The sequence below is a fragment of the Acanthopagrus latus genome, chromosome 15, assembly GCF_904848185.1.
Source record: "Acanthopagrus latus isolate v.2019 chromosome 15, fAcaLat1.1, whole genome shotgun sequence".
Classification (NCBI taxonomy): domain Eukaryota; kingdom Metazoa; phylum Chordata; class Actinopteri; order Spariformes; family Sparidae; genus Acanthopagrus; species Acanthopagrus latus.
In genome coordinates this window covers 487633-615000 of record NC_051053.1, presented here as the reverse complement: position 1 = coordinate 615000, position 127368 = coordinate 487633, and the positions used below count along the sequence as shown (strand labels likewise).

Genomic DNA, 127368 nt, shown 5'->3' with positions numbered 1-127368 from the left:
CTTTAAGGCATTTCTGGCTTGACCGTGAAAAAATTTTGCTGCTATCATGTACGGTTTTGAAGATATGGCACCGGTTTGACGTCCTGCATGTGAGGCTGAAAGGGCTGAGAAACAGCTGTGCCAGTCCGTTACCGGGGGGCAGGGGGGGGGGGTCAGCAACGATCACCGTGGCAACCAAGATCAGCTGGGCCAGCACAGACAGTCTGTCTGTCTCTCTCTCTCTATCTGTCTGTCTGTCTCTATCTGTCTGTCTCTCTCTCTCTCTCTACCTGTCTATCTCTCTCTCTCTCTCTACCTGTCTATCTCTCTCTCTCTCTACCTGTCTATCTCTCTCTCTCTCTCTACCTGTCTATCTCTCTCTCTCTCTATCTGTCTTTCTCTGTCTGTCTGTCTGTCTGTCTCTCTCTCTGTCTGTCTGTCTGTCTCTCTCTCTCTATCTTTCTCTGTCTCTGTCTTTGTCTCTCTCTCTCTCTCTCTCTCTCTCTGTCTGTCTGTCTCTATCTGCCTGTCTTTCTCTCTCTCTCTCTCTCTTTATTTGTCTGTCTCTCTCTCTGTCTGTCTGTCTGTCTCTCTCTCTCTATCTTTCTCTGTCTCTGTCTTTGTCTCTCTCTCTCTCTCTCTCTATCTATCTGTCTGTCTCTATCTGCCTGTCTTTCTCTCTCTCTCTCTCTCTACCTGTCTCTCTCTCTCTCTCTCTCTCTACCTGTCTATCTCTCTCTCTCTCTCTCTACCTGCCTATCTCTCTCTCTCTCTCTATCTGTCTGTCTATACATATATCTCTCTCTATCTCTGTCTCTCTCTGTCTCTCTCTCTCTCTCTCTGTCTCTCTCTCTCTCTCTCTGTCTGTCAGTCTCTATCTGTCTGTCTCTCTCTCTCTGTCTCTCTGACTGTCTGTCTCTGTCTTTCTCTCTCTCTCTATCTGTCTGTCTTTCTCGGTCTATCTGTCTGTCTCTTTCTCTATCTCTGTGTTTATTTTCCAATCCACTGTACATTGAGGGCCCTTTTTTCTGTCACTAACTCTTCCCACACCGCTGACTGCATACAAACAAACAATAGATCACAACGTGCAGGTCGATCTGACTTGGTATGCTATCATGTAGTTTTTCAGAATGTCAATTTTTTCGCGTCACAAGACGCGAAAAACTGCCAAACATTTCCCATAAGGAATGAATGGGACGAAGTCAAAAAAGTCGCAAATCTCCTTCTCTGGCATACGTTGACCTAGACACACCATTCAAACTGTAAAATGTACATACAAGTCAAAATTATCAACATGATAGCATACTTTTGCCTTAGCTTTCATAGTATTTTCGTCACGGGGCAAAGCGCACAGCCCACTCTCGCGATTCCCCGGCGGGGAATTGTCTAGTGTTTATTTTGCAATCCACTTTACAATGAGAGCTCTTTTTTCTGTCGCTAACTCGTCCCACACCGTTGAGCGCACACAAACAAACAATATGTCAAAACGTGCGGTTCGATCTGACTCGGTATGCTATCATTCAGTTTTTAAGAATATCAATTTTTCGCGACGTAAAACGCGAAAAACTGCCAAACATTTCCCATAAGGAATGAATGGGACGTTGTAAAAAAGTCGTAAATCTGCAACGTTTTTCAAACATCTCCTGCTCTGGCATACATTCACCTAGAAACACCATTCAAACTTTAAAATGTCGGCACAAATCCTGTTTATTAGAGGTGTGTTCAACTTTTTTCTTATACTGTGTAGTTTTTGTATGCTGGCCCTTGAAAGATGGTAAGGGAAATTTTCTCTTTAGATGACGCTCCCAGCCACAAATTTCACTCAAAAACAATGAAATTTTCCAGAGTTGTAGCCACACTTGTCTTCTTTCTCCCAATGTGTCTATTTTCTGGGTGGGATTCACGGTTTTAGAATTATCAGCCCCTAACCAACAAGAGTAGGTCTCAACTGTCCCATTAACTCCATTGTAAATCAGGAAGAGGATTTGCAAAACTGCACCCTTCTCTAACTCGCTCCTATTGCCACATTTCTCAAAGTGGGACCACAAAACTTGGTGACTGTGTTAATTAAGGCCATTCCCGCTTGATGGTGGAGAAATTTTGCTGATACCATGTTTGCTTTTTCGTCATGGGGCAAAGCGCACAGCCCACTCTCGCGATTCCCCGGCGGGGAATTGTCTAGTGTTTATTTTGCAATCCACTTTACAATGAGAGCTCTTTTTTTCTGTCGCTAACTCGTCCCACACCGTTGAGCGCACACAAACAAACAATATGTCAAAACGTGCGGTTCGATCTGTCTCGGTATGCTATCATTCAGTTTTTAAGAATATCAATTTTTCGCGACGTAAAACGCGAAAAACTGCCAAACATTTCCCATAAGGAATGAATGGGACGTTGTAAAAAAGTCGCAAATCTGCAACGTTTTTCAAACATCTCCTGCTCTGGCATACATTCACCTAGAAACACCATTCAAACTTTAAAATGTCGGCACAAATCCTGTTTATTAGAGGTGTGTTCAACTTTTTTCTTATACTGTGTAGTTTTTGAATGCTGGCCCTTGAAAGATGGTAAGGGAAATTTTCTCTTTAGATGATGCTCCCAGCCACAAATTTCACTCAAAAACAGTGAAATTTTCCAGAGTTGTAGCCACACTTGTCTTCTTTCTCCCAATGTGTCTATTTTCTCGGTGGGATTCACGGTTTTAGAATTATCGGCCCCTAACCAACAAGAGTAGGTCTCAACTGTCCCATTAACTCCATTGTAAATCAGGAAGAGGATTTGCAAAACTGCACCCTTCTCTAACTCGCTCCTATTGCCACATTTCTCAAAGTGGGACCACAAAACTTGGTGACTGTGTTAATTAAGGCCATTCCCGCTTGATGGTGGAGAAATTTTGCTGATACCATGTTTGCTTTTTCGTCACGGGACAAAGCGCACAGCCCACTCTCGCGATTCCCCGGCGGGGAATTGTCTAGTTAGTGGGCTGTGCTCGCCAGCCCACTATGGACACCTCTATAGCTCTGCTATAGGGTGTCCATAGTGGGCTGTGCGAAGCACAGCCCACTATTACTATTGCTCGCGCCTCTTCTTAATAATAATAATAATAATAATAATATTTTTCATCCTCCCGCTCGTTTTTGGCAGCTAACTAGTCCCGCACCGTTTGTCGCACACAAACAAAAAATATATCAAAACGTGCGTCTCGATCTGACTCGGTATGCTATCATTCAGATTTTTGAAATTCGAATTTTTCGCGTCGTAAGACGCGAAAAACTGCGAAAAATTTCGCATAAGGAATGAATGGGACGGGGTCAAAAACGTCGCAAATCTGCAACGTTATTCAAACATCTCCTGCTCTGGCATACGTGCGCCTAGAAACACCATTCCAACTTTAAAACGTAGGCACAAGTCTCGACTATTTAAGTTGTATTTGAACTTTTTTCCTACGATGTATAGTTTTTGAACTCTGACCCTTTAACGACGATGAGTGATTTGGGGAAAATTCAGGGTTTTCAATGAGTGTGTATGGCGGAATGTTCGCGCAGCAGAGTGCAGGAGACCAACTGACAGAGTGAGAGAGCCTCAAAAAAACACTCAGAAATTTTCTCTTTCCGTGACGATCCCGGCCACAAATTATGCTCAAAAACAGTGATATTTTCCAGAGTTTTAGCCACACTTGTCTTCTCTCTCACAATGTGTCCGCTTTTTCGGTCGGATTTACGGTTTTTGAATTATCTGCCTCTGACCGACCAGAGTAGCACTCACTTCCTCCATTCACTCCAATGTTAATCGCGAAGAGGATTTTCGAAACTGCACCCTTTTTCAACTCGCTCGTGTTACCACATTTCGGACACGAGGACCACGAAACTTGGTGAGCGTGTTCTTTAAGGCATTTCTGGCTTGATCGTGAAAAAATTTTGGTGCTATCATGTATGGTTTTGAATATATAGCACCAGTTTGACGTCCTGCATGTGAGGCTGAAAGGGCTGAGAAAACAGCTGTCCCCAGTCCGTTAGCGGGGGGCGGTTCAGCACGATCACCGTGGCAACCGAGATCAGCTGGGCAAGCACAGACAGTCTGTCTGTCTCTCTCTGGCCGCCACGAACCAATGTGTTTTTGCAATGGGTGGGGCTTAGAAATGATCGGCCATAATTCCGACACCCTTTGTCCTATCATCACAAAACTTTTTGGGTAGGTTCACAACTGTACTGGGAATCTCCCTACCAAAGCATGTTGAGCTCAACTTGTAGGGGGCGCTATAAATGCTACAGATTCCTATCTCAAAGAACATTGGATGGAATTTCACCAAATTTGATATGTATGCTTTAGGGGCAAGTATTGACTAATATCTTGAGTGCTATGTTGATAGGTGAAAGTGGGCATGGCCTATTCGTCATTAACCATCATTGTTTGTGTTTTATTAATTTGTGGCGAGCTGGAAGGACCCAGAGACATGAAACGTGGTATGCTGAGTATAAATGACGTCCAAATGCTGCTCCAAAAACTTGATCCCAATCCGTCGGATGGGGTCGCTATAACATAGGGTGTTAACTTCGAAAGGCTCTCCCCGCCAAGCCATAAGTGCTGTTGACTTGAAATTTTTCATACACATCCTCCTGATAGTCCTCTACAAAATCTTGAACATTATTATACCTAATGAAACTTTGAAATACACATCAATAGGTAAAATTTGAATTTATGTTCAAATAAAGTCTCTATGTAAAAGTATAACACAAATGCCATTAGCATGTAGCTGAAAACTCAATTCGGAGAAATCTGGAGCTCATCATGGGTATGTGTTGCACAGATCTTTGGGGAACACGGTGGTCGATGTTATAACCTGCGGTGGATGTGGGTCAGGATGGCCGGTTTGGGGCAAATGAGGTTAGAACCCGCAGATTGCTACTTGCAGGTGTATTTTAAGTTTGTCTTTTTGTCTCGGGATCAGTCCGTCTCTGTCCTCCTCACCCTCTGCCATAGCTTGTGTGAATGCTATGGCACTAGTTGGTCAATAAAAGAACTAAGCTACTGAAAAGCTATTTGATTTGGAAAACAGCAGCGCTACCACCACGCTACTGAGAAATGTATTTAAACTAGTTACGTCGCTACAAGTGGCGGCATAACTAGTTCAATATATATAATAATATTACATTATATATATATATATATATATATATATATATATATATATATATATATATATATATATATATATATATATATATATATATATATATATATATATATATATTAAATACAGAAATGTTGGCCATCTGAAAAGTATAATCATGCATATGTAGTTAGTACTTGGTTTGGGCCCCTTTTGCATGAATTACTGCCTCAGAACGGCGCGGTATAGATGCCATCAACCTGTCGTGCTGCTCAGGTGTTCTGGAAGACCAGGATGCTTCAATAGCAGCCTTCAGCTCTTCTGCATTATCCGGTCTCATGTCTCTCATCTTTCTCTTGAAAATGCCCCATCGATTCTCCATAAAAGGTTCAGGTCAGGCGAGTTTGCTGGCCAATCAAGCACAGCAATCCCATGGTCATCAGACCAGGTTTTGGTACTTTTGGCAGTGTGGGCAGGTGCCAAATCCTGCTGGAAAATAAGGTCAATAACTCCATAAAGCTTGTCTGCTGAAGGAAGCAGGAAGTGCTCTAAAATGTCCTGGTAGAAGGCTGCGTTGACTCTAGACTTAATACAGCACAGTGGACCAACACCAGCAGATGACATGTCAACACAGACTGTAGAAACTTTACATTGGACTTCAAGCATCTTGGATTGTGTGCCTCTCCATTCCTCCTCCAGACTCTGGGACCTTGGTTTCCAAATGAGATGCAAAATTTGCTCATCAGAAAAAAGGACTTTGGACCACTGAGCAACAGACCAGTTCTTTTTTTTCCTTTAGCCTAGGTAAGATGCTTCTGACATTGTTTGTTGTTCAGGAGCGAATTGACAAGAGGAATATGACATTTGAAGCCCATGTCCAGGATCCATGTGTGTGGTGGCTCTTGATCCAGTAACTCCAGCCTCAGTCTGCTCCTTGTGAAGCTCCTCCACACTTTTGAATGGCCTTTTCCTGATAAACCTCTCCAGGCTGCGTCATCCCTGCTGCTTGTGCGTATTTTTCTCCCACACTTTTCCCTTCGACTTAACTTTCTATTAATGTGCTTTGATACAGCACTTTGAGAACATCCAACTTCTTTTGCAATTACCTTTTGAGACTTTCTCTCCTGTGGAGGGTGTCAATGATGGTTTTCTGCACAACTGTCAAGTCAACAGTCTTCCACATGATTGTGAATTCTACTAAACCAGACTGAGAGGCTCAGGAACCCTTTGCAGGTGTTTTGGATTAATTAGCTGATTAGAGTGTGACACTTTGCGCCTACAGTATTGAATTTTTTCTCAGTATTCTAATTTTCTGAGATGTGGAATTTGGGGTTTTCATAAGCTGTAAGCCATAATCATCAAATTATAACAAATAAAGGCTTGAAATGTCTTGCTTTGCATGAGAGGAGTCTATATAATGTATTAGTTTCATCTTTTAAGTTGAATTACTGAAAGAAATTAATTTTTGCACAATATTCTATTTTTTTGAGTTTCACCTGTATACTTGAAGAAGTTTGAAATTGAACATTCCATCCATTTCCTGAAAGAATGAATGATATCAATGAAAAAAGTAACAGCAATAATTGATTAGAGGAACAATCCCTCCAGCATTCACAACCAATTATGCAGTTGATAGATGGTAGGATACTAGGATAATTAATATAGTCAGCAATCCCAATTCTGTGGAAATTACCTGAATAAACATGTTTGACTCTTTACAGTCAAGAATAGCTCTCTGGCTAATTTTCTGATTACTTACCCCACTCTCATTGTAAAGTCGAAATTATTCCAACACCCTTAACAAACCATGAAATCATTCTACTGAGTTTGAATATTTGATCAGGTAAAGTTAAAAATGACTCCTGATTTTTGGCAGTTAAATAATTCACTCTCACTTATCTTGAGACAATGTTTAAAAGTAAAATAACTGGGTACTTAGAAACGTCAGAATGTAAAATAGGCTATTGGAGACTGAGTTTTTACATTTGAGATCAGGAGACATTAAATGAAAATTAAAAATAAATCCTATATATTATGAAAGATGAAAGTGTTTGATTGCTGAGTTAAGTCATTATCATCTAAATATGTGATATGAAACAACTACAAACACTGCCACTGAAACTAGACCAGCTGTATATCAGCAAAGCCAAAGGAGATTGTGTACACTCAAGGGGATTGAAGATGGGGAACACAAGTTAGTAAGAGGAACAAAGACAATACAAAAATGGCATAACAAGACTCTAAATGGTACAGTTGTTGGCAAAATAATTGTAGATCTATTTATTTAAACTGTCAGCAGCTGAACTGGAAATCTTTGTTAATCCTTAATCTCTGATGCTCTGTAGATGGCACCAGTGATTTTCTGGGGGTTTTAATCACCCAGTAAAGGATCTGAATCCCTTTCGGAAGCACTTTCGGACACTACTCCAGCGCCGTTAATGATGTCACTACTGTTGCGCAGTTGAAACATGAATTGAAACCTCCATGTGTTCGTCTGCAGCGCAATCTGTGATAGTAAATATTGCTTGGTAAGTGACCATCAGCTTAACACTACTTTTCGCGATGCATTTTGGGATACTTTGAGTGCATATATAGGGTATAATATTTCACACTAGACAAGACTTTGTCACTGATCAGTACCTTAACATGGATTATTACATTGAACTAATGTTTTGCACTGCTGAAACTGACCCAAATACCACTAAAGAGAAAGTCACTCTGATGACTGTGGCAGAAACTGCACTTTTCAGATATGTGCCAGAATCTTACCATTTGCATCTTAAACAGCAGATGTGGGGAAGATAAACATGAAGGGAAAACTACCTCAACTGATAGGACTGCAGTTGTTTACATGTTAGGTTAATCTATATTAATCTAAATTAAAACATTTTTAGTTCTAGACTTAAATCATCTGTTCTCAGATAAGCATTGTATTGTTGAATCAGTATTGTGTGGCAACAGAGCAACTTACAAAGAGGAAACACTGACCAGGATGTTATGTCAATGGATTCAATTACTGATGAAATATCCAGAATTCTGATTGACAGTGCAAGAGTTACCTTCCCTAAAGACACAAAGGAATAATGTGAAGAAAAAAAAAAAAAACAGGATGGTTTAACTTTGAGTGTTGATGTAAAAAACGAGCATATTTTAAAGCAAAGAAGATGCATAGTGAATGTGTAGAAAATATGGAAACCTTAAGAACTAAAAGTAAAGCATATAAAAGAAATACATAGAAGCACATAGAAATACATTCAACAGTGAGAATGAATGTGGGTTTTCAGACTTAAAGAGGTGATAATATACAACTGCTGGAATTTGCAGACAAACAGAGAGAGTACGCCCTCATGTGATCTGTGAGGCTGTTTGTAATCTCAGTTTCTAATAACAGCAAATAACAGGAAGATGCAAAGGAGTGAAAAAAATTGTAAATCTATAATAACTATAGTAGTATGGTTTTATTTCATGTTTGTACTCCGCACCACTGCGTAACAGTCAAGAGTAAATATAAAATGAGAAATATGAGTCAGAGTTAGTTATTCAAACACAGGTAAGAATGTGAAGTATGTTAGACTTGTGGAGGACCATCAGCCTGAATTTGACCTTTTGTGTGTATCACCATGATGTTCAATAAACTGCTCCCCCTAGTGGTATTTAAATATTCAGCCTTCCCACTGCGGCCTATCAGTAATGGATTATACTCACAGTAGGTCATGGAACGTGTAGGCTTCCTTGGTGAATCTCTTCTACTGTACAAAAGGTGATGGATTGATTTTGGTTTTCATTGAGAATGCAGATTTAGCTGTTGGTTTTGATTTCTACAGAAAAAAATTATGAAAACCTTGCACAGAAACATCTGTGGATAATAAGGAGGAATTTGGACACCAATTTTGGAAAGACATGTTGCTTATTTTTTTCTTTGTGTTTTCATTATTTTTATTGTATGCATGTTTTTGTTTTGTTTTGGATTAATTTATGATTTAAATCTTGGAGTGGTGAAATTGGGTCATGGAAGAAGTTTGAGAGACAGATCACACAATATATCAATACATAAAATCAAACTGTGTAGATGGGGCCCATGAGTGGAGGCCTGATTGAGAAAAATGTGTACTTGTTTGTAGTTTTGTGCTTTACTTGAGGTTTCAGTTAAAGCAAGATTTTCAGTGGGAATTTTTGAGTAAGGCTACATTTAATTTTTTGCTTTTTAATTTGCTGAACATGGACCTTTGTGCCATGCAGTCAGGCAATGTACAAACTGTAATGAGTTAATTGATATCAGACCAGAGACTTGATTGGGTTCTGTGTGGTTTTTGTGATCTAGATGTTTAAGTGTGAGCATGTGTCTTTAGATCTTCTATTGCAGCTTGGGGAAAACTGAATAAATGCCAACATCCTGATATTTTAATTTTAATTCTTAACTGGTGTGTTTGCTAAATTCATAGACACTGAACCATTATTTTACAGAGCTCTATGTAATTATTCTAAATGTGTGCTTGTATCATACGCAATTCTGTTGAGAATGAGATTTTTTCAAGAAAAATATTATCTTAAAATACATAGCAAGAGTGAGGATATATATCATTTTTGAAGAACAATTACATCACTAATATACATTTATATTAGCTCAGGTTTCCTTGAATTCATCTGGAAGTGAGTGCATCATTTTAGAATAAAACAAGACATTAGATTTTGACTATGCTTTTTTTCATCTGTCTTTTGCAAGTGTCCTAACTTTGTGGAATACCAAGTGCAATACTGAATATACTCTGAGTAGAGATAAATGAACTGTGCATCAGTGCTGGTTAGTTTATATCAACCTGTAATAGCATAGTGGTATTTCATTCCCTAATATTTGATTCGACAGTGTAAAAAGAGCTCACATCAACAGACGCTGTTCTTGCATCTTAGGGATGCTCAGTATATTGTTTGTTATGTGGTGGTGGAGCTGAAGGTGCAGTAGTCACTATCCATCACTAGAGGGTAGTACGGTGTTGAAAGTGGAGGCAGACTGCAGCCATACAGAGTTGCACCATGGAAACATTCAGTCACAGTGTGAACAAAGACATGTGGACAGGCTGAATTAACTCCCAGCATGCTTATGAAGTTACTAATCAGACAGAAATATTGACATTAGTAATATACACACAACTGCACAGTGCTGATCTACTGTTCAAGGTTGAATTGTGAGGTTTTAATCTTCTTTAAAGTCATTTAGAATTGTGTGTCTACAACAGCTTATGTTTTAATATTCTATTAAATCTGTTTAATTGTGGAGACTGCACATTTTGCTGATTGCACACTATGAATGACCTTTAATTATATATCAAAATGTGTTCAGAGGAAATATTTTATTTAGTCACTGAAGCCATGTGTTGTATGTCGTGTTTGGAGTACTAACAAATATAGCACTAATATGATACACTATATAATTTAAGCTGCATATTATAAATGACAACATTTGTAAAGCAAAAAACAAATACAATAACATTTGTATATGTACTTCATGTTAAGTCCTGTTTTCAGTTTCACCCAGAAGCAATGGCACATGTTTTAAAAGTAATATAACAATGTTTGTAAATGGGGTTATAATACTGTTACTGTTATAAGAGTGTGTGAAATTTTTCATCTGACACATTTCATTTTCAGTTTGTCCAAGAAAATGAATTTGTGCAGCACTGTCTGTAAAAAAGTGATAGCAAGTATGTGTTACTGATGTCTGCACACTATGGCCCTGACACACTACACATTCTGAACATGTTGATGGAGCCGTCCCTCAGAGCCTGCTGGAAAAGGGTTCACCGCGGCAACATCTTCGGCTGAAACAAAGAACTGTGCATCTCTCAAAATGTTGTAGAGCTTCCTAAAAATCGGGCACATTTCTCTGCTAAAAAACATGCACATGTTTAGTAATATCATACCAAGTCTGGATTGATTAATGAGGAATTGATATTGACACTGCAACACTACACAGGTATTATTTTTTTGATGAAAAACGGATTAACCTTGCTGTATTTACAAGGTAAAGGCAACTCACTGCTGTCCAAATTAGGTAATATGATTTTTTTCAGGAAGCTAAAGAATTAAACGTACCTCTGTAGAGTGAGAAGCTTTTACATCTCCACTTCTTAAGCTCAGTAACCATTGTATAGCCCACTGGATTGGAAATGGATTGTCAAAGATTTTTTTTTTTTTTTCATTAATAATTGACATTTTTATCATGAATGAAACAGTAAAATCAAAGCACACATGCCAGTATTATTGATGAGGATGATGAGCAGAACATCTTTAAGTCAGCAGAATCATTAAGACATATTTGAGTAAAAATACAACTTTTATTCAGAAGCACATAACTGGAAATGTTTTGGTGACTGCTTAAGAGGTCTTTTATGATAAATCTGTCTGTACCATACTATCTGAAGAACAACAAACCAGGCCACACACACATCAGCAGTAACAAACTGGAGTGTCAAGCAAACTTCAGCTCTCTGTGTCAACATCACAAGCGGTTTGCCTCCAGATACAAGACTGAACAGGACTTTTAAAGCCAACCCCTGCTTCCATTCAAACCACACCTGGTCAAGTTTGAAAACATTACTAGGGGTTTTGAATTAGAGGCAATTAGAGATGGTAACCATGCAGAGAGCTGGATGCACCCCTGCTTTTTAGACCGGAGAAAATAGATGCGCTAATTAGGCCGGAGGCTACTTTTATTCATGTGACCTGTGGAGACCCTACATAAGCTGTTTAATGTTACCACTCTGACAATTAAATGGGAATTCATTTGAATGAGCTGTGCATGTTGACATAAACAGACACCATTACATTCACTGCAGTGGGATGAGTTGTCTATGAACCTTGAATGGCCTGTGTGAATGGAAACACAGCAACAGGTGACCGGGGCAGTTCCTTTAAACACCAGTCCATGCGCAGTCCTTTATATTGAGCCGTGTTGATAAGATTTTGGTTAAAGAATTTTCCTGATACATTGTCCTTCCCACATGATAGCACACAGCCCTGACAATAAGAATAATCACACTATTTGAGTGTTTTTATCTTAATAAACTCAATAAACATTTGGCCTAAATAATGTCTTTCAAAGACACCATAAAACTTTCATTCTCTGTCCAAACTTCACAGGAAAAAATATAACAGTGAAACTGAACCTTTCTTCATTTTGTTGGAGGACCCCACGAAGCCCCTTTGAGGACCCTTGGAAACCCCTTCAAGGAATCACAGAGGACCCCACAATGAGTGCCACGGCTTTAAAAAAAGAAATTCAGAGTTCTTATTCCTGAGATAATTAGCTATAAACACTTTTCATACAGCCCAATTTCATATGCCATTTGTGTCACTTAGACCAAACTGGCCATCACACAAGAATTATTTTCTTGCCAGCTGCTGCAGTTTTTTTTTTTTTTTTTTTTGTTTTTTAAAGCCCGTAGGCACCCTGCTGTTGCAACCTACCATCCTCTGGAGGGGAAAAAAAGCAGAAGAAAGGAATGATGGCCCTATTATTGCCTTGGATGTGAGAGGAGAGTGTCCAGGAGGCTGGGCTCTGCTCTTTTGGCTGAAAGTCACATCTTTTTAGGATTCATCATCTTAGAATGTGTCCCTTTTTGACAGAACATGGTTTTACTATCTTTTAAAATGTTGCAACAGGCTTAAGATCAAACTTTTGCACCTGGCCTGCTGTGGTAGGTAAGGCCTGTACCATGTAGAAATCATGAGAATATAGTTTTTCCAACTGTTGTATTTTCTCTGGGTTTCTTAAGATGAACTGACGCTGTATTTAGTCAACAGACTGGAGATAACAAAGGAATGGTTCTCCTCCTCTGTATCCAGGTGGTGGCAGCAGTAACTTTCAGAGCTAACCTCCAGTAATGGTAATGTGGATGTAAACACAAGATTATATGTTTAAGCATAGATATTTAAAGGATATGATGACAGCCTACAAGAAATAATTTTTCCTGGCTTGTCATTAGTGTTATCATTGCCCTCTGTTTTCCCTCACTGTTGGCACAAGCCTCAGTATTTATTTAAAGCAACTCGAAGTTCCTAATCATGATTATTCTTTAGAAAATGATCGTGTATCCTACTCTAATAATTGTTTTCATTTTGTAATTGAGTTCTGAAAGGAAATCTTTGCATTTTATGCTAGTGTTTTGGAGGTAACAGTGTATTACGGTGCAGCCTCAATGACTAAACTTTAACGTTTAACGTTTATATCGGCAGGATTGGATACAAAGTTATAATGCGTGGTAACATTAATTCAGCTGTCAACCGCGGCATTGTGCCAGAGTCACGAAGACAGACAAGTTCTCTCTAAGGGCCTGACGCTCCACTCTCTGAGCTGCACACACCGTCTGTGTCACTACGGACATACACGGACATCTGTGGTCGCGCTCGGTCGAAGATGTCCCTCCGCCTGCTGGACTTCCAGTCCTGACAGCTGATCCGCGGTGAGCCTCAGAGCCGCTGGAGGAGCCTCCACAACCGGCTTTCGATCCAGTGCGGTCCTGAATTATAGACTGCTCTGTGGATGGAACCAAAACAATATTTTTCTTTACCAACAGGACGCACGTTTATTAATTTATTAATTAATAACTTCCTATTTTTTTCCCCCGTTGGTATTATTTATTGGTCTTGAGGAGTGGCCCCGAAGATCCTTTATCACGAGGAACAGCTGAAACCTTATACAAATAAGTTATCATTATTATCATTGTTATAATAACACTAATGACAGCAACAACAATAAATAATACTACTACTACTACTACTAATAATAATAATAATAATAACAATAATAATAATAATAATAATAATAATAATAATAATAAGAGGAAGAATAGGAAGAATTCTTATTACAACTATTATTATTATCATTATTATTATTATTATTATTATTAGTAGTAGTAGTAGTAGTAGTAATAGTAGTAGTAGTAGTAATAGCAGTAGTAGTAGTTGTAGCAGTAGCAGTATTACCATCGTTAGTATAAGCACAGCCCGACCTTCAGCCCGCTGGAAAAAGCCGTATGATTATTATTTGACTGTAAGCGCGCTCGTACAGTGACGCTTTGCTCTGTGCGCACGCTCCTTTTTTCGATAATTTATTGAATCTCTGTTTACGTAATAATATAATCTAGAAGTTCCGTTTAAATCACAACAGAAGGTTCATATTATTGGAAGGTATCATATTTAATTAAAGGGGAGAGGCGCCATAAAAGTCAGAAACTCAAATGAGTTACTGTGTGTGTGTGTGTGTGTGTGTGTGTGTGTGTGTGTGTGTGTGTGTGTGTGTGTGTGTGTGTGTGTTTGTGTGTGAGTGAAAGAGAGAGAGTGTGTGTGAGAGAGAGGGAGAGAGTGTGTGTGTGTAAATAATTTCAGTGAGCATACATTTTTCATTTTTCCCAGGTTTATTGATTTATGTCAATAATTGGGATTTAAGAATCTCACTGGACAAAGTAAAGAAGGAGTGGCAGAGGACGGCGGACTGGCTTTTATAAAAGAGGCAGTGTGGAGGAAACAGATGTTCACATTTTTAAAATCCGAAGCTGGATGTGTTTCTGGACAGTGTTTAGGCGCAGTATAGCTGAAGAGACACCCGGCACAGTGAAGACCACAAACCTTATTCTGTCTACGTCGAGGGGCCCTTGACTCTCTGATCCTTCCGATCTGCGCTGCTCTGCCTTAAAGTCTCACAATCACAATCACAATCAGAAATCCTTTAAGGTCCCGCAGACAGAAAAATGTGTCATCCTCACTGTGAGAGGCCGTCAACCACCAGAGCTTTTTAAGGAATACAGAAAAGCAGCGAGTTGACATTTTCCGAATACGAATATGACAAACAAAATGTTTTATTTACCTATGTTATATATATCTATTGTGAATAAACCAGGATTCGCCCTGCGACAGTAAAAGCCCCGTGCATGAGCTGTACTCTGTCTACTGCAGCCGCCCGTCTTGGACTTAATTATGTATGAGACAGAACTGTCCATTAACATGTATGTATGTGTGTGTATGTGTATGTGTGTGTGTGTGTGTGTGTGTGTGTGTGTGTTTGCGCGTGTGTGCGCGCGCATGTGTGCGTGTGTGTCATTGAGGTCACACTGTGTGTTTCCACAGAGCTCTGAGTCCTCAGCTGCAGTGTGGATGCAGGAGGTGAATGTTTGTTAATAATATAAATGGTGCATTGACGTTTGTGTCCGTCTGTGGCTTGAAAACCTCACACTGGAGGGTAAAATATTCTCCTTGCGCCTGATCTTTCAAAATAAAACATATATACATATATATATATATATATATATATATATATATATATATATATATATATATATATATATATATATATATATATATATATACATATACATATGCACACACACACATAAGTTATGAATCCAGCTGACTGATATGTCCTTGTTAATATCAGTGATGAGACTCAATATTTATGAGTCCAATTCTCAGTCGGGCAGTAACTTGACACTCAGTTTAATGTAAGAGCAGGGGTGAAGGCCTTCCAAATAATGGAGCCTCTGGGTGTGGGAGGAGGCCGTGGTGAGTGTTCCTGTGTGTGTATGAGAGGCCTGTTCTTGTAGGAGCAATAGGTTTTGATATCCAATAATTGTATTGATATTTTCCTGAAGTGTGTCAGTGTGTTCAATTTGACAACATTACAGTGCAGCATATATTTTAGGATTATCCAGATGATATGTGAAAATTATGTTCACTTTCTCATAAAGGCATGGAACTTAATACACTTGTAGCTGTAGTTAGGGGACCAGAACACTGTCTGATATACAGCACTGAGGCCCCGCCCCTTCCTGTTCCCCTGTTCCCCTGTTCCCCTCATGGACCTTATTGATCAAACCTTTGTGTGGTAGTGAATGAAGAGTGATGAGTTGATGTATTGGTCCTGTCTGAATTGTGTCATCAATCGCACATATGATGTTTGTCATCAAACTAATGAAACATCACACTGACCGTCATTATAATGACGACACAGTGACAGTGTCGTTAGTGACGGTCGTCGTCTCTTAACTTACACATTTTAAAGCTGCTCCTTTCTTTTTGCAGCTCACAGAACTTAACACCAACCAGCTCTCCTTTATTAGATTTATGGTGATGTTCATCTTGATTATGACATTTTCTGAGGCCAGCTGGTTCCATATTAGTGTTGGTGATATTTGTTGATGAGATGATGTAGCTGAGCACTTAAACACAAAACTACATGAGATTTCACTTTGTTTGTGATCTTCTTGATTTGGAATATGATCTTTACATCATGTGTGTGATTCATGGCACAAATCAAACAGGATCAAGAATGTATTTTTCCCTCTCCATTGACCACAAAATAAGATCCATTGGAAGAGGTGTGACTTCAGCACCCAATAACGCCATTGCATAAACACCTCGTAGCAGTTATTTTGCTTTCAGATACAACCAAATGATATGTTTTTGCCTCTTCTCCTGAATGCCTCCATGTATTGATGGTCAAGGGTTACAATGATACCACAAGCCACCCAGAACTGTTCAGGTGAAAGGTTCATGTTGACATCAGGAGAAGTTATCACACTATCTGAGATCCTTTGGCCAAACTTTATAAAACCAAGTGTGTTACCTGCATGTTATGCAGAGTTTGACAAGTGTAATCATTTTTTCATTAACCCTAACAATACAGTGACTGTAAAAAAGTGATGGGACTCACGTCCTCACACAATTCATGATTCATTATAGCTCAAAATTACATTTTTGCAATGGTTCCATTTTCAAATATATTCAGCTCCTCAAACTATACACGTGTATATTTCATGCTTTTATGAAAAAGTTAATATGTCTCCTGAAATATGGCACATATAATCTGGAATATATGACTGGCTTTATGGCAGCATTCATGTATTTATTTGTTTATTTTTTCATTATTTGTAAACATACACAAAGAACTAAGAAAGCTAAACATCATACCTGCAATCACTTAAATGCTGTCATCTCAAACTCACAAATAAATTGTGTTATCTTGAGATAACAACTATTGTTTCTGATTCATCTCTAAATGAATATATGAAAAAAGACCTGTCATATTGTGATAAGACAACCAGTTTTGACACCAAGTTATTATTAATTAAATCTTAATTATTATTTTTCTCTCTAATCCTTTTTTCCCTACCATATACCTGGTCCTTTAAATACGTTTCAATCATCTCGCCCGTGCGTTCACGTTGATAAGGGACAGTTACCAGCTATAATTGCTCATTCATTCATTTTTGCTTTGCATATTGACATATCAGTAAGACAGAGCAGCAAACATTCCAGAAGCATCTGCCATGGTCAATAAATAAATAAATGGAGAGGGCCATTATGTTTTCTGCTTTGATTTATTAATAGCCTCACTACACATGAGCGCGCGGCGTCACTCTGATTTCCTGGGCGCTTGAACGGGCCGTTTCCGTGGTAACAGACAACACAGCGCGACGATAGTCGGACAATATGTCTTACCAAGGGTTTATTAGCCGCCTCTCTAAAGAGGAGCAGGATTTCTATGACATTAAAAATGCTGCTGCAGAGTTCTACAAGGTTCAAAGAATCCCCCAGGAGATGGAGAGAGCGCTGAACGAGCTTTTTTTACACAAACCGGAAGACGTCCACGGTTACCTGGTAAGAGTTTGTTTACCTGTTGTACAGTTACCAGATGAGTGAACAGCTCCACTAATTTTACTGAGGTTACTACGGTGCACACAGTATACACAGTACACACCGCCTCACTTTATTTCCAACTAGCTCCTGTCTAGTGCTACCTTTGAAAAATGTGCACAAACGACATAAAACCGCGTGAGCCAGATGATTCCTACTTAAAATGTATTGATCTCGCTTTGCAGTCATGGTTACAGAATACCTAACCTGGTCCTCCAGTAGCATGCACCACCTGTCTCAACGTTAATTAGCAGGATAATAGGCCACACACTGCAACATTTATTGTGTCATACAGATTTGAACCTGATCCGTCCCTAACCAGGGGCGTCACTAAGTTTTAAGGATGGGGAGGATGAGAGCAACAACATTTCAGCTAAACATTACAGCTAACAAAGACTGAGAAATTATTTATTATTATTTCATTCTGTTTTTAATACAGTACAAGAACAAACACAGGTTTGCACATGTTTACACATTTACTGTGTTGTGAGCCTCACAACACAATAATTGTTTGCCCCCAAATATTTTGAAGTTAGGGTTAGAGATAGATATATCTCATCTTGGCTTTCTCCATTTTCTAATCACTACTCTCCTCAATAAAAGCTCAAGTGAGTTATATTGGGTTCCATAAAACTCCAAGACTGTCTGCATCACAAATGACTCTATCCTGTGAAATCCTTTAGGCTCACCTTTCCAGTTGAGGTCTCTCCCCTCTCACTCCCTGTGCTCCTCTGCCCTGACTTATTAGCACATTATTACTATTATTAACTGATGATAATACATGAATGAGCTCAGCTCCTGTTTCACAGTGTGCATCCATGGGTAAAGTGAGAAACACAGCTGATGCTCCTGAAGGAGGTCACCCAAATATAGTATATGGTAAAAAGAGTGCAAACTTAACTCTATAAACAACCTGGGCCTTCACAATGTGTCACGAGGGGGATTAAAGTGGAAACTATGGATAGAGGAGGTTGGACCCAAATGCAGTTACTCATGGAACAGGAGGCAGGATTGGGGAAACAAAAAGCTTTTATTTTACAAAAGCTGAATTCCACAAAAAACCAAGGTGCAAGAAACAAAATAAGTCCAAAGACCAAAAACCAAAGTAGCAAAGAAAACAGTACAAGAATGCATGAAGAAAAAGGTGAAGTACAAATCAAAACCAAAGTTCAAATCAAACAAATGCAAAAACTCAAAAAACACATTCCATAGGGAGACTGGAAACACATGGACTGAAAGAACATGGACTGGAATATGGATCAAGGCAGACACAGACACAGACAGACAGAATACAATGACTGCATGATGAACAGATGAGGAACAGGTGAGGAGAGAGAGAGAAGGGAGGAGGCCAGGTGAGGTAACGAGGGGGAGGAGCACAGAGGAGAAAACCAGGAGGGAACAAGACTGACAGACAGAGGGAGACAGACCACAGGAAAATGTACAGGGAGAACTTAAAGGCACATGGGGCACAAAAAATCCACACATAACACAACATGACACAATGCAGCTTAAGGTGAGACGTGCGCAGAGATTGTCTATGTGTGCAAGCTAGGTTTTTATTTGTCAAACAGGGAACTATTGATTCATAAATTCCATGAGACTTTCTGTTAACTGGGGGCGGAGCTCACTAACTGTTACTACCAGCAGTGATGAATACTTACTTTCTTGGAAAACTTTTTTACATCCATTCTTCTTCATTCACGTTCTTCTCTTCATGCTGCTCTAGTCGCTCTGTGTGCTTCAAGGTACACATGCTGCAGGTATGAGCGTAAGCAAGGTCGCAGTGAAAACGTGGAAAAAATGTTTTCAGTGATGTGGGCGTTCTCTATATGAACAAGAGGAATGGATTGGATAACGACGCACTGAAGGGGCATTCTCCAGCTTACACTATGAAGTGAAGGGAAACTGACAGATTTATGATCATATTTAAGTGAATAATGACAGGTTATATAATTATTTATTTAAACTCACATGCTGGCCACTTTATATCGAATTTGTCAGCACTATTTTGAAAAAATAAATACATAAATAAATAAATAAATACATAAATAAAATAAAATACAATACAATAATATTGATAATAATAATAATAATGATAAAAACACCAAATTATTTTGGTTTCAGCCCCCCTAAAACAGGCCTAATGACGCCACTGTCCCAAACATTTCTTTATTCATAGGCTGAGCTTGGTTCTCAAATAATATTTGAACATTTTCAAGTGAGACTTCTGGTGGTGTTGCAATATATGTTGATCAGAACTTGACTTTCAAGATTGTAGAGGCTATGACACAGGTGATTGAATGTCTCACAATACAGATTTGTATTAAAAAGAAAAAAGATGTAATTTTCAGCTGTTTATATAGAACTCCGGGTTCTGATATAGATAATTTCAAGGAATGGATAGAAAGCATGGTAATAAAAATGGGTAATAAAAATATCTTCATTCGTGGGGAGTATAATATCGATATACTAAACCCCAACAATCAGAAAAGTATTGAAGATTTTTTAAACTCAATGCAAAGTTTGAGTCTCTTCCCTACTATCACTAGACCCAGCAGAATAACATCTCATAGTGCAACTCTGATAGATAACATATTTACCAATGTAATAGAAAATAAGACAATAAGTGGGTTATTAATTAGTGATATCACTGACCACCTTCCAGTATTCACAGTATATGACAATAATTATAATAGAATTGAAATAGAGGAATATAAACAATATAGACGAATTAGAACAGAGGAGACAATAGCTACTCTAAAACACGAATTAATGGAAAAGGACTGAGATGCAATATATAATGAAACAGATGTAAATAATGCATACAACAAATTATTGATTACATTCACTTCATTATATGATAAGCATTGTCCCGTTAAGAGATATAATAAAAAACTAGCACATAAAAGCAATCCATGGTTAACTAAAGGTTTAAGAAATGCATGTAAAAAGAAAAATTTACTCTACAGGAATTTCATAACACAAAGAACAAAAGAGACAGAAGATAAATATAAAAGATATAAGAATAAGTTAACTAATATTATAAGATTAAGCAAAAAAGAATACTATAAAAAGAAATTAGAAGATAACAGAAACAATATGAAAGGGATATGGAACATGCTAAACAACATTATTAGAGATGGTGCTAAACAAAACAAATTGCCTAAATATTTTGTTACAAATAATAACGAAAATTATAATATGGATGAAGTGGCAAATAGTTTTAATCAGTTCTTTGTAGATGTTGGTCCTGAGCTAGCGAAAAACATCCCAAGTCCAGGGCCAGATGGAGACTATATGGATAAATTAATAATAAGGAATCCCCACTCAATGTTCCTGAAAGCGAAAGAAGAAAATGAAATTATCAACATAGTAAAAAAGTGTAAAAATAAAACATCTACAGATTATAATGACATTGATATGTCATTAATTAAACAGGTCATTGAAAGGGTATCTAAGCCATTAGCACACATCTGCAATCTGTCTTTTCAAACTGGAACATTTCCTAACCAGATGAAAATTGCTAAAGTCATTCCGATATATAAAACTGGGAGCAAACACAACTTTACAAACTACAGACCTGTCTCAATACTAACTACTTAACAGATCAAGATCACAGGCAATAATGGAATCAATAGAGGAAATCACAGATGCAATAAACAAGAAACATGCAATAGGAGTATTCATCGATCTTAAAAAAAGCGTTTGATACAATTAATCATAACATACTATTCAACAAACTGGAAAAATATGGGATAAGGGGACTGGTGTTAGACTGGATCAAGAGTTATTTGAAAGGAAGGCAACAGTTTGTAAAGTTGGGTAATCACTGCTCGGGATATTTGGACATTGCTTGTGGGGTGCCCCAGGGGTCAGTGTTGGGCCCCAAATTATTTATCCTGTATATCAATGATATGTGTAAAGTATCTAGGTGGTTAACATTGGTCAATTTCGGGGATGACACAAATATTTTTGGCTCAGGAGAAAACATTAAACAAATGGAAACAGTTATAAATGAGGAAATGAAAAAACTAAAGACATGACTGGAATAAATTATCTTTAAATGTAAGTAAGACTAAGTTCATGTTGTTTGGCAAACTGGAGCTGATTCCGGCGATTATCCGTATGGATAGCGAGTGCGATGAGAGCGTCTAGGCTGGAGGGTAGATCCAGGGGTACTAGAAGGTCTTGAATCTCAGAAGACAGTCCTTTCAGAAAGATATCATATAACGCTGTGTTGTTCCAACCACTCTCCGCGGCCAACGTGCGGAAGTGGATTGCGTAATCGCAAACAGAGTTATTACCTTGCTTTAAGGAGCTGAGTTCTTGGGCTCTCTCTCTGCTTGAACAAACATCGGAGGTGCTAGTTTGCAGGAGGCTCCTCCGGAGTGAGCCGGTACTTCCGGATACGCTGGAGCCAGCGGAGCAGGAGGGGTGGTGCTTGGCCGGCAGACTTGTCCCAGCAGATCTTGTAGCTGTGACGAAATCTGCCCCATGTTGGCTGCCATGGCGGTCTGGAACTCCTCCTGACGACTCAGACGGGCTTCTTAGGTTCGTAATACTTCTGAGAGTCGCTCGGCCTGCGCTGAGTCCATTTCTGGCCTAAGTATACTGTCAGACTTGGGACAAAGAGAGGACTCAGATGCGGTTTGAGCAGAAGTATAATCAAGGTTTATTTTTCTGTTTTGCAACTCTTCAGAAGAGATGATAAATAAACGGCTATGAAACTCTGAAAAGACAAATAACACGAATAACATAAAACACAAGAAATAACAAAAGGCGCTCCCGAAGGAGGAATCTACGCTATTCTTGAAATTCTGTAATATGAAAATTATCAAACGAAAAGTCACTCCGAAGAGGATTACTCGAGGCTATAAAAAATTATTCTACTCTATCATAAAAAGAAACAAACAACTAAGGACGCTCCAGAAGGAGGAAAACAAACAACAGCTACAAAAGCGAATAAACTGAAACACAAACACCTGACCAGAAAAATCACAAAATCAAAATCACTCTCTCAAGAGGACAAAAGGCAGAAAAATAAAACAAGAGAATACTTTACGTGGCGAGATTAACAAGGCTGTGAGAAAGGGCTTTTGGTATCCGACGAGAAGACGAAATACTTAGGCGACGCAGATAGGGGAAGACAAAGACTTTATACACATGAGGGAGGGAAACACAGGTGCAAACAATCAGGGATTAGGGATGACGTCAGACCGGGAACACAGGAGGAAGGGCACATGATCTGAAACGAGAGGGGAATTACTTTCAAAATAAGACATGAATTCACAAGACAGATCCCAATGACAAGACAACCTCACCGCGATGTGACACTATGCCTGTGCTAATCGCTTAACTAAAAAAGCTGAACACACAGCTAAACAGCTTACATCCGCAGAAAAAAAACAAAAAAAAAACAATGCTACCATAAAACTTAATGAGCTGACGTTAGCCACCGTTGATGTAACTTACTTTGAAATAATTAACAGCCCATCCACATTCGTAACATTCAGTAATTTGCATGCTTTTTTTGGATAAATGATAACAGTCACTTACGGTAATAAAAGCCGAAAACACCTGAGTCCCCAGGGAGATGTTAAAAAAGTTTGTTTTTTTCCGGTCCTGAGACTGGAGCTGGCCTGAGACTGGAGGCTGCACTTGAAGTTACCCCACAATGGAGATCTGCAGCCAGACCCCTCTCCAAGCAGCAGCATCCTGAATCAGCTACAGCTGTCTAATGGACTTTTTAGAGAGTCCTGTAAAGACACTGTTACTGTAGTTGAGTCTGCTGAATATAAGTGTATGGATATGTATGTAAGTTTCTCCAAATCCTGTTGAGACATGAGTCCTCTTATCCTGGATATATTATTAATGTGTTAGTAGGCTGACTTTGTTATTGTCTTAATGTGGCTGCTGAAATTCAGGTCTGAGTCCATGATAAGTCCACATAAGTTTCTGGCTTGGTTTGTAGTAGTGTTGTAGTCTATTTTTTTTTTTTCATAGTTTGTTTATTGTTTTTCAAGTACAAATACAAACATACAGGATACTGACATGTGAGTATAAGGCACAATGGAAATAACAATTCAGAAAACTGAATTTAGAAATGACAAAAAAAAACAAAACAACAACACCACATAGAACACCCCACCCGCCCACCCTTATTACAGTCATGATGGACATTATATGTGCAACCATATAGTCCTATCATACGAAGAAAAAAAAAAAAAAGATTATAATTATAGTAGTAATAGCAACAACAATCACAATTAAAACAAACAAACAACAACAACACCAGAAAAAAAAACACAAAGCCTGCATCCTATAAAGAGAGTTAACAGTAGTCTATTATATTGAATAAAACAGTGTGCACACAGTTCTAGTCCGTCATAGAGGAAAGGTTCAAATCTTCTATGTAGCTAGAAAGATATCCCCATGTTTTAGTGAACCTGCGGGTAGAGCCCTTGATGCTATATCTAATTTTTTCCATCTTCATAAAGTAAAGAATATCTTTAATCAGGGAACTGAATGAGGGAGCGTTTGAAGACTTCCACCTCAGCAGAATTAGACGTCTAGCTACAAGTGTGATAAATGCAACAAAGTCAGCTTTGTATGAAGATAAGGGTACTGTAGGAGGGACAACACCAAACAAGGCAATAAAAGGGGAGGGAGAAATTGTCTGTTCTAATACACATGCTAAAATATCAAAGACTTTGGACCAGTATCCATATAGACTTGGACAAAACCAGAGTGTGTGTGCCAAGGATGCAGGTGCCAAGTGACACCGCTCACATGTAGGGTCAACATCTGGGAAAAACTGGCTTAATTTGACCCTAGTCCAATGAATACGGTGGACAATCTTGCACTGGATTACGGCATGTTTAGCGCATATTGATGAGGAGTGTACGCGGTGCAAGGCTGAGTCCCATATTTCATCTGAGATCTCCACCCCTAGGTCCTCCTCCCATTGAGTTTTAATTGAATTGAGACTTACTGATCGTAAAGCATACATCTTATTATAAATATAGGATATCATTCCTCTAATATTAGGGAGGGGCATAAAGAGGGAGTTAGTAGGGTTGGTAGGTGGTATGTTCGGAAAATTGGGAAATAAAGATCTAACAAGGCTACGTATCTGTAAATATCTAAAGAAATGCAGTGTGGGCAATGAATATTTCTCAGACAGTTGTTGGAATGATGCAAATAAGCCATCTATATACAGGTCCTTAATTGTCCCAATACCCAAGCCAGACCATACAGACCATGCTCCGTCCATCAGGGAAGGTTGAAATAAAGGGTTTGAAGTAAGAGGAGAAAGGATGGAGAGAGCCTGTAGGTTGAAATGTTTTCTGTACTGGTTCCATATCCTCAGTGATGTTTTAACACATACGTTTTTGGTATATGAGGACAGTGAAAGTCCAAGAGGGGAGTACAATAAGGCTTTCAAAGAGGTAGGTTACATGATAAAGCTTCCATCTGCAACCAAGCAGGAGGTGAACTGAGTGTGTCTGAATGTAGCCAGTAATGTAAAGCTCTAATATTAGCAGCCCGATAATAATATTGAAAATTTGGTAATGCCATACACCCAAGTCTTTTGGGCCTTTGAAGGAATGATTTGCGAATTCTGGGTGATTTCCTGTTCCAAATGAATTCTGTGACCAGACTCTCAATCTTACGAAAGAATGTCAGTGGAAGAAAAATGGGAATACTCTGAAAAAGTTAAGAGAATTTAGGAAGGGTGTTCATTTTGACAGAGTTAATTGTAGCTGGCAGTGATAGGGGTAGTAAAGACCACCGTTCAAAGTCTTCTGTACACGGGACAGCAGACTTGCAAAATTAAACTTGAATAAATCATAGAACTTTTCTGTGCTCTGTATGTAAATCTGTGATTTGCCATCTTAAATGGAACAGAGTGGATAGGATATGCTCTAGCTGCAGCATTTATAGGGAACAACTCACTTTTACCTAAGTTTAATTTGTAGCCCGATACAGAGCCAAATGTTGTGAGGGATTGAAGTGCTGCAGACAGAGATGTGGAAATATTAGATACATAAAGTAAAAGATCATCCACATAAAGTGACACTTTATGTTCTATACCTGATCTAGATATGCCTGTAATATCCTGATTGGATCTAAGGAGGACAGCCAGAGGTTTAATTGCTATCGCAAATAGAAGAGGGCTCAATGGGCATCCTTGTCGTGTGGAGCATGGTAAGCAGAAATATTCAGAAAAGTTGTTATTAGTTCTGACTGAGGCCTTTGGTGCAGAGTATAATAGTCGAACCCATGCTATGAATTTATGACCAAGGCCAAATTTCTTCATTGTGTAAAAGAGGTATTCCCATTCTACCTGATCAAAAGCTTTCTCGGCATCTAGGGAGATCAAGGCTTCAGGTGTCTTGGGTGAGGGTTGGTTATATACGATATTATAAAGACGTCTTAGGTTGTAGAATGAATACCTATGTCTAATAAACCCTGTCTGATCTGGGGATATGATGGTGGGTAGAATGGGGTCTAAGCGAAGTGCTAATAATTTAGAAAGTAATTTGAAATCCACATTCAACAGACTAATGTGCCGATACGAAGCACAGTCCAGTGGGTCCTTGTTCTTTTTAAGAATCAGGGAGATGGTGGCTTGAGTAAGAGTTGATGGAAGCATGAGGTTTGCATATGATTCATTATACATATCGACCAGCAGGGGGGCCAATAATGGAAAAAAACTTTCTATAAAACTCTACCGGGTAGCCATCTGGTCCTGGAGACTTTCCACCCTGCATTGAAGCCATGGCAACCCCAAGTTCCTCCACAGACAGGGGCTGATCCAATTTGCTAGCCACCTCCTCATCAACTCTTGGGATGTTCAATGAGTCAAAAAAATTATCAGAGGCAGTAGAATCGGGAGGGTGCTCAGAAGTATATAACAAGTTATAGTAATCTTTAAAGTGATCATTAATTTGTTTTGGATCTGTTGTTGTGCCCAAAGGAGACTTAATTTGAAGTATTTGATGAGAGGAGGATTCTTGTTTGAGTTGGTGTGCAAGCAGACGGCCTGCCTTATCCCCTTCTTCATAATACTTAAATCTAGATCTAAGTAACATTTCCTCCTCCTTTTGTGTACAACAAATATTAAAGTTTGCTTGTAGGCTAAGGCGTTCCTTATATAAATCAGGAGAGGGGTTGGCTGCATATGTTCTGTCAAGTTCCCCAATTTTCTATATCAGCCTAGACAGTTCTGCCTCCCTTGTCCTCCTCTCAAATGTAGTATATGAAATAATACTCCCTCTTAGATATGCTTTCAATGTCTCCCAAAGTGTTGATGCAGATATGTCAGGAGTTTTATTAATCTCTATGAAAGTGGTGATCTGATTAGAGATGTATTGGACAAAGTCATCACTAGATAACAGGCGGGTATTGAATCGCCAAGGAGGGCGTGTGGAGTTAGACCCATCAAAACCTATCGTCAAAGAGATCGGGACTATAGGTTACAGACTGAACAGAAGGTAATAAATTGTTACTTACTAAAAAGAAATCAATACGTGTAAATGTTTGTTGGACATTAGAGAAAAAAGAGTATTGTTTACTGTTCAGATGTAAAAAATGCCATGGGTCAGATATGTGAAATTCCTCCATAAGGGAATTAATTAATTTAACAGATTTGGATAGGGAGTGTGCTTTGGTAGACGATCGATCAAGGGATGGGTTAATCCAGCAATTAAAGTCTCCTCCAAGTATGAGAGAATGTGTTGCAACATCTGTGAGCTTGGAGAAAAAAGTTCTAAAAAAATTACAGTCATCCCAATTTGGCGCATAAATATTTGCGAGAATAAGAGGTATATTATGAATTTTCCCAGTGACAATAATATATCTTCCATTTGGGTCTGCTAGGACACCGGAGCAAATGAAGGGGACTGATTTATGTATGAGGATAGCCGTACCCCTAGCCTTGGCCTGAAATGTTGAATGATATATTTGACCTATCCAATTCTTTCTCAGCCTAGTGTGGTCTGTCACTTTTAAATCAGTCTCTTGTAAATAAATTATGTGTGCCCCTAACTTACGAATATGACCCAGAACTTTGTTATGTTTAACTGGTGCATTTAGTCCCCTGCAATTCCAACTGACAAAATTCAACATATTCCTATGAGACTGTGGCATCAGTCACTGTGTGATAATAAGATTGTAAACACTGAGTTACATCAATTAGGCCACTGTGAGACATTATTACAAAAAATAAAAAGATACGTAGGCAGGCATAAAGATCGACAGAAACATACAACATCAAATTAGGAAAAAAACACAAAATACATTCATGCCTTGCTAAAGCGTCCACTGAACCGGACGCACGGATAACCCCCTTTAACAATGACGAACAATCCGAAGTAGCACCGTCGCTCATTCAGGAGAGCCGTCAACGTGCTAGAGACTAGTGACCTCACTCCAGTGAACTATAATTAAGCTATGGCAAATACAAATAATATAACATCAGCTCAAAATGTATGCCAGAGGATCGTTTCTAAAACCAGGAAAATTACGGGAGAGCCTGTCGCCATGTTATTTTGAAAAAAAAAAAAAAAAAAAGAGGACAAGGATGTTCAAGCTTAACGATTAAGTCCAAAGTAGGCTATATTACCACTGGCTCACCGTCAGGGGTCCATAACCGGTTCAGTGGCGGGTGTAATGGTCTTGACGAAATCCACCGCTGCAGAAAGGTCTTCGAATTTGTGTAGTGTGCCATCAGGCAGCGTAATTTTCAGCAGGGCTGGGAATAACAGTCTAAACTTCACTCCTTTGATAGGACGAAGGAGACGCTTTGCATCCCCGAACTGTGCACGTTTCTTGGCCACAGCAGTTGTGTAGTCAGGGAAGATTGAGACTCTCCTCTCCCGGTAGCTCGGGGGGGAAGCCTCTTCAGCCCTGCGAAGAATCCGGTCCCGATCTTGGTAGTAGTGTATGCGAATGATGAACGGTCTGGGAGGTTTGTCTTTGCTGGGCTTCTCGCGCAAATTACGGTGAGCTCTGTCCAGGACAGGTTTTTGGTCAAGACCCAGAATGTCCTGCAGAAGGCCAGAGATAAATTTGGTCGGATTCGGACCCTCCACGTCTTCTAATATTCCAATCAGCCGAATATTATTTCTTCTTGAACGTCCCTCTAGGTCCTCGCACTTAGCATTCAGCTGATCAACTTGAGTTCTCAGAGACTGAACAATGTTGTCCAGCTCACTCAGGTGGTCACTCTGACTTAATGCAGCATGCTCCAACTCTCTAATGGTGCTATCATGATTATCAACTTTCTGTTGCAAAGGTGCTATTGCACTTTTCAGTTCAGCTCGTACTGTAGCAATCTCGGATCTCAATTCGGTGGCGAGTGAGTCGATTTTACCGCATATGTCATCCCTGAGAACATTTATCATCTCCTGTAGCGAGCTAGCATCAACAGCATCAGCATTAGTATTAGCATCTTCGGCAGGCGAAGGTGGTTTCCTGCCTTTCGTGTCCGTTTTATGCCGTCCACCCGAAGCCATTCTTCACTCAAGTACTCAATAAACTGTCACTGATGAAATAAAATAACTATACAATCGAATATTCTGCCAAAAATGAGTTACATAGGTCACTTAGCCTCGGAGCGCTGGAGCACACGTCTTACATGTTCCGTGTCCACGCCCACTGTAGTGTTGTAGTCTAGACCACACCAACCGAGACCAAGACATTACCGAGACCAGAGAGTACCAAGGCCAAGACATTTGAAGGTCGAGACCGACAGAAGACTAAGACCTTTCTTTTGAAACAATGTGTTTTAAACCATAAATATTGTCTGATTTATATTTTACCCATACATTGCCTGTTCTTTCTATACTAGCACATACAACTCCAGTTTGACTTGACAAAGCCTCATGTGTGTATCACATATGTTGGGGAAGAAATATGGCCCATTTCATTGATGTTGTTCTGTTATCTTGCTTGCTGATATAGTCGGTGCTTTGAAAGTTAGCAAATAAATGCCTAAACTGACCATGGAAAGAGTTGAGCTATTTTTGCTTATTGTGGTCCGCAATTATATATGACCCAATGGGAGCAGGAAACATGCCCTGACACACCTATTTACACCTCCCAAAGGACATTGTTGTAGGACACTTAACCATAACTGTGACATTTCTAGTTCTACAATTCTATTTTATCCAGTTATCTTCCTTCTCTACCTACTACAATTGTCTTTTTATAACTGTATTAAAGTAATGAGTAAATATACCTATAAATTGTAGCAATAGACTTAGGCAGGGTTTTCTCATGTTTCTCACAATACACTTCAAGCAGGGTCATTTTAAGCCACATGAGCCCTTGGAATTTTTTACCATCTAAATGCCTCAAGGACACACAGTGAACATTGATTAAACATTGATTTTATTTGCCAATATTAGCCTATCACAGATATATTAATATCAGCATATATATATTGTCTGATATCAAGACCTTATATTTAAAAACTACAAATACAGAATGGAGAAAGTCACTCCAGCAAAGTGCTGGTGTCAGGAAATGTAACAGCTACCTCGAGACAAGACCGAGTACAAATGGCCTCGATTCCAGGACAAGATGAAGAACCTCAAAAAATGGTCTTGAGACCGGTCTGTTAGAATGGAGCATTGGGGTACTCTGCTTGTCATTTTCATCTGCTCACATTTGTTATTACCAATAGAAACAACGCAGTTTCTATCGTTCAGATAAGATTTAAACCAGTCAGTCCCAATCAGTTTTCCAGTTGACCCAGTAATATATTGTGGTTGACTTTGTCAAACGCAGCATCGAGATCCAGTAATACTAAGACTGAAATTTTTCCACTGTGTGTTTAAATGAATGTCATTGAAGACCTTGACTAGAGCAATCTCAGTGCTGTGATGTGATGTGGTCTGAATCCTGACTGGAAGACATCAAAACAGTCATTTATTAATGAGAAATTGTTCAGCTGTTGAAAAACACCTTTTTCAGTGATTTTACTCAAAATTGGAAGGTTTGGTACGGGTCTATAAATATTCCTCGATGATGTAGATGATCTAGATTTCTCTTCTTTAGGACTGGTTTAATGACTGCAGTCTTCATGGCTTGGGAGGATACACCTGAGAGAAGAGACATATTGACAATCTGTAGCAGATCTGGAATCATGCAGTCTGAAACTTTTTTTGAAGGATCCTGCTGGTAAAATATCAAGACAGCAGGAAGATTTCAGATGCTGTATTATGTATTGCAGTTTTTTGTCATTGATTGGATCAAATTGTATCATGGTACGAGTTGGTTTTAGATGGACACAGCAACACACACACCTCCTGTACTTGGTACGGTGACATGAATAACATTGGAATTTTGACAGGCCACATGCATTATTATTGTTCTTGGTGATAATGTCTGAGAAGAAAGACCACTTTGACTTTTCAGTTCTAAATAAAAAAATGTAAAGTCTTTCTTTATGAATATCAGAATGAACCTGGAGATTTGTTTTTCACCAAGCGCTCAGCTTTTTGACATTTCTTTTTTTCCAGTTTTGTCCAGCATGGTATTCCTCCAAGGGGATTTTTTTGTACCAGAGATCACCTTCACATTAATGGGTGCAATGGCATCAATAACATTTGTAATTTTAGAACTGAAATGATATACAAGGTCATTGACAGAGAACCTGGAGAGGGGAGGTGGGGGAGAGAATGCCTCACTGAATATGTCACCGGTGTTTTCAGTGAATGTAGCGCTTTGAGTCAACCTCAGTTTGAACATTTGTGTACACAGATCGCTCCCAAAGAAAACACAGTAATGTTCAGAGAGAGCAACATCAGATACCAGAACCTTCGAAATGTTCAGACCCTTGGAGAGAACCAAGTCTAGGATGTGGCCCCTGTTGTGTGTGGGCTGTGTCACATGCTGAGAGAGTCCAAAGTTATCAAGGACACAGCACAGTTCTTCAGTTAATCAGTCCTCAAGTCACCTACTATTAACACACAATCAAAGTTAGTGCAGGTAAGAGACAGTAACTCAACAAGATCATCAAAGAAATCCGTACAGTATTTCGGTGGCCTGTAGATGTTTAGAAATATAGCCCAAGCTGATGAGTTTAACTGAAGAACAACATATTCAAAAGAAGGAAAATTTCCATAAAACATCTGCTTGCATTTAAGTAACTCATTAAACAGAATACTTACACCTACTCCTTTTTTATGCATTCTAGTCTCACTTATGAAACAGAAGTTGGGAGGGCTTAATTCAATGTGAACAGCTGCACTGTTATCCTAGTCTAACCAAGTTTCATTTATAGATTGCAAGTTTCATATATTAGATTGCATTTGATGATAAAATCATGTATTAAGAAAGATTTTCCTGCCAGAGACCTGGTGTTTAATAGAGCTATATTTAGAGTCAAAACCAACGGGGCATTATTTGTGACAGTTTGTGGCTGATGAGGAGTGGGAGCTAAATTTAATAGATAGAATTCAATAGGCGTATTTAGTTAGGTATTTCCTGTGCAAATTCACCATTTTTTTGTTACCTGAAAACACAGGAATTAAAGTGGCAATCTGAGCTCCAGGGGCCCCAGATTTTCAGTAGTAGTACACAGTAAAAAACATAGTGTCAATTTAACTCTTATAGAGTTGAATTTAACTCCATTTCAGATAACATTTGGTCCCACTCAAAAATAGAGTAAAATTTACTCTATGGCCAGTGTCAACTTTTCAGAGTTAATTCTACTCAATCCAGTGTCAAAAATAACAATGAAATGTGTAAAAATATTTAACACTGAGGTTTTTTCACACTGTTCAGAGTCATATGATTACACTTCATAGAGTTAATTTTACTCCTAATGTAGTTCTTAAAATGACACTCTAATGTGTAATAATATTTAATTTTTATTTCTCCACAGTGTCATTTTTATTTAATTTTATATTTTATACCTGGCTGATATGTGTTATACTACTGAATTGCTTTGATCTAACCTATCAAATAGAAATAAAACCCAAACAAACAAGGTTACAGTTACAACTTTTAATGCTCACCAAATAAAGCAATATGGAACAACAAAAAGAGCTGCGTCATTGATTCCATAGGACATCTGAATGGCAAAAGGCCTGGGATAAGGCAGGTTGTCAACATGGAAGACAACAAAATCTTGCTTTGTCCTTGTTACTTCATACGCATGGAAATGTTCTTGAAAAGTAACTGTAAATAAAGGCAAAGTGAGCAGCAACACTTTTTCATGTATTATCAGGACTGACTCAATCTGGTAAAAGAGAGGCATTTCACATTCAATTGCACCACAAATAACCAGATGTTGGCGGTAAATAAAACCACTGTGTCTAGCCCAGTTCACTTTCATAACTTTAACACTGGAAGACACTTGCATTGCCTTAACAATTTCACAACCACCTTTTAGCATTTCTAAAGCCACCATTTTTCCAGGACCAATGTCTAACCGACTAAAAGTTGTTGAAGATCGCCAAATATATGCCATATGCTGCTGGTGTTTTTTGGCCAGTGTTTTGGTGATATTTTTAAACGACTTGAGCTGTTTCTTGAAAAAGTTGTGCTTCCCTTCATAGCGCATACACCAACTATGAAGTACAGGTCCTATTTTTTGGATGCAGCGGGGATAATGGATAAGAAAATGGTGCTTTGGCAAAAGCTTTTTCTGGGGATACAACGTCTTGAACAGTTTGTGGTGTTCCACAATCAAATGTTTTAAATATACACACATACCTTGAGATAACATGGGAGAAAATACAATGTTTATTATTTGTAGCAATAAAAGAAGTAGGCCCCAATGTTGGTCATTAGGAGTTACCAAATCTCCAAAGAGGAGCGGAGTATTCCTCAATAAGCACCATGACTGAACTGCATTCAGTCCCAGATCATTAGACTCTGCACATAAATTCACAGCCACTGGCCTATTGTTTCTCTCCATGAATCCATAATCAAAACTTTGTATTCTTGAATTCAGCTCCTGCAGTGTAACATGTTGTTCTTTAAAATATAGAAACAACAGCTTTAATTCATACTGGGCCACTCCTTCCAAAATGTCATGCATCACATCAACTGAGAAGTTCTCAGTTGTGTGAAAATATGTTAAAGAATTCAATAAGCTGGACCCCTTCACACCAAAAACATATGGAAGAGATGGATTATCAGCCATTTCTTGACAGTGAGCAGTGTGGGTGTCTTTTGTGCGCAACACTATTTTGGAAGACTCCTCTGAGAATTCTTTTTGGAAGTCATCTTTTTCAGCTAAACAAAATCTGCAACAGTACCTTGCACTGAAAGACTCCACCAGACCAAACAAGCTATGTAAGCCTAAATTATCACCAGTAACCTGTACCACACTGCCACGAACACGACCACCATATAGTGGAATCTCAATACCATCTTTCTCTAAAACTTTAATGTCTTGAACAACAGGAGCAAGAACTTCACTAAAACCATACCGTTTAAGATCTTGTGCGTGAAAAAGGGCACACAGGTGTATGTTGGCCAAAAATGAATTCCATTTTGGAGAGAAATTTCTTAGGGTAAAATATATTGCACCCAATTTATGAATACCTCGCTTGGAACCGAGAGGATTTGCAACCTCAAAGTCATCAAAGAACATTTGTATCTGCACTGTTTGCTTTTCAGTTGAAAACAAAAGGTGAGTCTTGAACAAAGATCCATCACAAATATCGCTTAGCCTCGAGTCATCAGTGTCTGATTTTTTCAACATTTCTGCAACATGCTTACTTTTAAATATCGACTCCAATGTAGATAAAATTGGAACATACATGAATTTATCTTGAACAACTATCTGATCATATGTCCCAGTCTCTTTATTTAGTCTTGTGTCAAATCTGGAGCCAATTACACATTCAACTGGTTCTACAGTTTCCCACTTGCTGGATAAAAATTTGGATCGCTTGTATTCTGAATTAAGAATTGTGAAAGGATTCTCCAACTCATCAAAACATGCTTCAACTTTCTTGCATGTTTCAGTTTCTCTTTCATTACTAAATACATGCTTAACAACAGTTTCTTTAGCATGCTGCTGGATATCTTGAACAATCTCTTCCATGGAAAGTACAACAGAATTCACTACACTTTGGCCTACACCTGCTGCCTTTAAATCAGAAACTACAGCTGCACAACTATTTACAAGGTCTTCTGCAGATAATGTAGACTCTGCCTCTACATGGCTAGACAACATATCAACATCAGTGGCATTATTTGTGTCGAGAACACTTGGGTCAGGTGAAAAATCACCTTCTCCTACAAAATCAAATGAACCACTTATGTGGCACTTGTTCAAGTGCTTTCTAAAGCCAGAAAAGCTACCAAAAGAACGTGGGCATCCTATTTGGCCACATTTAAGATGAAGAGTCCGGCCGGTACAGAGACCATGAATTACCTTAAGGTGCTTTATAAGGCTATTTGGACTCTGATGGTCACTTCCACAGAGAAAACACTTCATTGTTTGATCTAAGCAGACACTAATGCATCATTCTTGCTCGCAATTCGGCAACTCTGGGAGTTTCCTTTGTTTCCCCAACATCAATGTTGTAGACAGTTGTTTGCAGAAAAGTGAAAAAGTTGGCAAGGGAAGGACTGTACGAGGTACCAAAGATGTAGTGGGCCTTAAAGAGTTCGTCAAGGGCTGCCACTGAACCTGTTGCCTTACATGGTAGTGCACACTTGTCGATGACAATAAAGTAGGTGTGGATGCTGCTTCTCGTAGGCCCCTGAGCAAGGAGGTAAGGCTGGCTGCTTTGGCTGATGTTGTTGAGATGCTGCTGTACACTGGTTCCAGCCTACAACCAAACATTAAACAACAATATTTAATGGCCAGTGTCTTGCAATAGATTATTGTACATGAAACTGAGGTGATGAAAAGCATATTTTAAACAACTGCCAAGCATACTTTTATGAATTTGATGAGGTGTCCCACAGCCTGACTTGCAGACATCTTCCCTGGCCTCTTCCTACCCTGGGCAGATGGTGGCAAGAGATGAAGAAGCAGCAAGATGGCGGACATATCACTGTCCCAACCTAAAGACCACCAAACATTGGGTTAGCATTAAGATAAGATATAATTTAGTATAACATTGCTATTACTATGTACGTTTAATTGATGCAATTACAAACAATAGTAATTAAAAACAGCCCCAGTCTTACCATTCTCAACCACAACAGTTGACTCAGCATTCCTCATCAAATCTAGGAGCTCTGTGCTCGGTACAAGTCCATGGCTTTCTGTGATTACTTTTGCTCTGAGACTGGTGGGCCACTTTTCCAAAAATTTGTTTGCCGTCAGTTCACCAAACAGCAGTCTGAAATCTTGTTCTATCTGTCATTCAAAAACAAAAAAGGTGTAAAGAAAGGAGTGATGAGAGACACTGCATGTATGATGCCCACTGATGTGTGCCCACATTTGTGGAATAAATTATTATTGTTAGAACTCGACTGAAGTACCCGTGTCCTACCAATAGTGAGACATTTTCTCCGTTCACAGACACAAATACAACTGTTAACAGGAATCTGCAAACCGCTACCCATAACACATGCTGTACGGGATATTTCAGTGATTCAACTACTGAAGATATAGATATGGACTTACCAGTCCTGGTGTATCGAGAAACCGTGGGAAGACTGAGAAGATATCTGCTGCTCTCTTTTCATCATTGACCAGTGAATGACGATAAATGAAGGTAGCTTTCATCTTCTCTCGGACAGTGTCTTCATCAGCAGAGTGTTTCAAAACAGCAATAGCTGCTTCCACATCCTCATCAGACAACAGTTTGTCAGCAGTGAAGGGTCTGGGTTGACCACGGCCTGGCCCACCACCTTGAGCAAAAACACAATTTTATTAATCCTGCCTACACAATTCATCAACATCTGATAAGTATACTTACTCTTGGGAGATTTGCTAGCAGAGGCACCTTTTTCCTCAGCAGTTTTTCTTTGAATAGTCTTCAACCGCCATGCAAGGTATCCAGAACCACTCTCTGGATCGTAGTAATGTTCCTGTGTAATTAAATACATGCAGACTGACTATGCTATCAACATATCTAAGGGAAATTAAGTGGGTTGTAAGGACCCTTTTACTTACATATCCATGTTGTGAATATGGGTCTTCCAGATATGGAAACAGAGCAACTATCCCCTGTGCGTACATCACCCTGACATTTTTTGGGGGGGATGTCCTAATGTATGAATTCAATGGTGACAATCACTCAATGGGACACAATCAAAAACAATCCAAACAATCCAATACTAACAATGTTTCTTTAGAGCCTACATGTATGATTCTTACCCATGTGTTTGTGTCATCTCAGCAGCAAGTATATTTATCATCTGTCTTCTGGTGGCATCTTTCAGGGATTTGGTTTTTGCATATTCTTGCATGATGTGTTCACCGCCAGGCTTTGTTGTGAGGATTTTTTCAATCAACTTAAATGGAAACAAAATATACAGTCAGAAATGTTTGAACCATACATAAAATGGGGAAATGATAACAGAAAAACACTGCACATCAAATCGAAAAAAATCCAACAATGTCCACTACCCACCTCTTTGGCTTCATAGTTTATGTGGCATGGCCTTTTAGGTTGGCTTCCTCCAACAGCAGCTGATTCTTCAGGAGGGTCACACATTGTGAAGTTCAGGATGATAGTATCGTCAGATGCTGCTGAGCATGATGATGATGATGACAGAGAAGAATCTGTGCATTAAGGAATATGAACAAAACAGAAGCATATTAAATAGAACTGTTATTACTCCCATCCCAACCTTTAAGTTTAATATGAACACATTTGTGAATGGTCAGTGATTACCAAGTTCTTCATTGCTCAACATGACTCGGAAGGTTCCAGGTGACTCCTTCACTATTTCTTCAAAGACCTCAACGTCAACTTCTGTGTCAGATTGGTCAAATACCTTCATATCTGGCTGCCTAGCTTCTGGTATGTTAAATTTTAGGCACACTGAAGTAAAGGAAGGAAAGGGAAAAGGATGTCACAGTAACAAGACCATTTCCTTCTGATGAGAATCAAAACCATAACTAAGTTGAGTGCGCCTCATGTCTTCACAAAATGCGGAGTTGAAATTTAAGTCAAAAAGTTATTCCCATGCATTTAAAGGCACAGCAGAATGGTTTATGATGAATTAGGTGTATTAACTAAGTAAAAGGTTGTGATATTGTGTTATCCTGATCTACTCACTAACCTTCTTTCATGAAGGCATCCAATGTTAGGTCAGACAGCCTAACATATTTCTGCTCCCCATTGAATGACACACGCAGCAGCATATTCTATTAAAATAAACAAAGGTAAAAAAAAAATGACAACCAAGACAAAACAGTTGAACAAAGAGTTCTCCATTAACATGCTTACATTGTTCTATAACCTGAGCCTACTTACCAACTACAGTCCACTTGTTACACAAAAATCTGCTTGATTACTGTGAACAACAAGACAAAGTTGGCTTGGTTAGTTCAGTTCAGGGTTTCTGCAGGTTTGAGCAAGTGAAATTTAAGACTTTTAAGACCATTATACGTTAAATTTAAGTCCTACTCGAAGTACAAAAAATAAGGAAAATCGGAGACCCAGAATTACTTTCAGAATAATAAAATGTATTGTCATTCAACTATTAACTACCCTCTAGACGTGATTTAACATGCATTGAGACATGTCCCAACTTCTTCTATCCAATGTGCTGTGAATTGTTTCGTAATGTATTTCAATGTAATTAAATGCTTTTGAAACATAACGCTGTAGACCGCTATAGAGCTCCGGGAGTCACGTGACTTTTTTGACACCGCCATGTTGGCAGGAAAAAATAATAGAGCCAGTGGTGATTTAAGGCCGTCAGAATGTACTGCGCACCTTAAACAGATTATACATCACGGATCCCTTATCATGCCGAGGGTGTGCTATTTTCGAGCACTGAAACGGGGGTGGGGTGTTCCACACGTCACTTTATAATGATGAGGCAGCAGAATCGGTCTGCAGTTCGCCTCATAAGGATTGTTCGGCACACAGTTCAGCCAAACAACGAAATCATTTCGTTCAAGCTGTTAACAGCCAGAGTTTTACATGGAGCAGTACCATTATTATAGTTTGTAATATGCCGTGGCATCTCTGTTTAATAAATGTATTGTGCGGAAACTCGTCTTCTACCTTGCTATAGCAAGGTAGAAGACGAGTGGAGGGATACTTCATGTTGAAGCATACTGCTAGCAAACGTGGCGCATAGCTTCTCTCCAACTTCACGTTACAAAGCCAGCAATCATTAATCTTACATTTCGCCCATTTCCCAAGTTGACAACGAGGTTCATGTGACAGAAGAAGTCTCGAATCCAAAAGGGGGCCAAACTCCATAACGCTACATAAATGTTACGTGACGATAAAATCTCCCCGTTTCGCCTGCGCCATACTGCCGTACGTACCACGCCCTGTGCAGCAACACATTACAAACCGGGCTGAACACCGGATTCCACTTCCAGGTCTCATTTGTAGTTTAATTTCGGCGTACTGCTAATAGTTATACTTAATAAAGAACTACACAGAACACACGGAACTAACTGTGAATGCCACCGACGCATTGAACGAAATGCGAATGAAGCGGTAAATGGAAGATTTCAGACTTGACTAAATGTAATTTAAGACCTACAATCCAAAATATGCTCGTATTTAAGACTTTTTAAGGCCTTAAATTGGCATTAAAACTTTTAAAGAGTCCGCGGAAACCCTGGAGTTGTAACAACGCCACTGCAGTACACTTCTTAGCTTCAGGCAATTTCAAGTTAGCTTTACGATTAGCGTACTTGTAAAAAATAAATAAAAATAAAACGTTACCATAAGACAGGCAGCGTATATTTGTGTGTACCAGCATTGTGGAAAAAAACACGCAGTTAACGGTGCAGCTTAACTTAATGAGAATGTCGAACTTCTGAACTGCTAGCAAGTTGCTAGCTGTATGAGACATAGCTACTCGACAGCCATTCAACAACAGAGGAATGGGCAACATGTCGTCAATCAACATTTATGAACCGATAAAACCGTGTTTCGATGGAAAACAATTATTAAACGATGTTACAAACACGGTGTTACTTACCCGACATTCAGACGACTCCTGACCTGCTCCAGACTAACCTTTCAAGTGCGCCAGAACGTTCGAGACGTCACAACGACTGGCGCGTAATCGTCACTCAGTAGAGTTAAAGTAACACTGCATGTCTGCAGGATTTTACACTGACTTTTAACTCTACTCCTAGAGTAGGTTTACTCTCTATATAGTTGTAAGTACTCCATCTAGGTTAAAATAGGTTGACTCTGAAATATTGACACCCCATTTTTTACTGTGTAGTAAAACAGTATTGATATCAACTTTGTAGCCTGGACCCGGCACATATCAGTTAGAGTCAGTTGTATTATCTACATGGACAGGCGTGTTATGCTGTTTGCAGGAGGATGATTTGGTGGAGGTGGAGGGGCGTGATGACATTTTGGTGATGGTTGTTTCAAGCGTGGCGGTGGGATGGGGTGCTTTGGTCATGTACCAAAGTTCAAAATGTCTGATAAATATTGTAATTTAACTGCATTGCATTATAAGTGGATTAAAATTGCTTAACAAGAAGGTTTTAGACATAGTTTGATATTTTGCCTACAGTGTGTATAAATGAGGAGTTAAACATACTTGCAAATGTTGGAACTATTTGTTTGTTGCTAGTTTTGGTTAATATTTTTGCTAGTAACAAGTAGTATTTTTTGCATGATTATTCTGAATGTTTGCTTTATTTAGAATCGAGTTTGATAGCATTTTCTTTTGGTAGTTATTTGTTTAGTCTATTTATTTCCTTCTTTAGCATGTTTAATTTTGTTGAGTTAGTATTTTGTTTTGTTTTGTTTTGCAGTGGCTCTTTGATTTTTATCATTCAGTTTGCTTTAAAATTTGTTTTAAATTACCCAGCAAGTGGCCACTACAGTTTATATGTTTAGCAGTTTTAAAACATCTCCATGTGAATGTAAATCACTCTGCAAATTACTATTGCAATGTGCTTTTTAATCAAGGGCATGAGTTCTGAAATTTCATTTCATGATGTCACTCTAGCTCAAAGGCTAAAAGAATCACATAACTTTAAATGCTGAAAAGGTCAGGAGAAAATGTACTCATTGTATTAACCATTAACTGTCACTTCAGGCAAATTACTTTGCAAACCTCTCTGCACCACCAAGGATCAGCAGACTTCAGGGAAGGGAGGTTTATGATGCAGGAGGACAACTATCCATTGAGACCGAGGTATTCTGTATCGTCTGCAACAAGGAACAGGTAAAATTCATGAGGTCCATTTTGCTTATTATAACTGCGGGATCAATCTCACAGTTAGAGATCTGAGTCTTTCTGAACTGCTTGGACTGTGGCTGACAAAAGCTTATGTGGCAGAATCTAGATATTGAGCTCAGTGTAAAGATTAAGTGTAAAGATTGAACAAATAAAGGTTAAACAAAGGAGATGTTATTCATTATTGCCTTGCCATCCTCTTCAATCATGCAATACTGGGATTTGATGTAAAGAGGCAGCTGGAGGCAAAAGGGGAGCAAAGATGGAACCAATCAGACCATGACCCTTGCCATTTCAGATTTCACATTATCACAAAAGCCAGGAAGATGAGACATGACAGCATGAACCAAGGTCACTGTCAGGTTGCTCAGGGCAGACGCCTAAAGCTAAGCCAATAGGCAAGCATCAACGCTTCAACTCAATAGTTGTATTTAGTACTAAAACCAAGTGGTCATTGTCAGGAGGAAGAGGCCAGTTCCTTAGTCCCATAGATAAATGATAATCTTAGATCATGTCATCAGTCATGGCCAACTGCTCAAAAACACACATTAATCATGTAGTCAGCATGCAATCTAAGTACTTTCTTGCATGTCTGCTCAGCTCCCCAAATTTCTTGTCATACTGCGTTGTATAGTTTCAAGAAAAACTGTGACATAGGCATTGTTATTTTAAAAGTTTTCAACTGATGCTTAGACAGAAATTATTATTTCATCCTCCATGATTTATTGTCCTGCTGGGAAAATTACCCAAAGAGAGAAGAGTATTTTCTTAAGTTACACAGCTGTGCTGTGCACAATGTCAGTTCTCAGCAGTAACAGTAATGTGTAATGACTGGAAAAGGCAGTGCAAGTGGTCGGTGAACAGAAGAGGGTGGAGATAGATGGATATGGTGGATGAGGAGAGCTTACATGAAGGTAGCAGATATTACCTAGTGTCCCTCCACCCGCCAACCACACAGCTGCAGTTCAGGTGAGTGTGTCCATAGCGAGGCAGCAGTGATTAAGCTATTCAGAGTCTGAGCCCTGGGTCTGGCTTTGAATAAATGCTAATTCAAACTGCTCCAGCACAAACATGTATCTATTGGTAAAAGTGTGCACACAGTATTTGTGTAGTGCTTAGGAGGATGTTGACAACTGTGGGCTGTAAAGATTATGAAGATTTTCTTTTTCTTCTCTTGGTGTTCAGAGCATGTCTTCAGCTGCCATATCCAGCCATTTAGGGCCTAAGGAGACTTCACTGGACTGGAAAGCTACAATTCAGGAGACAGCTCAACATGTGACGACTGCTGTCCAGTGGATCAATGGACCTCTGAGCAGCATGCTGAAGATCCAAAACCCCTGTGACCAATCGGAAGTCGACCGTATACTCAGGTAGTGTTCAAATGTTTTTCAGGTAACTATGATGTGTTTCATATCTGGAAGGGTGTTAGCATGAAAAAGCTGTAAGAACTTTGTTTACCCATCTGTATCAAGATATCCCATGGATCAAATTGAGATTTTGTTTTAGGGATGCACGATAAATATTGGCCCGATAATCAGAATTATTGGGAAATGTATATTATCAGCTATATACTGGCATCTCTGAAATTGTAGCTGGTAAATGCAGATGATAATTAGGAGCCAAATTGCTTTCGCTAACTTAACAAGCGCATCATCTACACACTCAACTACAGAAGCAGTGTTTATGTACCTTTAATTTTGGTGTGCAGTCCGCCAAAAACATGGAGAAAAAGAAGTGCAGCATGTTATTGTCACGCTCATGATGTCCAACTGCTGCACCTGTGTAGACTAGAGGTAAGATCTTAAGCCCAAGCCCGAGTCCGAGCCCGACCCGACCCGAATTTCGGGCTGGGTCGGGCCTAAAATGTCAATCATTACGTTCGGGTTGGGTCGGGTAGGGCCGGGCTTCTCTCTCGCTGACTTTTTTTAAAAAATAAATATATGTTTATAAAAATGTATACTAAAACGATGTGTAGATACTAAACTAAGGAATACTTGTTATAAAATAAATAATTTGGATAGAACAGAGAAGGCGCTGTAAGGTAATTGCTATTTAACTACTAAACAGGAGCCACAGAGCCAGAGCATGCTCCGCGCACGTGAACGCCGCCCTCTTAATAATCTTCCCCTCCGCAAGTCTGCATCTATTTTGACCTGGTATCCCCAATATGGAGCAGCAAGAAGTCAAGGAAAAACTAAAGACAGGGGACCTGAAAAGGCAAACACACACCGGTAAGAGTGAGGTGTGGAAAAGCTTCCAATTGATTGTTGAAAATGCTACAGAAACTTGCGTTGGCTTCGCTGAATGTAGTCAATGTGGCGCTTTGCTTTCATTCGAGAGCAAAAAGACTGGCACCTCGACGCTGAGCAGGCATTTAAACAGCTGTGCTGTACTTAAAAAAATCCGTCAATGATGGAAAATTGTCGGTTAATGTAACCTCTACAGACACAGAAATATAAAAGATGTAAATGTTTATACAGTCTTGTTTAACTTAGATTTCGTTACAAAAGACAGGCTTTAATTTGTTATCATAAATCACCCCTCCTCCTCCCGAGTCCTCACAAATAAAATATGAAATTTCGGGTTTGCTTCGGGCTCGGGCCTGCAAATCAAGTTAATTGGTCGGGCTCGGGCTGGGTCGGGCTTTAATACCCGCGGGCCTGGGTCGGGTCGGGCTGGATTTTTTAGGCCCGATCTTACCTCTAGTGTAGACCCATGCAGTGCAGACTAGAGAGCCAGACATGTAGTCCCTGATACGGATATGTTTTTTTTTACAGTTTCAGAGGAAGAAAACATGATTGTAGTTTGTAACACACAGTTTTCTAAGGAGAGGAGGAAAATGGTCTACAAGTTTATCAAGTCCCAAGTGATAGACAATTTATTTAATAAAACTCTTTGCTAACTACTTCATAGCCTTTCTTAACCTCAGGTGTGAATGAACTACAGTTTAGGCAGTCCTTTTACAATCTTTAAAATTGAAATTATTGGTGATTGGTGGCATCTTGAACTTAAGAGTTGAGCGTATTCATCTACAACTTATCCGTGTTAAGTACAAGCTTCAAGGTGAACAGAGAAAAGAATACATAGCGAGTGCCATTTTTTGCATCAGGATCCCACGGGTCATATGTAGTTTGTCATCTGTTGACCTCCTAAGATGGAGTCATGCAAAGGTCAATGCTTTACACTTGCTTGCCTATTGTCCCAGTTTTCATATCATGAGGAGGTATCACTGACGTTCTCTCATTATTGTGGTTTAGGGGGCTGGGGTACACAGTCCTATATTTATATTGCAGTCTGTCCTACTATGGATCCAACTTTGGAACTACAAGAAGAGAAGATATGTCTTGATAATATCACATCTTACAATGGTGCATTAGCTGTTTTACATTAGATAGATAGTAAAAAAGTGTGGTTGAGTCGCTTTTTTAGGATTTTCACCTGCAACACCCCTTTGAGCCACATGAGGGGAGCTTGTTGTTTTATCCAGTGATTAATTTGTGCATCAGGAAAAAGGTTCTAGCTGTTAAAACTGAACAGTCTTTACAAACAGAGCATAATTGATTGGCATTTGGTAATCAGAACATTCATAATAATGGCTGAAAATCAGCAGGGAGGTGCAACCAGCTGTCTCTGGTTTGCAGCTCCCTCTCTGTCTCTCTGTCCGTCTCTCTCTCTGTCTAATTGAAGGTCACTTCACATCCCTACCATTGCTACTATGGAAGATAAGCTGAATTAGGGCCAGAAGTTTTTAAGCCACAAGAAGCAGCAGGCTGAGAAACTCAACTAAGTGAAATCTGTCTGTCTGTCTGTCTGTCTATCAATTAATCTCCTCCGCTCTCTTTCAGTACTATTTACAGCAGGGATGGAATGGTACACCAAATCATGCACTTTTGGGATTTAAAAATGCTGCAATCCCATCCTGGGGCTGATGATATCTACCAACCTATGAAGTGGTTACTGTGCCTATAAAGTTTGTGGTTATCACACGGGAAATCAGTATGAATACATACTACTATTGGCTGGCTTGATGGTTTGTTTTGTGATGTACATAGTCCGATCATTCATTGTCAAGACAATTCATAATGCACTGCATCACACAAGGCACAGTTATGTAGTGCTCATGCAATAGTAATAGGGAGTTTTGGTTTAAATTTGGCTATTCATAATAATTAATGATTATCAGGCATAATTATTGATTATGATAAATAATAAGATCCAATTTACATTTGATCACCTCAGGGCACCACCCTTGAAGAGGGAAAAAGATAGCAAATTCACCCAATCAGTCTCAGAAAAAGGTACTGAACTGTCAGTTTCTAACTTTGAATAATAACTAACTTAATAACTACAACCAAAATTACCACAACAGCTGTAATGGTTCAGTAAACATCAGTAAACAGGACGCTGTCTGACTCGGTCACTCACAGAGAGGGAGGCTGTTTTTTGAGGGAGAGTTCACTGCAGTCTTGGTTGGGAGGGCTGACTGTCGCAGTGATTTTTTTCAACATAAACACTTGGTGAGTTAAAGTTTTTTGCCAGTGACAGCTGCTATTTTTGGGCAGAAATGTGATGAAGAGCCATTAGGATGGGCAGGACAACAGACACTTCTCCACGTTTAACTGCGGTATTCTTTTCTTCATATAAATTGCGAAAGACAGGTACAGTTACTACGTTACTGTTGTTTGGTCCTGTAACATAGCTGTGTGGGACATTTCTCTTTATTTTGTTGAGTGAAGGATCTCTTTAGTTATCACACTGTGAACACCATCAGATCAGATCAACATGCCCATGCTCTGTGGCACTGGCTTATCCATTCACACAGGTTCAGTTCGTCAGTGCTGCACTGCAAATTTCACCCCTCACTGCATCTGAAACTTTCACACAGAGGAGTTTGTGGAGGATTAGTGCAGGATCCCTGCAGTCAAAGGGTGATATGCTCCAGGCTCGAGGAATGTTGAATGGAAAATAAAAACAATGTATATTTAGGTAAGGCAAAAGGAATGTAAAAACCATAAATTATTAATGACAAAATAACAATATTCCCCCCCAAAATACAATCCAACGGGCCAAAGTGCTGAACATTCAGAAATTATGGAACAATACAATAAAACAAGGCCATAGGAATAAGCCTGTAGGATCAGGCTCAGTATGACAACTCATCTGTGGTACAACAGGGAATGCTGCTCTATCTTCCTCTGGATGACAGCAGGATGAACAGGCTGTTAATGTGCTGTGGGCTCTGTGTAGATACCTCACTAATATCACTGACGCTTGTCTCGGCATCATTAATGAGACCTTGCTGGTGGACCTGCTTCAGCAATAAGTCCTGTGCTTAGCTGTGCTATGCTATATTAACTAGGCCCAGTTCAACGTGACTAGATTTCGAAGAAAAGGCTGCTGGTGCTGGTGGTTGCAGGAAAAGGTTGGGATTGGGGAATGATGAAAGTCGGCAGAGGACACAGCTCGTTCCGCTCCTTTGCAAGGATAGCATCTTGGTGCTAACTTGCTTGTCTTGATTGTAGAGTTAGCTGGCAAGCTTTGCATTGCAGGTGCTGGTGCTAACTGATCTGGAATACTGGCACGAACTTCTGTCGCTGCAGTGAGGAGAAGTTCCTTGGGCCTGCTGATTATATATTGCCAATGAGCATATATATATATATATATATATGTAAAATGGAGATGCTTGGGGACAAGGTGGGCTCGGGCCATAACAAGCAGTACCCACCATGAAAGAGACGGTTAGAGGCCAAGATAAAGGCAGCACAGAGAGAAGTTAGCCAGCTAGCTGAACTGCAGAAAGGGAACATGGTGAATAAAGGGGCACGCAGGAAGTACAACTCACTCTCCATACCAGAAGCACTCGAAACTGCCAAACAACGACTATCAGCTCTGGCCACCCAGTTGAAGAGATACACCAAGGAGGGAGAGGCCAGGAGAATAAACAAGCTGTTCTCCACTGAACCAGCCAAGGTGTACTCTCAGTGGCAGGGAAACAACAACCGGTCAGACCCACCAAGAGCTAAGGTGGAAAAACACTGTTAAGACATACGGGAAAGAGAGGCATCACACAATACCGATGCCCAGTGGTTAGTGGACCTAAGGGCTGACCACAGCAACATCCCAGAACAAGAACCAGTAACCATCTCAATGGCAGACATCCAAGAAAGAGTGTCAAAGACGAAGAGCTGGACAGCACCAGGGCCCATACATACTGGCTGAAGAAGCTAACTGCACTCCATGAACGCCTAGCAGCACAGATGAACCAGCTGCTGAGGGATGGGACCCACCCAGAGTGGCCAAGATACTGCACAGAACCCTCAAACTCCCAGGCCTCTGGTAGAGGACCCGGCTTGAGGATGACACAGCTACCACCCCACGAGGGTGAGAAGGGGATTTTATATATATATATATATATATATATATATATATATATATATATATATATATATATATATATATATATATATATATAAAATGTAGTTTCTAAGTCTCTAAGTAAACACTCTTCATCCTCAAACAGCTATTCCAAAGCTGACTTCCTCTGGACCTTTCTTGGCTGGAAAACAAAAAAGAGGAGATCAGTTTTAGAATAGAGTGGTACATGGTTCTTCTGATTGAAAAATTCTGAACATACATGTTTTTCTGGCTTGCACTGCATGAAAAGTGGGATTTTCATCAGAGGAGTGGGATCCTCCAAAAGTTGAAACACACCCTCTGGTTCCCCTTTTTGAATAGAGGGACCACCACCCTGGTCTGTCAGTCCAGAGGCACTATCTCTGACTGCCACGCGATGCTGCAGAGACGTGTCAGCCAAGACAGCCCCACAACATCCAGAGACTTGAGCCAGTCAGGGCGGATCTCATCCACCCCCAGTGCCTTGCCACTTGGGAGCTTCTGAACTACCTCATTGACTTCGGCTTGAGTGATGAATGGATCAGCCTTTGAGTCCCCAGCCTCTGCTTCCTATATGGAAGGTGTGTCATTGGGATTGAGGAGATCCTTTAAGTATTCCTTCCACCGCATGACGATGGCCCCAGTCAAGGTCAACGGCTCCAACAGTGGCTTGCTGCCACGACAGGCACCAGAGACCTTACAGCCACAGCTTTGAACGACCGCGTCAACAATGGAAGTGGAGAACATGGTCCATTCGGACTCAATATCCCCAGCCTCCCTTGGGATCTGGTCAAAGCTCTCCCTGAGGTGGGATTTGAAGATCTCCCCAATAGAGGGTCTTTCTAGCTTCCTTCTTTGCCAGTGGGTCCAACTCACCCAAGTGTCCAAGACATAAGGTCAGATGTCAGATGACATGACCACAAAGTCGATCACTGACCTCCGATGTACGGCGTCCTGGTGCCATGTGCACTGATAGACACCCTTACGCTTGAACATGGTGTTCATTATGGACAAACTGTGACTAGCACTGAAGTCCAGCAATAGAACACCACTTGGGTTCAGATCGGGGAGGCAGTTCCTCCCAATCACACCCCTCCAGATAACACTGACGCTGCCCACGTGAGCATTGAAGTCCCCCAGTAGAACCCGGTTGGAGTACTTTCCAGTACCCCTCCCAGGGCCTCCAAGAAGGCCGGGTACTCTATACTGTGGTTTGGCCTGTAAGCTGAAACAAAAGTTAGAGACCTATCTCCGACCCATGGGCGCAGGGAGGCGACCTTCTCATTCACCGGGGAAAACTCCAACACATGGGAGCTGCATTTGAGATTACAGGCAAACAGACACTTCATGGTGCTGTAGGATTTTGGGCTTCTCATGAGCTTCCCATTTTGTGTGTGGGCAGATCTCCTTCGCTTTGTACATACATTTTGTGTTTGTGTTCATGCTAATAAAGCTCTTTCTTTGAATAAACAGGGCGATCCTGGCACATTTTCCTTTCCTCAATAAATTCATTCATGTCCTTGATTGTAACAACAACAATCACATGAACGTAATAGCATAGCATATATATGTGTGTGTGTGTGTGTGTATATATATATATTTTTTTCTTCTTGTTTAAAAGTAGTGGTTTCATCCAATACTGAGTGAGAAATTCAAGCCAGACCAGATGTTCTCTGGTCAGGCCAGGCCATGATCCACATATGGTATGTGGCTAAATCGATAGATTTCTTTTCTAGAGTTAATACCCCGGTGTGTTATACATTCGCTAGGGCTGTTACTGACTTCGTTCTTCTCCTGTGTGTAGTGCCCTCCCATCCCGTGACAGACTCCGCTTAGGTGCTCAGGTCCTCCGCACCTTTGTCTGCAACTCTCCGCTGAACTATCATAGCCTACGTGGCACCTTCGCTCACCTGCAGCTCACCTATCAAGCCTGTGCTCCTCCGAGCCGACACAGCCATGCAGCACCTCTGTCCACCCACAGCCCGTCCACGGGGAAAGGCGCTTAGTGGAGCGCTTAGTGGAGCGCCTTTCCCCACATTACGCTTTCATGCATAGAAACATAATGTTAAATGAAAGATCTGAAGTTAAACATTTTGCGATAACACACTCTAACTTCTGTATTAAGCAGAGATAGCTGACATCCAGCAAGACTTTCAAACGCAACACAACAAATTGATACACAATGCTAGCAACGTTAGCTTGCCATTACAACGTTGTTTGCTAGTTCATCCTACATAGTGCATTAATTTGCATGCATTTACTTACGCTACATAAATTACACATTAACAACATTAAGTTACTCACCCGAAGAAGAAAGGCTGCTGTGATCATCATCTGTGACGTCCTTGACACTGGCAGGGCTGGAACTCTCTTCTACAGGGATGGTAACTCCACTGGTGGCAGCAGATTTGCTTGGTGTGGGGTCTCACAGCAGCCTATGAAAGACGGCACATTTCTCTGCTTTTATAAAAATGCCATGTGTCATCAGATGTTTTGTCAAATTTAAGGTGTTACCTCCTTTGCCCTTGGCATTATGAAGGTTCACTTCCATCTATGCAGGTGAAAAACTGATGTCACCTCTGCTTTTTGGTCTGGTTACTACCATTTACGTCAGCACCGGTGCCATTATGGTTCAGAGCCTCTTCCCAGAGTCAAGCAGTGAGAACAGTTCATGGTGGGAGTGGAAGCTGTCTCTTCTGATGTTATGAGCCCTGGTCAGGCAGCATGTTTTTGCAATGTCCCGGATGGGAGGAAATGACATCTCGATGATTTTCTCCACTGTCCTCACCACACTCTGCAGGGACTTCCAGTCAGAGGCACTGCAGGCTCCTGACCAGACAGAGATACAGCTGGTCAGTATGCTCTCTGTAGTTCCTCTGTAAAAGGTGGTGGAGCTTGTGATGGAACAGGATCTTGGTGCTGCTGACTCTCTACACTGCTGTGTTGTTGATGAGGAGTGGTGTGTGATTGGGCTGGCTCCTCCTGGAGTCGACGATGATCTCCTCGGTTTTGTCGACGTTCAGGGCCAGGTTGTTGGTTTTGCACCTGTCCACTGGATGCCTCACCTCATCTCACCTCACCTCATCTACCAGATCAAACAGGGGGGTAGGCAGGGTGTGAGGGGTCTCCTGTGATGGCCTTGGTTCTCCTGAGGCAGCAGGATGTGGCAATGTGTTCCAGGCTGGTCAGAGGGCAGCCGATGATCTTTTGGGCAGTGCTTATGACCCTCTGCACCGCCTTCCTGTCCTTGGCTGTTGAGCCTGCGTACCACACACCCAGACAGTATGTCAGTACGGTCTCCACAAAGGAGTGATAGAAGGCCAGCAGCAGCTTTTTGTCCAGTTTGTTTTTCCTGAGGACACGCAGGAATTGTAGTCGCTGCTGAGCCTTCTTAATCAGGGCCCTGATGTTGTACGTCCAGGAGTGGTCTGCGGAGATGTGGGTGCCCAGAAACCTGAAGGTGGTGACAGTCTCCACCTGTTCTCCATTTATGAGGAGAGGGGTGTGGTCATGTCTGTTCTTTGTGAAGTCCATGATGAGTTATTTTGTCTTTTGGACATACAGGGTCAGGTTGTTGTCTGAGCACCATAGCGACAGTTCCTCCACCTCGGCCCTGTTCGCTGTCTCGTCCTCGCCTCGAATGAGTCCAACCACTGTGGTGTCATCCGCATATTCAATAATGCGGTTGGGCGTACAGTAGAGGGCTCAGAATGCAGCCTTGAAGGGAACCAGTGTTGAGTATGAGTGCAGTGGAGTGGTGGGGGCCTGTGGAGTCTCACGGACTGTGGGCGACTTGACAGGAAGTTTCTAATCCAATTGCAGGTGGGGAGGGGGATCTGTATTTCCAGTAGTTTGGTGATGAGAATGTCTAGAATAATGGTGTTGAATGCTGAGCTGTAGTCCACGAAGAGCATCCTCACATAGCTCTTCTTGTTCTCCAGGTGGCTCAGCGCTGTATGGAGTGTGAGGGCGATGGTGTCCTCTGTAGAACGGTTTGCCCTGTAGGCAAACTGGTAGGGGTCAAGGGAGAGAGGGAGACAGTCTCTGATGTGCTGGGAAACTGATCGCTCCAAGCACTTCATGATTACAGACTACAGACGTCAGAGCGATAGGTCTGTAATCATTCAGGCTGTCTATGGCAGGTTTTTGGGGGATGGGGACGATGATAGAGGCCTTCAGACATGTGGGAACGGTGGCATGTGTCAGGGAGAGGTTGAAGATTTTGGTGAGGATCCCTGCCATTTGGTCTGCACAGTCTTTAATCACCGCCCCTGGGATACCGTCAGGAGTTTTTTCTCACCTCGTGCTGCTGGAGAGAGAGAGGTGGGGTGCTGGAACCAGGGGGAGGCAGTGACTGCAGGTTTGTGGTGGTGGTCTCAAACCAGGCAAAGAAGCTGTTTAGCTCCTCTGTCAGTGTGCTGCTGCTGTTGGAGGATGTGGGAGGGGGATTGCCTTTGTAGTTGGTTAGGGCCTGGATGCCCCTCCACATCGGATGCGGGTTATTGTCCGTCAGGTATCCTTCTATTTTGTTCTTGTAGGAAACCTTGGCCTGTTTGATGCCCCTCCTCAGGTCAGATCTTGCAGTGCTGTAGAGAGCTCTGTCCCCCGTCCTGATGGCCGAGTTACGAGCTCTGATCAAGGTCTGGATTTCCTTTGTCATCCAGGGCTTTCTGTTTGGAGAGACCCGGATGCGTCTATCCTCGGTGACGTTATCTACACAGCACCTGATGTAGAAGAGGACAGACTTGGTGTGTGTGTCCAGGTCCTGATCTTCAAAAATGCTCCAGGCTGTGCAGGCACAGCAGTCCTGCAGCTGGTTGAGCGCATTTTCAGGCCAGGCTTTGATGGTCTGGGTGGCTGGTTTTGTTTGCCTTCTGAGGGGGGTGTAGGCAGGGAAGAGGAGCAGAGAGAGGTGGTCTGATTGTCCAAGTTGGGGGAGGGGGGTTGCTCTCTAGGCATGCTTGATGTTAGAATAATCATGATCAAGTGTGTTTTCTCCCCTGGTTGCACACTTGACGTGCTAGTGAAATTTAGGGAGAACCGTCTTGAGGCATGCCTTAAAGTGCCCAGCAATGACGTGCACATCATCCAGATGAGCCCTCTGAACAGACATGGCCTCAAAGTCCGGTGAGCAGTGGGTGTCTATCACTCTGCTGTCTGAGCACCCCCCCATGCTCTTACCGGAGGCTTCGGTCCGGTCACAGTGGTGAAAGGTGTGTCCTGCAAGCTCCACGGTAGCACTGGGGATATACGGACACAGCCAAGATTCGCTAACAATCAAAAGACAACAGTCATGGATGTAGTGGTTGTAGGCGATCTGTGACTGCAGCTCATCTATCTTGTTCACAAGAGATCTTGCGTTTGTGAGGAAGATAGATAGTAGCGGAAGTCTGTGTGGCATCCTTGTTTCTGCCTCTTCTCCCTGCGCCGCCTCCAGCGCTTGCTGCACCCGATAACAATAACGCGGTGTGAAATTTTCATACCGTTACGTCCCTAGTTGGTATGTTCACTCTCCTCAGGGTTGAGGTGATGGCATCGATATGCAAAATATACCGATTTGCTGTCCAAATGAGGACGCAAGGGCGGCGTTTTCGAAATGACATTTCGAGCTTTCAGCATTGCACGTACCATGATGTTTTTGATCACACTAATATCCTCAATGCACTTCTGAATGTATGCAGACTCAAACTCAACATACTCCTCCACACACGTGCCTTGAACATGTCCTGCACTCAAAGCAGTCCTGTAATGCTTCCATTGCTCCTGCAGGTCAAACCCTCAGCTGCTTCACTGTGGGTTTACAGCAGGGGCTTGTATTCAGGAACTAGCATCACAAGCCCTTTTTACACAGCAATGCCACATTATCTTTGAAGCGGTGGTTTGCCAATTCTCCGCTGATGGTGATTCACACAGAGTGAAGCTTCTCTGCCTTAAAGACAAACCGCTGTGTAATTCACACAGAGAGCCGGCGTTGCAGCTCCTAAAGAGGCGTGAAGGTACACGTTATGATGATGACATTGGTGTGTTTTCAAGGTGTTTCCCCGGTGTCCCCCTGTCAATCTAAACCTGCTGACAGTTTATAATCATATGGATGCTGTTATAATGTGAAGTGATTTATCAATCACCACACACCACCAAACATCCAGGAAAGTGATGAAGTTACATTTCTTGCGCTAAATTACATAATTATATAATCACCATCAGTTAACTGGAAGCTGTCTGACTCACTCGTGGGAATGGAGGCTGTTTTCCGGGTTAAGTTAACTGAAGTCTTGGTCCTGAGGGAAGACCGTTCCAGTGATTTTTTTTTCCATCACAAACACTTGGTGAATTAGTAATTAGTAATTAAAAAATTTCACCCCTCGCCGCATCTGAAAGTTTCACACAGAGGAGGATGTGGAGGATTGGTGCATGATCCCCACATGCAAGTGTGCATGGGGCTACAGAGAGATGGTCTGAGGAGCCAAGGCAGGGGCGGGAAGCAGCCCTGAATGCCTTTTTGATGTTGCTGAAGAGCTTGTGTTTGTCTCCGTGTGTTATTTTGAAAAGTAACCAGATGTCATATTGTTGTTTCGGCGCTTGACTTCCTGTCTGCTCAGAGCTAAATTCAGCTGAACTGCTGCATCGTAATAGAAATAGAAAGTCCTGCATATTTGTGCTGGAGGGCTTCGTACTGCTGGAGCTAGGACGGAGCAGATACGCAGTGCAGCTGATCTGGTGGAAGTTAGTCTCCACTGGAGTGGCAGAGACGTGACGCAGCGGACACGTATCTGGTGGAATCTAGAAGTCAGGGCTTCTCTGGTGTTTGCACTGGGTTAACCCTAACCTAACCTTACCCTAACCAGTTAATTCTGGGGTAGATAAAAAGGCCTGCATTTGACAGTCAGTAGTTCTACATCAGGAGAGCAGTAACTTGAGACCAGCTCCCCGATGTTGCACCAATTGTTGGTGGTGTATATGCAAACACCGCTGCCCCAGGATTTACTGATGAGAGAGCTGCTCCTGTCTGACTGGAATGTTGTTAGCCCCTCTATGCTAACCACGCCATCTTGAATAGATGGTTTTAACACTAGAATGGCCAAGATGATCATTTTGACCATTTTCAAATTTATATGTGCAATAACTTGAAAATATGCAGCACTGCTGTCACCTGACTTTTCCTAAAAGTGTCTGTATTTTAATTTAGAACAGTTTTTATATAAATTATACAAAAGCAACAGAAAATATGATATGTTTTACTTATTTTGGTCATAAGCGGTTATATTGACCATACATCATTTTGCAGGGTTTCATCGTTTCATTTTTCACCTGGTTTGCTACTTTCATTGTCTCTCTTGTCTCTATCTTTGTTAGCAGTCTCCAGCTGTGATTCTTTGTGAATTGACTTGTAAGTTGATTTTTATATAGTTGTATTATATAGCCTGGTTGGCACCATGGGCAAACAAAAATGGGAGTTCGCCCCCCAGTGAAACTGCAAGACTCTGACTGTGTACCAGGGAAAGCCGAAGAAGAATGTCTGCATCCTGAGCACCGTGTACCAGATGGTGAGGGTGAGTCTGTCAAAGGTGGTACATGAAGATGGCCAGTAACATCCTCGACCTGGCTGCGATCAATGCCCACATCTTAGAGGCCACACGAAAACGCTGTGTTGTATCATTTTGGCTGACCGTCCACGCTGATCCTGAAAATGCAGTGATTGAAAACTCACTTTTTTGAAAACAGGTCTCAGAGTGGAAAAATCCAAAAACCAAAAACCCATTTTCATGTGGACCGCAAAACCTCAACTTACTCGCCTTGTAGTAGAGTGTGAGTCACAGCGGCAGTTCGACCTCATTATCGATCCACACAAACAATTCTGGTTTCCTTGCACTCGCCATTTTCATCGTCTTCTTCTTGTTTTCGGATTCTCCTTCTGCTGTCTGTTTGTAAACAGCGTGCAAGCTTCATGCACATGCTCCGTCTCCTCTTCTCTGTTTTTGGTGAATTTCAAGTGCCACCTAGAGGCCTAGAATGTGAACTACAGTGTTTTGAGTCGTTTTCAGTGGATCTGTGTGGATGCAAATATTCTTGAAATGATGCCAAGGAAGATGGAGGAAAAAAGATTGTTTTGGTACGTGTGGACAAGGCCTTATTCAAGGAGTGCACCAGCTGCAGGAGAGCCTGGAGGAAATTCCTGCAGAAACTGACAAGAGGAGCTGAGGGCAGAATACATGGAGGGGAAAGGAGCAGCGGCAGACGGCACAAGGTGGGCAGCAGCGGAAGCAACCACCGCAACAGCAGCAGACACAGAGGCAGTGCTGGTCCGAAAGAGCTGCAAACAGAACCAAACGTTGGACACTTGACATGACATACCACAGTGTAGTAACTGTGTGAGGAGAGCGGGAGCAATCTTAGTAGACTGTTACCAGTGATCGCAATAGCTCTTTTTTTGTTTTTTGTTTTAGATCAGCTCGTTTACAGCTTTTTTGATTATTATTTTTCATTTTATTATATATTAAGTGTTAAAATAAAATGTGATGTGCGATGATATGAATATTGATAAATGTATAATTAAACTTGTTAAAATGTACATGACACAATGAATGCATTCATCACTCAATTTGGTATTTACATGAGAGATTGTAGAGTTTAAAATCTAGCAGTCAAAATGACTGTTTACGGCCGTTCTAGTAGTGTTGTAATTCCAGCCCTTCTAGTGTTAATGATGTTTCTGTGAGAATTATGGTGCAGCAGTCTGTCACCTCCCATTGTTATGTTAAAACCAGCTTCAAGTAGTGTAGTTTGTTCTCCAAGGAGCAGACATTGGAAAGCAGGTTAGAAGGAAGTAGCTTTCGCCATGGATTAGCCTTTAGCTTAGCTGTTAGCTCGACTTGACATCCCCGCTTCTGCTTCCTGTCACCGCTGGTTCAAGGCTCCATTGATTTTTAGGCTGCTATATGTCTCCAGCATAGCAGTTTGAGGCTGTGTAGAAGGTTCAGAGTGGTCGCATCTAGGAGTCTTCTGGGTTCACCTTAATCTAAAATTGCCCGATGGTTGTATGTTGTTTTGAAATAACTATGCTGCAGATTCACAGTTAATTACGTAAACTAGCTGGGTTATTAGTCATTAAATCTCTGGTGTGATCACAAGCCATTGTAGCCATGGCCAAGCAGGGCACTGCCATCTTGGAATCTCAGCACTTGCAGCACAGATTGTGCCACTGGGCCATATAACAGAGTAAGCAAGTTCATTAGGGCTAAACCAGGCATTTTCTTGCATAACCTTTGGCTGCTAACATTCAGCCTTCCGAATCCTGATCTAGCTCAACACAATACTCCAAAAACAGAGACTTAAGGGTTTGGTGAAACTGTTCAAATGCCCCTTGGCTCTGAGCATGATATGAGGACACTTGCTTCAAAACTTGAGCGACTAAATTTGATGAGAAATCAGTGACCTGATACTTGATGATCTTGGACAGTGCTTTGACTACAGCCTTAGCAATAATAGTATGTAACAGATATGTGGTTGGATATTGTGTACTTTGGCACAATACTGTAAGCAAATAATTAATCCCAGATTTTGTTTGCGGTAGGGATAGCCTTCCTCTCATCTGAAAAAAAGAACTTGATACACATATGTCCCTGGACAAATGGTCTCTCATTACCCACACCCAGATGAACACTTCAAATTCACGAAGTTGGATTGACTTTTGCTGGAAGACTTACATGGCATTCTTTCTAACCCTGAAAATAACATACAAATGTACTGGACTACAGCACCAATGCTGGAGGCACTGTGGGACCTTGATGGCAAACCACAGGTGTCTAGTAAGAAGGCAGTAACAAGACACTGGCTTCTTAAAGAATCTCCCACTCTTAAACTATGGACCAATAGTAAACAACATGTACAATATGGAATGTATGACTTTTAACATGAGAGTGCAGAGGAAAAGGGGAGAAGAGTACTTGGCTAAACTGCTTCCATACTTGGTTAAGGAGCCTGACAACTTAAATTATGATTAAGGTAATTGTGAACCAGAAATGAATGTAAAAGAAAAATGTACTTTTGTATTACCAACATTCTGTGTATATCTTATGATTTTATCATGTGACCTCGTGTTTTCTGTGTTCCAAAAATGAAAATATAAAGTAAAAAAAAAAAAAAGAAAAAAAAAAGAAAAGGAAGGGAAAAGACTGAATCGGATTGATACTGGTCATGGCAGATACTCAGTGTTGTCAGTTTTGTTATGTCAGATGATCATCTTCCTGAGAAGTGAGAAGCCATAAATGTTTGAAACCAGTGGTTTAGTCTTTAACAATGTGTTGTATTTTCAAAACTGATCATATTATCTATTGTGTAAGTAACTTAAGGTGTCAAGTAAATATAGTGAAGTAGAAAATACTATATTTCTCTCTGGAATGTCTTGGAGAGCAAGTATGAAGAAGCATTACATGAAAATAATTAAGTACAATTACATGTTGCAGTCCACTTTGAACCAAAATCTGCATCTTTCACTGCACATTTATTCTGTTTACTGGTGGAACTTGACCTTCCTAATATGGCAACCATTCACACCCAAATCATTCTGTATCTATGGTTTTCATTACCTAAAATGTTCTGCATCATGATTTTGCAGCAATTTCTTCATGGCCTGCTATCTGAAGGAGAAAGACATCAGAAACAAGGAGGAGGAGAGTAATTTACCCAATGATCCTGAGGTTGTGCTTCTTTCCCCAACACATGTGCAGTCTAAAGACCAGAGGAGTGGTGATAAAGGTAGGATAGTGAATAGTCATGCAACAGTACTGTTAAATGTTTTCATCATTGAATTATTGCTGTAAAATCTGCACTCTTTCTAATTTGAATTATTTAAAAACAGATGGTACTGATGCTGTAATGGAGTTAGTCTCTAGAGACTGAAATGTAAAAACAAACTTGTTTCAGAGAAATCAGAAAGAAGCAGAATGTCACCAGATTCTACAGGATGGTTGTATTTTAAAACTGGCATTTTATGGCATGGAACAATGGACTCTATTTGAATCTTTTTGGGTTTGATCCCTTCGTGGTATTTGTTATTTGATATTATTTACATTATACATGATTGTGACAAGTGCAAGAAGCCTTCATCTCTGAAACAATGTTATTGGACAACTTTTTACTCCACTTTTTATTATTTGGCAGCTTTCCATTGATTATGCACAGTGAAAGAAAAGTATGGCCTTTTCAACCAGTGTCTTTAGTTCCCTTTTGATGTGTTGCTTTTAGAAAAAATGTCCTCATATGCAAAGAGCATAGAGCCCCTTTAGGATCACATGGTAGAAAAAAAATGGATGTGGAAATCCTTGAGAACGGATTTGTAAACCGTGGAAATGGATTCACAATCTGTGCACACAGTTTTTGCCCTCTTCTCATTGATCAGGCGCACAGTTTACAAATCCATTCCTATGTGATGTCTCTCTCTAAACCCTCTGTCCCTGCATGTGATCAACAATGCAAATTTTACAACAAAATGTGTTGTGATTAAATCACTGCTGATTGAAGCCCTTACCTTGTGTTTGCTGCAGCCGATTGTGTACATTCCCTTTCAAGACAAAAGCCAGATGTTAGTGGGTGTAACTGGGTTTTTTGCTCAGTGTAAAATGGGTATAAATCGTATCTTGTCCTCTTTTCTGATGCTCATTTTTAGTTGCTCTGTACAGGATATCAAATGAAAGCCCAAAATGTGAATCCAAATTTAGTCACATAATGTCTGTGTTGTAGTTAGTAACACTCTTTCTCTTTTCTTTTTTTAATTGTTGTTTACATCTCAGGCAAAAAGAGCAACACCGCAGAGAAGCCACTTCCTTCAGCAGAGCCAACAGAACCAGTTCTACCTGGTAGCTTGGCCATTGGCTCAGTGTCTCTGGCCGTGGCCAAAACTGGGGCACAAGTACAGGGTATCCCTCTCTATAAATATATAGCAGCTCTTAAGAACACAAAGGTAAACCACATAAGCACAAATGTACTGTATATTCATAGAAAACCTACACTGGGAGAAACATGTAATGATGTCTTAATCGATTTTATTCAGGCTCTGGCTCAGTTTCACATTCCCGTCCCCTTGGTAACTTTGCTGAGCTGTGGGAAGAATTCTCCTGGAAAACTGAATTTACTGGAAGAAGTCATCCTAATCCCTAAAGTGGGACAACGAGTTAAACAAGTACTCACCACTCTTCAGTCACTATCTGTGTAGTTGTTGAATAGCCTGTCTGGGTTTGGTCTTCTTCTTCTCAGAGCTGGCTGTTGGTATAGACCTATTCACTGTATGAAGTTAGTGTCTATTGTGCAACTTTCTTTGCTTCATTTTTGTTGTAATGATGTGGTATATTCTTGGTATGGCACCTCAGTTCTTCTGTATTCAATTTTCACTATAGTGTTTATTAAACATACTGAACTGTGAACTTCTTCAACAGATCATCACAATGACCCTTGAGTTACAAAAGGAGATGATGAAAATAATAAACACTTCAACAAAAACTGGGGTGAGGGACACTGCGATTTATTCACTTTAAGAATAGGACTGAGTTCACACAGGCTTTATGAGAGCACAGAATGTAAAAGGTGGAGGCAGGATTCGAGACTATTTCTGTTTGAGAGTTTTCCTAAAAGATACATACAAAAAGGTGATTTCTATTCAATTTTGATAGCGTCATCTTTAAATTAACTCTGGTAAATACGCTTGGCTGTACGTTGAAATGCTTGTTAAAGCATTCAGTACTTCTCCTATTTACCTCCTCTTTCACACACAGCATTTGTACTGTACACAGTGATGTCCTGCACTGTTCACTGACCCTCATCCTGACATTTAAAATGTAAACAGTGATGAGAGTGAGTGGAAAACTCCTGTTTTCTGTATACTGGTATCCACATATATGTTATCAGTTATGTGCTGACAGAAAAAACCTTTTGTATAACATAATGCAGAAAAAAAGATTCTAAAGGTGTAAATTATTAATTCCACAGTGAAGTCACTGTACGGATGTCATTTTGGACAATATAATTTGTTCATTATGTCTCTGTAACGCATTTTGTTAATCACATTTGAGGTATCATTGTAATGTGTCCACACACCAGGCGTGTGAAGATTATTGTAAGTTATAGCACTGGAGCTGGATATGTAAATGCACAATATATAGATGGTGTGTGTTTGATCTCAGGCCACCCAGGCCATTTTGTGTGACAGTGGAGCACCAGCTATGAGCTATGAGCGACCTGAGCAGCCTCTGGATCTGATCATTGAAGCCTGCACTAACTTGGGACTGTCGCTGGGAGAAGAGATCCATCTTGCAGTAAATTGTGCTGCCCCTGAGCTAATGGACTATGTAAGTTATAGTTGCAGCTTCATGTGAGTCAAGGCTTTGGTAGTCTTTGTGTAGGAGTGCTCTTGTAAATTAATTATATATGCATACAGCCAACCAGGTCAGTTCACATGCAAATACAGTACAGGCCCAGCTAACTGAAACAATAAGTAGTGAATTTAACTTAATTTCATCTTCTCTTCAGTCTAAAGGAAAGTATGAGGTTGCATCAGGAGCTTTGAAGTCTCCAGATGAATTAGTGGATATGTACCAAACCCTAATCAGCAAATACCCAGCAGTGGTGGCCTTAATTGACCCATTTAGGAGAGAGGTAAGTTCCAAACATATCATTCTATGGTCATGTTGTTTTTTTTTAGTGCTGATGTTGATCAGGTCTGATGTCAGTGGGAGAAGGTTTAGATTAGATCATACATTATTTAGCGGCCAGTATCTCCTCAAAATGTAGCTTTTTTTTTTTTTTTACTTTTGTTTCTCGCTCAATTACTGAAACATGCATTGACCATGGCAGAATTACAGTCATCAGCATTGATGAAGAAAGGGCAGATTTTAGTTTAAGGGCAGTGGACTTTGAGATGATAACTGTCCAAGGCCTCTTTTTGACCAGAACAGCTGGACCACCTCAGGGATGAAGATAGGCATGCTAATCCAGTTGGTTTAAGGCTGCTCCTGGAAAATGTCTGGTCACATGAAAATAGAATGGAACTAAGGCCGGCCAAACAATGTGAAATCAGAGACTGCTGTGCCCAAAGAGATATGTCTCCACCACAACATCTCTGAAGCTGTTGCACTTGACACTTCAAAAACACTTCTTGGCATACACCACACAGGCAGCCACAAACTCACCCACATCTTTAGCTCGACAAGGCCACCAGAAGTGCTGGCGAAGGAACTGTGGCATCTATTGAGCTCCGGGATAGCAGGTGAAGCAGTAAGCATGACCCCACTGCAACTGGACCTACTCCAGCATGATTGGGCAATGTGGTGGACCGGTACGAGGGTCAGGGTGACTATATGAGCCTCACGGACTGTGGCTTTGATCTCCCAGATGGCGGCTCTGTGGAGATGACATAATGGATTCTGGTTTCAGCAGGAGGTGCGTTAGCTGAGCAATGGCGAGAAAGGGCATCAGGTTTTCTATTTCTCGAGTCAGGGGGAAGGAGAGGGTGTAACAATAACAACTTAGGCATAGTGACTAGTGGCCAAGATGGGAATTGAGTCTTTTGACAGAATGCAGGTAGACGAGATTCTTATGATCTGTCAAAATGAGAAAAGGCTCCAGGGTCGCCTCTAGCCAGTTTGAACACTCCTGTAGCGCCAAGACTATGGCCACAAGCTCTTTATTTCCTAAGTTGTAGTTTCTCTCTGCGGGGGAGAGGTGTTGGGAGAAACAGGAGCAAGGATAAAGCTTTCGTGTAGAGGCGTTGCACTGGGAGAGAATGGCCCCTATGCTGGTGTCCGAAGCGTCCACCTCCACCACAAACTGGCGGGTTGGGTCAGGATGTTGAAGGATGAGGGCATGAGTTAACAATACCTTCAGCTTCTTGAAGACTGTGTCAGCACCGGGAGACCAAGTAAAAAGGGAAACAGGAGGTAAGTTAAGTAACAGGAGCTGCGACTTGGCTGTAGTCACGGATGATTCGTTGGTAAAATTTGGCAAGCTCCAGGAAACATTGTAGCTGTGTTCGTGTGGAAGGTGTGGGCCACTCCTCTATGGACGAGATCTTAACGGGGTCTGGCTGAAGCCTCCGTTGAGCTATCACAAATAACAAAAGGCTGACTTCAGCTGAGTGGAACTCACACTTCTCTGGTTTCACATAGAGCTTATTGTCCAAGAGACACTGAGCATCAGTCTCACTTGCCCAATGTGTTACTTCAGAGTTCTGGAGAAAATAAGAAAGCTTATCCAAATAGACACATTCCAAATGGTTTAAAATATCTCTAAGGATGTCATCGAAAAGAATTTGAAAAACAAAAGGGGCTTTAAAAACACCGAACTGTACTCAAAGTGTCCCAGGGGGGTGTTGAACACCATCTTTCACTCATCCCCTTCAAATGCGGACCAGGCGGTAGGCATTCTAAAGGTCCATTTTGGTGAAAATCCAGGCCTTACATGGAGACTTAAATGATGGGTCGATCAGGGGTACTGGGTATTTATCAGTAGTCGATTCAGGGGCGAAGACTTCCATCCCTCTTCCCCACAAAGAAGAAGCCAGCCGCGAGGGGGGATAAGGAGGGCCGGATTAAGCCAAAGTCCCGAGAATTATTTATATACTCCTCGATCGACTCTCTCTCTTGGGGTGTGACAGGTTGTACAGGCGATTGGAAGGGACAGGAGCACAGTTGTGGTGGCAGAGTGGATACAATGGGATTGGCAAAAGACACTCCAGCTGGAAATGGAGGCAGAACACCAGTCCATGTGGGGATTGCGTATGTGTAACAGTGGGAGACCCAGGAGAGGGGGGAGATGAGATGACATAGAGCTGAAAACACTCACAATGATTAGCAGAAATGATTAGCGAAATCTATTCAGTAGTCAATAGTTAGCTGCTGACAAGGCGGAATATTGTCACCTGTCCTTTTTAACCTGTATATGGATGTATGGTGGGGAGTCAACTTATTAACCATTTAATGTACGCTGATGATTTAATCATTATGTCACCATATAGTGCTGGCTTACAGCAACTGCTCAGAGTTTGTACGAACTATGGTTTGCACTTCCCAAAAAGAGTGTTATCATGATAGGTAATACTAAGGAGGATCACAAGCTAAAGTTTCCCTCCTTTTACTTGTCTGAACAACAGCTAGATATTGTAACCAAAGTAAAATAGTTAGTGATGATGATGATTATTCAGCGCCAGTGCTATAAATTATATGCCCAGGCATTCAGGCATTATTCCAGCTCCTTTCAATACCACACAAAAGCCACTCCCAAAGAAACCCATCCTAGAGTCAGTTGACATCCAAAACTACAGAGCTGTATCTCTTTTTCATTCCTTTCTAAAACCCTTGAACTCACAGTCCACAACCATCTATCCTTTTACACAACAACCTCCTTGACTGACAGTGACTCCTCACAGTGACTGAGTCATTTAGTGCTGCCAGAGCATCAGCCGACTCATTAGTCCTCATTCTCCTCGATTTATCCTCTGCGTTTGACACAGTCAACCACCAAATTCTCCTGACTCCTGACCGCTGAACTTGGCATTGCTGATCCTACTCTAACCTGGTTCACATCATACCTGACAAATCGCAACTTTCAGGTCACATGGAACAGCTCCTTGTCCAAACCTCAAACTCAACCTGCGCATTACCTCAAACTCAGCGTCAGTAAAACTGAACTCCTCTTCATCATAGGGATAGACTGCACTAGCATGGACCTGTCAGTCACTGTTGAGGATGTCATGGTATTGCCTTCGACAACAGTGAGAAACCTGGGTGTCATCTCCTACCTGGACTACTGTAAGTCACTCTTGGCTGGACTCCCAGCCTCTGCAACTAAACTCTGCATTGCAGCATAACCAGAATGCTGCCGCATGTCTAGATATGTGCAGTTTATGCAGGGCATGTGCTGAACCAAGGAACAAACAAATTGTCTTGTTTTGGGTAGTAATTCTGTATTTTTGACTATGTCCTAGATGCAGGGCTGTTTGTCTTTTGGGGGGCCTTATGCAAGATGCTGTTTGGGGGCCCCTAATTTGTCAAACTACGATTGACATATTCCTAACCCTTGATTCCTAACTGATGTAACAATTACATTTTAAGAAGGATGGAATCGTGAAAACCTCTCAAATTTAAAACATCTTAAGTTGACCCACCTGAGCAAGTTAATCTGATAACACAAGGTAAACAATGGGGATCCTCTATAGTCAAATGAAACTGATGCAGTGTTCATCAAAAATGTTTATTTTAGATTGTAAAACATTTTAAACTTAAACATCCTCCTGAAGGCGGCCTTGCTGCTTCGTGGTCCGCGGCTCCAAAATATTTCAGAATTGCTCCTGCAAAGATAAAACTCCTCAGGTTACCAAGCAAAATAGATTGTAAGCAAATATTCATACTATATATAGAGTTATGTTAGCATGCACCCAATTTGAAAGTTGTCACTTTTAAGCAGCTTTCGACACATTGTACTTGTCAGTTACAAAAAGATAAACGACTTATGAGCACCATGTGATTTTAAAGGAATATTTGTGTATATTTTGTCAGACTCGGCAAAAAGGACTCAGATGCAGATTGGCAATGGTAAAGACAGGTTTTATTTTCTGATTCGTATCTCCAGACAGAATGACAAAACAATCGGCCATGAAATTCTTAAGCTCCAGAGGACAAGACAAGAAAACAGATATGACAAAAAACACTCCTGTAGGAGGAAAAAGGAAGACTACAAAAAAAACCAAAAAACACATTTCTATGAAAATTTAATGAACCAAAATCACTCTCAGGCTATTGAAATTAACTACTCTATGATACAAAATCTATCAAAAGAAAAAACATTCCAAAAGGAGGGAAAAAAGCAACCACTTTCAAATGATCTGGCTTGAAACAAAAAGGTCTGACCAAAAAACTATTAACACAAAATCACTCTTCTTCAGAGGAATACTAAAGAGAAAACAAAACTTGACAATATTAAACTTGGCAAGGAAGAAGACTGAACAAGGATGGATGAAAGAAATACTCTGGCAATGAAGAAGGGAAAGACAAAGACCACACACGGGGAGGGAGCACAGGTGGAAACAATCAGGGATTAGGGAAGACGCCAGACAGGTGACACAAAAAGGGCATGGGACCTGAAATGAGAGTTACTTTTCAAAAAAAAAAACCAAAAAAAAAAAAAACCATGAAAACCCAGACAAGACATCCCTCACCGCAGTGTGACATATTTCACAGGGCATTACAAAGTGGACTGCTTGTGCCTAAGTGATGATATAGCTATATTCGGTGGGCATAACTAGCGGTCATATGTAATATAGTTTACTTTAAATTGTGTTATTATGAATAAAACAAATACATCAAACACATGACTAAACTGTAGAAATGTAGGCAAATTATATTGCCACATAACTAATAACTACTAATAAATGTGGTAAAGATGTAACTAACTCAGATTTAATAATCCACTCAGAGCAATAATCCACTGCCACAATAGTCCATAATAATCCACAATAGGCCTAATGTGTACAAGTGTTGTTTGCACAATTCACATTAAAGACCTATAAACTGTGGACACACTAAAATTGATAAATTAAAGTAATGTTACATGGCAAATATTTAATAGCATAGGAGGTCTATGACGGAATTTCACAAGACAAAAAAACCCAAGACAGGACATCCCTCACCGCACTGTGACAAACCTAGGATTTTTGGTGAATGTATATGCGTCAAACCTTCATGTAAAAGCATAATTACGACAGAAGGGTGTCACACCGTGGTGAGGGATGTCTTGTCATGGGTTTTCTGTCTTGTGAATTTCATGTTTTATTTTGAAAGGTAACTCTCCACTCGCTATAGGTCACTTGCCCTTCCTCTTGTGTCACCGGTCCGATGTCATCCCTGATCCCTGATTGTTTCCACCGGTGCTCCCTTCCCTCATGTATATAAAGTCTTTGTCTTCCCCGCTCTGCGTTGCCAGAGTATGTTGTTCGTCCTGTTGAGTACTTCAGCCATATTCACAGCCTTGCCTTGATCCAGAGTATCCAGAGTATCCAAGTATTGCCTAGTTGTGTTTCTTGTAATAGTATTCCTCTGTAGAAGACAGATTTTGAGTTGATAAAATTTTGGTCAGTGCTTTTGTTTGTTAGACAGTTAATTTTCATAGCGTTTGTTTTTTCTCCTTTGGAGCGTTTTTCTTTCTTTCTTTTTTCAGCATAGCGAGTGTAGATAATTTTATAGCCTGTATGCTTTTTCCTCATTGAGTGATTTTTGTTTGCTAATTTTCATAGAATGAAGTGATTTAAGGATAGGGTAGAGATTCATTTTCCTCCTACGGGAGCATTTTCTGTTTCTGTTTTGTGTTTTTCTCTGTGTGTTTGTCCTCGGACAATAGATTTCCATCACCTGTTACATTGTCACTCTATCTGCAGTTGTTACTGTTCGGGAAATAAAACCTGTCTTCACTGCTGCCATCCTGTATCTGAGTCCTCTTTTTCTGACAAAGAGGCACTTTTAAGATTTACCTTCACTGACAAAAGTATAACCTTGCTCAAATTTAAAGAAAAAAAAATGTCCAGATAACACATCTAAAATATTTGACTTCACAGAATCTAAATTGAGTTACTACTTATGACCTGATTATTTTATGTTGATGTAAACACTAATACTGCACTTGACCCAACCTTAATTCTTTGCCTTGGTCTAAATGATTTTCTTAACATTCTAGTTACTGAACCAAACTAATACATTTAAATTGAACCAACCTGATGTATTCACTTTTAACTAAATGAACATGAATACGTGTATATGTTTGCATAGGCACCAGTTCACTCATTTACATATCACCAAACTATATTTTTCACATTATATTTGAATTTACTTCAAAAACACCCTGTATTTTCTATCTTATGAACTATAACAAAAAACTACAGCACTTCAGTAACAATGAGTACGCAAGGTATAGCTTTGCAAACTTTAGCCAGAGATTCGCCATTTATTTAAAAACACCGATAGCCTAACAGACGGGAAGTCTTTCCCAGCAAATACCCCTTCACTCACAGTACCAACATTTTATCATCTTTGGTAACTTGACACATTTAACCACAGAACAAGGATGGGAATTAACCTGCAACCGTCTTACATCCTATTCACAAACATATTAATGAACCATAATTACACCAACAACAACAGACTACCCAAGAGTCTTTGCGCCACAGTCCAGAAGGGATGTGACAAGACACTTGGCCAACAGATTACTTTAAATGTATTTATTCATCTTTAACATATGAACCATATGCAACATATTTAACATCAAAACAAATGAAGACCAATTGCCTTATCTAAAAGAGGGTAGATATTGTCTGGTAAATATGCGAGTAACCCTGCACTAGAACACTAAAACTTTAATTATCAGCAACTGTTTTGCCACTTGTGTAAACAATATCCACGATGTCAAATGGTGCGTCTTGGCCAGCATGCCGAAAGAGAGCTATGGGACATGTGGTCTGACATGTCCATGCGCAAGTCACATTCGACTCAAACTAAAAATATTACCTGCAGGTCATGAAGAAAAAAAAACAAATTGAGAAAAGTTAAACTTTGTTTTGGGTCCTATATATATTTAGTTCAGTAAAAATCAAACTTTATGTTTCTAAATGCAAAAAGAATGAGTTTCGCAATCAAATCAATTTTATCCTGTTTTAAATGGCAGTTATTGGTTTGAATGAACAACTGCATGTTACACTGTTTTCAGTGTATTTTTGTTTTCGGGTCAAACTCATTTTCATTGGGAGTGCTAGGGGCAAATTCGCGATAGCATCAAAATTATTTATAATAGTGCTATTTTTAAGACACTAAGAAAGCTCAACACAACATGAAACTTTGCTCATAGTATCATCAGGGTCTCTACACATGAACACAAGCATTGAAAACAATGTTTTTATACACAGAGTTTATTGAAAAGAGAGTTTTTGGACAACTCACATTAGTAGATGTTTCTTCCGCTTGCCGTCGTCCTGCCAGTGAGAAGTGTTGATTTCCGAATGCAACATAACATGAAGGACAGTTAAAGTGGACCGCTTCTAAAGCTTAGTTCCGTGAATGGAAAAACAATATGGACCGTGAAGAAAAAGGAGCCTCATATAAGTATATAGTAAGACTAAAATCAAAAGCTGGAAAAGTCACATAAGATATCGTGTGGATAGTTTTTGCCGGAAGACAGTAGCGTTCCACCTTAACTCTCATCCATGTTACATTGCATTCTGAGATCAATACTTCTCGGCTGCCATGATGCCTGTGAGCGGAAGAAGCTACTCCTAAGTTGAGTTGTTCAAAAGTGTTCTTTTTAGTGAACTCTGTGTACACAAACAATGTTCTCAATGCTCATGTTCATGTGTAGAGACCCTGGTGATACTACGTGCAGTTTCATGTTGTGTCGAGCCTTCTTAGTGTTTTAAAAATAGCGATTTTGATGCTATCGTTAATTTGCCCCAAGCACTCCCATTTAAAATGAGTTTGACCTGAAAACAAAAATGTGGTAAATCTTAAAAGTGGTTCTTTCATCGTAATTATGCTTTTACACAAAGGACACATATACATTCACAAAAAAAGCCCGGGTTGCATTTTGGCGAGAGTTTCACTTTGAAGCTCCCCCCTCCACCCCATATATGAAAAAAAACATACTTTTATCCTGTGAGGGTTTTTTAGTTTATTTTTTGTTTTTTCTGAACCAGATGAATAGGTTCGTTTTGATGCCATGCCGTGAATGACCATTACTGGTGGCTCAGCGCAACATACCTCGCCTCGTTTATCAGTACTGGTCGTCATAGCAATGTGGTGCAGTAGAGATCAGATCTGACCATCAGTAGAGACCAGATCTGACCAATCAGCAGGTGTATGTTTCACCTCAGCTCACTTGGAACCTCAGCAGAGGTCCTTTTCCGTCAGGTCACTCCTCAGATATTGAGGCCGGACTTGCAACTTGAGGGGGCCCTCTAGTGTTGCGGGTGCCCTATGCACCCGCATAGTCCACATTTAGCAAGAAACAGCCCTGCCTAGATGTGTGTGTTTATTTGTATATGCATGGTCATTTGTACCATTGGTCTTTGTCTGAAAATATATCCTTGTTCTTATGTCCTCTGTAAGGACAAACACCAGTGGGAGAAGCTGAGTAATGGGATTGGAGACTCATGTTCGCTGCTTTCTGACATCACCTACAAGTCAAAGGCCCCACCCCTTCCAGGAGTCAGAGGTCACATCTTAAAATACATCAATGAGACAACAGTCAGTGATTTGATCCACATCACATCACAGCACCACGGTAACAGAGCCACTGAGGCGGGTATGAGAACAGAATCAGTGCTGATTGAAAAGATTGGTTGTTTATATATAATATCCCGACTGATATTGTAGTAACATTTTTACCAATAATGTAATACCTTATTACATTGTTGGTAAATTATTACATTTTCAGGTGGGTCTTTTTTTTTATTATCAAAACTGATTATGTAACACTTGACAGATAATGTCATATATATATATATATATATATATATATATATATATATATATATATATATATATATATATATATATATATATATATATATATATTCATTTTCAGTCCAGAGTTCTACAATTTGTGTTACGAATCTAGGAATGTTATATACGCTGGATTTGAAACAAGAGAATAACTATTAGGTTAAACTGCAGACGTTGAGCACCAGACAGCCATATGCATATGAGCAGATACTCAGAGACATGCAACTACATCCTGGTCCTACTAAGTGGTTGATGGACTTACCTCCTTCGCTCCGCTCAGATATAAGTTTCTGAGCAGCACTGGAGACCCCAGGTAACTCTTCCCTAAACGTACTTCTTCACTCCACAGATTTCCAACAAATCACTACCTCATGAAAACAACCACAAACCAACAAAACAACTTTCAGTAACACTTTATTTGAAGAGGGTATATATAAGCATTCATAACACCTGCATACACATTACATGACACCTGACATAAACATAGGCCCACATATCTACTCAAATGGTTATTATATCACTTTCAATGGCAAATTGACATATTACTCTATGTAGAGTAACCCTAACCCTAACCCCCATAGTGGTCAGCTGACATACTGTCATACATACAGTATGTGATGAGATTTACCATCCATCCATCCATCCATCATCTTCTGCGTTATCTGGGGCCGGGTCATGGGGGCAGCTGCCTGAGCAGGGACACCCTGACTTCCCTCTCCCCGGACACTTCTTCCAGCTCTACCGAGAGGATCCCTATGCGTTCCCAGGCCAGCTGAGTAACATAGTCACTCCAGCGTGTCCTGGGTCTTCCTCAGGGTCTCTTCCCAGAGGGACATGCCAGGAACACCTCCTGAGGGAGGGGTCCCGGGGGCATCCGAAACAGATGCCCGAGCTACCTCACCTTGCTCCTCTTCATGTGGAGGAGCAGCGGATATACTCTGAGCTCCTCCCGGGTGACAGAGCTCCTCACCCTATCTCTAAGGGAGCGCCCCGCCACCCTGCGGAGGAAATTCATTTCAGCGGCTTGCATCCGGGATCTTATTTTTTCAGTCATGACCCAAAGTTCATGGCCATAGGTGAGGGTAGAAACGTAGATTGACCAGTAAATCGAGAACTTTGCCTTTCGGCTCAGCGCTCTCTACACCATGACAGACCAATACAACAACCGCAATACTGCAGCCGCTGCACCGATCCACCTGTCAATCTCATGTTCCATCCTTCCCTCACTTGTGAACAAGACCCCAAGATACTTCATTTACCTCCATTTGAGGTGGGAGCTCTGCCCGAACCCACAGGGAGCAAGCCCATGAACCCTCAAGCACCCTGCAGAGGGTATAGAGCTGGTCCAGTGTTCCACGGCCAGGACAAAAACCGCATTGTTCCTCCTGAATCCAAGGTTTGACTATTGGCCGAATTCTCCTCTCCAGTACCCTGGAATAGACTTTCCCAGGGGGGCTGAGGAGTGTGATCCCCAGATAGTTGGAACACACCCTCCGGTCCCCCTTTTGAATAGGGGGACCACCACCCCGGTCTGCTTGAGTGATGAATGAGTTGACCTCTGAGCCCCCAGCCTCTGCTTCCTTTATGGAAGGTGTGTCAGTGGGATTGAGGAGATCCTTGAAATATTCCTTCCACTGCCCGGCGATGTCCCCAGTCAAGGTCAACAGCTCCCCACCTCCACTGTAAACAGTGTTGGTGGAGGACTGCTTCCCCCTCCTGAGGCACCGGATGGTTTGCCAGAATTTCTCTGAGGCTGACTGGTAGTCCTTCTCCATGGCCTCTCCAAACTTTTCCCAGACCCGAGTTTTTGCTTTCGCGACCACCTGTGCTGCTGCATTCTTGGCCTGCCGGTACCTGTCAGCTGCCTCAGGAGTCCCCCGAGCCAACCAGGCTCAATAGGACTCCTTCTTCAGCTTGACAGTATCCCTTACTTCCAGGGTCCACCACCAGGTTTGGGGATTGCCACCACGACAGTCACCAGAGACCTTACGGCCACAGCTCCGGACAGCCGTGACAACAATGGAAGTGGCGAACATGGTCCATTCGGACTCAATGTCCCCAGCCTCCCTCGGGATCTGGTCAAAGCTCTCCCAGAGGTGGGAGTTGAAGACCTCCCTTACAGAGGGTTCTGCCAGACATTCCCAGCAGACCCTCACAACGTGTTTGGGTCTGCCAGGTCTGTTTGTTATGGTGTTTGTTATGGACAGACTGTGAACACCATTCCTGTTCAGATCAGGGAGGCCATTCCTCCCAATCACACACCTCCAGGTAACACTGTCACTGTCCATGTGAGTGTTGAAGTCCCCCAGTAGAACGATAGAGTCCCCGGTTGGAGCACTCTCCAGGACCCCTCCCAGGGCCTCCAAGAAGGCCAGGTAGTCTGCACTGCTGTTCGGCCCATAAATTTAGACAACAGTGAGAGACCTATCCCCGACCTGAAGGTGCAGAGAAGCGACCCTCTTGTTCACTGGGGTAAACTCCAACACATTCATGTGGATCACTCAGGTGCTCAAACCCCTCCACTATGATAAGGTGCCAGTTCAAGGAGGAGTTATGAGATTTACCTGTATAAATAAAGATTAAATAAATATGTCAGCATCAAAATGACAAAAGTTTATGACAACTGACATGGTTATTTTTCAAACTCCTTTTTGGGGTTTATACAGGGTTTCTGAAGTTGTATGTTCTTTCTATGATAGTACAATTTTTTTTTTTTAGTGGTGAAAGTAATTGTCTAAAGGTCAATATGTCCATTTAAATGCCTTTTTATTGATGTTACGTCATTTCTACAACGCTATCTGCTGGTAATTTCAGTCACTAGTTTCATTATAAAAAATATGCTTTTGATATGTTAATTAATCTCGGACACCGGCATCCTGGCTACTAGAGGGCCTGCAAGGAAGAACATGATCAGGGTCTCTTCAGTGGTGGCTAGCTGAAAATATGTCCCGCAGCATTAAAGCTTTCTCCCTTTATATGATCACTTGGTAAGTGAGTATGCAATGTCTCAACATCAGTACCTTCAGATTTCTGTAGGATACCAGAAAAAGTCTGATAATGGTAGGACAGTGGTAGGCTTTAGACTAGTTTTTTCTACAGATTAGATTTTTGTTATTGACCACATGTCATGTTACATGCTAATTAGAAGTTAATTAAGGGTGGAATATGGAGTATGTTTATTAATATATGATTTTTTCAAAAATAATACACCCACAGGGCATAGAGGGGTGCAGAATAAAAGTATTGCTCCATATACACGTGTGTGTGTGTGTGTGTGTGTGTGTGTGTGTGTGTGGTTAGTTTATGTTTTTTATGTTTTTTTTTAAGTTTATGAGTGGATATGTAGGCCTATGTTTATGTCAGGTGTCATGTAATGTGTATGCAGGTGAATGCTTATGTATACCCTCTTCAAATGAAGTGTTACTGAAAGTTGTTTTCTTGGAAATATATGGAGTGAAGAGGGAAGAGTTACCTGGGGTCTCCAGTGCTGCTCAGAAGCTTATATCTGAGTGGAGCGAAGGAGGTAAGTTCATCACCCACTCAGTAGGGTCAGGATGTAGTTGCATATGGCTGTATGGTACTCAAGGTCTGCAGTTTGACCCAATCAACATACTGTTGCTTCAAATCCAGTGAATATAACATTATTAGATTCTCAAAACAAAAAATGTAGCACTCTGGACTGAAAATGAACATATATAATACATTAGCTGTCAAGTATTACATTATCAGTTTTGAAAAAAACAAAAAAAACAAAAACAAGACCCACCTTTGATCGAGTTAAGTGCAAATTGTATTACATTTTCAGTAAATGATTATATTATAGGGTGCTACACTTATGTCTTGTCACTTCACCTGCTAAGTTTCCCGTCCTGTTCTGCTCTGCTCCTGTGTCTCCCTGATTCATGGTGTCTTTTTGGTTGTCGTTCCCTTTGTCATTCCTGGTTTGTCCCCTTTCCTTTTCCCCAACTAAACTAAGCACCTCCCACTCACAGTGTGGTTCAGTATGTTGTACTGCATTCTGGTTGCTTTAGGTTCTCTGGTGATTAGCAGCAGCACTAATAAAGGGCATTGTGACTAGTAGTTTCCCCAGTAAACACACAGACCTATTTGGCTTATGCAGTCCCTCCTGACAAGGCAGCTCCTGCTCTTCTTGGGTAATACTCTTTCACTTAAGTGTCTCTTTTGCTGACAGAGTATCTCTGGGCAAGAGAGAGGCTGCACATCCTGTTGACACTGCGCCTGTCTACTTGCCCAGAGACACAGCTGCAAGCCGAAGAGGTCAGTGTATTTCCCAGAAATGTACAACTGGCTGTTTTGCCACCACCAACAATGGACCAGTGTAAAGCCAACATGCAGCTATAAACCATCCTCAGCCTGATGATGTCCATGGCCTGAATCCTTAACACATCAACATGTAAATGTGAGGTGGATTCAGTTTATGGGTGAAATACAAAATAGTTATTAATAAATTAATGTAAAATCAATTTAATATGTAATAAACTCTATGTAAATTATTTTGCCTACTTTGTAAGATGTGCTGAAAATACATGATGTATTAAGTAGTTCAATCAAGCATGGGCTATTTTATTATATTTAATACTGAACACTTCTATTTCTAATGTATATGACCTACCAGGAGCTCCATTAAAAAAAAAAACACACAATTGTAGTGCTCAGTTATTCTGCACAGGTCACTGTTCAGCACTGTACCTGTTCACTAAAACTACTGCTTCCCGGTAATATGAAGTGCCACTCCAGTGTATTTTAGCATTTTAATGATATTTTATATTCCCTTCCTGACACTTGTTGATCAGCAATGTTGATTAAGGACTCAAAGAGTAGGTGTGGTACCTCCAGTCTGAGTACAGTATGCCACTAAGAGCTACTATGATCTAACAAAACTTTTTGGAGAGGAATGAGGATGAGCTGAAATGAAAGTTAACTTTACAGCTACCGTATTTTCATGACCATAAGGCGCACTTAAACGTCTCAAATTTTCTCCAAAATGTGCGGCGCGCCCTATAGTGCAGTGCGCCTAATGTGTTGTATTTTTGTAAGGTGGATTACATGAGAACGTTGAAGGGTGAAGTGTGAAGTGTGGGCGTTATTGTTGTTGTTGTAAGGCGGATGTAACGGAGGACTAGATGAGAACGTTGTGCCGGTAAGTGCGTCATTGTTTTGGCAACCCCGATAATGGCAAAGAGACACGCTTACGAAGCACAGTTTAAACTGAAAGCTGTCAGTTACGCGGTGGAACATGGGAATCGAGCAAGGGAATACAATATCAATGAATCCATGGTTCGCAAGTGGAGGAAGATGGAAAACGAGCTGCGACAGGTCAAGAAGACGCAGCTGAGTTTCCGCGGACACAAGGCGAGATGGCCCGAGTTGGAAGACCGACTCGAGCAATGGATTGCCGGTCAAAGGACAGCTGGAAGAAGCGTCTCTACAGTCACCATACGACTAAGGGCAGTAACGCTAGCGGGAGAAATGAAAATTGAACATTTTCAAGGACGTCCATCTTGGTGCTTTCGCTTCATGAAACGGTGCCATCTTTCCATCCGGGCCAGGATTTCAATAAAGCACAACCAAACTCAGTTTTGCTCCTGCTGCCTTTTTAAATACACACACTAGCATGCATGTTTTACCGGTGTGTTTTACCATGCCCGTGCCCTATGGTCCAGTGCGCCTTATGTATTTGTTAAATACAGAAAAAGCACCTGTAACTGAAACCGCGCCCTATAACCCGGTGCGCCCTATGGTCGTGAAAATACGGTACTTGTAACTTAATCAGTCCCAGGTGGGTATTGCAGTCACCTGCGCTACTTTCTCAAGCATTGCCCTATAGCAACAAAACCAAGACTAGAGGCCTAGTTATGTAGGCTACTATGCTCCTCATCAGGGCCTCTCAGTCTGACACATGTCAGAAACCTTGCAGAGATGCTCTTGAGTCAATGGAGTGCCAGAGAGAGTCTCCTATATTTAACGTTGTCTACAGCATTTTATATTTTTAATAACTAACCAGTTAGTTGCAAATTTAGTGGGTGTCAGGCTGTCAACTAACATGAACCAAAACTAATATTCCCTAATGCTATCACTCACTTTGCTAATGATGTTGATCTCACTACAGCAATCTGTTAGCCATGGTAATGGATTATGTCCAACTACTAACCACACCCTGATTCTCTGTTTGAGATACCACCTCCCCAACCTGTTCCTGCATTCAATTTATCGTGTACAGTTTTAGCACATTTTTCAATAAATGTGGTGTGTGTGGTCTGAGATGTTATCTGAGAGTCAGGTCTGGAGACATTTGTTGTTAACCGACAGTGAAATGCATGTTATTCTTGCTTGTCCTGACTCCAATAAAGCTGTTGAAGCCAGGGTAACTTAAGCTACATATAGCTATAATCAACTGAGGGGGATGCCATCATATATTCAAGAAGACCTTGTTAATGATAGATACTGTACGTTGCCTTTTGGGATCACCAATGTGCATTCCCTCTCCTCTCCATGTTGGCCAGAGCACTGCTGTGCATTCAAGATATAAACTTTTATTTTCAAGTACACTTGTCACAGGAGATTCAAAGTCAGATCTCACTGCTGTCATTCATCAAACAGAGTGAAAAAGCATTTGTAGACAGTGGATCAATTTTAAATATGTTAGGTAGCAGCTTTCCAATCCAAAATCCAATTTAATTTATAAAGCACATTTAAAGGTCCCATATTATACTGTTTTTCATCAAGTTCACACAGCTGTCAGAGGTCCAACAGCTCTGTATTCGATATGCATTGCCCCAAACTCATCCGTGGTCCTGAACTTCAGCTGTCTAAAAGTTGCTCTACAGAGCTCTACTCAGAGCAGTCTGTTTCTGTGCCTGCAGCTTTAAATGCTAATGAGCTCCATCTGTCAACGCCTACTTGGGGAGCCCTGCCTGCTAGATCACTCTCAGGGAGGGGAAACCCCTTGCGTTAGCAGTAGCATGTGCTAATATTTACGGTATTTACAGTTGCTTCGTATGTGTTGTTACATTTACTACCATGAAGCTAATGGCCAACAGCTAGTGAAAGCTATGTTTGTCTCCAACTCAGTCTCCAAACTCTTGGACACTGTTCGCATCGTCTCTGTGTCCAGTCTGCACGTTTCCAGACTTTTTACTGTGACAACCAAGCTCCATCGTAATATCATTAACATTAAACTCACTTCAAACGCCATTGCATAGCGGACCGAAGTGGAGCTAACTGGTTAGCCGATTTCCAGCTGACTTCACCAGACTCATAGGCAACTATGAATACTATTAAACTGTGGCGACACTTTTCAGTGGTTCGGGTGCAGTTGCTGGGTCCGGTATGGTTGGGACTGATCCTTTCAGTCAGTGTTGAGGCAAAGCCAGCTTTGTACTGACCCTCGTTATTTAAAGGGGACATATTATGCAAAACCCACTTTTTCCTTGCTTTACTATGTATAATTGCATATCCGGAGTGCCTCCCGACCCCTTAAGAATGATTTAGGACCTCTACGTCAATGTTTTGTAAATAGGCGGAGTCAGGAAATGTGTCTCTAAAAGAGCCATTTGGATTTCACCCGCACAGTTACGTAACAGTACGGGTGATTTGAATGCTCCAGCCCTCAGGCTGGATATCTCCTCCCATATTACTCCGGCTACCTGAAGGAGAATCCGCCATTTTCTCGCTTCACTTGTATGCGACAGCCTGACCGCTAGCATGTACAACCCGAAAGCCAAGCACTCCTGCTCTGTCGTCGGATGCATGGACACTCATGTTTCCCTACATCGCCTCCCTACCAAAGAGGATATCAGAGCGAAGTGGCTAAATTTTATTTTTCAGGGAAACGTCCCAGCTTCACTGAGCAAAATCGTTGTTGTCTGTGCCAATCACTTCACACCGGACTGTTTCAGCAACCAGGGTCAATATCCGGCTGGACTGGCAACGAGATTGTTCCTAAAAGATGGATCAATACCCACTGTCCGTGTCAACGCCACAGAAGAAGAAACTGTAAGTATTTTTAAAAACAGTGTTGTTTGTGTTACTTTGGCTGTTTAGCACATGAGCTAATGCTAACGGGTGATGTAAATATGAGGCTGAGCTAACGTTACAACAGTGGGCTTACTGGTCTTAGGATTCACGGTAATGTTAATGTTGCCTAACCTTAATTTGTCATATCAGCACTCATGACAGTGAACTGAGAAATTGAATCAGGATATTGAGATTTGATCGCTTCTAACCGGCCAGTGAACCACTAAAATGTTGTCCGCAGAGGACGAGCTAGCTAGCGCTGCTCGGCCGTGAACAGCGCGAGCTAGCCATCGTCATGCTCACGGCCGAGCAGCGCTAGCTAGCTCATCGTCCGCGGACAACTTCTCAGTTACTACAGCTACTGTTCCAACATGAACACGCATGGGAAACCGTCTCCTCCACATGCTCACAGCCGATCAGACGGTGTGAAATTGTCTCAGTTGTTCGCGGACGGAGAGGTAATGTTCCGCTGTGAACACGCAGAGAGGACGGTATGAAATGCTCTGTTATTCACGGCCAGTGAGCTACGTTATGTCAATTAGCATGTTGTGCTAAAGGCTAAAGGACAGTGTGTTAGATGCCCAGGAGCACTTCGGCAGTTGAACGACTTCTTTTGTGTTGATATACACGTAACTACGTGTGTAGTGTCAGCTGCTGGTACGAGAGACCCGATCTGACAGTACCAACACTTTATCTGCAGTCAAGCAATCATTACTTTGCTTTGGAGCCGGAGACAGGGGTTACCTGTCTGCTGTGCTATGATTAATGTTAGTTATATGAAGGCATGGACACAGAAAATGGACACAATATGTATTGCTCACTTACTAAATCTAATGGGAAATGAGGAATTTGCATGGGTTTGCGGATTATGATTTTCCAGAATTTGCCTTATCAAATGGATTGTTTTAATCATCATTTCTGTCTACATAGCTTTGTTTCATGTAACATGAGAAACAGACACATAACATATTCCTTCCTTTGTGTTTAGCCAAGCACATCTGTACAGCAGTCTGTAGTGCATCATGTTGCCTGCCAGACAGACCAAGCAGTGAAATGCACGGTTGGCACACAGCTTTCCATGAGAACTATCCGGCCTCACTTCAGAAGCACAGGTTTGTTGAACAAAAGCATATGATGTAATGTTCGTCACTATGTTACTCTAATATGTAATTTTGTTTTACTCTGTTATGAATATGGATTGGTGGACATAAAACATCACTATCTGTTTAGTTGATTATAGTTTAGTGTGTATATTATGATTTTAACACCCAAGACTCTACCTGGCTGCCCTGCATTACAATGAAAATACTGACTGACCACAGGCAACATCTACAGGTGGAGAGCTTCTGTACAGTCAACTTCCCCAAATCTAAGCATGGAGAATGAACTGCAAAGCCTGTGAAAGCAGAGCCAACATTCCGTATGTTTTACAATCTTTTATTTGAACCCCACAAATAGAAAATAAAGATGGACACACAGGCAATAACACAAAAGGTTGAAAATAAACACAAATAAAATCTGAATTATTTTTTTGATGGTTTTCAAAATAATAAATAAGGAGAACGTATAAATTAGGAGAAATACGAAGAGACACTTGACAACATTGCAGCACAAGGCTTTTTGGTTCTAGTGCATTTTCTTGTAAACATTAGTTTTTGTTTATTGCACTGCAGACTACGTTGATGCACTGTTGGACCTGATCTTCAAGAAGGTTTTCCAGGACCCTGGCCCATATGTGAACGAGGTGCTGAAACTTACAATCCCTGAAGACCTCTCGGCTCAGTATGAAAGACCCAACAACTCTGCATGAATCCTCAGCATCACGCAGGCAGGCAGCACAGCTCTCACTCTTCGCCCCAGAAAGCACCAGCACCAGCTTACAAAGCTGCTGTAGGCTACGTATCTATATTGGCTGGACACAAATCAGTAGAAAGTCAGCACTGAATGTTCACATCCATGGCAACTGGCAAGTTTAACTGTTCCACTTTAGATATTTATTTTGTATGTCTACAATTGTTTCTTGCAATAAAACTTCTCTCCCAACTGTTCTGTGTGTTTTCATTGTTTGATATGTAGTTTTCATGTTACCAAGTAAAAGATAGTAAAGATAAACTATAAGCAATGTAAGACAGAGGAAGCAGTTATGTACTTCATAACACTTTTGCAATAAATTAATAATATTTATTGGACTAAAAAGCTTACTGCACTATTCCCCTCAGACGTAAAGGTCCATAGTCTGCCCGATAAATGTTAAGTGCATTCTGCAGTGAAAACACATTCAGGCAGACAGGCTCTAGGCCAGGATGGTCCAGCATGCATGATGGTTGCTCAGGAAGCTGCTGTAACTTAGTCTTTGTGTAACCTAGAAGTTATGAAAGGTAAGTGAGTGATAATGGATTAAAGAAAAGAGACTGCAAAATAACAACCTTGTTTGCCCAGTGTTCACACTTACCTGTGGTATTTCAATACAGCAGATATTCTCGGGCTCTGTAGGCACTTGTTCACAACTGCCACAGGAACACCTGTTTTTAAGCAGAATTTATATTATTCATTGGAAACTACATAGCCAATCAATCACGTTGCCTTGTTTCTTTTGTAATATTTAAAGTTTATAAACTGTTGGAACCGGTTCAAAAACAATAGTGCTGGTAGAGAGCTGACGGGAGGCAACTGTGGCTTATTGAAAACTACAGTTGTTGGACATTGCTAGCTAATTACAGGTCGTCTCTGCAAATAACAGCAGGTTCTCAATTGACTTACCTGGCCACATAAAGGTAAATAATAATACGGGGTTACGCTTTTCTCTTGTAAACTGCAACTTCAGAGCAGTAAACGCCAGTCGAGGTTTGGCTAAGCTTTGTTATGTAAACACTCGAGGCAGGAGAAGGGGGTTGTGATCTGTAACAGCGCGGGGCAGACAGCTACTAAGCCCGTAAAACTTTCATTTGTCTGTGCAGTAACAAGTAACAAGTAATGTCAAGTTAAAAAAAAAAAAAAAAAAAAAAGTAAACTACTAACCACTGAGAAACATCCACATTCATTCTGGGCTGCTGAACTTCTTCTGGAGCCTCTTGTTGTTCTGGGTCGCAAACCCACCGCAGTTTGTTGTCCGGCGGCCATTTCTTCCGGTAACTCAGCTGTTGCCATGGTCACACAATGCCGCCCTCACGTCTTCCGCAGGCAGGGAGAGGTGGGCGGCGCAAATACATCTTTGGATGGTGCATGTAGTAGCTCATTAGCATTTAAAGGGAGAGGCACTGAAACCGGCCGCCTGGAGCAGAGCTGTGAAACTGGTGTTTCAAGAACCTTGCTGTGCTCAATCCTTAAGCTTGTCATGTCTCCTGTTTGTGTTGTCCTTGTTTCTGGTTTTTGGGTTTTGATTCATGTCCTTTTTTCTATGTCTTGTTGTGTTCTGTGTTTTGTTTTTCCTTGTCTTGTGTCTCATGTTCTGATTTTTCCATGCCCTCATGTGTCCTTTAAGTTCTCCTGTGTTCTCCCCTCTGGCTCCCTCTGTCTTGTTCCCTCCTGGTCTGTTCCTCTGTGCTCCTCCCCCTCATTATCACACCTGGCTTCCTTCCTCCTCTCTCCTCACCTGTTCCTCGTCATGTCATTAGTGTCTGTGTATTTAGTCTCTGTGTTCCCCTCACTCCTTGTCCGGTCATTGTTTGCTGTTTTCTGTTTGCACCTGTCCATGCTCCTGTCCAGTTTGGTATGTTTGAGTTGAACTTTGATTTTTGATTTGTACTTTGTCTAGCTGTTTTCTTTTGCTACTTTGTCTTGTTCTTGGTTGTTACTTTGCGGTTTGCCCTGTTTCGTCTGCTTTTGTTTTTGTAATCAGCTTTTTAATAAAGCCCGCCTTTTGTTTGTTCCCTTTATCCTCGCCTCCCCTGTGTAACTGCGTTTGGGTCCACCTCCCCTTTCTATAGTAATATAGGCACTTATGTTGATTTTTACAACCAACAGCAGAACTATTTGCGTGTCTAGCTTTGAGCGACGACATTGTGAAACACTGCTGTCTCACTGCTGGACACACCGAACTTCACCTCAGGGATGAACGCCCCCCTCTCAGATATCTCATATCGCCACGCAGAGGAGATCAGCTTATGATAATGACTCCTTTCATTACGTAACGAAAGGAGCAGATTCTGAACAGCCTGTAGGAGCGCCATGTTATCAGTGGGTGGGCTGCAGAGACCATGCAGGAATTGCTTCTTTTCCTCATTCTGGGAGTTGGCAGGCTCAGGGAGGACCAGCTTATATATGTAGAGACCAGAGAAAACATTTTTTTTTTTATGATATGGGACCTTTAGAACAGTTGGCCAAAGGGTTGAACAGTCAGAAATCCTAAAAAACACAAAGGCCCTAAGAACAAGAAAGATGACCATCATGCTGAATCAAATGCCAAGGAATAAAAATGTGGTTGAGACAGGAATTAAATACAGGCAGTGTAGAGGCCAGCCAAACATGTAGAGGCAACTTGTTCCAGAGTTTGGGTTAGTTCCCCTGTGCTTCAACCTTGACCTGGGGACAACCAAAAGCAACTGGCCAGAGGTCTGACTGACCTTGATGGAACAAGTGGTTGTAAAAGGTCAGAGAGACAGGTTGGAGCTAGCCCATTCAATGATTTGACACTTGAAATTAATCTGACAGTGCACAGGGAGCCAGTGAAGTGAAGCCAGTAATGGGGAAATGTGCTCTGGCTTTCGTTTTGCTGTTAAAAGACAAGCTGCAACATTCTGGTCCAACTGCAAGTGTGAAGCTTGGCTAGAACCAACATCAAGGGCATTACAGTAGTCAAGTCGGTGGCGATAAAATCATGAAAAACCCTTTCAGAATCACTAAATGATAAAAAGGACTTGATCTTAGATAAAAGCCACAGCTGGAAAAAGCTTGTTTTATCTCTGAGTTTCTCTGTTTGTCATATGTAAAGACACACCCAGGGTTTTTTTTGTCAAACAAGTAGGACCTGAACCACTCCAAAACCACACCAATTTCACTGAACTTCCTTTCTCCAATTCGATCTATTCGCCGCATCTCAATCTATCATACAAGGCTCATCCAACTCTTTATGAATGTCTATATCACGTGCTCCTATGTCAACTCCTTTTCACGCTTGGTGTCACAACCTTAGGGCAGTGAAGGTCAGTGTCCAGGAAGCTCCTCTCTCTTGTCACCTCTCAGTGACTTTATACAATGTAGATGAATTTAATCTACTTTATTGCAGATTATACATGTGACCTGCTTAGTGTATAGTATTTAGGCTGCTCATTTAAAAACATAAAATCTTGATCAATGAAGGTCTCGGTGATTCTTCTTCACGTAGGGTGGTGCCCTAGTGCCCCCTATTGATAAGCCACCACTGACTATATGGAAGCCCTGAGATATCCATTTTCTACATCTGATAAAAATTGTCTTTTGTGTTTGTGATTCAAGGGTGTCACTTTGCCCTCTGTGCTTAGATTATGAAAAATAATTGCTTACTAAAGATCCTGCATATTTAAAGAACATTATGTCACAAACATTAAAACTGCATAAGCAGCATTTGAGATGAGTTTTAGAATTATTTTGATTTTCTTTTCCACCATAAACATCTGAAAGACCAAATTAAACAACGCTGGGCTAACTGTGTGAGGAAGTTCTCAAAGAGTCTGAGCAGCAGCAACAGGGTTGACTTCATTTTCTGATCGAACACTGTATCCATAGATTATTAGTATCAAAAGCCAACCTCTTTTTCATCTATGAAATATTGTTTCTTTGGTGAATTGCGATCCGTGCTAATTATGTGTCTCTCTCTATGTGTTGACCTGCCAGCTTCAGTGTTACTGGGAACAACATGCAGAGAGCCCTGCAGTGATTATTCTTTGTCAGATATTGTAAGTGTTATTCCCGTGCTGTCATTTAGCATTTCCAGCTTCATGTCATTTTTCTGATCAGTGAACAGCTGTACACTTCCTTATCACATTCTGTTTGAACATCAGTAGCAGCCATCTGCATTAATGATGTGTGCTCTGACTCTCAAACTACAAGGACTGACAAGTGCTAAGAACTAAGAGTGTCTGTTTAGAGGACCATTAAATCTTAAAACAGTTTAATGTGAGAACATGTTAACAGTAAATACATGTACTGATGTATGTTGACTACGTCACCATCAGCCACACATGTTTTGTTCTAACGGAATAAGGTCCTGATTATTGCAGTCCGGGGAGAGTGCTCCCCCTAGAGGCCTGGAGCACCTCTGTTGTGTTGAATGGATAGGCAGCATTTCTATGTTGCATTTGATTTTGGGGTTTGTGTGTTTCTAACCTTTTTCTGTAATTGCAAATTTTTGCTATTTTCTGTGTTTTGGGCCGTTGCAGCGCTTTTCTGTATTTGGTTGTGTTGTGTGAATGTCAGTTGTTTCCTAAATGCTGCAATTGTGATATAACATTGATGAGGATGTTTTCTCAATATGCTCCCGTTTTGTCTGCTGTATGTCTGTAGACACAGTTCCAAACCCCTCTTCCACTGTTATTCTTGAAGCAGTAACATAAAAATGTCATGGTCCTAACTCCCCAGTGTGAATATGCTTTTCTTTGTCTTCAATGAGAGTAAACTGAATATCTACTAATTGATTAAAGAAATATGAATACGCCAAACTAGTCTCTGCCAATGAAAGTCATTTGATGCATCTGTTTTCACCAGCAAAGTTAACTCTCAAATATCTACGATACCACTGATTCAAATGTGTGAAAAACTATGTGTTCATGTAATCTTAAGATTAAGCTGCCTTCATCTGCACACATATACTTATCCCCTCCTCTTGTAGGTCAGCATTATCAACTGTGATTGACTTATTCCTCCTACCTGCCTTCAGTTTCATCATGACTAAATACAGAACAAACTCATCAGTGTTACCTAAAGACAGTGTCTTTGTTTCCGTTTCCCTCCCCTTGGTGGCATCACACCCCTTCTTCCTGAGCACCACTTTCTGTCTCACAGTGTGCTGCTCTTCTTCCCCTCCCTCAGGCTGTGGGTCTAGGCCTGGACTATGTCAAACTGGGAGGTCTGAGCAGTGCTGAGAGGATAACTAAATATAACCGTCTGAGTTCTATAGAGGAAGAACTGGCCCAACAGGGAATCCTGGGTAGGTTTTTGTGTACTCCTCCCTTGTCTTTTTTTTTTTTAGCCAGACAGAGAAAAAGGAGGCCAGACAAAGCCAATAAGAGAGGGGTAGTAATGCCTGGGCTTGAGAACACATCTCGCCCTGTATCTCTGTGCTGAATTTGAAAGGAAAATGTGTGTGAGGAGTCATACAAATGTGTATTTGTGTATTTGAGTGGAAGAATGAAAACCCCTCCTTTGGATCTGTTAATTAGCCACCTAATTACACACAGTGACAAATACTTCCCCATTCATAGTTTCCTAAAGCAGGCAGTGACAGTGCAGGAGTGATGAGAGATAAGGGTGTGTGTCCGTGTGTAATCAATAACAGTTTAGTTGATGTGTTTATTGTTATTTGTGTGTATTGATAGTGATGCTGAAGCCAAGAGGGGACAGAGCTGGAGTGAAAGGCTCAGTGTGCTTCAGCGGCAACAGAAGAAATCATTTCAGCATGGCTGTTCACATTATTCATTATTTTGTCTCATCCACAGTCTCCAAGGAGAAGCACCTGGCTCCACTCTTCACTGAAAAACCACCAGAACAGTCCACTACTGCAGAGAGTACACCGTCCGTCTGTTTCTAGGAAGAAAATATGTCTTCAAATCTGTGTCAGTGGTACTCCATTGTATTGGACTTTCAGAATTTAATTCTAAACAAAGTGCATTAAAGAAATTTTACTAACAATCATATATGATCAATATGAACCCATTAGAAGAGAGAGTAAATGGCTAAAGATGACCTTTAATAAAACAGTTTCTAGAATATCTCTTTGCCTCATCAGAGAAATAGAGGCCATATTATCAAGTGCTGTACATTGTGCCTCCTCCTACACAGCACAGGTTTTGGTCGTTATTGATCATTTGCAAACACAGCACTCACAAGCCATACAGAGCACACATGAGCACTTCCCACTTCAAAAGAAACAGATGAAATTCATTGTTAGAGGTCATTAGTTGCTGTCTTTATTAGGGGGCCAAGCCCGAGGGAACGCGTATGCAAGCAGACGTGTTTCCTAGGACCAGCGGTGCTAGAAACCCTGTTGTATTTGTAAAGATTTTATTCCCAATAAAGTGGTGCTGCAGGCTAAATCGTGCAAGGGAGAGTGGTGCAATTTGGAGGGTTGGTCCAGACACCTGCAAGTACCTCAGACACAAAAAACTACATATATCTGCCTGCAGGGGGCACTATAACCTAGGCCAACGTGTTTTTGCCTATAACTCCCACACTGTATGTTGCACATTCAAAAACCCTGTATCCCCACATTCCGTGAATGGAGCTGAATCACTTTGCTATTTGACACACCCACTTCTGCCAGAAAGTTTTTTTCCGCAAAATTGCAAAAACTGGAAAACCTACTTTTTGGAACTCCTGCTTTGGATTTTGTCCGATCTGCGTGAAACTTGACACTCTTCAGCTGGACCTGATCTAAAGTTATCAAAAGAATATTGCTTGGTCAAAAAAGCACACATTATGAACAAACTCATTTCTGTGGCTAGCTGTAAGAATGTAAACTGTTTGATATCTTGGTGAAACTGAATGTTATTAACACCAAATTTGAGGTACTTGGTTGCCATGACACTGGGCAGGGATGAGTTGAATTTGGCGAATTTTGGCCACTAGGGAGCTCTAAAAATATGGTAAGTTTATAACTCTCGAACGGCTACACCGATTTTGACGAAATTTGGTCAGTATGATGTAGGGCCAATCCTGAGGCCATATCTTGAAGGTGGTCATGAGTGGTCAATGTGGGCATGGCTTATTACAAGATATACAACAAACATTAATTTCAGCCAAACTATTATGCTGAGAGCTTTGAAGTTTATATGGTACATACAGAATAGGACACAGTTCTTCCACACCAAAGATTGCACATGTGCTCCACTAGGTGGCGCTTTAATGGATGCAATCCTGTTTTTGCCTGTAACTTTCACAAAAAACACATTCCCAAACCTTATATCCATCTGAATAGAGCTGGCTTTTCTGACATAAGACACGCCCAATTCTGCTGCACATTTCGTTCGCTAAATCACCACATATGCAAAACCTACTTTTTCCAACTCCTCCTACAATTTAAGTGCTATCTGCCTGAAACCTTGCATATAGAATCTCCAGATGTGTCTGATGAAAAGTAGTCAAAAGAATTGTAGCACTCCAAAAAATCTGCTAGTTATAACCAAACAATCTTTTTTGCTAACTAAAAAACACGTGTTGTTTCATATTTCAGTTGAGCTAAATGCTTTCAACATCAAACTTAAGTCAATTGTTCCTGAAGTCATCCAGAGGCTCTGTACCAAATTTGCAAATTGGCCTATAGGTGGCACTATAATGGATGTAAATTCGTTTTTGCCTTTAACTTCCACATTTTAAAGAACACATTCATTAACATCATATTCACGTGTTTCCCCAATAGAGCTAGGTTTTCTGACATGGGCCCCGCCCACTTCTGCTGCACTTTTCCTTTGTTAAGTTACCACACACTAATCAACATAAATGCATTTTCCTTGTCACTCTCATTTTTTGTTGCAATAATAGAAATTTAATGAAACAGCACTGATGTGGGGTGACTCCTGAGGCCGGCCATATAGTTCAGTAATGATTGGTCAACATGGGCATGATTTAGTACAAACAAATCCAAATCGGCACACTTTTAGCCTTTTGCACTTCCACTGCACTTCCCATTACAGCAAATACCGCAGCTCAGACATTGGCCTGTGTCCTCACTTTTTCCCTGAGCCCGTCAACCTTTGGGGCAAACTTCCGTGGGCTCTGCGGTGCACGGGGTCCGGGTCGTGCGGGTGGGGGCTTTGCCCCCCTTCATAACTGCGTGCAGTTCTAGTTTTACCTGTGCTTCTTTTCCCATCAAAAAGGGACATGTGTGGTTTCTAACAATACAACTGTTATGAATGATGTTGAAAAAAAAAAACTAAACAGAATACACTCACCAACTGTATATGTATATTTTTGGCTGGATCCAAGCAAAGCAGGGCAAGCAGGGTATAAACTGACTGACTAACCAATGGTTACATTAGTTATGTACTATAACTCCAGATTCTACAAGTATAAGAGCAGCCCTCTTAATATAATGGGTTCATTACATCTAAAGAGTTTAAGTTTCAGCCTACATTCTATTTGGACCACCCCTAAGTCTCACCTTGTGTTTAAATTGGACTGAGAATGGCAAAGAGGCCCCCAAAACATATTTTTGCTCGACCCAGGTGCCTTGAGTAGTACAGTACTACAGTCAAGTAAAAATACTGTTACTTAAAGAAATTGTATTCAAGCATTATATTTATTTTTTTTTGACTCTGTTTATTGGGCTTTTTTCACAACAGAACAAAGACATACAGAAACACTGAGAAGAGAATTCCCACCCCAACAAATACATAAAAGAAAGGGAAAAAGTGAAAATTAATTAATTAATTAAACAAAGCATGCAAGAGAATGCATGTTAAGTTTGTTGTAAGAGAGGGCATATATATACCCATGATAGAAAATAAAATCTTACAAAAACAACAACAACAAACAGATGAATAAGTAAACAGACAAACAAAAAAACATTGCATACAGTACATACAGAGTAAGATCCAAGCGGGTTGTTACCTAAACGAAGTGAAGCCAGTGGTTGTCCTGATTAGGTTGTTTCATGCAGCTCTAATTTCTTTTCCACGTATCTCAAAAAAGGCTGCCAAATCTTATAAAAATTGCCAGACTGACCTCTAAGTGCAGGTTTAATTTTTTCCAATTTCATACAAAATAAAATGCTCCTGATCCATTCTGTGAAAGACGGAGGGATGGCATCTTTCCATTTCAGAAGGATTAGGCGGCGGGCAAGCAATGTACAGAAAGCCAGAAAGTCACACTGAGATTTGTTCAAACTGTAAAAAACAGAGGGTACTCCAAAGAGGGCTATGACTGGGCATGGAGCGAAGGACACCTCAAGGACCGAGAGTATTTTAAACACCGAAGTCCAGGAAGTTGTCAGCTCAGAGCAGCTCCAAAAAGTGTGCAAATATGAGGATGGGGTCAATTTACAACGATTGCACGCTGGATCTGTGTCTGGGAATCTCTCTGATAACTTCTCTTTGTGGAGGTGTGGACTCTTTTTAATCTTGCATCCCAGGTTTCATTATGTACGATCTCACCCATATCCTGCTCCCATCTGTGTCTAATAGTGGCAAGGGACTGGATTTTTTGGGATGAAAGTACACTATATAGGTTAGATATCATACCTTTTCACTAGCTAGGACCACACCGTCAACGAGATACATTTAAGGATTTATTAGTGACGAAGGAAAATGAAGTGTAGAAGATCTTGGTTCTTTTGAGTTCTTCGAGTGCGTTGTGGGGAGCGACGGACCCCCAAAAACCTCCAATTACTTGAGAAGAGATTGAGCGGATCTGAGATCTTTGAGATCTGAATGGATGAAGCGGTGGTACATTTGGGAGGACCAGCGGTCCATGAGACGTATGAAGTGTTCTGGGATGCCATTACGAGAGGCTGAAGTGGCAGCTCCGATTTTGAAGGAGTGCCCGGAGTAGTATTTGGGAAAATACCGGACAATGAGAGCACATGGCGAAAGTGATGATGGAAACCAGAATTGAGTAGCCGCTTGGCTGGATTCGGAAATGAAGAGAGAATCTGTCATGGTTATGCTCTGAGATTTACAGAAGTGCGAGAAGTTTGCGAGGATTTCGAAGGGATTCAGAGGTGACTGGAACTTGAAGGAGAAGATGGGTGTAGGTGGACCAAATTTATGGTTTTGGTTTGCTTAAGTGGAACACCATGGTGTCGTCTGAAAAGTGAGACAAGTCAGAAATGCAGGCATGACGGTGATGGTTGAGGAGGCGAATTCAGAGTATCCGTAACGGATTATGTGTAGGCAGATGGCCAGCAAGTTGGCGGTAAGAGGAAGACGATGAGGGTTTTGCTGGTTCTTGGCGTAGGAGTCCTTTGAGGAGGGAAGTTATCTGGGGATGGCTGGGGCCTGGCCCCAAACTGCTAGTTATAACTTGGGGAAGAAGCTGATACCGCTAAGGAAAGCTGATGATGTGTTATTGCCATGATGGAATGGGCATAAGTACTGAAAGAAGTTGAGGTGACGAGATTGAACGACGGAAAGGTTATGTTGTATAGTCCTGAAGTAATGGAAGCTTTTCCAAGAGAGAGAGTGATGAGACGGAAGAAGCGATGGATGGTAGGTGAGGGATAAAGGCTCGCCCTTGGGGGAAAATTTGTAAGGCAAAGTTGAGGTGGCCCAGAAGGGACAGAGTTGGCGTTTGGTGCGGCATGGGGTGCAGAGGAAGATTCGCTTGAGCTTTCCAACTGGGATTGAACCTGAAACTTGTTTATGTTGAGAGTGATTCTGAGAAACTTGAGGGATATAGAAGGCCCTTTGTTTTCTCTGCGACAATAGGACCCCGAGGTCGGAGAAGACTGAAGTCAGGGTAACCAGACCGGTTGTTATACAGGACTTCTGGTAGGTTGTTGGAGAGTTTAGGCTGTTTTTCGACTGAAGGTTAGCCTTACAGTGGAGTAATATGCACCAGATGCTGAACGCCAGAAGTCGGGGTGAATAGGGAGGACTTGAAAGCACTGGTGATGTCTGTTTTGAGAGCCGTGACTCTTTCTTGGCGAGTTTGATAAGGGCGATGGCATGGTTGATAGTAGCGTAGTGAACGGGGAAGTCCTCACTTGGGATCAAGCTAATGATGCTGGGGATGGTACTGCCGTGAGGTGCTGAAAGATTGTTGATGATGCATGATGAGTATTTCCTGGTTGCGATACCGAGGGGGCTGATGCAGAAGTTAGGAAATGGAGGACGGGCAAACAGTCCGATCATGAAACCTTCTTTAAATTCCTTAGCGAGTTGCGAGCGCTTGCGACTCGGTGCCAGGAGCCTCAATTGAAGTGAGCTGCTATGGTTGCTGGAAATGGGAAGTGGAGCACGCTGGCACCGGAAGCCCCGGCTGAAGCGACCTGCTGTGGTTGCTGGAAACGGGAAGCCGAGGGCGCAGGCATCCCAGTGCCAGCAGCCCTGGCTGAAACGAGGAGCTGTGATTACTGGAAACAGGAAGCAGAGGGCGGTGGCATCCCGGTGCCAGGAGCCCCCGCTTTTTTTTTTTTATTTTCCTTTTTTTCAAAAAGTTGCCTGTTGTGGTGGCTAGAACTGGATGGCAGTGGGCACCATGATGTTTGCCCTATATGCTGTGGGCTGCGGGTGTCGATGATGAAAATCCTGATGGGAGCTGGAGGGTCCTGAAATCCATCTGGGCACTCCCTCTGGAGTCGAGTGATGATGAGAGCAGAAACTCTAGAGTCATTAGATCTGGCTGAGGATCTCTGTCTTCACTTTTGCTGCTGCACTTTCTGTTGTCTGTGAGCTTTCTGTTGTCTTTGGACTGTAGTATTTAATTGTACTGTCCCTTTTAGCAGGAGCGTCAATGTCGCGGCGTGTTGGGGTGCGCGTGATGACGTCACCCGGAAGAGAGTTGGTGTTGATGGAACAAGCTAACATGCGTGTGGAGAAAGTTTGTCTTTATAGTCCATTCTGTGAAACATAATTCAAATGTCCTTTAAAGTTTTCTGGGGTGTGGCTACTGTCCAATCGTTGATTTTAGAAGATGAAAGCCGGTCGGGGGAACTCACCGGAGCGTGGTGACGTTGCGACCGGCGAGTTGTTCGGCCCGTGTTGGCGGAACTATGGCTGGAGGCTTCGCTTCTCGGAGGTGAAGGAGTCGACGAACTGGTGAACTGTGGCGATGGCAACTTTCTGTTCCGGAATTTCCTCGTCCTCTCTTTGCTGTGGAAGGAGGTGAGCTGGGAGACACGGAGGAGTCGTTGGGCGAACTATGATAATCTTGGATGTTGAGGAGAGATGAACCAGGCGGGATGCGAACCATGGGTGAGGCGAAGTTGGTGCTCTTTGAACTCGCTAACATCCTAAATGGCTTTTGGGCCAAATCGGGGTCTCGGGTGCAGAGGTGACGCAAAGTTGTTGGCTTCTGATGAATGGTGATCCTGATCTCATCTGACAGATCGTCCGAAGGGGATAGTGATACGAAGTCCATGATGAGGTGAGTAGAGGCTGATATTGCTTGTACAAAAGTTTGGATGTGCTCGGGCGAGGCGATGTCGCGTGATCTCGTTTCTGGGTACAAGGGCGCAGAATATGAGAGCGAAGCAGAGGAGAGGGTCAGGTGGTTATTTATAGAAATGCGGAAGTCGGCGCTGTTGAGGTGTGGTCCTGCTCCTGAAACTTCGCCAGTTAAGCTTCAATAAATGATTGGACAGTTGCTAATAAAGAATCAATGTCAGAGCTTGGGGGAGTTTCTGGAAATTGAGGCAGCTGTTTATGCATGAAATCACACAACTGTAAGTATTGAAAGAAATGCGTATGTGGGATAAGAAATTTAGTGTGCAACTGCTGAAGGGAGGCAAAGAAACCATCTATAAAATGGTCATGCTGAGTGCGCAGTCCCCTGTTATGCCACTGCAGAAATACACTGTCCTGTAGAGAGGGGGTGAACATGTGATTTGCATGGATTGGGGATTTCAATGGGAAACTATGCCATCCATAATGCCGGCGAATCTGCTTCCATATTCTCAGTGTTGTTTTGACCAAAATATTTCTTCAATACGGGGAGTGTCTGAGGCTAGAGGTGTATAGACTAATGCTGACAATGTGGACGGGGCACAGGATCTAGCTTCAAGAGTGCACTATGAGGGGGCATCAGCACCTGGAACCTCATATAGCCAATGGAGAATAGGTCAAATATTAGCAGCCCAATAATACAGCTGAAAACTGGGCAGAGCCAAACCTCCTAGCACTTTTGGACATTGCAAATAGGCTCTTCTCTTCTCTTCCAAATGAAGCTGGATATGTGTGTCTAGGTGTTTAAAGAATGACATGGGGATATACACTGGGAGACATTGAAAAAGATAGCTAAATTTGGGCATCACATTCATTTTGATAGCATTTATTCTACCAGCAAGTGACAGATGCAGAGGCATCGAACATTTAAGGATCTGCTATACCTTACTTAATAGCGGGTTAAAATTTTCCTTGAAGAGTCTGCCTATACTGTTTGTAATTTCACCCCTAAATACATAAACTGATCATAAGTAACCTTAAAGGTAAGTGTGTGAAAAGGATAAGTGTGGGCTTAGGAATTGACAGGAAACACCTCACTTTTCTGAAGGTTTATTTTATACCCTGAGACTTTACCGAAATTCTCAAGAATGGAGAGAACCCTGGGCATAGAGATGTCCGGGTGTGAAACATACATTATCATATCATCTGCATAGAGCGAGATTCTTTGCTCTAGCCCCACTCTGACTAGGCCAATCATTATAGTGTCCTGCCTTATTGCGATTGCTAAAGGCTCTATGGCCAATGCAAAAAGTAACAGTGATAGGGGGCAGCCTTGCCTTGTTCCACAAGAAACCGCAAAACATTCAGATTACATCCCATTGGTATAGATTGATGTTACTGGCATGGTATATAATAGTCTAATCCATTTAATATATTGTTTCCCAAAGCCAAATTTATCTAATACATAAAACAAATACCCCAACTCCAGCCTATCAACGGCTTTTTCAGCGTCCATGAACATAATGAGCTCTGGGGTGGTAGGATCCGAATCATGATAAATTACATTTAAGAGTCGTCTGATATTAAAAAATGAAAATCAATTTTTTATGAATCCAGTTTGGTCTGGGGAAGTCATCTGGGGTAAAAACCTCTCTAATCTCAGAGCTAACACCTTGGCTAAAATCTTGACATATACATTCAGTAGTGAGTGACACACCGCGGTGAGGAATGTCCTGTCTTGGGTTTTTTGTTTTGTGAACTCTCCTGTCGTTTCAGGTCACTTGCCCTTCCTCTTGTGTCACCGGTCTGACGTCTCCCCTTATCCCTGATTGTTTCCACTTGTGCTCTTTTCCATGGTGTATATATTGTCTTTGTCTTCCCCTGTCTCGTTGCCAGAGTATTTTGTTGTGTCATGAATCTCCAGCCTTTCTCAGCCTTGTTACAGTCTTGCCTTGTTTTTGATAAGTATTGCCTTGCTTGTTTTTCTGTTTCCCTGTGTGCCTCTGAAGAAGAGGGGTTTTGATTTGGTAAATGTTTTTAGTCAGTTGTGAACCTTTTTTTTCTAGACACTTTCTTAGCTCTTTTGTTTTGTTCTTTCCTCCTTGTGGTGCACTTAGATTTGTTTATTCTCAGTTCAGTGTAGCATAGATAATTTTATAGCCTTTTGTAATTTTCCTACTCGAGAGTGATTTTCTGTTGATGTAACCTTTCATAGTTTATTCCGTTTTCAGATCAGTGTAGAAGATTTTTCCTCCTTCGGGAGTGATTTTCTGTTTCAGATCTGTGTTTCTTTTTGTTTTTCTGTTTTTTGCTCTGTCTGTACAGACGAGGTAAGAGTTTCATAGCCTTCTGATTTGTCACTCATTCTGAAGAAGATACAAGTGAAATTCAGAATAAAAGCCTGTTGAACCCGTTCTCCGACTGCATTTGAGTCCTCATTTTGCCAGTGAGATTGGACGGTAAGATTCACAATGGCTAGGATCCTTATTGTTTTTCAGGATTAAGGATATGGATGCCTCTCGTAACGATTGGGGTAGTACACCTGACTCAAGGGACTCATTGTACATGTTTAGCAAGTGAGGAATTAGATGGGTGGGAAATTTCTTAAAGAACTCAGCTGGCAACCCATCTGGCCCTGGACTCTTGCCACTCTGAAGTGTTTTAATTGCCACATTCAATTCTTCAGCAGTGATAGGATTATCCAAAATGTTTTTGGAGTCTTCACAAATAGTGGTCATGTTCAAATTTTGAAAAAAAAACTCCTGTCAAATGTGGGACAAGAATCATGCTCAGGAGAACAGACTGAACTTGTCATGTCTCCTGTTTGTGTTGTCCTTGTATCTGGTTTTTGGTTTTGGGTTTTGATTTCATGTCCTTTTTTTCTATGTCTTGTTGTGTTATGTGTTTTGTTGTTCCTTGTCTTGTGTCTCATGTTTTGATTTTCCATGCCCTCATGTGTCCTTTAAGTTCTCCTATGTTCTCCCCTCTGGCTCCCTCTGTCTGTTGTCTTGTTCCCTCCTGGTCTGTTCCTCTGTGCTCCTCCCCCTCATTATCACACCTGGCTTCCTTCCTCCTCTCTCCTCACCTGTTCCTCGTCAGGTCATTAGTGTCTGTGTATTTAGTCTCTGTGTTCCCCTCACTCCTTGCCCGTTCATTGTTTTCTGTTTTCTGTTTATGCTCTTGTCCATGTTCTTGTCCATGCACCTGTCCCTGCTCCTCCTGAATGGTATGTGTTCTTTGGATTTTGATTTCTGGTTTCTGACGTTTGATTTGAACTTTTTCGATTTTTTTCTTTGTACTTTGTCTTGCCTTTAAGTTGTTACTTTGCCATGCTGTTTTGTTGGTTGTTACTTTGTTTCTTGTCCCCGTTTTGTCTGCCTTGGTGTTTTTGCATTCGGCTTTTGCTAAATTAAAGCTCGCCTTTTTTTCCTCCTTATCTTTGCCTCCCGTGTGTACTGCGTTTGGGTCCACCTTTCCCTTCCATAGTTTTCCCTTTAAACCCCAACCTGACAGAACTATAGAAATCCCTGAACATATCATTCATTATTTTATTATCATATGTATATCCCTCAGCTGTTTCAATCTTTGTGATAAGTTGTGAGGCAGCCGCTTGTTTAAGTTGATGGGCAAGGACCTTACTGGCTTTGTCACCAAATTCATAATATGTATCGGGATCTCCAGAGCATATTCTCTGCTGCATTGGTTGATGAGGTGTTGAATGTGTTTTTTTTCTCAAGCAGAAGCTCCTTCAATAAGTCAGGTGAAGGGGAGCTTCTGTATGCCAGTTCTAATTGCAAAATTAGACACAGTAAGTAGTAAAATGTAAAGGAAGATGAAAGGCTGGTCAAAAGCATGAATAGATCAAATTAAATTAATGTAAGAGAAACTGGAACAGCTGTACAGTTTTGTCCAGATATGTAAGTATTGACCATTGCCAGTGTATTTGTTCACAGTATGCTGAGGACAGTCAAGTTCTGATCCATAAAAAAATATCTGATCATGTTGCTCATATGTTGCTTTACAGGCCAAAGTTCTGGAACTATGTTTGGAACAATCACAAGTGCTGAGCACCTGACACAGATTTAGTTGTCATTTTGTATTTACTCCTGGTTTTGCACGATCTCTAACTTATTAGAATAAAGTCTTGAAAATTATAAATGTCTCTTTAAACTGCCAGCATAAACAACCAATCCATTACAATTTAAATGATGCACTAATAATAATGACTGGATTAGGTAAAACTCTTCTTTATTGAATCTTTTGGAACACATGTAAATAAATAACACTACAAAAATAGTGTACCTTTTATCATTTAGACAATATACAGTACAAACAGCATAAACAATTTATGACTGATTATAAAGACAGATTAGTGTTGCCCAACAGGTTAGGCTGGTGATACCAGTGTTTTATGACACCACAACTTTGAATGCATTTGGTTAATACATACATTAGCAACATAAGGAGCTAACATTAGCGACGTTGACGATATAATGCAACATTTCCCCAACCCAAGCAAACCAGCTCATTACCTGTCCAGAGATACAGCTAACATGGAGTCACAGCTAACATGGAGTCTTGCTGACTCAAGATGTTGACTCTTCTTTCTCAAGACTCAAGATTCTTAGTCAAGATGCTGACTCTTCTTTCACTTCTTGAGGTATCCAACTACTTTTTGTTTGGAGTCTTCTCCAGTTCGTTCTTTCGTTTCTTGCTCTGTTTAGCAGTACAAGCTGCTTTAGGTACAGCTGCTAATGAAAAGTGTGTCTGTGCTTTCTCTGCCACTCTTGTTTGTAAATGGTGAGCTCCAGCAGTGCTGTGAATAGACATGGTCACGTGCAGAAAGTGATGGGCGACGTCAGTGCAGGGTGGGCAGGTAAGTACCGACTGATATACAGGTAGGCTGTCCATACAATATCTTCGGGCTGCTAAAATTGATTGGTTGAAATTATTACAGTCCTGTCGCTGCCACAGACCATGAATTGGCTGGTATATTTTAAAATGCTCATAATACACTATTACTCCACTTGAACACTCTGCTCTCACGATGCAGGGTTACTTGTGTTTCCCAGAGTCTCTAAAAGTAGAACAGGAGGCAGCGCATTCAGCTAGTAAGCATCTCTTCTGTGGAACCATCTTGAAATGTTGGTTGGGGAGACAGACAACTTCACTACGGTCGCTAAAATGCGTCATACCATCAGTCCCCTTTTGCAGCACAACTCTCAGTACACTCAAAATCAGGTGTGTGCACAGAGGGACCTATAGCAAGACTACACCTGCTTGCTGCTGGTAAAGTAATCTCAAAAGACAGTCCACTGAGATTGCCTTGTGAGGCATATCCATGAGAAGGTCAAGGTCAAAGGTCGTGTTATCATGAAACAGTCTGTACACACAGTATGATTCTGGATTATTTGAGTCTGGAAAAAATCAATGGGAGGAGATGAAGAATGAACACAAGTATCTGACAAGATGGTGCAAGATTCAGTGAGGAAATGAAATCATTTTTAGACCTAAAAAATGGACAACAGAAAGGTTAATTAATATACTAGCCCCTATCACACTGCCGTTTGCATGCAGGGATCCTGCATCAATTCTCCACCTCCTCTGTGTGAAAGTCTTAGAGGCAGTGAGGGGTGAAATTTCGCTCCAGCACTGATCCGCCTCTGGAGGTAGTATCAGAGGAGCAATATTGGTGAACTGAACCCGTGTGAATGGATAGCGGCACATATCGAGAATGTGTCAGTCTGATAACTGCACAGGTCCTTCACTCAAGGAAGCGTCCATGCTTAAGTCTGTCCCACCGACTCTTTGTCACATTTCGGCCCCAAAAAACTTTAACTCACTAAGTGTTTTTGTTGAACACTGCAATGGTCAGCCCTCCTGACTGACTTTGTCACTTTCTAGGATGTTTGATGGGTAAGGATCGCAATCACTACACATTATAACAGCATCCATATCATTATAAACCATCAGTGGTTTAGATTAACAGGAGGACACCTGGGAAACACCTTGAAAACACACAGACGTCATTGTCATGACGTGTACTGTCACGCCTCTTTAGGACAGCAGCAGTTAATGGAAGAAAAAGGAAAGCAAGGAATAAGAGCAGTTGTGATGGAAATGGAAATTGTTACATTTAGTAACATTAAATGGAGAAAATGGAAATGGATTTATTGAATTAACACGATATGTTCAAAAGCAAACTGCAAATATATTAAAGCACAAAACGAGCTGTGACAAGGAGTTGATGACACTTATAAAAAGAAAGTGGAGGATAATGCGGATCAGTGCGCGTTCGCAGACAGTGGGGGAAACGATTATAATGGAACAGAGTACCCACCAGGCTCCCGTGCCCTACACACACACGCACACAGCAAACCACAGAACGGAATAAAGTAAATCATGAAGCACGTGCAAGAAAAATAAACACACGATTGGGGGGGTGTGGAGCACAGGTGAGGGACTCTGATCACCAAACCCCTCCACCATCCGTGCAGCACCTATATGAAAAAAACAAAACAAAACAAAGCATATGCATAAAAAATGAACCAATACACACCGCTTCTTATCACAGCCCATCACCAAAAGCAAGAAAATGCTACCACAAAAACAAACAGAAACTAAACAAAACAACCTAATAGAACTAAAACAGGAATACTACAATGAAATAATGAAAGTGACCGGATGGCAACAACAAGAAAAAAAATGAAATACCACAAGACAAAGTAAGCAAAACAGCAGTGGCAGGCTCTCCTGTTTCCCTATCTCAATGTACTGCGAGCAACCTGGACACAGAAGGGAGGGAGAGTCATCAATGGAGTGAGACCTAAAAAAAAAACACGACAGCACAGAGGGTAAGGATCAACAACAGACTTTCACTTAAAACAAACTAACCACCATGTACCAGAGCCTCTGCTGCAACAGGCGCAGCGTCTCCCCGGATCAATGCGGCTTATATGCCTACCCAATTCATTTGAAAATGCAGAAGTGGAGGTGCCAAGCATTCCTACACCTACGGTACCCCCGGAGGGATTCACTACCGGCTACAATTGCATCTAGGAAATAACATTTCAACAGAGGCAAATCATCCAACAAGATTAATACAGGTTTCAAAAACTTCTTTCTAAATGTATGCACACCTATTGCTGCAACTAGCCCTGAGGACCTGAACTCTTTTCACAAGGTATAGTAACACTCTCATAAAAGAAAAGAAGCAGTCTGGATGCTTCTAATCCTCTCAAGTAAGAATTGCAGTCATCTGTATGGAAAACTGAAAGGTCACCTTGTGCCGAGGTCTTCTCAGCAGAATACCATGAGAAATACATAAGCTGTCCAGTACTTTTTCCAAGAAGCATTTCAATATGCTTTTCAATGATGCTAAAAAACAAAACAATTGGTAGGGCTGAGTGGGCTTTTTTGTTTACTGCACTGTCAAGATTTGGGACTGGTGATGGTTTTGTAGGGAGAAAGAACTTCTGTACTCATATTTGAGTGCTACAATTTTTACAGATTGGGTTATGTCCCAGTTCTTCAACATATCCAGAGTCACTCACCAAGGATGCAGCCTCAGTCCACAAGGTGTCTGTCCATTATGCGGGAGACCTAGGTTCAAGACCCAGGCCCCCACATTTTTCTTCAAATTATCCCCCAGGAACAATTCAAGTTTTTTGAATGGAACTGAAATTATTGCCTACGGTAATGACATTTTGCTACTGAGTCAGAATCCTGCCACCTATATATCTGTATTGTTGAAAGTTCTTTAAACTTACACCATGATCTGGGTGAATAATTCTGACTGGATGAAAGGTGTGAATAATTGTTTTCTATATAGACACCTTTGGAACTCCTTAAACCTGTAGTCTGTAACTATTTTTTGGTTATATTTGTTAAAATTGTCATGACATGTGATCCAAGATGGCGCTGCGTGAGTGGCAGCCTGTCACAGCAGCTCTCACTCACTTTTGAGCTTTTTCCTCTTTTTCCATTTCTTTTGCTCTTTTTAACTATTCTTTTTTGACTACTCTTTTGAGCTCTGTCTTGGGCAGTATGGAGACCAGACTCGCGTTCTTCGTTCTGGTCTCAGTACTTCTTTTTTCAACTTTTTCCACCGTGTCTGGGGAGTCTGTACACAGATCAGTTGTTTACAGTGGGGGTCAGCTGTTGGCCCTCAGTAGTGCCGCGGTGCAGCTGCATGAGTGGCCTGATGTCCCCCGCGAGCTGAGAAGGAGGAGGAGACACGGGTGCTGTTCTTCGTAGCAGGAGGACACGCTACAGACCCGTCCTCCCGTCTGTCATCACAGGGAATGTAAGATCTCTTCCCAATAAGATAGCCGACCCAGCATCAGCGGGACTACCATGAGTGCAGCATCATGGTGCTCACTGAGACGTGGCTAACGGAGCTAATCCCGGACACGGACACTAATCTGGATGGGTTTCAACTACGGCGGGCAGACAGGATGGCAGAGAGCGGTAAGAGGAAAGGAGGAGGACTGACTGTGTTTGTTAATGACAGTTGGTGTAACTCTGGGCACATCACTGTTAAAGAACAGGTCTGCAGTAAGGACATTGAACTTTTAGCTGTTAGCATGAGGCCGTACTACCTCACGAGGGAGTTCACACAGGTGATTGTTTGCGCTGTGTACATCCTCCCTCTGCTAACACTGATGCAGTGTGTGACGTCATCCACTCAGTCACAAGCTCACTGCTGACACAGCATCCACAGGCCCTCTGCCTCATCTCTGGGTACTTCAATCATGCCTCTCTGTCCTCCACTCTGCCCACATTCACACAGTATGTCACCTGCCACACCAGAGACAATAAAACACTGGACTTATTGTATGTCAACATCAAGGAGGCATACATCCCCCCTCCCTCCCCTGGGTCTGACCACAACCTGGTGCATCTTCTGGCTGTGTACAAGCCCCTTGTTAACAGGCAACCAGTGGAAATCCACACAGTTAAAGCATGGACTGAGGAGTCTGAAGAGGCTCTGAGAATCAGAATCAGAATCAGAAATTCTCTAATGTCCCGCAGATGGGGAAATTTGTTCGCCACAGCAGTGACAGAATATTGCAAAAACAGAAATATATTACAAGAAGAGGAACATTAGTAGAAACTTGACAAATTGCATTTCCTGCGAAAATACAGTGTGAATGCTGAAGGCCGAAGGGAAATCTGCTGAATGTACTGCTGAAAAGCTGAAAAAGCTGAAAAGCTAAAGGCAGAAAGAGCATAAAAAGCTGAACACGTTGATAGCTGAACAGTTTCTGTAGCTGAACATGAAGCTGAATGTATAAAGAAGCTCAAAAGGCAGAGAGATGAATATTTTTAAAAGATGAAAAGACAGAAAAGCTGAAGACGGCTGAAAGAGTTTAAAAAGTTGAACATGAAGTGGAATGTTTAAAGGAGTTGAAATGGCTGAAAGACGAACATCTGAAAAGGCTAAAAAGGTGTAGAGCAAGAGGGCCGAAAGAGCTTGAAAAGGAGAAAAAAGACAGAAAAGGCCGAAAAGTTGTAGAATAAGAGGACAGAAAGAGCTTAAAAAGGTGAAAAAAGACTGAAAAAGTGGAAAGTTAAAGGCAGAAAGAGCTTTAAAAGTTGAACATATTGATAGTTTCTTTAGCGGAGCGTGAGGCAGAATGTATAAAAAAGCGGCAAAGGTACAAAGATGAATATTTTTAAAAGATGAAAAGGCAGATAAGCTGAGGAGGGCTGAAAGAGTTTAAAAGTTGAACATTTTCATATCTGAACATGAAGCAGAATGTTTGAAGGAGTTGAAAAGGCAGAAAGATGAATATCTGAAAAGGCTAAAAAGGTCTAGAGCAAGAGGGCAGAAAGAGGTAAAAAATGTGAAAAAAGACTGAATCGGTTGAAAGTTAAAGGCAAAAAGAGCTTAAAATGGCTGCATCGTCTATGTAAAGTAAAAGATGTTGGATTCAAATCCAGCTGAAGAGAATTCTTTCTCCAGTGTTCCAGCTGCTCTCCAATCAAGTGATTGTGTCACTCACACTAGCTGACGCAACACACACGCATTCTACAGATACACACGCTGGAGAAGTACCAGACAGAGATGAAAATGTCCCCATAAGAATGAATGGGAAAATGCCTCCCAAACCCCTGCGATTTAAAAAAAAACGTTAATAGTTAGGCTCAAAATATATATATGGTGAGTGAGAGGAGATATTGCTGAATTCGTTCATCTGGTTTTTATTCCTGGAAAGTGAGAAATGAGGTCACAAACGGGAGGGACAAATCAGGTACTGTCTGCTGTCCTCTAGAAATTTAGACTCAAAATTAACATTGCGGCTTATGAGGCAGCTGCTTCACTTTTTGTCGCACCAGCGCTTCCACATCCAAAACTGTAACTCGTACATCTAAAATGAGACCATCATCTGAAAGCCAACAAGATTTCCTACATTTCTATTTATATATTGTTTATGTTGAGTAAAAGGTTTGGGATCTAAATCAAGCTGAAGAGAATTCTTTTCTTGAGAAGTTTCAGCTGCTCTACACTCTAGCGATGATGTCACGCACTCTAGCTGATGCAATACACACCCATTATAAAGTCAGAAGACGGGCTAAAAGTTCTTCAAACTAAAACTGTGATTAGTTCAAAACCGTACAATATCTTTAAAAACTGAATACAAGCCCAATAGTTCAAGGTTGGGTGACTATATTAAAGTTTGAATGGTGTCTCTAGCTGAAAGTATGAGGGAGAAGAAGAGGTTGAAAGGCGATGAGTTTCGAAGGGGATTTGAAGCTTTTCCCATTTGCGGCAATGTTAAATTTTTTTTTAGAAAAAACTAAATATTTGAAAAAGTTGAAAGGTTGAAAAGCTGAGTCGAATGGTTTCTATAGCTGAAGGTATGCTGAAGTTATAGCAGAATGAAATTTGAAAAAATCCCCATAAGGATGAATGGGGAAAATTTTGCAGAATAGCTGAATATTTCCAAAAGTATAAAAGATAGAAATGAGGAAAATACAAGCCATCATGTCCTTAAAAAGCTGAACATTTTGACATTTGAATGGTTTGAATAGCTTAAGATTTGAAGGAGTTGAAAAGTGCTGAAAAACGTATGGAAGCAGGAATAACTAGAAAAATTTGTATTTCCTACGAAAATACAGTGTGAATGCTGAAGGCTGAAACACTTTCGGAAATGTGCCGAACGTCCTGCCAAAAAGTTGAAAAAGTGGAAAAGCCAGAAAAGTTGTAAAGTTAAAGGCTGAAAGAGCTTTAAAAGTTGAACATATTGATAGTTGAACAGTTCCATAGCTGAACATGAAGCGGAATGTTTTCAAGGAGTTGAAGAGGCAGAAAGATTAATATTTGTAAAGGCTAAAAACCTGTAGAGTAAGAGAGCTGAAAGAGATTGAAAAGCTGAAAAAAGAGTGAAAAGGCCAAAAAGTTGTATATTGAGAGGGCAGAAGGAGCTTAGAAAGGTGAAAAAAGTCTGAAAAGGTGGAAAGTTAAAGGCAGACAGAGCTTAAAATGGCTGCATCTTCTATTTAAAGGAAAAGATGTGGAATCCAAATCCAGCTGAAGAGAATTCTTTCTCCAGATTTTCCAGGTGCTCAGCATTCTAAAGATGATGTCACACAGTGGAGCTCAGGCACCACACAGGCATTCTTGAGATACACACGCTGGAGAAGTAGCAGAGAGAGAGAGATGAGGAGGTCCCCATAAGAATGAATGGGAAAACTCCTCCCAAACCCCTGCGATTTTAGAAAAAAACGTAACGTTTAGGGCAAAAATATCTATATGGTGAGCGAGGAGACACGTGGCCGAACTCGGTCATGTTGTTTTTATTTCTGGAATGTGAGAAATGAGGGCACAAACGCGAGAGAGAAATCAGGTACCGTCTGCTCTTCAGCAGAAATTTCGGCACAAAATTAACATTGCGGCTTATGGGGGAGCAGGTTGACTTCTGGTCGCTCTCGGGCTTCTAGATCCAAAACCGTAAATCCCACATCTGAAATGACACCATCATCTGAAAGCCGATAAGATTTCCTACATTTCTATGTATACATTGTGTCGCGTCGGGGTAAAAGGGAAAACTATGGAAAGGGGAGGGTGGACCCAAACGCAGTAAATACGGGAGGCAAAGGTAAGGAGAACAAAAGGCGAGCTTTAATATAGCAAAAGCCGAATGCAAGCAAAAGCCAAGGCAGACAAAACGGGACAAAAAGCAAAGTAACAACTGAAACAACCAGGCAAAGTAGCAACTTAACAGCAAGACAAAGTACAAAGAAAAAATCAAAGTTCAACTTAAACATGAAAATCTTGAAACCAAAACATACCAAACCGGGGCAGGAGCATGGGCAGGAGCATGGACAAGAACATGGACAGGAGCATGAACAAGAACATGGACAAGAGCATTCAGAAACAGAAAACAATGACCAGACAAAGAGTGAGGGGAAACACAGAGACTAAATACACAGACACTAATGACATGACAAGGCACAGGTGAGGAGAGAGGAGGAAGGAAGCCAGGTGAGATAATGAGGGGGAGGAGCACAGAGGAACAGACCAGGAGGGAACAAGACAACAGACAGAGGGAGCCAGAGGGGAGAACACAGGAGAACTTAAAGGACACATGAGGGCATGGAAAAATCAGAACATGAGACACGAGACAAGGAAAAAAACCAAAACACAGAACACAACAAGACATAGAAAAAAGTACATGAATCAAAACCAAAAACCAGATACAAGGACAAAACAAACAGGAGTCATGACACATTGTCTATGTTGAGTAAAAGGTTTGGGCTCAAAATCGAGCTGAAGAGAATTTTTTCTCCCATTTTTGGAGCTGCTCTACACTCTGGGGCAGTTGATGATGTCACGCACTCTAGCTCACGCAATACACACCCATTATAAAGTCAGAAGACTAAATTTTTTTTGAAAAGTTGAAAATTACAAGGCTGAAAGAGCTTAAAAAGCTGAACGTTTTAATAGTTGAATGGTTTCAATAGCTGAACGTATGCTGAAGTTATAGCAGAATGAAATTTGAAAAAATCCCCATAAGGATGAATGGGGAAAATTTTGCAGAAAAAGCTGAATATTTCCCGAAGTATAAAAGATAGAAAAGCCAAAAGTAATGCCAGTAATGTCCTTAAAAAGCTGAACATTTTGATAGTTGAATGGTTTCTGTAGCTACAGGTTTGAAGGAGTTGAAACGTGCCGAAAAACGTACAGAAGAAGAATAATAACTAGAAAAATTTGTATTTCCTACGAAAATACAGTGTGAATGCTGAAGGCTGAAACGCTATCGGAAATCTGCTGAATGTCCTGCCGAACAGTTGAAAAAGTGGAAAAGCCGGAAAAGTTGCAAAATTAAAGGCCGAAAGAGCTTAAAAAGTTCAACATATTGATAGTTGAACAGTTCCATAGCTGAACATGAAGCGGAATATTTTCAAGGGGTTAAAAAGGCAGAATGATGAATATCTGTAAAGGCTAAAAAGCTGTAGAGTAAGAGAGCTGAAAGAGATTGAAAAGGTGAAAAAAGAGTGAAAAGGCCAAAAAGTTGTATATTGAGAGGGCAGAAGGAGCGTAGAAAGGTGAAAAAAGACTGAAAAGGTGGAAAGTTAAAGGCAGGAAGAGCTTAAAAAGGTGAAAAAAGACTGAAAAGGTGGAAAGTTAAAGGCAGGAAGAGCTTAAAAAGGGTGAAAACGACAGAAAAGGTGGAAAATTAAAGCAAGAAATAGCTTGAAAAGGTGAAAAAAGACTGAAAAGGTAGAAAGTTAAAGGCAGAAATAGTTAAAAAGGTGAAAAAAGTCTGAAAAGGTGGAAAATTAAAGCAAGAATGAGTCTAAAAAGGTGAGAAAAGTCAGAAAAAGGAGAAAAGGGGTGAAAAAGACTGAAAAGGTAGAAAGTTAAAGGAAGGAAGAGATTAAAAAGGTGAAAAAAGACTGAAACGGTGGAAAATTAAAGCAAGAAAGAGCTTAAAAAGGTGAGAAAAGTCAGAAAAGGTTGGAAGTTAAAGGCAGAGAGAGCTTAAAATGGCTGCATCGTCTATGTCAAGGAAAAGACGTAGGATTCAAATCAAGCTGCAGAGAAGTCTTTCTCCAGATTTTCCAGCTGCTCATAACTCTAAAAATGATGTCACACACTGTAACTCAGGCACCACACACACATTCTTGAGATACACACGCTGGAGAAGTATCAGAGACAGAGATGATGAGGTCCCCATGAGAATGAATGGGAAAAGTCCTCCCAAACCCCTGCGATTTTAGAAAAAACTTTAATGTTTAGGGCAAAAATATCTGTATGGTGAGCGAGTTGAGACATGGCCGAACTCAGTCATGTTGTTTTTATTTATGGAAAGTGAGAAATGAGGGCACAAACGCGCGAGAGAGAACAGGTACCGTCTGCTCTTCACCAGAAATTTCGGCTCAAAATTAACATTGCGGCTTATGGGAGAGCTGTTGGACTTCTTGTCGCTCTCGGGCTTCTAAATCCAAAACCGTAAGTCCCACATCTGAGATAAGACCATCAGCTGAAAGCCAACAAGACATATTGTCTATGTCAAGTAAAAGATGTGGGAACCAAATTGAGCTAAATAGAATTTTTTTCCCGTTTTTGGTGCTGCTCTACACTCTGGGCTGCGGCAGTTGATGATGTCACGCACTCTAGCCGACGCAATACACACCCATTATAAAATCAGAAGAGTACCTAAAACGGCTCAAAACTCAAACTGCGATGATTTCAAAACCGTACAATATTTTAAAAATCTGAATACAAGCCCAATAGTTCAAGGTTGTGTGTCACTTTTAAAGTTGGAATGGTGTCTCTAGCTGAATGTATGAGGGAGAAGAAGAGGTTGAAAGTCGAGGAGTTTTGAAGAGGATTTGAAGCTTTTCCCATTTGCGGCAATGTTAAATTTTTGGGGGGAAAAATCTAAATTTCTGAAAAAGTTGAAAAGTTGAAAAGTTGAAAATTACAATAGTTGAACAGTTTCAATAGCTGAACGTATGCTGAAGTTATAGCAGAATGAAATTTGAAAAAATCCCCATAAGGATGAATGGGCAAAATTTCGCATAAAAAGCTGAATATTTCCAAAAGTATAAAAGGTAGAAAAAAGAAAAATACAAGCAGTAATGTCCTTAAAAAGCTGCACATTTTGATACTTGAATGGTTTCTATAGCACAAAATTTGTAGGAGGAGAAAGGTGCCGAAAAACGTATGGAATCAGGAATAATAATAAAGAAGAAGATAAAGATAACGATAAATTCCAGAAGAACAAGAACTAATAAATTCCAGAAGAACAATAGTGTGAATGCCTTCAGCATTTACATTAATAATAAATTCTAATTTATATTTTGAATAAATAAATTCCACTAACTAGAAAAATGTGTATTTCCTACGAAAATACAGTGTGAATGCTGACGGCTGAAATGCTCTTGGAAATCTGCTGAATGTCCTGCCGAAAAGTTGAAAACATCAAAAAGCTGGAAAAGTTGCAACGTTAAAGGCCGAAAGACCTTAAAAAGTTGAACATGTTGATAGTTGAACAGTTCCATAGCTGAAAATAAAGCGGAATGTTTTAAGGAGTTGAAAAGGCAGAAAGATGAATATGTGAAAAGGCCAAAAATCTGTAGAGCAATAGGCCTGAAAGAGCTTGAAATGGTGAAAAAAGACTGACAAGGCCAAAAAGTTGTATATTGAGAGGGCAGAAGGAGCTTAGAAATGTGAAAAAAGACTGAAAAGGTGGAAAGTTAAAGGCAGGAAGAGCTTAAAAAGGTGAAAAAAGACTGAAACGGTGGAAAATTAAAGCAAGAAAGAGCTTTAAAAGGTGAGAAAAGTCAGAAAAGGTGGAAAGTTAAAACAGACAGCTTAAAATGGCTGCATCTTCTATGTAAAGGAACAAATGTGGGATTCAAATCCAGCTGAAGAGAATTCTCTCTCCAGTGTTCCAGCTGCTCTCCAATCAAGTAATTGTGTCACTCACTCTAGCTGACGCAATACAGATACACACGCTGGAGAAGTAGCAGAGACAAAATGTCCCCATAAGAATGAATGGGAAAATGCCTCCCAAACCCCTGCGATTTTACAAAAAACCGTAACTGTTAGGGCCAAAATATGTATATGGTGTGTGAGGGGAGACATAGCCGAACTCGGTGATCTTCTTTTTATTTCTGGAAAGTGAGAAATGAGGGCACAAACGCCAGAGACAAATCAGGTACCGTCTGTTATCGTCCAAGAATTTCGGCTCAAAATTAACTTGCGGCTTATGGGGCGGCAGCTGGACTTCTTGTCGCCTCAGGGCTTCCACATCCAAAACTGTTAGTCGTACGTCTGAAATGAGAACATCATCTAAAAGCCAACAAGATTTCCTACATTTCTATGTATACATTGTCTATGTTGAGTAAAAGGCTTTGGATCTAAATCAAGCTGAAGAGAATTTTTTTCTTGAGCCGTTCGAGCTGCTCTACACTCTAGCGATGATGTCACGCACTCTAGCTCACGCAATACACACCCATTATAAACTCAGAAGACCACCGAAAAATCCTTAAAACTTACAAAACTAAAACTGTGATTATTTAAAAACCATACAATATTTTTTAAAACTGAATACAAGCCCAATGAAGATTTTGAGTCACTTTTAAAGTTAGAATGGTGTCTCTAGCTCAAAGCATGAGGGAGAAGAAGAGGTTGAAAGTCGAGGAGTTAAAAATTTTTTTAGAAAAAGCTAAATTTCTGAAAAAGTTGAAAAGTTGAAAAGAACAAGGCTGAAAGAGCTTAAAAAGTTGAACGTTTTGATAGGTGAATGGTTTCAATAGCTGAACGTATGCTGAAGTTATAGCAGAATGAAATTTGAAAAAATCCCCATAAGGATGAATGGGGAAAATTTCGCATAAAAAGCTGAATATTTCCAAAAGTATAAAAGGTAGAAACAAGAAAAATAGACACCATCATGTCCTAAAAAAGCTGCACATTTTGATATTTGAATGGTTTTAATAGCTTAAGATTTGTAGAAGAAGAAGCGAGCCAAAAAACGTACAGAAGAAGAATAATATTACTAGACAATTCCCCGCCGGGGAATTGCGAGAGTGGGCTGTGCGCTTTGCCCCGTGACGAAGAAACTATGAAAGCTAAGGCAAAAGCATGATATCACGTTGATAATTTGGAGTTTTATCGACATTTTGAAGTTCAAATGGGGTGTCTAGGGCAACGTATGCCAGAGCAGGAGATGTCTGAAAAATGTTGAAGATTTGCGACTTTTTTTTTACCTCGTCCCATTCATTTCTTAAGGGAAATGTTTGGCATTGATATTCTGGAAAACTGAATGATAGCATAACGAGTCAGATCGAACCGCACGTTTTGATGTATTGTTTGTTTGTGTGCACTCAACAGTGTGGGACGAGTTAGCGACAGAAAAACTGGCTCTCAATGTACAATGGATTGTAAAATAAACAGAGAGACAGACAGACTGTCTGTGCTGGCCCAGCTGATCTCAGTTGCCACGGTGATTGTTGCCGACCCCCCCCCCCCCGCTAACGGACTGGGACAGCTGATTTCTTAGCCCTTTCAGCCTCACATGCAGGACGTCAAACTGGTGCTATACATTCAAAACCATACATGATAGCAGCAAAAATTTTTCACGATCAAGCCAGAAAGGCCTTAAAGACCACATTCATCAAGTTTTGTGGTCCTCGTGTCAGAAATGTGGTAACATGAGCGAGTTGAAAAAGGGAGCAGTTTCGAAAATCCTCTTCCCGATTAACATTGGAGTGAATGGAGCCAGTGAGAGCTACTCTGGTCGGTCAGAGGCAGATAATTCAAAAACCGTAAATCCAACCGAAAAAGCGGACACATTGTGAGAGAGAAGACAAGTGTGGCTACAACTCTGGAAAATATCACTGTTTTTGAGCGTAATTTGTGGCCGGGATCGTCACGGAAAGAGAAAATTTCTGAGCTAATTTTCAGTCAGTTGGTCTCCTGCACTCTGCTGCGCGAACATTCCGCCATACACATTCATTGAAAACCCTGAATTTTCCCCAAATCACTCATCATCGTTAAAGGGTCAGAGTTCAAAAACTGTACATCGTAGGAAAAAAGTGGTTCGCACAGCCCACTATGGACACCCTATAGCTCTGCTATAGAGTGTCCATAGGTGTCCTTTGACTCAAACTCTGTAGGAAGAACTGTGTGTTTCTCATGGGGGGGACATCGACAGCTTAACAGGCTGCATAACAGACTATATAAACTTCTGTGTTGATAACACTGTATCCACCAGGACTGTACTGTGTTTTTCTAACAGCAAACCCTGGATTAATCCGGACACAAAGGCCCTTCTTAAGGAGAAAAAATGGGCCTTTAGGTCAGGAAACAAGGAGGCGCTGAAGGTTGTGCAGAAGGAGCTGAGGAGGAGGATCAGTGAGGGGAAGAACAACTACAGGAGAAAGATGGAGAACCAGCTGCAGCAGAGAAATATCAGTGGTGTCTGGAAAAGCCTTAAAACCATCTCAGGGCAGAGGACTCCAGACTCCCAGGCTGTGGGGGATCAGACGTGGGTGAACAACATGAATCTGTTTTTCAATAGGTTTGACCAGACACCCACCCCTCCCCCAGCCCTGCCATCTCCGCTGCCCCCCCACTCTTCCATCCCCCTGTTTACCGCCCCATTCTCACCTCTACCTCCCTTTCCACGGCTTTCGTGTCACAGACCTCCACCACTGCCCCCCTGACATCCACCCTCCCCCCACATCCAACACTCAGCCCCTCTACTCCACTCTGTCCCTGTCGTCTCTCCAGGTGAGCTGAGGAAGATGAAAGTGAAGAAAGCTACCAGATGGGATCAGCTCCAGGCTCCTCAAGTCCTGTGCAGACCAGCTGTGCAGGATTGTGGAATATACATTCAACATGAGCCTGAAGCTGGGAAAAGTGCCCCTGCTGTGGAAAACCTCCTGCGTGGTACCTGTACCAAAGAGCCCTTCAACAGCTACAGACCAGTTGCTCTCACTTCACACCTGATGAAGACCCTGGAGTGGCTGGTCCTCGTCCAATCTCCGCCCTCTGGTGAGTCTTTTTATGGACCCTCTCCAGTTTGCATATCAACCTGGCATCGGAGTGGATGACGCCATCATCTTCCTCCTGGACAGATCACTGTCTCACCTGGAGAAGCCCGGAAGCACTGTGAGGATCATGTTCTTTGATTTCTCCAGTGCCTTCAACACTACACAGCCTGCACTCCTGGGGTACAAGCAGGAGCTGGCAGGGGTGAACCAACACCTCACATCCTGGATCCTGGATTACCTCACTAACCGGCCACAGTATGTGAGGACTCGGGACTACATGTCGGACACATTAATCTGCAGTACAGGGGCCCCACAGGGAATTGTTCTGGCCCCTTTCCTGTTCACCCTGTACACCGCAGACTTGTACCACCAATCCCCTCACTGCCATCTACAGAAGTTCTCTGACAACTCTGCTAGTGTCGGCCTCATCAGGGATGGAGATGACAGAGCCTACAGAGAACTAATCAAGGACTTCATGGACTGGTGCCAGCAGATCCACCTCCAGCTCAACGTCAGGAAAACCAAAGAGCTGCTGGTGGATTTCCGCAGGCACAAACAACCCTGCACACAGGTGAACATCCTTGGAATGGACATTGAGATGGTGACATCTTACAAGTGTCTGGGAGTTCACTTGAACAATAAACTGGACTGGGCTGGTCACACTGCAGCGACATACAAGAAAGATCAGAGCAGACTGTATCTGCTGAGGAAGCTCAGGTCCTTTGGGGTGCAGGGGGCACTCCTGACCTCTTTCTATTACTCTGTGGTGGCATCAGCCATTTTCTATGGAGTAGTCTGCTGGAGCAGCAGCATCTCGGCAGCAGACAGGAGGAGACTTAATAAACTTATCAAGAAGGCCAGCTGCATCCTGGGATGCCTCCTGACTCAGTGCATGTGGTGGGAGAGAGCAGGATGATGGACAAGCTGTCATCGCTGCTGGTGCAGGAGTCCCACCTGCAGGTCACTATCACAGCACTGGGCAGCTCCTTCAACAACAGACTGATACACCCTCAGTGTGTGAAGGAGAGGTATCACAGGTCCTTCCTCCCTGCTGCTGTCAGACTTTACAACCAGCACTGCTCCCAATAGCCTATAGACCTCACCCTGTTCCCTGCACTGTGCAATATGTCTGCACAAGGTCACTTCTGTTTTTGCACTATCTGGTCAATCTCCTTAACAGCCATATTTATTCCATATTTATTATCTGTATTTAAGATCTACATTTAAAAACAAAACAAAACAAAAACCAAAACTGCTGTTAATTTTGCACCATATTATGTAAATATGTATATATGTCTTTTTCTTCCCTTTTTTAATTGTATTGCTTATGTTTGCTATTGTTCCTGTTCTTGTAATATGTTTCTGTTTTTTGTAATATTTTGTAATAAATATCAGAGCCAAGGGATGCATGCTGCATATGCTGCTGGCAGCCCCCTTTCACATTGCGGTGAAGATTGTCCTGTTTTGGGTTTTTGTCTTGTGAATTTCATGTTTTATTTTGAAAGTGACTCTCCTCTCGTTTCAGGTCACTTGCCCTTCCTCTTGTGTCCCTGGTCTGACGTCATCCCTAATCCTTGTTTTCACCTGTGTTCCCCTCCCCCATATGTATAAAGTCTTTGTCTTCCCCTGTCTGCGTCACCGAAGTATTTCGTCCTCGTGTACTGAAGCCCTGTTTCACAGTCTTGCCCTTGTCTCAGTTAAGTATTGTCAAGTTTTATTTTCTGTTTTGTTACTCTTTGGATGAGTGATTTTGATTTTGTAAATTTCTGGTTAGTGTTTGATAGATTTGCTGTTTGATAGCGTTTTGTTTTCCTCCTCGTGGAGCGCTTTTAGTGGTACCTTTTGTAGTGTTCAGAGTAGTGACTTTCATAGCCTGTGTGCTGACCTCTTCGGAGTGATTTTGTTTTCAGTTTAAGTTTTATAGCTAAAGTTTTCAGTTTAGTGTAGGATTCCTCCTTCAGGAGCGCTTTTCGTTCTATGTGTTTTATGTCTGTGTGTCCTGTTTGTCTCAAAGCATTTCATAGCCATTTGTTTGTCATTCAAAGAGCTGCAACCAGTCAATAAAACCTGACATTACTTCTGCCATTCTGCATCTGAGTCCTCTCTCCTTTGTCCAAGCCTGACACCCCCTCCCTCACGCAGCACATACTGGGCAATGCCCCTCTCCTGTGTAGGCGCAGTGCCTGCTCTTACCTGCTCAGATATGTTCATGCCGAAACTGTAAACAATGGTGGAGAACAGATAACAACAAAGCAGAAGAATACCCCACAATTTTCCACATCAAAGAGAAGAAATAAGAAGACTGTCGAAGAAAAGTAGTTTAAAAACAAAGAATTGGACCGAGCCAGAAAGAGAACAAGGATAAATATTGGAGCATCATTTCAGAGGTGGAGGGAGCTGCAGGATTTGTAAGGACTCAAGAGCGACACACTACACACTTTGTGTAGTTCCACTCAGACTGCCTGTTTACTATTCTAAATGAATTTGCTATATACTGCAGACACCTCAACGTTTGAAGTACATTAAATAAAAATTTGAATATCTTATTTACATCACAAGGTGGAGTTCTACATTGCATCAACCTCTTCACTCCCGGCTGTACTAAATTATGAAATGGTATCGGCTGGCTGAATTGTCAAGTAATGATTAACTCATAAAATCAAGCCATCCTCCCACATCGAGTTCACTGTTTAACTCACTACTTAAGGCTGCAGCCTGACCCTCATTTGCTGGAGATTTCTTTAGTGATTTGGGACAGTGACATGGCTTGTTAACTAGCTTGTCTTTTTGTTTAACATGTTGTGAAATGATAGTTACTATTTGTTGAACATGTGCAATGTTGTCTTTGAATCTTGCTAGCATAACGTTATCTTTCTGGCTAACAGCTGAGCTGAAGGGCTCAAAGTATCATGGTGGCTGCAACCTACTAGCTGTCTTTAATTTTCGAAAGCTGTCAAAAGGGATGAACATATTTAGAAACAGTACTGAACCCAGTGATAGGAGAGGCCATTCTAAAATGGAAACAGTGCTTGATCAAATTAAAGTTAATCAAGATAATTTGAGAAAGTTACACCATACGTAACAGGGAAAGATGAACACAATAAAGATGGTTGTTATCACTACTGGCTGATGACAAACAAACAGTCTCAAATGCAAGACTTGACACAGTGTTTAGATTTAAGTAAAAAGTCTTTAATTAACAAGGTTCAAAGGTCAGTCAGAGGAAGGCAAACAAATCTGACAGGGAATAGGCAGAGACAGGGTTGAGGAAAACAGGCAGGAGACAAAAAACAAAAAAAACACTACTTAGAACAGAGACAAAAGATGAACTGGCAAAGGACAGGGGAAACACAGGGACCATATATACATACAGAACAAGTAATGGGGAACAGGTGAATGAATTCAGGGTGGAGTCAGACAATCATGGTGGTGGGAGAACCCACAAGGGCAGGAAGAGAGGATCTGAAATGAGAGGAAAGGTAAACACTCCAAAGTAAAACAGGCTGTGGAAAACATAAAGTATGTGGGGGCTATAACTGTCATGTCTCGCTCACATGACAGTTATAGCCCCCACAGATAAATGACTTAACTGAACTGATGCCTTTGTGTATCCACATCAAGTATTTACTAAGATATAACAACACGATAAAACATTTTCTTCTGGATGGAAGAAAGCCTAGAATTCAAATGGATGAGCTTTGCCAGCCAATGAGGGGAGAACTATCAATACCGAATATAAAATATTATAGAATCTCTTTTGAAATGACCAAGCTCGTCAGATTTTGGGTTGGAACAAATATCGATTTGGATGGGATCCTGATTGAACAAGAACTTACCTCTCCTTTGAAACCTATAGAGGTTCTCGCACAAACATTAAAAATAATGTGATGAATCCTTTTCTAGCACATTTACACTTTAGCAAGAAGTACACATAAACTGTATGATTGTAAGATTTTGCACAATACTCATATATATGCGTCCATATTGCAGAACCCTAAAATAAAAAAATTAAAAATTAAAAAAAAAAGGTAAATAAACAATCTATTGGGCTCACATGTTAAAAAAAGGTATCAGAATACTGAGTGACCTTTTTAAGAGGGCAATTTCCTCCCCTATAATAGAATGAAGGAAAATTTCAATCTGGAGGGACAAGGCCACTTCTAGAAATATTTACAGATTAGACACCCTATTCACTTCCATCATGAAACCCACAAGAGTGCTATGTACAACTACCAACAATGTTCCATAAAGCATCTAAGTGGTATGAGATTTGTCTTTGGATAAATAGCCGCGAACGTAATACTCTTAGAATAACAAAGAAGAAAGGCCTGGATTGTACATTTAATGAAATCACACGGGAGAGAATCCTATTCAGCACTGAAGAACATTATTAGAGAAGCCAGAGGAAAATGTACTCACATGAAATAATTCACAGATTATCATATCCCAAGACTTAATTAACTTCATTAAAGATGATATATGCTGGAAATGTAGAAAAGAACAGCCCATATACATACAACTATTATGGGAATGTTCCATGATTCCCCCCCCCGGAGAAATGTCAAGGAGTATATGGGAAAATGATTAGAACATGAACTTCCCAGATCACCAGTACCGCTTTTCCACTTGTCAAAAATCTAACTTAAACCCACTTAATTTGGGCTTTTGTGTGCAATAGGAATATGCACACTCTACATTTACACCCGGGTTAGTTGACTCTGCAGTAGACACAGGTTTTATTCACTTCAAACTCAAACTTCCTGCAGAGTGGCAGGCTCAAACTCCCCTGATGGTTTCAAAACACTGGATGATGTCACATTCATGCTCAAACACAGTGTTCACAGCACAGATATGGAGTCTGTGTGCCACCACTCTATCAATCGCACTGGTTCTCTTGGGAGAACTTAAAAAAAATTCCAGAGAATCCAGCCAGATCAGAGAAGAACTGATTAACTCATGGGGTGTGCTGCATGATGAAAGCTAAAAAGTAAGAGGGCTGAAAGAGCTTAAAAAGGCGACCAGTTTCGAAAAAAATGTAATGGTTATCGCCAAAATTTTCATATTTTGAGTAACAGGAGACATTGCTGAAATCTGTGATATCATTTTTTTTTTTATTTCTGGAGAGTAAAAAATGACAGAGCGGAGAGACAAAAAAGGAATGTCTGCTCTCCTCCAGAAACCTTGGCTCAAAATTAACATTGAGGCTTATGGGGGAGCTGCTGGAGTGCTTGTCGCTCTCGGACTTCTACAGCCAAAAGTCCTACATCTGAAATAAGACCACGAGCTGAAAGCCAACAAGATGTCCTACATTTATTTTTATATAGTGTCTATGTGAAGTAAAAGATGTGGGATCCCAATCAAGCTGAAGAGATTTTTTTCTCCAGTTCTTCCAGCTGCTCTACACTCTAGTGATGATGTCATGCCCTATAGCTCACGCAATACACACCCATTATAAAATCAAAAGACAGCCTAAAAATCCTTAAAACTAAAACTGTGATGATTTGAAAACTGTAAAAGATTTTTAAAAGCTGAATACATGCCCAACAGTTCAAGGTCTTCTGACTCTTTAAAATGGTGGAATGGTATCTGTAGCTCAAAGCATGAAGCACAAGAAGAGGCTGAAAGTCAATGAGTTTTGAAGAGGATTTTAAAATTTTGCCACTTACTTTCCATTCACACTAATTAGACCGCGACCAGATCGCCACCTATTGGCCGATTTGCACCAAATTTTACACAAAGCCTCATCAGTCCATGGAACACAATTAGGAGCATGTACGTGATAATCAGACAGTATTTTGTAAAGATGTGCAAGATTGTCTGCTTTCAACACAATATGCAGGAATTTGTGCAACATATAAAGTGGGAGTTGTGAGCAAAAAAACGCTTTTACATTGAAAATAGTGCCACCTGTGGGTCATTTTTGATGTGTGAGTCACAGGGGCCATTCTATAGCACCTCTATGAATTTCATTTCCATAACTGTTACGGTGCGGGCACAGTGCCAAATATTAAATTAATCTCGCACCACTGTGCCAGATTGGTAAACCCCTCGAGAGGTCTCCTCAGGAGGGTGTGTATGTACCCCTGTACCATTTACCATACCAGTTTCATGTTAATCTGATGAACCATTGTGGAGATATCAAATACTCCAATTTAAAGAGCGCCACCTTGTGGTCATTGTCTAAAATTTTGCACAGGGCCTCAGGGGCTCGTGGGGAAATACAAATCTGAGTTTCATGTCATTAGACTTGACCAATGTGGAAATATGCAACACTTCCTGTTTTGAACCAAATCTGCAGGAAGTTATTTAATAACTTTAAAATTGATTGTCTGAATACAACTCTTTTGATAACTTTTTGTCAGGAGGGTCCACAGATGATGTGTGCCAAGTTTCGTACAAATTGGTGAAATCGCCTGGGAGGAGTTTGAAAAAGTAGGTTTTCAACATTTTGCAATGTAGCAAAATAAACGGTTGGCGGATATGGGCGGGGCCTATACCACAAGACTCAGCACAATTCACTGAACGTGGGAATATAAGGTTTTTGAATGTGCGACAAAGTATATGAGTTATTAACCAAAACGCACTTTCCTTAATAACAGCGCCACCTAGTGGTGGAAATTCAGGACGACAATAGATTATAAAATGTTTCGACAGGTGTGAGTTTGGTGAGTTTTGGGGCATGTTCAGGCAGTAAAAAATGCGATCATTTGGGACAAAGAAGAAAAATAATAAAGAATCATTGGAAAAACAGTAGGGTCCTTGCAGGTTCCCTGCTCGGGCCCTAATAATCATAATTTGAAAAACAATAGGGTCCTTGCAGGTCAAAAAGAAAAATAATAATAATAATAATAATAATAATAATAATAATAATAATAATAATAATAATAATTTGTAAAACAATAGGGTCCTTGCAGGTTCCCTGCTCGGACCCTAATGATAATAATAATCATTTGCAAAACAATAGGGTCCTTGCAGGTTCCCTGCTCGGGAATACAAAGGAGCTACCGCCATGCCAGAAACAAGATGGCCGACATCGCTACGACTTCAGAAAACACAGCAAACCGAAGCGACGAGGAACCCATGCAGCTGGGATGGACCAGGATTACACCGGAGGAACGTCAACGCAGACGCCAGGAAGGAAGGTGTTTTTACTGTGGTGAAGCCGGTCATCTCGTCAGTTCCTGCCCTGTCAAGAAGAATCGTTCGGTGAGTTCAAACTAGGTCTCCAAGACCGCTGTTTAGAGGTAAGATCTTTAGCCCGAGCCCGAGCCCGAGCCCGACCCGGCCCGAAATTCGGGTCGGGTCGGGCCTAAAATGTCAATCATTACGTTCGGGTCGGGTCGGGTCGGGCTCGGGCTTCTCTCTCGCTGACTTTTTTTTAAAAATAAATATATGTTTATAAAAATGTATACTAAAACGATGTGTGGATACTAAACTAAGGAATACTTGTTGTAAATAAATAATTTGGATAAAACAGAGAAGGCGGCGCTGTAAGGTAATTGCTATATAACTACTACTTAACAGGAGGCGCAGAGCAAGAGCACGCTTTGCGCACGGCTTTGCGGACATTTCGTGAACGTAAAATACTATGGGATAAATTGAAATTTCGGGTTTGCTTCGGGCTCGGGCCTGCAAATCAAGTTAATTGGTCGGGCTCGGGCTGGGTCGGGCTTTAATGCCTGCGGGCCTGGGTCGGGTCGGGCTGGATTTTTTAGGCCCGATCTTACCTCTACCGCTGTTCGTGTACTCACCAAAGTTAAGTTAAACTCACAACACGATCTGGAGGCGATGATAGATTCGGGAGCAGACGAAAGTCTAATGGACTGGAATCTGGCTCGTAAATTACAAATAGACTGTGAGAGCCTAGAAAGACCTATCCGAGCCCGCTCCCTAAACGGGACAGACATTTTCGTAATAACACATATAAGTAAACCGGTCCAACTAAGCGTAGAAAACCACCAAGAACAGATGCAATTTCATCTTTTCACATCCACATCTCACGCTCTGATTCTGGGACAACCATGGCTTTTCCTCCACAATCCCCACATCAACTGGAAGAACGGGCAAATTAAAGAATGGGGAGAAGATTGAGCTAATCACTGCTATCTTGACCCAGTTGCTGAAATAAACCTGTTTTCTGCTGATCCTGTCACACACCCAGAATATCCGGACCTGACTTCAGTTCCGTCCTGTTATCACCATCTTAAAGAAGTGTTTAACAAAACTAAAGCACTGTCTCTTCCTCCACATCGCCCCTACGACTGCGCCATAGACTTGATGCCCGGTTCCACCATTCCTAAGGGGCGACTCTATTCCATCTCCGGACCTGAGCGTCGGGCTATGAACGATTACATCTCCGCATCCCTAAAAGCGGGATTAATCCGCCCCTCATTGTCTCCAGCCGGAGCTGGTTTCTTCTTTGTGGAGAAAAAAGATGGATCCCTTCGACCATGCATTGACTACAGTCCGTTAAACGACATCACCATCAAGAACCGGTACCCACTACCTCTGATGACATCGGTGTTTGCCCAGCTACAACAGGCAAAAGTTTTCACCAAACTTGACTTAAGAAATGCCTACCACTTAGTTCGCATCAGAGAGGGTGATGAGTGGAAAACCGGTTTCAACACGGCCATGATTAATGATGTGCTGAGAGATTTCCTGGATCAGTTTGTGTACGTCTATTTGGACGATATCCTAATCTACTCTCCCAACCTTGCCACACACCAAGATCACGTTAATCAAGTGTTAAAAAGACTCCGTGACCATCACCTGTATGTCAAAGCTGAAAAAAGTGTGTTTCATGCCGACACTGTCTCATTCCTGGGCTTCATTGTAGCCCCTGGAAGAGTACAGATGGATCCGGCTAAAGTAAGCGCAGTGGCCAATTGGCCCACTCCAGACAGTCGCAAGAAGGTTCAGCAATTCCTCGGATTTGCGAACTTTTACTGCCGATTTGTCAGGGGCTTCAGCGCTACAGCTGCTCCTCTCCATGCTCTTACCTCCACCCAGGTCTCTTTTCATTGGAATCCCGAGGCAGAAAAGGCGTTCCAGGAACTCAAACGACGTTTCACCACAGCACCCATCCTCACCCTGCCAGACCCGCAGCGACAATTCGTGGTAGAGGTTGATGCTTCAAACGATGGGGTGGGAGCGGTACTATCCCAGAGGTCGGAGAAAGACGGCAAAATGCATCCCTGCGCATTCCTGTCGAGGCGGCTGTCCCAAGTTGAAAGGAACTATGATGTCGGCAATCGTGAACTTCTTGCAGTCAAAGTCGCGTTGGAAGAATGGTGACACTGGTTAGAGGGGGCCGAACAACCTTTCATTGTCTGGACGGATCACAAGAATCTTGAATTCATTCGTAAGGCTAAAAGATTAAACTCTCGCCAGGCCAGGTGGGCTTTGTTCTTTAACTGGTTCTCTTTTACTCTGTCTTACAGGCTGGGATCCCAAAACATCAAACCCGATGTCCTCTCTCGCCGAAAATATCCTTCCACTGAACTGTGTGGTTGGAGCGGTTTCTTGGCCTATAGAAAATGAGGTTAAGCACGCTAACGGTGGAGCCCCATCACCTAATGGCTGTCCTGACAATCGTCTGTATGTCCCAGCTGAGCTGCGACCACAGGTGATTCACTGGGCTCACACCTCGCTGCTTTCCTGTCATCCGGGAGTCAAGAGAACCATGTATGTCATCTCCCGGAGGTTCTGGTGGCCCGCTATGGAGACGGAGGTCCGGGAGTACATAGAGGCTTGTCCGGTCTGTGCACGAAACAAGACATCATCTAAGGCTCGTTCAGGACTTCTTCAACCGCTTCCCATACCTTCCAGACCATGGGCAGACATATCACTGGACTTTGTTACAGGGCTCCCAGTCTCCCAGGGAAATACCACCTTCCTCACGGTGGTCGATCGATTCTCCAAAATTAAGATGCGCCTTTTGTAGCTGGAAGTAAGGTCATTATTTTGAGTTGTTACAAAAAAAAAAACACAATCACACACAAAGGAGGGATGACAGCACCTGTTGTCGGCGGGACTGTTGCAGGCGGGCACATAATGCTGGCAGAGATGAGAGCATGCACTGTCAGCCGGACGGGAGGATGCAAGCCGGGACAGAGAGGGTCGGTTCGGCCCCACTGACCAGCGTCAACAGACTCTTAAGATATCCAGACTTTATGTGGTGACAGTCACTGTAATTATCAGGGGTAAAGTGGACACTGCAGAGACAGGTGTTGGTGGAGATTTTTAACTCTCAACAGTAGCTCCTTTTGACAAAATTGATCATCCTCAGGAAACTTAAATAAGCTAACGGTGTCATTACTCTGCACACTGTGACATCCAGGAAAGATGCAGGAGCAATGTGGAGGAGACATGACTGTTCAGCTGACTGGGTGACTGGTTAGCTAGCTGCAGACTCTTCGAAGAGATGCTATCCAAGACTCGAGAGCGAGCGAAACCACCAAAGCTAATGTGCTGAATGTATTTATACGGCTTCTGCAGCAGGGCCGGGTTTATGCAAATCGCGTTATGTAACGCAGCCATGATTTCCATGATTTTCTGACCCGCCCATTAAATTTCTTCGTTCAAAATTCTTTTGATAACTTTAGATCAGGTCCACCTGAAGAGTGTATGTGCAAAGTTTCACACAGATTGGACAAAATCCCAGGGAGGCAGAAGTGGGCAAAGTGATTCAGCTCCATTCACAGAATCTGGGGGATGTAAGGTTTTTGAATGTGCAACATACGGTGAGGGAGTTATAGGTAGGCAGATATATGTAGTCTTTTGTGTCTGAGGTATGTGCAGTTTTTTGGACCAACCCTCCGAATTGCACTGCTATTATGTATATATATATATATATGTATATATATATATGTATATATATATATATATATATATATATATATATATATATATATATATATATATATATATATAGTACAAGAATAAGAATAGTACAATATTTTACATTCACTGTTCCATTACGCGCTATGGAACAGATATTAACATATATTTAGATAATATTTAGAAGTGCAAAACATAGAGAAATTTTGCAAAACTTTGTACATTAAAATGTGTAAACAAAGATGCGTAAAGCAAAGATGCCACAGGTTGCCACTGCAATGCCACAACCTGCCAATTCCACTGGGAGGATCTCACTGCTGCTGACAAATGCTGGTTTGTTTCCACCCATTCTGCTGTCCTTTTGCTGTCATGCACAATCTTGATCTCAAGGTTGCCCTATGAAAATTCCAGAGATAAAAAAAGGTTGTCTTCCTATAGCATAGCTGCTACACAAACAGTATCATCACCTCAATGATTCACATAAAGATAACATATTGCTTTCCTTAATTTCAGATATACATATACCATATATAGTATACTTAAGCACAGAGCATAGAATGTAGCAAAATGATACTTCACAAGTAGCTTGTCATCGTATTAATCCCAGTATAGAACAGGAAAATGTGCCTACCGCTTCCACTGTTGTCTCAGCCTCTTTTGCAATGGAAACATTGGCTTGCTGAGGCAACAGGCTGTCATTGCTCCTCTTCTCTAAAAAGAAAAAACATTCAACCTCAATTTTTAATATTCACGTAAAATGATGCCATCAAGGAACTAATCCACCCTGATAGATGTAGATACTTATAATACTGATGAAGAATATGTTCAGTAAACATTGCCAAAGTAAACCTAAATTAAAATAATAATAATAAGAAGAAAACGAAGAAGAGGAAAAAAAATCAAACATTGTGGTAATTTCATTCTCAGAGGATAAGCACACCCAACTTGGGTCATTCCTCTGTTCTCAGAGTCCAAGTTTCTCTAGCCTGAATGCTCCCCCAGACTGTATATTCACTTATTACAGCATATCCCACTGTGGGAACCTATTAAAAAGCCCTTCTGGTCCTCTGTGCATTTCAGTGGGAGGTACTTCTAAACTAACCTACAGTACCTGATTTGCACCCCCAAAAATCTGACCTCAGTGATGTCATCCATCCTCCGCTTCTTCAGTCTGAAGACTGGTGACACCTCATCGTGTAAGATGGCCTTTGAAGTGTCTTTTCAGTGGGCAAACATTTTGCCATGGCTCAAATACAAAGAGTTAAAGAAAAAAAAATGTCTAATAGGTATAACAGAGATAAAGTGTGAACACTTCCAAGTCAATTTAATGTCAACATTTTTGTGCTCTCACCTTTGAGGGTCAGAGTTCTCCATTAGCATAACACACCACAACTTTCCAGAACTGGCATGTCCACTTCAAGAAGGAAAAAGTAACTGCCACTGTACATGTATGTCAGATTAAATGTTATTAAGAGATTTTGAGTTTAATTTGAATGAGCGGGTCAGTTTACAACAGCGAAATCATAAGGGGCATCCAGTATGGTGTAAAGGGGATACTATGAATACAACTTTAATAATTTTATGTGAAATATTGTAAGCACACAGAATTAAATAAGACCAATAATGTCTCCCACCATTAGCATGAAGATGCCACAGTCATTTCTGTACAGCTGTCTTGGAAACCTCTAGGATGTAAGAAGGAGGTCAGTTGATGATTTTACAGTACTACCACTTTTTATACTTTAGATTACAAATAGTGTATACCATTACCTCTCTTTCCAAACCAGTGGTCTCTTACCACTGTCCAGGACTTATTGACTGAGAAAGGTTTCTAAAATTGAAAGAAAGCTGCATTAAGAATTAGCTGTGTAGCTTTTAAAATGATAAAGTTATCTTTCACGCATAACACACAGCATGCAAGCAGTCCTGTCAGGAACAAACCTTTCCATGCAGTCACAAACACAAACACCTGTGGCACCTTTGCAAGCCTTCAGGTGTCCCTCTATGTCTGTCCTTCTAATAATGCTTCTTTCACACATAGTTCAATGAGAGTGTCCTCCACCCTGGCAGTTCAAATTACATTTTCCTATTCGTTTGTCTAAGAGCAAGCAAAGAAAACGTCTTTTTGTCACATCGCGGTGAGGTTGTCTTGTCTTGGGATCTGTCTTGTGAACTTCCTGTTTTATTTTGAAAGTAATTCTCCTCTCGTTTCAGGTCACTTACCCTTCCTCCTGTGTCCCTGGTCTGACGTCATCCCTAATTCCTGATTGTTTCCACCTGTGTTCCCCTTCCTCATGTGTATAAAGTCTGTGTCTTCCCCTGTCTCTGTGCCAAAGTATTTCGTCTTTATGTCATCTACCGAAGCCATTTACCACAGCCTTGTTCCACGCCTTGTTGAGAATTTATTTCACGTCCTGGATAAGTATTGGTCATGTTTTATTTATCTGTATTTTGTATCCTCGAGAAGAGTGATTTTGATTTGTAATTTCTGGTTAGAGTTTTGAGTTGTAGTTTGAATTTTGATAGCGTTTCTTTTTCCTCGTTACGAGTGAATTTTTGTTGGGTAACTTTATTAAGAAAGAGTCGATAATTTTCATAGCCTCTGAGCTTTCTCTTCGGAGAGTATTTATTTTGTTAACTTTGATACTTATGAATATATTCAAGAACAGTGTAGGTTTTCCTCCTGCGGGAGCGTTTTCAGTTCTTCTGTGTTTCACGTTGTTTTTCTTGTTCGTCACGCAGTGTTTCATAGAGTTTTATTTGTCATTCATTCTGGAGAGTTACAAATTCAGATTAATAAAACTTGACACTACTTCTGCCATTTCTGCATCTGAGTCCTCTTTTCTGCCCAAGTCTGACAGTATACTTTGGCCAGCAATGGACTCAGCGGAGGCAGAATGGCTCTCCGAAACGCTGCGAACCCAGGAAGCTCGCTTGAACCGTCAAGAGGAGTTCCAGACCGCCATGGCTGCCAACATGGGACATCTCTCCTCCCAGATACAAGAGCTTATTGGGCAACTCTGTCGACAAAACCTGACCACTCTGGCTCCGCCTTCTCCAGTCACCCCGGAACTACCAGCGACTTCCGGAGGAGCTTCCTGTAAGCTGGCACCCCCCACGAAATATGCCGGTGAGCCAGGTCTTTGCCGAATATTTTTGATCGACTGTTCGATTCATTTTGAGTTTACGCCACAAGCTTTCCCCACAGAACGAGCAAAGGTGGCGTTCATGATTTCTCACCTGACCGGACGAGCCAAAGCTTGGGCTTCGGCCGAATGGAGCCGAAACTCTACGGTATGTGAAATGATCGCGGGGTTTCAGACGGCACTAACTAGAACATTTGACCCGATTTGCTCCAACAGAGAAAAGGCCCAGGAACTGAGCACCTTGAGACAAGGTAGAGACTCTGTGTGTGATTATGCCATTCACTTTCGGACGCTGGCAGCGGAGAGCGGATGGAACAACGCCGCTCTCTATGATACTTTCTTAAAAGGTCTTTCGACAGATATCCAGGATCTTTTGGTGCCACTCGATCTCCCCTCAAGTCTGGATGCGCTCATCGCACTCGCCATCCGTACGGATAACCGACGCACACAACTCAGGAAACACCGCGAAGGGAGACGAGGCGACAAAGATCAATGTGCGGCTCCACAGGAATCAAAATGGCCGACAACACACCGAACCTCTCCAGAGAACCTCCAGACTCACGCTGACGATGAGCCCATGCAGTTAGGACGGGCTCGATTATCTCCAGATGAACGCCTGAAGAGACGCCAAGAAGGGAGGTGTTTTTATTGTGGAGAGACCGGTCACCTCGTCAGCTCCTGTCCAGCCAAAAAAGCCCCGGTGGTGAGTTCAAATCAGATTGCTAAGTCGGCTGTGCGTGTGCTTACCCAAGTCAAGCTAAACGCTAAGTGGGACATGAAAGTGTTAGTAGATTCAGGAGCAGATGAAAGTCTCATGGATTGGAACTTGGCCAAGAAACTACATATTGACTGTGAATATCTAGCCAGGCCCATTCGGGCACGCTCCCTTAACGGAGCAGACATTTTCATGATAACTCACATAACCAAACCGATAGAAATGACAATTGGCAATCATCACGAAACTATACAGTTCCACTTGTTCAACTCCACCTCTCACTCTTTGATTCTGGGACAACCCTGGCTCTTCCTACATAACCCTCACGTCGACTGGAAGAGCGGTCAGATTAGAGAGTGGTGGGAGGAATGCACTGAACGCTGCTTGACTGAATCTGTTACCGAGATCAATCTATTCTCCACTAACCCTGTCACAGACCCCGAATACCCGGACCTGACTTCAGTCCCGAGCTGTTACCATCGACTAAAAGAGGTATTTAACAAAGCTAAAGCCTTGTCTCTCCCTCCTCATCGCCCTTACGACTGCGCCATCGACCTGATCCCTGGTTCTACGATTCCCAAGGGACGACTATATTCCATCTCCGGACCCGAAAAGAAAGCCATGAACGATTACTACTCCGCTTCCCTGCAAGCCGGACTCATTCGGCCATCATCATCACCAGCGGGAGCTGGATTTTTCTTTGTGGGTAAGAAAGACGGATCATTACGCCCATGTATTGACTATAGTCCATTGAATGACATTACCATTAAGAACAGATACCCTCTTCCACTGATGACATCGGTCTTCGACCAGCTACGACAGGCGAAGGTTTTTACCAAGCTCGACCTTCGCAACGCGTATCACCTGGTTCGGATCCGAGAAGGAGACGAATGGAAGACCGGCTTTAACACTCCCAGTGGTCACTATGAGTATTGTGTTATGCCATTTGGTCTCACCAATGCACCTGCTGTGTTTCAGGCCATGATCAATGACGTTCTCAGGGACTTCTTGGACCAGTTCGTTTATGTCTACTTGGACGACATCTTGATTTATTCCCCGGACATTAACACACATCAAGCTCACGTAACACAAGTTCTCAACCGTCTACTGGAACATAAACTGTATGTAAAAGCTGAAAAGAGTGTATTTCATGCCGAGACTGTCTCATTCCTAGGCTTCATTATAGCCCCTGGAAGAGTTCAGATGGATCCGGCTAAAGTTAGCACTGTAGCCGAATGGCCAACTCCCAACAGTCGCAAAAAGGTTCAGCAATTCCTAGGATTTGCTAACTTTTACAGGCGATTTGTCAGAGGTTTTAGCGCGACAGCTGCTCCTCTCCATGCTCTTACCT

The 127368-nt window shown here is 41.4% G+C and overlaps 2 protein-coding genes and 2 long non-coding RNA genes across 11 annotated transcripts; 2 read left to right on the top strand and 2 right to left on the bottom strand.

The window, feature by feature from the left end:
• Positions 1 to 9290: 9290 nt before the first annotated feature.
• LOC119033142 lies at positions 9291 to 22093 on the bottom strand. The gene is made up of 2 exons (XR_005079180.1): positions 17757 to 22093; positions 9291 to 13622 (listed from the first exon to the last, which is right to left on the bottom strand). It is a non-coding gene; the product is annotated as an uncharacterized LOC119033142 (long non-coding RNA).
• eno4 (enolase 4) lies at positions 17525 to 85973 on the top strand. Of its 8 annotated transcripts, XM_037122782.1 has the most exons (14): positions 17604 to 17740; positions 25883 to 25987; positions 40973 to 41101; positions 42299 to 42483; positions 58122 to 58261; positions 59296 to 59465; positions 59556 to 59684; positions 59938 to 60006; positions 60682 to 60846; positions 61028 to 61153; positions 69637 to 69832; positions 83881 to 83942; positions 85075 to 85192; positions 85701 to 85973. In XM_037122782.1, the coding sequence occupies exons 2-14, from the start codon at positions 25961 to 25963 to the stop codon at positions 85790 to 85792; spliced, it is 1608 nt and encodes a 535-aa protein (XP_036978677.1). In that variant the 5' UTR covers positions 17604 to 17740; positions 25883 to 25960; the 3' UTR covers positions 85793 to 85973. The 8 variants fall into 8 exon arrangements, 5 of the variants coding, with proteins under 5 accessions (XP_036978676.1, XP_036978675.1, XP_036978680.1 ...); XM_037122781.1 differs by lacking the exon at positions 25883 to 25987 and having other exon boundaries at positions 17525 to 17740; positions 69637 to 69811; XM_037122780.1 differs by lacking the exon at positions 25883 to 25987 and having other exon boundaries at positions 17525 to 17740.
• On the bottom strand, positions 34446 to 36754 carry LOC119033139. Its single transcript, XM_037122786.1, has 4 exons — positions 36390 to 36754; positions 35948 to 36119; positions 35694 to 35821; positions 34446 to 35583 (listed from the first exon to the last, which is right to left on the bottom strand). The coding sequence occupies exons 1-4, from the start codon at positions 36489 to 36491 to the stop codon at positions 35266 to 35268; spliced, it is 720 nt and encodes a 239-aa protein (XP_036978681.1). The 5' UTR covers positions 36492 to 36754; the 3' UTR covers positions 34446 to 35265.
• LOC119033140 lies at positions 77222 to 80115 on the top strand. Its single transcript, XR_005079178.1, has 4 exons — positions 77222 to 78048; positions 79058 to 79181; positions 79343 to 79489; positions 79743 to 80115. It is a non-coding gene; the product is annotated as an uncharacterized LOC119033140 (long non-coding RNA).
• Positions 85974 to 127368: the final 41395 nt, after the last annotated feature.

What these genes read in the sequence shown, in the direction of transcription:
- eno4 (XM_037122780.1), top strand. Translation starts at nt 17,573, where the DNA reads ATGTCTTACCAAGGGTTTATTAGCCGCCTCTCTAAAGAGGAGCAGGAT. An exon ending in TCGTCTGCAACAAGGAACAG is followed by an intron (nt 41,102 to 42,298) that starts GTAAAATTCATG and finishes CTTGGTGTTCAG; the next exon opens with AGCATGTCTTCAGCTGCCAT. An exon ending in CAGCTCTTAAGAACACAAAG is followed by an intron (nt 59,466 to 59,555) that starts GTAAACCACATA and finishes GATTTTATTCAG; the next exon opens with GCTCTGGCTCAGTTTCACAT.
- LOC119033139 (XM_037122786.1), bottom strand. Translation starts at nt 36,491, where the DNA reads ATGAAAGCTACCTTCATTTATCGTCATTCACTGGTCAATGATGAAAAG. An exon ending in AACTGTTGTGGTTGAGAATG is followed by an intron (nt 35,822 to 35,947) that starts GTAAGACTGGGG and finishes GGTGGTCTTTAG; the next exon opens with GTTGGGACAGTGATATGTCC. An exon ending in ACCTCATCAAATTCATAAAA is followed by an intron (nt 35,584 to 35,693) that starts GTATGCTTGGCA and finishes GTTTGGTTGTAG; the next exon opens with GCTGGAACCAGTGTACAGCA.